This window comes from Gorilla gorilla, chromosome 18 (assembly GCF_029281585.2).
Source record: "Gorilla gorilla gorilla isolate KB3781 chromosome 18, NHGRI_mGorGor1-v2.1_pri, whole genome shotgun sequence".
Taxonomy (NCBI): Eukaryota; Metazoa; Chordata; class Mammalia; order Primates; family Hominidae; genus Gorilla; species Gorilla gorilla.
Window position 1 is genome coordinate 67,917,272 of NC_073242.2, and position 124,203 is coordinate 68,041,474.

Consider the following 124,203-nt stretch of genomic DNA (forward strand, 5'->3'; position numbering starts at 1 on the left):
ACATCACTGTTCCTTAGAGAAATACAAATCAAAACCAAAATGAGATACCATCTCATGCTATTCAGAACGGCGATTATTAAAAAGTCAAGAAACAACAGATGCTGGCTAGGTTGCAGAGAAATAGGAATGCTTTTACACTGTTGGTGGGAATGTAAATTAGTTCAACCATTATGAAAGACAGTGTGGCAATTCCTCAAAGATTTAGAACCAGAAATACCATTTGACCTAGCAATCCTATTACTGAGTATATACCCAAAGAAATATAAATCATTCTATCATAAAGATACATACACGTGTATGTTCATTACAGCACTATTCACAATAGCAAAGACATGGAATCAACCCAAATGTCCATCAATGATAAACTGGATAAAGAAAATATGGTACATACACACCATGGAATATTATGCAGCCATAAAAAGGAATGAGATCATTGCAGGGACATGGATGAAGCTGGAGGTCATTATCTTCAGCAAACTAACACAGGTACAGAAAACCAAACACCGCAAGTTCTTACTTAGAAGTGGGAGCTGAGCAACAAGAACACATGAACACAGGGAGGGAAACAACACACGCTGCGGCCTGGAAAGAATAGCTCAATAGTTTCAAAGGAAAAAAATAGTCATGAAGCCCTTAAAAGTGAAAATAGATCAAAATAGTTGAGAAGTTATTTAAACAAATCTGATGATAAGAATGTAAAATATTCCAATGCACAGGAAAAGAGTGAATGGGTGAATTCTGTAAAGCAGTGCTGTTCAATAAAAATGTCAATTTGAGTCACATATGTAATTTTAAATTTTATTCAGGACAGAAGCCTTCCCAACAGTGCACCTTAAGAAGGAAAGATCCTGTGGTGCCAGGCACTGGGTGGAACCCCTGGGCTGGAAGGCAGGGAATGGGGTGGAGTTACATCATCAAGGAAGTTGCTGGGACAAGGGGAGATAGACTGGGCAGAGGCAACCAGGTACATACAGTCTAAACCAGGAACACAGCAGCCCCCCATCATTCACATCGGTCACCCCAAATTTCATCTGGATCTAGGCATCTTGACCCCATCCCCACTACTCTCTGCCTGCTCCCTGTTCTGGGTTCTGCTTGATAGCGTGAGTGGGGCCTGGTTGTTTACTGTGTCTGCTTCACTTCTGCGGAGTGAGAGGAGGCAGTGGAAGAGGATGCTGATGATGGGGCTGAGGCAGAAGCTGAGATCAAGGAGGCAGAAGGTAAGGCTTTGGTGAGGGTACACCAAAGGTGAGGCTTTGGCTTAAGGGAGTGGTGAGAATCCCCAGAGCCATTCCTCTGGCAGCAGGAAACCCACCATGAACATGCTCTTCCACGTGCTTCCACTCCTCCTGTCTCTAGGGAGATTCATCTCTTGATGGCCTGATCAACAAACGTTGATCTGGCACTGATTTGCTTCTTCTGAGTCAGGCAGAGTCTGGGACCCAGGAGCAAATGCATGTGAAAGACAGCTTGCTGACCCCCTAGGCCCTCAGGGTGCCCCTTGATAAGGACCTGTCTATGGGAGAGGCTGCTGCTGGGGAGAGCTTGAACTCAGAACAAGGACCTTTATCGATGCCTCATGTTTTGTTTAGAAGATGAACAAGAAGAGGAAGCTAAGGAGACTGTTGGGCATCAGAAGAGAGGTTTCAGGGTGGCAAGGCAACCCCTCAGAGCAGCTTTGGGGGAGAATGTCACAGGGCTCTTTCCAGGGAGCGGGGGCAAGAGGGTTTGAAGGAGGAAAGGACAGAACTTGGTGGTACTTGCAGGGTTTTAGATGTTGAGCTCTAAACATCTGTCCCTCCTCATCCCACAGAAGCTGCACTGGTGGTGCCCGGTGGGAGAGGGAACACAAGTTCAGCCCCCTGGTCTGGGCAGGGGAATTGGGCCCAAAAGTCACATCCACACCTGAAGCTCCTGGAGCTTAGGTGAGGTAACTTTCAGGGTGAGGTGCCTCTAGGTTAAAATCTCATGCATGGATGGTCTGTGCCTTAGGTCACTGCTGTGGTCATTGTCATGCTGCAGCATCTAGCAGGGTTCCAGGTGGGCCCAGCCATGCCTCCAGAGGGGAGGAAACAGCCAGCTGGGGCTTGAAATCATGCCCATCAGCTTCTACTCTGTGGCCACCAGGAAATCCAGAGACAATCATGGAGGCAAAAACCTGGGAAGGGAGTCTAGGGCCAGGAATACTGGGGCCCTTTTCAAAGAAGCCCTCCTCACTGTGAAGGCTGAGAGAAGCCTAGCTGCTTTGCCCAGAATGGATGAGTGAGAGAGGCTTTGTTTAAAGTTTCACATTGAGCTTGTGTGTGCCCTGAAGGACTCAGCCATTCCTTGAAATATCCCCCACTGGGCTGCTATGGGAGACAGAGTGTGGGATTTGCAACCCCAGCTGTCTTAATTTTTGTAGATGCTCTTGGAATCAGGGCTACCCAGGGATGGAAAGGACTCACTGTGCAAATGGGGAAATGGAGGCCCACAGAGGCCCAGCTCATCAGAGGCAGAGCTGCGACCGGATCTGGAGCCCTCTGACCCTGTGGAAGTGGCTGTGTTCTTCTCTTTCTTCTAAATGGCCCAGTGGGGGAGTCCAAACCCAAGCCCAGGTGAGTGGGATGCACCTGTGATAAAGCCTGGAGCAGAGGCTCCATGAGGGAGGATGATGGTGGAACAGGAGTGCAGTGTGGAGCAGTGGGCATGGGCTGGGAGTGTGCTGGGCACAAACCACCATACACAGTTGTCCATGTTGTGCACTAAACAGGGGCCTCTTCCTGAGGGGGAAAGGAGAGGCTGAATTCCACCCTATATTTCATTATTAATTGTGCATCCCAGCACAGATGGAGCTATATTCATCTAGAGGAAGGTGATGGATGTGTCACAGCCCTGGACAGACACTCTTATCTCACAGGATGGTCAGAACACCCTTTATGGTTGAGCTGGGACCTGGGATAAAAGGGAAGCAAATTTGGGGGAGCCAAGGAGTGAAACTCTGCCAGCCTAGGCATGCCAGCTTCAGAGAGCCAAAAAGGGGCAGGGCAGGGTGGCTGGTTGCCACACCTGTGAAGCCCACCCAAAGGCGGTGGGTTTGGTGGACATGGGAACTGGGAGCGCTTCCCTTCTGATCATGCTAAACCTACCAGCAGATGGTGCCGCACATTCCCACAGTCTTCTTCCCATGTCAGTGGCGACTTCGGAAACCAGCCCGGCCCAGCCCAGGCCTCCCAGTTCCATTCGTTTCCCTTGCACCCTTTCCTTTCCTGGCTGCTTGTACCTTACAGTATCTCATTTCACCTCCACGCGCCTGAGGGCAGATGTGGAAACCAGGGGCCAGTGACCTCCCTGAGCCAGGGGGTAACACACTACGTATGTGTTAGGACCGGGACCAAACTGCAGGACTCTTGGGTTCATCAGGAGATTCTGCGGGGTCAACCAGCAGGAATTGGAGTCAGACAAGTGTGTCATCTTGTCACAGCTTGTTTACTTCCTAGTTGTGTGTCTTTAAGCAAGTCAGTCTACCTCTATGAGCATCAGTTTTCCTAAATCACACTGATGGTACTTCCTTCATGGGCATATGAAGGATAAGATGGGCACAAAATGAAATGACATGTGCAAAAGAGCTTTGCATGCTCCCAGGTGCTGAGCAAGGCGGAGGACTGCTGTTGTTGATGTCAGTGCCAATATCATGGTTGTGGCTGGTTAAGGCAGTGGTGGAAAATGCTGCAGGAAGGAGCAGGGCCATGCCTGTTCCCTACACCTACAGTTTCTGAGTCCAGAGTGGGGTTGATGATTACTGATTATTCCTCTCTCCAAGAGGCCATTCCTGGCCAACTTGGTGCCACCCAAGATCCCCAATTGAGAGAGTAGATTTGATGTGAGTGGGCAGAGCAGGCCTGAGCTGGGGGTAATCGCAAGGGCTCCCAAAGAGTGAGAGACTTTGTGACCTCAAGTTAGGGCAGGTTGCAGGTGAGATGATGTTCAGCACAGGCCAGGCTTGGTGCCAGCCCTGAGCATGGTCCTGGTTTCAGGCTGCAGTTGCCCTTTCGTTTGTGATATGGTTTGGATCTGTGTCCCCACCAAGTCTCATGTAGAATTGTGACCCCCAGTGTTGGAGGTGGGGCTCAGTAGGAGGTAATTGAATTACGGGGCGGCATTTTCATGAATAGTTTAGCAATCTCCCACCCTCTCAACTTGGTACCATATAGTGAGTGAGTTCTCATGAGACAGATCTGGTTGTCTAAAAGTGTGCAGCACCTCCCCTTTCTGTTTTCCTCCTTCTCCAGCCTTGTGAATTGCTGTTCCCTGTTCACCTTGCACCACGATCAGAGCTTTCTGAGGCCTCCCCAGAAGCAGAAGCTGCTAAGGTTTCTGTATAACCTGCAGAACCGTGAGCCAATTAAACCTCTTTTCTTCATAAATTACCCAATCTCAGATATTTTCTTAAAGCATTATGAGAATGGACTTATATACTTGGCCAGGGCCAACCCTTTCAGAGGCCTTTTGCATTGAGGTGGTGGGTATCTAGCCCACCCATTTTTCCCCTGGACTCATCAGTGTAGCAGACTTTGAGCCCCAGCTACCCACCCAGAGGACATCCACCAGAAGCACATGAAGACGGACCTGAGTGAGCTGCTGAAGCTGATTGAAACTCACTTTGAGAACAGGAAGTAGGAGGAGAGGGAGCTCAGTTCTCTTGAAGACAAGATTGTAGGCATCGAGTCTCCCCATCTAATGTTGCCTCAGGTCCCAGCCTGTTCTCTATCCCTTTTGTTTGGCCCCACCTCCTCCAAGCAGCCTTCCCTGGAGCCCCAAACCCTGCTCAAGGTGGGCTCTCCTTCAGGAGCCCTGCAGTACTCTGAGCTGCTCCTGCAGCCCTGGCTGGGTCTTCCTGGGTCTCTGCCTTTTCTCCCCACCAGACTGGATGCTCCTTGACAGCAAGAGCTCAGTCTGATCAGTTTTCAGGCCACCACAGGGCCTCACTCAGGACCTAGCAATGGAATGACTGGTCACATGCCTGTTGTCCACTCTTGACCTTGTGTCCTCCTCCCCAACCAATGAGGTGAACTTGAGTGTGACCTGCAAAATCTTATATTATTCTACTGCTGAGTGTGAAGGTTGCTGTGATTCCTTCTGTTTCTCTTTACCAAGCTTGCCCTTCCACAGCTGTGCTCCTCTGGCTTGAATGACCTAGCCACCTGTCGGAGCACAGAGCACAAAGCAGATGGCAGGGCAGGGTGGGGAAGTGGCAGGGACAGTGGCAGAGCTCAGGCGGAGCCTGCCTGACATTTCCCAAACCATTGCAGGCAGTCTTGCCATGAATAAGGTTGGATGTGGACCATCTGCAAGTGCCCTGCAGTGGGCAGTCCTTATCTAGCCAGGGCACTCTCTGTGAGGCCCACCTGCTGTGGGGATGTCTCCTGCTGAAAGCTGAAGGACTTGGAGGAAGAGTGCCACTGTCCTAAGACTCTGGGAAGGAAAATTCTCCGTGAGTTCTCTAGTGGCTCTGTCAGGGTCCGGCACCTGCGATGCCCCCTATTCCCCATGCACACCTGGGTGGGCTTTGCCTCTTCTCCATAGGCAAAATGGCAGGCCCAGTGGACCGAGCAGCTGCGCATCTGGAATGAGTGGAAGAAGGAACAGCAGAACTGCCTGGCTGGGAGTGACCCACAAGCCCAGGCCCACAAAGCCCCTCAGGCTCCCATCTCCTGCCGTTACAAACCTGATATTTTAAGAGACTCTCCAGCCCTCATCCCTTCCCCAGTTTAGGCTTCATGGGACATAGAGAGACCCTGTAGCAAGTGGGAAAAACAGGAAGCAAATTTGTGGTAGTCAAGAAATGAAACTCGGCCAGGCGCGATGGCTCATGCCTGTAATCCCAGCACTTTGGGAGGCCGAGGTGGGCGGATCACGAGGTCAGGAGATCGAAACCATCCTGGCTAACATGGTGAAACCCTGTCTCTACTAAAAATACAAAAAAAAATTAGCCAGGCATGTTGGCGGGCACCTGTAGTCCCAGCTACTCGGGAGGCTGAGGCAGGGGAATGGTGTGAACCAGGGAGGCAGAGCTTGCAGTGAGCTGAGATCACAACCACTGCACTCCAGCCTGGGAGACAGAGCGAGACTCCATCTCAAAAAAAAAAAAAAAAAAAAAGAAATGAAACTCTACCAGCCTGGGCATGGCAGCTTCAGAAAGCCAAAAAGGGGCAGGGCAGGGCGGCTGGTTGACACACATGTGAGGCCCACCCAGAGGCAGTGGGTATTGTGGAGGTAGGGGACAAGGAGCACTTCCCTTCTGATCATGCTAAACCTACCAGCAGGTGGCACTTTGCATACCCACAGGCTTCTTCCCATTTCAGGGGGACTTCCGGAAACCAGCTCTTTTCCTGTGCAGCTTTCTTCTTGTGCAACTGCTGAAGACATCACAGTAACAGGCCCTCTTGTGTAGCTCCCAGCTGGAGGGGATGATGGAAACTAACATTCAAGAATCTGGATCTGATTCATTTGCTCATTTTTCATTTCATTCAATAAACTCCTATGTGCCAGCCTTGTGCTGTAAGTATACACTCAGGAAGCTCATTGCCCAGTGGGAAGAAAGGTGAACTTACCCATAAAGACCACCAGCTTCAGCCTAGAATCAGGGATTCCTGCCCTTGTCATTCATTTGATGTCTTTCCCCTTTCTGAAAATCAGAAAGACAGGGTTCAGTGAAAGGAGGAGGAGAATAGGAGGAAATTTGAGGAGGACACCTGAAAAAGAAGGCTTTGTCAAACTTGATGCATTTTGGAGAATACATCCAGGAGGAAGGGGAGCAGCAGGGATCCCCAGGAAGTCCTGGCATATTTGTGAGGAATTAGGTGTCCACTGCAGCAGGCAGACTTTTGTTGGATTCTAGAAAGATATTCCCAGCTGCTGTTGTTGTAAAACTGAGACCTCCTCATGCCCAAACCCTGAGCTGGTGCTCAGCCTCTGTTTCACTAGGAGGGGCTTGCTGGGATAGAGGGCTGCAGGTGCACCCCATCGTTGCCTCCAGCAGTGCTCAAGAGCTTCCCAGGGGGCTGGTGGAGCTGGAAGGTCTCTGTGTCTAGAGTCAGAGCTCTGGGTTTAAAGACCCAGCTTTGCCACATAGAGATGTGTGGCTTTATGCAACTTCTGAGACTCGGTTTCCTCATCTGGGATGAATACTGCCTTACCTGCTGCTTTAAGAAGCTCAAATGAGCCAAGATGGATCATGTCTATGTGCTACACAGCTGTGAGTTTGTTTGTCCCTGGATACTCACTCTCAATCCCTGATTTTTGTCCCCCACTCCTCCGAGATCCTCCATTCTCAAGGTAGAAGGGTTTATGTCCAATTCATTTTCTCTATTTAGTGAAAGCAACAAAACATTTTCTTATATTTAGTGAAAGCAACAAAACATTTTCTTAGATTTCCAAAGTTGCCGGCTTAGAGCTAGGCTAGCGTCCCTGCCTCTGCCCCTACAGTTACCGTACTAACCAAGCCTTTGGCATCACCCGGCTATCAAAATAGTCCCAGCCCTAACTACTACACTCAAGTCCCAGTTAACCAGGCTGCCAATAATAAGTGTCTGAATTATCTTCTTTTTTGTTCTGTATCTCTCTTTGCCTTTGTGTTCTCTGCCTTCTCTCTGTGTCTCTTTTGTAGACTTGGTCTTTCTTTCTGGGGTTCTCTCTCATGGTTTCCTGGTTTATCAGGCCCAGGTGGGCAACAAAACCTCAAACCTTCTTCTTCCCCATAGTTTTAGAAAAGTCCCTGGGAGGGGAAGACATTTTGCTGGAGGGTAGGAGTGTAGAGATTGGGCTGGGTGAGGAGAATGAGCCTGAAAAGAGGTGGAATGGACTGGTTAGGCAAAGAAGGGCTGGGCTGCTGGGACTCCCCGTGCCCTTGCCTGAGGTTCCCCAGGGAATCCAGGTAGTTGACAGTGCAAGATGTTGCAGCAACAAAGAGCATAAGAAGCTAGTCTTTCTGCAGGCCTTGCTCCATTCCCTCGACCAACAGGGAGTTTGGGGAGGGATATGGGTCATTCTAGCTAATTCCTCCAACTTGCCACTTCTTCAGACAGAAAAAGTGGAAGAGGCAGACAGAGTGGGAAAAGAAGAAGATTCTGGCTGAGAGGAGGAAGTTGCTGGCCACCGACCACCTGAATGGTGATCAGCTGGGAGGGGTGGTCCTAGGGCACTGCCAGCATCTGCTTGTGGGGGGAGTGGCTGCCTGGCCCAGCAGTCTGAGGAGTGGCCAGGGGGTCTCAAGAGGTGTGGCAACCCCACCCCAGAGTTTCTCTAATAACTGGTAGAAAGGAGGGTACTCACAGGAGGTACTGCCTGAGTGAGGGGCTCCTGGAATCCTCCTGGGGCAGGTCAGAGACTGAGCCCTGGGAAAGAAAGACTCCGTCCCCTAGCTGAGAAGCAGCAGGTGCCTGGACATGGGCTGTCATGAGGCCACCAGCCACTCACACCGTCTCCTGCATTGCAGATGCACCATCCTCGGAGGTGAGGAAGATGAGAGACCACAGTGAGGCTACATTTCAGGCACACAGGCTGGCTGGGGTGGGACCTGCCTTCCACCCACCAAGCCCTGCCCCCAAGAGGCCAATAAGGGACTGAGAACTGGGGGACAACCTTCCTGGGGTCACACCAAGGGTAGGGGTCTCCTCAGGGTGAAGGGGGGGCCGGGCCACTGGGATGGCTCTGATGCCTGACCCTTGGCTCTGGAAGGCAGGCTGGAGGTGGCTGGCAGGGGACACCCATACTGCAGATGGAGAGACTGAGGCACAGGGCTCCAAGGCTTCCAAGAATGGTGAGGAGGCCAGCTCTGGTATGTGGGGACTTTGGTGTTGGCTCTGGGTGATGTGGGCCACTATAGGGGTGAGTACAATCAGGCATGGGGGCTCAGGTGTCTGCTATGGGGTGGCTAGAGTGAACAGTTAACGGAAGCAGGAGGCAATTGTCACAGCCCAGCAGGAGGGGAGGGTGGCTGTGGGGGCTGTACAGAGGGTGCTGCAGCACTTCTCAGCAAATGGGCTGTGGGTGTGAGAGCTCGCTCAGGGGAACCATGCCCAGCCACTTTGGCTTGGAACAGTCGCAGGTGGACTTTGCCCAACCATGGTGGAGACAGTTGGGTTGTAGAGTTCTGATACTGGAAATGCTAAGAGATAAGCAAGTGCTGTTGAGGGTTGTTGTGGGACAGATGTGTGGGGATAATTACATCTTGGGGACAGATGGTGTATGGCCTGAGCCCTCTGGGGTGCAGCAGGCAAGGAGGTGAGAGGAACTAGCCAAAGAGACAGATCTGGGCAGAAACCCAGGGTAGTAAATCCGAGGAGAAACCACTCCCGGGAGAGGATCAGATCTGGGTTAGGATAAACATTTATCCAGTTCAGCTGCCTGCGCAGCTCCTGCCCCCACCACACACACCCTGGTGCCATTGCCCTGAGTGTCTGCTTGCCCCTACCCACCCGGCCATCCCAGGCAGGTGTTAGGTGTTTCTGTCCTGGTGGGCTCAGGCTGTGTAGGTCACTGGAGGGCCCCCTGTCAGAAGGCACTGTCTGGCAGTGGGCAGCATTGAGTCACTGCGGTCTTCCAGTCCTGAGAAACACCCCTGCCAGAGCCTGTTGGGCTCTCTCCATCACCCCAGGGATCTCTGACCCCCAGCCTGGGAGTCCTGAGAGGGTAGATCAGAGCTCTGGGAGGTGCCTCTTCCTAGTGTCTGTCCACATTATATCCACCTGTGCCTTGGCAGCCCCCTCTTAAAGGTGGGCATACCTCTGAGGGTGGGTGGCATGAGGTCATTGTCGGGAGGAGGCTACCTCTCCCCTGTCCTGGGGCCCTAATGCCTCCATCCTGGGGGATGGCACTCCAGCCTCCCTATGAGACAAAACAGGAAGGTGGGTCCCACCTTATTCCCTAGGGGGGAAAAAACAGTTGGGCTGTGAGGGTGGGGGTGGAGGCAGCCTTGGACTTCAGGAAGAGGAGGACGTAGGGCTTCAGGCGCTATTCTCACCCGTTGCCCAGCCCATTTGCTTTTTGCTTCCTGGCCATTGGCAACCCCACTTCCTCCATCTCTGGGTGGAAGAGCTGCAAGACTTCCTCAGAGAGCACCACATCAGGGCAACAAGGTGTGTCTGGAGGTAGGGGTGGAACCTGGGGGCAGCAGGACAGGGCGTGTGGTCCAGTTCTCTCACCTGACATCTTCTCACTGCTATACCACGAGCAGTGGAGCCTAGTCACAGAGAGCGTGGTAACCTCAGGTTATGACCACTGCACCTGCAGGGTGGAGAGCCAGTTCAGCAGCATCAGCAGATGTACAGTAGCACCTACTATGAACCAAAGTCCAAAATAAGATGCACATTTTCCTGATGTAAGAATATACATTTCAATCCACAAAAATGTGTCCCTCATAATTCTTTCAAAAGCATCTGCTTTTTTCTCTGCAATGTTGTGTTCTCTAAGTTATCACACTGAGTGAAGAACCCCATGCTAAGCTTATCTTCACATATTTAACAAATACGATTTTATCTTAACATCCACTGCAAAATTGCAGGACAAAGCCTATTTGAATTATAGTAGAAGGTATATGAAACAATTAGGATGGGCTATTCTGAAAAATGTAGAGTTAGTTATTTCTGTATTTGTTTTCTATTAACCCATATTAATTGCTAATAAAAATATCTTATTTTATCCTGTGAAGTTTAAACCGATCAGTTGGTAATGAAAGGGGTCTGAGTTGAGTCTTCACTGGCTGGTTGCTGTTGCACCATAGGTTGATGTGCCACCATTGCAGCAGGCGCTGGCTTCTGGAAGGATTAAACATTTTTCATGAACCTAAGCCTCTCTTCTGTTGTCTTCCGTCAGCAGGACACACATGGAGGCTAGAAAAACTTGATTCTTTGTTTTCATTTTAAACAAGAAGTTGACTTAAAAAACGAGTCGCCGGAACTGGAGGGAAAACTATTCAGGATTCAGTTTTTTTCTTTACTTCCTTACTTCCTTCCCTTCCCTTCCCTTCCTCCCTCCTTTCCCCTCCCGCCTCTCCTCCCCTTTTTTCTTTTTTCTTTCCTTCCTTCCTTCCTTTCTTTCCTATTTTCTTTTCTACTCCTCTTCCTCCTCCTCCTTGTTCTTTTTAGAAACACCTATCCCTACCTAGAGACAGACTGTCATATATGGAACAGACATGCAGAAAGGTTACAAAATTTATTTGAATTTATAATAATAAGCATTAAAATTGTCCAGTGTAAAAATGTATGCAAAAGTTTTTACATTGTTGCAGATTTTTTTGTTTATTTGTGCTTGTTTTGGTTAAAACCAATAAGTTCCTCTTCAAAGCTTCCCTTAGTCTTTCTTGCTCTGTACACAGCCCTTCCTGCTTAATCTGTTAAGGAGCACTTGTTTCTCTGCTTAATCTGCAACTAGCAAACCTCTTACTTTTACTCTGTAAACAACCTTTCCCCATGCCCAGACCTGCCTTGTACTTCTTCTGTAAACAACCCTTCCTGCCTTAGCAAAGTACAGCCTCTCCCTTCCCGCCTAAGTAGCCATACTCAATTTCAAACAGTAGCCAATAGGGTTAGCTTAGACTGTGCGGTCCCACTCCAGCTAATGGGGAAAGGACACAGAAACAGGAATTGCGTTAGGGATAAAAACCCCTACCCTACCCCGCTAGATGTGCTCTTGCTGTAGCAGGACTAGTCGCAGACAAAACTTCTCAGACACCTGATTAAAGAAGGAAGAGGTTTTTATTCGGCCGGGAGCATCGGCAGACTCATGTCTTAAGAGCCGAGCTCCCTGAAAAAGAAATTCCTAGCCCTTTTAAGGGCTTACAACTCTAAGGGGTTCACGTGAAAGGGTCATAATAGATCAAGTAAGCGTGAGGCAGGCAAATCACCTGAGGTCAGGAGTTCAAGACCAGCCTGGCCAACATGGTGAAACCCTGTCTCTACTGAAAATACAAAAATTAGCTGGGTGTGGTGGCGCATGCCCGTAATCCCAGCTACTCAGTAGGCTGAGGCAGGAGAATTGCTTGAACCCAGGAGGCAGAGGTTCCAGTGAGCCAAGATCGCGCCATTGCACTCCAGCCTGGGAAGCAAGAGCGAAACTCCGTCTCAAAAAAAAAAAAAAAAAGAAAGAAAGAAAAAGAAAAGAAAAGAAAAAGACACCTGGGAAATGCGACCTTCAGTCCAAGAAAGGATTCTGTGACATTTGAGAATGATGTCTATAACACATAAAGCACTATTTTTAGGACATTACAGAGCTCTGGGATGTGAATTGTTCCTTTATCTCTAATTTGTTCATCTAAATGCTTTAAGAGTGCAAGTATTTTTTGAAGCTATACTTACAGTGAGATTATTGACAGCTGTAGTTTTTAAAATTGGGCTTCCAAAATACCACATAACTCCTAATTTCTTGAGAATAATCATAAAATTCTAACTTAAAAAAAAAGAAAAACTAGACATACTTTCCACAAATCCTACTCAAGAGACTGTTGGAGGAAAAGTGGGGGCAGAGAGCAGAAGGAATGTTAGAAGAGTGAAAAAATAAGAAACATCACAGCATTCCAATAGGAAATTAAAGATGTCTCTTCTTTCCTCAAAAAGCTCTCTGGAGCATGGTGCAGTGGCTCACACCTGCAATCCCAGCACTTTGGGAGGCTGAGGCAGGAAGATCACTTGAGCCCAGGAGTTTGAGAACAGCCTGGGCAACATAGCAAGACCCCCATCTCTACAAAAAATGCAAACATTAGCTGGGCGTGGTGGCTCATGCTTGTAATCCCAGCACTTAGGCAGGCTGAGGTAGGAGGATTTCATGAGCCCAGGATTTCGAGACCAGCCAGGACAACAGAGGGAGGTCTCGTCTCTACAAAAATAAAAAATTAGCCAGGTTTGGTGGCATGTGTCTGTAGTCCTAGGTACTCGGGAGGCCGAGGTGGGAAAACTGCTTGAACCCAGCAGGTCAAGGCTGCAGTGAGTGATGATCATGCCCGGGTAACAGAGCGAGAGACCCTGTCTCAAAAGAAAAAAAAGAAAAAAGCTCTCTGGAGAACACAGTAGCTGTGGATTCAGTGCACTCTTCTTGCATGCTCAGATCCCTTTGCTGCAATTAGGGCTTCAGATGTAGTCAACGGCAAGTAACACGTGCACTGAATACATTTCCTTATTATCTATTTAATGGAGTAAATCCCATCAAAGTAGCCTACTTGCTGGGGTCTGATACTACTGAGCAGTTCCCTAGCCTATTATCTCCAAGTTTCTGTTGCAGCTTTCTGCTGAGTTTTAGCATCAGAAGAGATATAGCTTTGGAATATGATTATTACAAATTCTTCATTCTCCAAATGCATAAAATAATCTTGTTTAGCTTCCTTTCTTGTCAATAAAGTGATTCACCTAAACACTAGCTATTTCCACATAGCATAATCTGAGGCTTTTGGTGTTTCTATGTCCTGTAAAAATGGGGAGGCAGCCCTTGGCTTTGGTGGTTGTGGAAGATAGAAGTAGAGTAATGGAAGAAGTACACTGTACCAGTCAATGCAGGTGATGTCCCCTGTCTTCTTCAGCAACAGAATAACAACCTCCAGTTTTTCAATTCTGGATGAAGACTGGCCAGGCATGGTGGCTCATGCCTGTAATCCTAGCACTTTGGGAGGCTGAGGTGGGTGGATCACGAGGTCAGGAGGTCTAGACTAGCCTGGCCAACATAACGAGACCCTGTCTCTACTAAAAATACAAAAATTAGCCAGGTGTGGTGGTGGGCACCTGTAACCCCAGCTACTCGGGAGGCTGAGGCAGAAGAATTGCTTGAACCTGGGGGACAGAGGTTGCAGTGAGCTGAGACTGTGCCACTCTAGCCTGGGCGAAAGAGCAAAAGTCCATCTCAAAAAAAAAAAAAAAAGACGAAGAATTACCGCAAATAGCTGAAATTTGAAAAAAAATCATAAAGTCAATTAGCTTTGTTAAACTGTTTGCTTTCAAACCTCATGCCAGAACCACTAATAAAGTAGCAATCCCAGCAAATTTGCAATATCTGCTGCCTTGCCCATCCTGTGGTAGAAAGCTCTTCACAAACTAAAATGTCATTAATCCCACCATGGCAGGGTAGAAAGAGGTAAAGCAAAGGAATGAGATGATCCAGAACAGGGGTCCCCATCCCCGGTCTGCAGACCGGTACTAGTTCAGGGCCTGTTAGGAACCGGGCAACACAGCAGGAGGTGAACATTGGGTAAGCCAGCATTACCCCCTGAGCTCTGCCTCCTGTCAGATCGGTGGCAGCATTAGATTCTCATAGGAGCACCAACTCTATTGTGAACTGTGAAGGTTCTCCTTATGAGAATCTAATGCCTGATGATCTGTCACTGTCTCCCATCACCCCCAGATAGGAGAGTCTAGTTGCAGGAAAACAAGCACAGGGCTCCCACTGATTTTGCTTTATGCTGAGTTGTATAATTATTTCATTATACATTACAATGTATTAATAATAATGAAAATAAAGCACACGATAAGTGTAATGTGCTTGAATCATCCTCAAACCATCCTCCCCAGCCCCTGTCCATGGAAAAATTATCTTTCATTAAAACCCGTCCCTGGTGCCAAAAAGGTTGGGCACTGCTGATCTAGAATAACTACCTGATTTCTAGAGTTTACCCTACCCACATAACTCACTCCTTTGAATGATAGCAATATATTTCCTTTCTTCACAATTTTTAATTTATTGTTATTTTTTGAGACAGGGTCTTAGTCACCCAGGATGGAGTGCAGTAGCACCATCTCAGCTTATGGCAGACTAGAACCTACTGGGCTCAAGCAATCCTCCTGGCTCAGCTTCCCAAGTAGCTGGGACCACAGATGGATGCCACCATGCCTAGCTAAATATTTTTTTTTTGGTAGAGATGAGGTCTTGCTATGTTGCCCAGGCTGATCTCCAACTCATGGACTCAAGTGATCCACCTGCCCAACCCAAAGTGTTGGGATTCCAGGCGTGAGCCACCAGGCCTGGCTCACATTTTCTTTCTTTTTTTTTTTAAGGTTACATATAATCATAATCATTAGAACTGAAAAGTGAAATGTAGTCTTCTTTTATGTAAACAGATAAAATTGCTTTTAGGCACATGTTAGAAGAAAGGGTGTGGCTCTGGAGAGAAGATCTAGCTAAAGGTACCCCTACTTCCTACATGACCTTGGGCAAGATGCCCAGCCTCCTGAGCAGCTGCTCTATCATCTGTAACATGAGAGTGATCAATACCACATCCCAGAGTGTTATCACAAAGGACAAATGAGAATCTACCTGAAAGCCCTTTGTAATTTCTTAAGTCCCATATACATTATTGCTTTTATGAGTTTAGAGCAGTGCACAGTTTTTAATAATTATTAAGGCATTTTGGTGACTTATGCTTGTAATCTCAGCACTTTGGGAGACCAAGGTGGGAGGACGGCTTAAGCCCAAAAGTTCCAGACCAGCCAGGGCAACATGGTTAGACCCTGTCTCTAACAAAAATCCAAAAATTAGCCAGGCATGGTGGTGGATGCCTGTACTCCCAGCTACTCAGGAGGCTGAGATGGATGGGTCACCTGATCCTGGGAGACTGAAGCTGCAGTGAGCCGTGCTCATGCCACTGCACTCCAATCTGGACCACAGAGTGAGACCCTGTTACCAAAAAAAAGAGTCAAAGTCAAAGGGAAGAGGAGGGAACAGAAAGGAAGGGAAGGGAAGGGAAGGAAAGGGAGGGGAGGGGAGGGGAGAGGAGTGGAGGGGAGGGAAGGGAAGGGAAGGGAAGGGAAAGGAAGGGGAAAAAGGAGGTTTAAGCTAGAGAGAGGGGCAGGAAAGGCAGTAGTGTTACCAAAAGGACAAAAAATTCGCTGGTTTCAGAACAATTTACTTTTGGAAAGAGAAAACCCTCTCTGCCTCTGCCCCATTACCAGCTGGGCACAGAGAAGCCTACTGCCTGGGAAAGAGAGAAGCAGAAAATAACCTCAGCCAGGTTAGTGCTATAGAAAACCAAGACCAAAATGTTGTCAGGTTCTAGGGTAAAAAGAAGCAAGATTCTAGAGCTGTTCAGAAGTTAGGACGTAGATTTTCTATGGCAACGGGAGAAAAACTGGACGGTCCCTTGAAACCCTGGTTTCAAACATCGTTCATTTTTAACAATACCAAAAAGCTATATTTACATTTAAGTTTTCTTCTATGGTGTTGTTACATATTGTTTTTATCATTTTATAGGGTAGCTAACACAGGCAGTGATCAGATCAGCCGGGTGGCTGGTGAATGCATGTGGACCATGACCAGCCATGCGTTGCATTCTACGGAAACTTTCACTGAAGATCCAGAAATAGTGAGGGGTTCACGTCATTTCTGTAAAGGTCACCTATGTACTACTCACTTTCCCTGCTTTTCTATTCCCCCTTCTTGTTTTCATCTGCCGTCATCTCTTTTTAATTTCTGTATTTCTCTCTCCCCTATCTCCTTATTACACTGAAAGAATGTGCAGTTTTTAAAAGATGCAACAAGAAAAAGTTTAAAAACATATAAATACACATGTTGAGATCCATTTTTGTCCAGTTAAGGAAACTTTTTTTTTTTTTAAGTTGGAGTCTCCCTCCGTCACCCAGGCTGGAGTGCAGTGGTGTGATCTCGGCTCACTGCAAGCTCCGCCTCCCGGGTTCACGCCTTTCTCCTGTTTCAGCCTCCGGAGTAGCTGGGACTACAGGCACCTGCCACGACGCCCAGCTAATTTTTTGTATTTTTAGTAGAGACGGGGTTTCACTGTGTTAGATCAGATGATCTCGATCTCCTGACCTCGTGATCCACCCGCCTCGGCCTCCCAAAGTGCTGGGATTACAGGCGTGAGCCACCGCGCCTGGCCCAGTTAAGGAAACTTTTTAAATGATGAGGTCTGTGTTGGCACACACGCAAACAAACAAACAAAAAAACTATAAGCATCTCACATGATGGATTATCTATTTTTGGATTTAAAGAATTATGCAAATCCAACAATGTTAAAAGTAATAAATGTATGTATGTGGAGTTTTTACAATCCGTGTTCCTGTCACTTACTACCTAGGATTAGAAACTTATCAAGGCGGCTTAGGCCCGGGTCGTCCTTTGACTCTGCAAGTGTTTGCAGCCCCCTCCGCGAGGCCGCCTCTGCCGCAAGGCATGCCGGGCGTGCTGCGCTCAGTCGAGGCCGGCCTCCAAGCTGCCGCGCCTAACTAGCCTTTCCAGCAGTTCCTGCAGCGGCGCCTGGGCCACTGGCCTGGAACTTCTGGCAGCTCAGAGTGTGCGCAGGGTCTGCAGGGCGGTCCAGTCTCCTGCAGCCCCGCGGCGTGGCTACCCACAAAAGGAGACAAAGCTTTTGTTGATTTCCTGAGTGATGAAATTAAGAAGGAAAGGAAAATCCAGGAGCATAAGACCCTCCCTAACATGTCTGGAGGTTGGGAGCTGGAATTGAATGGGACAGAAGCTAAATTAGTGTGGAAAGTTGCCGGGGAAAAGATTACCGTCACTTTCATTAACACAGCATTCCATCAACATTTGACGGTGAGAAGGAACTCTCACAAGGGCAGAAGGTTGAAAAACAGGAGCTTCAACTGACATCAACTCCCAATTTTCTGGTTGAAGTTATAGAGAATGATGGCAAGAAGGCCCTTGTGCTGGACTGTCATTATCCAGAGGATGACGTTGGACAAGAAGAGAAGGCTGAGAGTGACATTTTCTCTATCAGAGAAGTTAGCTTTCAGTCCACTGGCAAGTCTGAATGGAAGGACGCTAATAATACACTCAACAGAGATTCCCTGGACTGAGCCTTATACGACCATCTAGTGGATTTCCTTGTGGACCAAGGGGTGGACAACACTTTTGCAGATGAGTTGCTGGAGCTCAGCACAGCCCTGGAGCAACAGGAGTACATTACTTTTCTTGAAGACCTCAAAAGTTTTGTCAAGAGCCAGGAAAGCAGACAAACACTGAAAGCTGTAGTATTATGGCAGGTGTTAGCCAGTGAACGAATCCTACTCTGAAGCCAGACACATGTGCTTTGAAATGATTATCCTAAAACATGGACAAAAAATAGCAAATTTAAATAATTTCTTTTGCACTGTCATTTTTTATCATTTGTTTTTTTCTGTAAAAATCCATTATTTCTAGATTTTTGTAAAACATAATAAAAAATAAAATTGGTTTATCTCTTCCAAAAAAAAATCAAGGCAAAAAGTTTGAATAATTACTGAGCCAAGTGAGCTTCTATATCAAGAAATGAGAAAGAGTAAAGTACATGTGTAAAAGTTGGGGAAAAGCACTTCTGCTTGTGGCCTAGGTGGAGCAACAAGGACAAGACTTACCTCCTGCTTGAAACAATAGAGCCAGGCAAAATACATGCAATGACAGTTTTCAAAACAATGAACATCAGAAAATGAAGGGCAGTGGATACAAATGAGGTGAGCCTGTTAGCAGTGGCAACTCCGTCCAGGTCTGCAACAACCTCAATTCCTGCCTCCTCAGAATAAAAAATTTGACCGAAGGGCATAAGGCAGAGAAAGAAACCGAGACAAGTTTTAGATTAGGAGTGAAAGGAAGTAAAGTACACTTGGAAGAAAGCCAGGTGGGCAACTTGAGAGATCAAGTGCACAATTCAACCTTTGACTTGGGGTTTTATACATTAGCATGCTTCTGGGGGATTGTGTCTCTTCTTCCCTGATTCTGCCATTTTCCATTACTCTGCGTGCTTGAGCCCATTTGCCCAACTCCTGAGATTTTATCAGGAAGCTGCGGATCACCGCCTTCACGTGTTTCTATCTATGAGGAGACTGCCTTTCCCGTGGGCCCACTGAGACCAATTGTTACTTTATTTTTATTTTATTTTATTTGTTTTTGTTTTGAGACAGAGTCTTGCTCCGTCACTCAGGCTGGAGGGCAGTGGCATGATTTCGGCTCACTGCAACCTCCGTCTCCCGGGTTCAAGAGAGTCTCCTGCCTCAGCCTCCTGAGTAGCTGAGATTATAGGTGTGCACAACCACACCCAGCTAATTTTTGTATATTTAGTACGGATGGGGTTTCGCCATGTTGGCCAGGCTGGTCGCGAACTCCTGACCTGAGGTGATCTGCCTGTCTCAGCCTCCCAGAGTGCTGGGATTACAGGAGTGAACCACCACACCTGACCCAATTGTTACAGCGTAACAATGGCCTGACCATCACCTGATGGTCACCTGACATTCCTGGGGGTGGGGAGCCTCTCTCATGTCTGCCTGACTACCTATTGCTCATGTCTGCCTGACTACCTACTATAACAAGCCCTAGGAATTTCAAGGTTCCCTGCCTTAACCTATTTTCCAGCCCACTGCTCAGGGAGAGGAACCCAGGCAGAGCCTGGCAGACTCCCCAAGTTGAGGAGACAGAGCTAAGAGTCCGCAGAGACCAGCACAGCTAGAGTTCATAAGACAGAGAATGAGAGAGGAGAGAGCAGCTGACAGAGAACCCTAGAGACTGGCAGAGGGTCCTCCCAGCATCTTCAGCAGAGTATCAATCACTGCATATGTGTGAAGACACTACTTGAGGCTGGGGCAAGAACCATCCGAAAGGATTGTAGGAAACGGTGCGGAGCACTCACTCACACAGGGTGGGTAACAGTGGCTGATCTCGCCAGCCAAATTAGAAATGCTCATAATTCACACATCATTGGATAGAGAACTCAACAAATCATGAAAACAAGACCTGAAAGGATCAAACTGTTTCTAAGAAAATAAAATGTGTCATAACAACCAAAGCAATCTACAGGTTCAGTGTAATCCCTATCAAAATACCAGTGATGGCCGGGTGCAGTGGCTTAGGCTTATAATCCCAGCACTTTGGGGGGCGGAGGAAAAATGATCTCTTGATCCCAAGAGTTCAAGACCAGCTGGGGCAACATAGTAAGACATTATTTCTATTAAAAAAATTCAAAAAAATAGCTGGGTGTGGTGGTGCACAACTGTGGTCCCAGCTACTTGAAATGCTGTTACAGGAAGATCACTTGAGCCTGGAGATTGAGGCTGCAGTGAGCCGTGATCATGACACTGCACCCCAACCTGGGCAACAGAGTTAGACTCTGTCTCAAAAAACAAAAATTATCAAGGAGGCCAGGTGGCTCACGCCTGTAATCCCAGCATTTTGGGAGGTTGAGGTGGGTAGATCACTTGAGGCCAGAGTTTGAGACTAGCCTGGCCATCATGGTTAAACCCCATCTGTATTAAAAATACAAAAATTATCTGGGTGTTGTGGTGCACATCTGTAGTCCCAGCTTCTTGGAGGCTGAGGCACAAGAATCACTTAGACCCAGGAGGCAGAGATTGCAGTGAAGCGAGATTGTGCCAACACACTCCAGCCTGTGCGACAGAGTGAGACTCTATCTTTAAAAAGAAAAATATGGCTGGAGGTGGTGCTTAAGCCTGTAATCCCAGCACTTTGGGAGACCGAGGCGGGTTGATCACAAGGTCAGGAGATCGAGATCATCCTGGTTAACACAGTGAAACCCCATCTCTACTAAAAATACAAAAAAAAAAAATTAGCTGGGTGTGGTGGCACATGCCTATAATCCCAGCTACTCGAGAGGCTGAGGCAGGAGAATTGCTGGAACCTGGGAGGAGGAGGTTGTAGTGAGCCAAGATGGCACCACTGAACTCTGGCACCAGAGCGAGACTCAGTCTTCAAAAAAAAAAAAAAAAAAAACAAAAAATTACATACTTTACAGAAATAGAAAAAACAATCCTAAAATGTATATGGAATCACAAAAGATCCAAAATATCCAGTGTGTCCCTGGATCTAAGGAACAAGACAATAAAAAAAGAGACTCCTACAATCCAAGAAATCTTGAGCAAAAAGAATAAAGCTGGAGGTGTCACACTAAACCACTTCAAAATTTATCATAAATCTATAGTAACGCAAACAGCATGGTACTGGCATAAAAACAGACACATAGGCCAATGCAACAGAATAGAGAGCCAACAAATACATCTATGTATTTATATCCCACTGATTTTCTACAAAGGTGCCAAAAACACACAACAGGGAAAGGACAGTTTCTTCAAAAAAATGGTGTTGGGGAAACTGGATATTCACATGAGGAAAAATGAAATCAGACCTTTATCTCACATCATACACAAAAGTCAACTCAAAATAGATTATAGACTTACATGAATGTCCTGAAACTATGAAACTACTAGAAGAAAACATAGAGAAAAAGCTTCATGACACTGGTCTGGACACTGAATTTTTGGATAGGATCTCAAAGGCAGAAGTAACAAAAGGAAAAATAAAATCGGATGACATGAAACTAAAAAGCTTCTGCACAGCAATGGAAATAATCCACCGAGTGACGAGACAACCTACAGAATGGGAGAAAATATTTGCAATCTATGCATCTCTGAAGAGTTAATATTCCAGATATATAGGGAACTCGACTCAATAGCAAATCCAATTAAAAAATGGGGCCATGGTGGTTCTTGCCTGTAATCCCAGCACTTTGGAAGGTAGAGGCAGTAAAATTGCTTGAGCCCAGGAGTTCTAGACCAGTCTGGGCAACCTGGTGAAATCCTTTCTCTACAAAACAATACAAAAAATTAGCCAGGCATAGTCGTTCATGTCTGTAGTCCCAGCTACTTGGGAGGCTGCCATTGAAGGGCCTCTTGAGCCCAGGAGGTCGAGACTCCAGTGAGCCATGATGTAATCGTGCCACTGGCATTCCAGCCTGGGTGACAGAGTGAAACCTTATCTCAAAAGGTTGGGGGGGCACAGAACCGAATAGACATTGCTCAAAAGAAGGAATATGAATGGCCAATATATCTATGAGAAAAATGCTCAACATCACTAATCATCAGTGAAATACAAATCAAAACCACAATGAGATATCACCTCACACCTGATGGAATGGCTATTATCAGAAAGGCAAAAGATAACAAGTGTTGGTGAAGATGTGTTGAAAAGGGAACCCTTGCAGGCTGTTGGTGGGAATGTAAACTAGTGTAGCCATTATGGAGGCTACATATGGAAGAACGTATATGGAGGTTCCTAAAAAAGTTAACAATAAAACCACCATATGATCCAGCAATCCCACTACTGGGTATATATCTAAATGATATAAAATCAATATGTTGAAGAGATATCTGCACTCCCATGTTTATTACAGCACTATTCACAATAGCCAAGAAAGAGAGAAACAAATGCATCCCAGATCAAAAGATCCAGGTTACCTATAGGAATGCAAAAATATCCAGCAACCAGTAAAGTAAAATGCACAATGTCTGAGATCTAACCAAAGATTACCAGAAATGCCTTTGCAGGGAAAAAGGACCCATAATAAGGAGAATAATCAATCAATCAAAACTGATTCAGAACTGACAAGGATGTTAGAATTAGCAATGAAGGACATTAACACTGTTATTATAACTTTATGTGTGAGATATTGTGATAGAAGAAGCATATATTTGGTCTTTGTTCCTGGTTCCTGGCACAAAACTCTTGTAATTTCCTGAATGATGAGGTGAGAGGATAATCCTGTTATTCATAATATGCCTCTTTCAACCTTCCCTGAGTTTATGCTAATGGGATGACGCTCAGTGGGCCCCTAGATAGCTTCAGATGAGGGCTGTTTGCTAGCCCCACCCTGGGCCTCTGGAAAGGCGAGAGGGTTTGGAGATTGAGGTAATCATCAATTTCCAGCCAATTACTTCATCAATCATGCCTACATAATGAAAAGTCCATAAAAACCCCTGAATGAAGGTTTTGGAGGGCTTCTGGGCTGGTAAACACATCAGCGTGCTAGGAAGGTGCCCCTTCCATATCTAGCCCTATACATCTCTTCCATTTAGCTGTCCCTAAGTTGTATCCTTTATAATAAACCAGTAATGCTAAACAAAGTGTCTTCCTGAGTTCTGTGATCCATTCTAACAAATTATGAAACCTGAGGAAGGGGTTGTGGGAACCCCTGATTTATAGCCTATCAGTCAGAATTATGGGAGGTCTGGGGTTTTCAATTCGTGTCTCAAGTGGAGGCAGTTTTGTGGGACCAAGCCCTTATCTTGTGGGGTCTGACACCAATGCCAGATAGTTAGTGTCAGAATTGAATTGAACTGTTGGACACCCAACTGGTGTCTGGAGAGTTGGATAACTGGTTGTTGATATGGAAAAAACCCACACATTTGATGTCAGAAGTGTTCTGAGGAGAAACAGTTGACGGTATGCATATGTTAAAAAAGTTAAATAGAGACTTTGAGGATATAAAAAATACGTTGAATGGAATTAATAGCACACTAGACATTGCAGAAGAAAATATTAGTCAACTTGAAGACATAGCAATAGAAACAATTGAAAACAAAGCACAAGCAGAAAAAAAACTCCACAAAAGTGAAAACAGCATCAATGAGCCATGGGACTTCAAGCAGCCTAATTTGTGAATAATTTGTATCCTTGAAGGAAAATAGAGGAGTCAGAAAAAAAAACACATTTGAAGAAATACCAGCCAAAATTTTTCCATATTTGATGAACATCAGAAACCTACAGAACTAGGAAGCTCAAAGGACCCCAAGCACATGAAGAAAATTATACCAAGGCATACCATAATCGAATTGCTCAAAACCAGTGCTAAAGATAAAATTTTAAAGCAGCCAGTGGGAAAAATGGAACATGCTATGTACACAGGAACAAAGAGAAGGATGACATCAGATTTCTCACCTGAAACAATGCAAACAAGAAGACTGGGAAGCAACATCTTCAAAGTACTAAAAAGAAATGAAAAACTATCAACCTACAATTCTATACCCATGACAATATCTTTCAAAAAATAAAGTGAGTCTGGGCATGGTGGCTAACACCCATAATCCTAGAGCTTTGGGAGGCTGAGGTGGAAGGACTGTTTGAGCCCAGGAGTTCAAGGCTGTAGTGAGCTATGATTGTGCCATTGCACTCCAGCCTGGGTGACAGAGACAGACTCTATCTCTTAAAAGCAGACAAACAAAAAAGATGAAAGAGAGACATTTTCGGACATACAAAAACAGAAAGAATTAATCACCAGTAGATCTGTACTACAAGATATGTTCAAAGACATCTTTCAGACAGAAAGAAAACGATACCAGATAGAATCAGGAATGAAGAGCGCTGGAAATGGTAACTGCATGAGTAAATACATATGATTATTTTTCTTATTATTTAAGTCTCTTTAAAAGCTAGGTGAGGTGGAGTGGTTCACACCTATAATCCCAGCACTTTGGGAGGCTGAGGCAGTCAGATCTCTTGAGCCCAGGAGGTTGAGACCAGCCTGGGCAACATGGCAAAACCCCATCTCCCCGCAAAACACAAAAATTAGCCAAGCATGGTGCCACGCATCTGTAGTCCCAGCTACTCAGTAGGCTGAGGTGGGGGGATCACCTGAGCATAGAGAGGTCAAGGCTCAGTGAGCCACAGTCGCACCACAGCACTCCAGCCTGGGTGACGGAGTGAGACCCTCTCTCAGAAAAAAAAATATATAACTGACTATCTAAATAAAAATAGTCCAATAGTCCAAGATGCTGCTCAGAGGCTTCTCCAGCTGGTAGAGCTTATAGAAGTGATGACTGAAGACCTCAGCCATCATCATCTGGGAAGGAGAAACAGAGAGGGAGCTAGTCAGTCTGCAAGGCCTCCCCAGGCCTTTCCACCTACTTTCCCCTGAATCCCACCCAGCCTCCATCAGCAGTCTCACCCTCTCTGGCAAGATACCCATGTGTTTGGACAGAGCCACACATAGATCTGAGATCTTGCCCTTCTTCGGGACCATGAATCAGTGCAGAGGGATAAACAGTAACCAGAAAAGACCAAAAGGCCGTTTGGTGAGTTAATGCCGGAAGACTTGAGGTATGACAGATAATCAAACTCTGACTGTATATCCCGCATTATGTCCCACTGTCCCCACTGCCCCAGTACCTGCTCTGGCTTGTGGTAAGTATCCACTTAAAATGGAGCATTTACAGAGTTAAAAGCTGACGAGGCCTATTCTGGGAGACAGGGGGAGATTAGATACATCTCTGAATTTCTTTTCATACAGATTCAATATTTTAAGAGCCTTTACCCTAAACATGACCTCACACTTTTTATGATAATAAAAATTCAAACTCACAGTACTGGATGATGTGGCTTCAAGAGTGGCCAGCAACCTTACAATTTTTCCAAACAGCCCCATCTCATTATAACACATAGCATCATTTCAAAACAAAATAGAAGAAAAAAAATTGATTGCTATGTCAACCTTGGCATCCATATGCCAAACTGTTTTTTGATAAGACCTAAGTATTAGGTAGAAACTTGAGAAAAAATGATTTTCTCAATTTCAAATTTTTACTATGAGAATTTTTAATCTCATGAATGTATATTTAAACAATCTGAGTATTTCCAAAATAACTTGACTGGCTTTTAAACTTTTCTTCTTAAGAGGTCAACTTATTTATTTACTAAGTACCTCCTTTCTTCTCTCAAATTGTTTCATTCAGCCTATTTGTCCCATATGTAAAAATAGATATAATGTACAATCAACTACCTGCAATGTTACTACTATATAGCTTTGAGTTTGGGAGGTACATCATTTCAGAAAATGTTAGGTCATTGCAGTAGTGAGTTAGCTTGCAGTTTGAATCATCAGGAATAACATCAGGATTGTAGCTATCAAAACATTAGTATGGTTTACCTATTAATACTTCTCATATTCAAGCCCCAAATGAGGGCAAACAACTGTGCAGACTTGGGACATGTCTCTTAATGAGAATCTTTCCAAATGCATGCTGTAGTTTCTTTTGACTTATCCTATCCCTGAACTTCTAGTTCAGTGAAATATCGGGGAATTGATTGCATTGGCTTAGAGAAGTCAGAGTTCACCATGCCTTCATTTGACTATGTTCCCGTTACACAGTTTTTTCAAACTAATTACTACCTTTTACCTGGAATAGTTCTCCATTACCATCATATGTTCCATGTCACCCTAATATTAACTTCTGATTCATACTCCTGATTAAGACTGAGACCTTTTTCAGAGTTAACTATGAGTATGCTCAATGTTAGAAATATGTTATTTTCTACTTCTGACCAAAATTCAAAATTTAATATTAGTTGTAAAATTAGCATAAGAAAGTTCACTCCTTTGAGAATAATCACTATGTGCAAAGGCCCCACAAAATCCCACATTTGCCTTCATTCATACTGGCTCTGTCTTTTTTCTTTTTCTTTTTGTTGAGATGGAGTCTCACTCTGTTGCACAGGCTGGAGTGCAGTGGCACTATCTGGGCTCACTGCAACCTCCGCCTCCCTGGTTCAAGTGATTCTCCTATCTCAGCTTCCTGAGTAGCTGGAATTACAAGTGCATGCCACCAGGATGGCTAATTTTTGTATTTTAGTAGAGATGAGGTTTCACCATGTTGGTGAGGCTGGTCTGAAATTCCTGACCTTAGGTGATCCGCCCACCTAGACCTCTCAAAGTGCTGGGATTACAGGCATGAGCCACCGCACCCAGCCTCAGTTCTATCATTTTTGACATAATCTTAGTTTGTTAAGAAACATTCCACATAAACGACTTCATCTCATACAAATATTCCATAGTTTCTTCCTACAGACAGATTCAAATTCACAAAATGCCAAGTTGCTGTGTTCTGTTGCTGATTACACAAGGAGACAAGCACTCTTAACTTTGCAGCTCTAAAGCATTCATATTAATGCATCTTGCTACTGACAGGTCTAGCTTGGAATAGATTCTTAGGCTGAAGTAGTGATTATAGAAGACCAGATTTCTTAAAATAGGTAATGAAAAAGAAGGTTGTTATTTGCTTAGCTGAATTATTCTTTTTCATTATGAGTGCCTTATATAATTAAACAGCATGGGCTTGAAGTTACTTTACACTAAGCGGGACTCATGTTTTCTCTTTTAATTGGTTAATATGATTAATTTGAAGAAGAAATAAAAATATTAAAATCAGGCAAAATATATTTGTAACAATAATAAGAATATGTTTTGAAAGACATGAATAACCTGAACATTTTATTAAATTACAGTTTCTCATAATGAGAAACTGAACTGAAAGATGCAGATCATCTGTCTCCATTAATAGTTTGTTCCTTTTAGAGATTCCTGGGATCACACCTTAAAGCAGGGTATTAGTATTCACATTTTAAATAATATTTTTGGCTGTTGCTAATAAGCCACATTTCAAATAAATGTATCAGTTACTGAGAGTCCATGTTGCTAATAAGCCACATTTAAAATAAAGGTATCAGTTACTGAGAGTTCAACAAAAACAGATCCCTTTTTCTTTTTGACTCTATAATCACTCATGCTTCTATCCATATTTATGGACTGCCCACAGGCTCAATGTTGTCCATAAGCCTGTTTTGTTTGGTCCACATAATGTCTACAATTTTGGAGTTATTTTTCTCTTCAACAGGTAACAGGCAATCTCCAGTGTATCATGGTCCCTGACCTCCCTCAAGATTAATCCAAATCTCATTTGACTAGTTTCTGCAATATGTAAAAAATGAACAGAAGGGCTAGAGTAGCAAGTGAGAGGGTGAGGCAATCTTCATATGGTGTTTCCAAAGCTGAGAAAGGCAAGTGCCTTGATTTTAATCACAGGAGAAAAGGGAGTGAGCCACTTGACCTGAGCGGGAACTGAACAGAATGAGAATCAGTCTAGTACCTAACAATATGGATTGGTGTACTAGTGAAGTAGTAAGTGGTTGTTGGATTTAGGAATAAGTGAGTAAGGAATAGAAAGCATGAATGGAAAAATAGCATATGCAAAAGTCCTGGGGTGATAGAGAAATGCTGAGATTGGCATAACTAAAAAAATAAGAGAAGAAAAAGACTGTAGCCTGAACACAGAGACTGCAGGGGAACCTGGTGAGAAAAAAGCTGGAGCAATGGGTAGGAGAGTGAGATGGAATAACTACAGCATAAGTAAAACTACTTCCTAAGTATTGTTAGTAATACAAATATTTACATCAACCCAGCATTTATATTTGCATTTTAAAATCCTTATGGAAAGTTTCTAAGGGTACAACAGTAGACAGAGTAGTACGTATAATGAGCCTCTGTGTATCCTTCACCCAGCTGTAACATAATTTTGCTTCATCCAGATTGATCTTCCTTTTCCCCTCATATTGTTTTGAAGAAAAACCTTAGAAATCCTATGATCTCATCTATAGGATATTTGTTTTTAAAGTAACTTCCTATTGTTGTGGAAAAAAAGTTTAAAATTAAATGTAAAGGTGGAGTGTGTTGGTTCTCACTAGAGATCTGGAAAAGCATAAGGATTTCCAAATGGGCTTTTCCTCTACAGCTCAGCACCTCTGATTCTCTCACTGGTCCAGGTAAAAGGAGGAAAGGTTCCTTTCCCTCTAGACAACACTGGCAGCAGCTTCCACTGCTACTCACCTAAGGACCTCAGACCTTTGTTTCAAACAGAGTTTTACCTGCCATGAATGGAGATGCAGTTCACGTAATGAAAGGGGAATCCTTGGGTCTTCAGCTCTGTGCCCCTTGGTTTCCTGGATTTAATTCCAAACTCTGTGCTTTTACATACGGGTAATTTTTTTACAGTTTTCTGCCTAGGATGGTCTAATCTTTTTAAAAAACAAAATTAATACAGAATAGAAACAGAAATAGTAATGAGTCAGTTTACACTTTAGAAATGTTTACTTTCCACTTAAAAAAAGACATTAGTTTTACATGGTCCTGTTTGCTCATTTAGTGGACACTTACTATACACTGGAGCTTGGTAAATATTTTAACTTAAAATCCAAAGACTGTTTTAAGAATGAACACACTGGCTGGGCACGGTGGCTTACACCTGTAATCCCAGCACTTTGGGAGGCCGAGGTGGGTGGATCACCTGAGGTCAGGAGTTCAAGACCAACCTGACCAATGTGGTGAAACCCCATCTCTACTAAAATTACAAAAATTAGCCAGGCGTGGTGGCATGCGCCTGTAGACCTAGCTACTCAGGAATGTGAGGCAGGAGAATCACTTCAACCCCTGGAGGTGGAGGTTGCAGTGAGCCGAAATCGTGCCACTGCACTCCAGCCTGGGTGGCAGAGCAAGACTCAGTCTCAAAAAAACAAAACAAAACAAAAAAAAGAATGAACAAACTAAGCCATGTAAGTGATGAAGGCTGGGTGTCACAAGAGAGCATTCAAGGTTTAAATAATATTCTGGGCCTTTCCAGAGTATGAATTGTACCTATAAAAAAAAAGATAAGCTTAGGTACCATAATTCTTATTAAGAAAAAAATATTTTCCCTCTATGAGACAAATAAAACCACATGGTATAATTAAGTACTGCAAATCACTTAAATAGGCATCAAAAGTTCTGGCATTTTTGGTTGATAAAATTTCTTCCTAAAAAAGTCTTTTACTTTGGCAAGAAAGTTTTTATTTTAATTTCATAAGTAGATTAATAGTTTCAACATACATCAAATTAAACAAGACCTTTTGAAAAATTGCATATTAATTAGAGACAGAGTAGAAGTTGTCCTAAGAAGAATTTTAAATCACAAGATAATTTTAAATTATAAAACTAACAGAGTTTTCTTGTTCTTATTTGAATACCAAAAGGGAAAAAGACCATAACATGCATTAATTAATTAATTGAAAAATATCATTTTTAAGCCATAAAATAATTCATTTTTTAGGAATTCTGCAAGAGAAATTAACTTGCAAAAAATTTCTTTGAAATATGACATCCAATATGTTAGCCACTATACTTATGTAGCTATTTGAATTTAAATTTATTAAAATTCATAAAATAAAAAACTCAAGTCCTCAGTCTCAATAGACACATGCAGCTAGTGGTTATCACACTGGGCAGTACATACACACAGTATTTTTATCATCACACAACATTCTGGTGAATAATGTTGCTTTAGAAGACACAATTAACAAAAATTTATGCTGAAAACATTATAAAATTTTCCATGGTATTCTCACGATTTTTTAAAAATAACAACACAGAATGATGACCTCTCCCTTTCTGAAGCGCTGTGTGGGGGTCCTGAGCCTGGGGCTCACGAGCCTGGGTGCCGGAAATGGTTTCGAGTGATGTTTGGTTCTTGTGCAGCCATGTCAGGGAGGTTTCAGTCTTGAGTTGCAAGCCATCTTGGTCTGGAGTCGTCTGGTGGTTATCAGTGGTATTGAGAAATGGACTCCAGTGGGGAAACCTCCTCACCACTTTCCTTCTTATAGGTGTCCCTGCTAGCTTGGGAGAATTGAAGGGAGGGTGCTTGGAGCCGAGAAGTTCATGGCCTGTGATGTGGCCCTTCTTGGAGCCTTGGAAAGTGGTCACATCTGGAAGAGACATTATCTGATGGGTCCTCTGTCCTTCCGTCCCTTACCTTGTATCATTGGCTGGAGGGGCAGGTCAGCTCTCAGCTATCAGGATGCAGCCATTGGGGGTTAGCTCCCAGGAGTCACTGCAATGACTTCCCACCCCCTTGGCTGTCTCCCGCACACCAGGAGCTCTATGGGTGGAGGAAATATCTTCCCCAGAGGTGGCCTCAGGCTTGGCCCCACCTGGGGGTCTTCAGGGCCTGGAATGGGTGTCCGAATGGGGATGACTTGGCGACTCCCCAAACCACTTTCTGGAGTCCTCTGACTCTTAGAGGGTCCAGGAGATGTTCATCCTCCCTGGGACTCTAACTTCCTAGGCCGATGGTGATAAGGGAAGGGGTTGGTTACAGCTAGTTTTTCATGGGGCTCCTGAGCCCAAGGCAGGAGCTAGAGGCTGGGGGTATTAGCTCTGGGGGAGTGCCTGTGTGCCACACCTCTTTTCTGGAGTCCTCTCAGACAAGAGACTGGTTTGCAGAGGTGGCAGATGCACTGTGGACATACCTTGTGAGCCCTCATCCCTCCCACTATTCATGGCACCCTAGGATAGGGGTGTGTGCCAGGAAGTGTCACCTCATCTGGGGAAGGTCAGGTGATGAGGGGGAGTGACAGCTGGCAGTGGCGGGTGTCAATTCCCCTTTCCTGGATGGGGAGGTGCGTGGTCTGCTGCCTGGCCAGAGAGGGGCAACGTGGGGGCAGGCCACTATCTCTCCAGCCACAGCTGGGATAGGAGACCCCCTTTCTTCTCCCCTCACTTTCCGCATCCCTTTCTTAAACACCGCACCTCATTACTTGCCCCCTTTGCCACCAGTTCCCTCCAAGTAAAAGAACAATTGCTGGAAACCCACCCCCAACCAGAGCCCAGGTCCCGCCCCCCACCCGCCAGCCCTCCCACAGCCACTCCCAGGAGCTAATCCTTTCTGCCTGTTACTCTCTCCTAGAATTTTGTAGCCACCTTGGCTAATGGGATGAGCTTCCAACCGCCTCTTGAAAAAGTAAACCCCCTTTTGTGAGACCCCCTCCCCACCCCGACCTCCACATCAACATATCTCATCATACATCTGACCCTTTCTCGGGGTCTATCCAGCCCTCTTGCTTCAAACCAGTTTACCCCAGGCCCCCAGACACTTAGGACCAACCCCTCCAGTTTCACGGCCCCAGCTGGCCACCCCCAGTATCGCGGCTACTTGCCTAACTCCACCTCCAGCCCCCCTTTGCCCTTCCCTGTGTCTGCTTTCCTTCCCCTCCGCTCCCCAGCTGTGGGCTGAGCTGAAGACGGGGGCAGAGAGACTGGAGAGATGGTAGGCGTGGCTGAGGTATTGGGGTGCTCCCCTGGATGGTGCTCTGGGGGGTCCTGGAAGTGAAAAATTGAATTATTAGGTTTTGGGGTTCCTGGGGGCAAGATGGCAGGTAGGGGCTATAGGGTTGTCATACAATTTTGGGGCGTTCTGTACTACACTTCAGGGAAAAGTAGGGACCTGGAGTTTTAAGAGGCTATGGGGAGCCCCCAGATCTGACCCATGCTCCCATCGGCCCCCTCCCCGGTTTCCTGTGGCCAGGCGGAAAGCAGCGAGCCCAATGCTGAGGACAGGACGTCCAAAGATTACTACTTAGACTCCTATGCCCATTTCGGCATCCACGAGGTGAATGTGGACAGTTCCCCAGGCCGGTGAACCTTAAGGGGGTTAAATGTTGGGGAGGGGTGGGTGGAATCTAATTTCCCACGCATGCGCACTGCGTCCCCCGGCAGCAGGCCGCCCCTGTGCCCCTCTGCTGCGCACCAACCAGGGTCGCCTCGCCAAGCCTTTGCCTAGGAGACCTAGGTTAGTCTCAAGCTCTGCAGGGGCCCCTTGCTGAAGGCTGGGGTGGGAGTGCGCATGCTTGCCTGAGGCCTTAGCCGGAGGTCAGGCAGGGCCCGCTGGTATCTGCCGCCCTCTAGAGACCGGTAGTGCAACTGCGCCCCGGCCTCTCCCGGCCTGACAGCTTCTGGACCCTTGTGACTGAAAACACTGAGATCCCAGAATGCAGCTGGGGTGGCGTACTAAGGAATTTTCTTCTTCCCCTGAGGCCACTTTCATAAAATTGTGGCAAAATATACATAAATTACCATTTTTTATTTTTAGAGACAGGGTCTTCTTCTGTCTCCCAGGCCGGAGTGCAGTGGTGCAGTCACCAGTCACCGCAGCATCGACCTCCCAGGCTCAGGTGATCTTCCCACCTCAGCCTCCGGAGTAGCTGGGATTACAAGCGCACACCACCACGCCCGGTTAATTTTCTTATTTTTTGTAGAGGTAGAGTCTTGCTTTGTTGCCCAGGCTGGTCTTAAGCTCCTGGGCTCAAGCTATCCTCTCGCCTTGGCCTCCTGAAGTGCTGGGATTACAGGCGTAAGCCACCGCCCCCGACCTGAGGACTTTTAAAAGCCAGGGTTTGCTGGTTCTTAGGTAGCAGTGGTAGCATCTGGCTTAGATGAGAGTTTCGTCCATCTAGTCTGCTTTTACAAATAGGGAAACTGAGGTGCACGGAAGGAAATGAGAGGGCCTAAAGCTGTCCCTGGCCCTCTGAGCTGTCAGGATACCCTGTTCTCCAGCTGAGGATGTAGGGCCCCTCACGACGTCTTTGTACCGCTCTTCCCCCACGAGATGCTGAAGGACGAGGTTCGCAACCTCACATAGCAACTCCATGTTTCACAACTGGCACCTCTTCAAGGACAAGGTGGTGCTGGACGTGGGCTCAGGCACGGGCATCCTCTGCACGTTCGCTGCCGAGGCCAGAGGCCAAAGGGTCATTGGGGTGAGTCTCCTGGGTGGCCGAAGGGGCCCGAGCCTGGGGGACAGAGCGGGGGCCCATTGGGGCCCAGGGATTGGATGGAGGGGGATGGGGGCTGAGGATGGGACTGGAGTGGGGGGGGGGTCTGACCCTCCCTTCTTCCTGGGCCCTCAGATCTAGTGTTCCGGTATCTCTGATTATGCAGTGACGATCGTCAAAGCCAACAAGTTAGACCATGGTGAGCCCAGAAAGAGGATGGGTTTGTGGGAGTGGAGTGGGCAAATGCCCTGCTTCCCCAGGGCCCCCCCAAAGAGTTGTGGGGTCTACAGATGGGCCACAGATTCGGCGGCTCCTCTCCCATGGTCTTTTGGGCTGCCAGCTGCCTGAGAATCTGAGTGTCAAAGCCCTAAGCTTAGCACCTCAGTCTTAAAGTTAGGGCAAGAACCACTCTCTAGTTTCTTGAATGAGTAACAGAGTCCCATGGTTGGTGGCTAAGGGCCCACAATGAGAAGTCTCCCCTGTGATTCCCAGCTGCCCTCCTCTAGTTTAACCAACACTAACTTCCAGAAAAGTCTGCACCTACAAACACATATATGAGTAAATGCGTTTACATTTACGCACATAATTTTCATGCCAGTAGCATTTTGTACCAGGCTCTTGCCCTTGGCTTCTTTCATCTGTGTATTGTGTAGTTTGACACTTTCCAGGATGTTGAGGCATTGCACTCTTTGCCACTACCACCATCACAGGTACATCCCCCAGCTTTTTAAACCAGTCTTCTGTTGATGGGCAGTTAAGCTGCTCTGAGATTTTCTTTCTTTTCCTTTTTTTTTTTTTTGAGACAGAGTCTGGCTCTGTTGCTCAGGCTGGAGTGCAGTGAGTGGTGCAATGATGGCTCACTGCAATTTCTGCCTCCCGTGCTCAGGTCATCCTCCCACCTCAGCCTCCCGAGTACCTGGGGCTACAAGTATGTGCCACCATACCTGGCCTTTTTTTTTTTTTTTTTTTTGTAGAGGCAAGGTTTTGCCATGTGGCCCAGGCTGGTCTTGAACTTCTGGGCTCAAGCAGCCATCCTCCCACCTTGGCCTTCCAAAGTGCTGGGATTACAGGCATGAGCCACTGCTCCCAGCCTGCTCTGAGATTTTCATCCCCTGCACATAATGTCATTTCATACACAAACTAATATATTTGTGAGGTCAATTTATAAAAGCAGATTGCTTGTGCAAAAGGTTAGCTAGTGGCCAGGGCAACTGGCCATGCCCACTCCCTCACCTTTATGCTGCTTAGGGTCCACCATGTCCACTAGGAGCTCCTTGATGGCCACATCTTTGATGCAAGACATGTCAAAGCCATACAAGTTCTCCCGCCCTGGGGAAGCAGGCAGGGAGGGTTGAAATCAAAGAGAGACCATCCCCTGGACCTGGTGCAGGACTTTGGAGGCCAGAGTGTTGGCCTGAGGTCTCAGAGCCTGGCCTGTCATCCAGGGGTGGTGCTAGAGGCACAGAAAAGCCACTTTGTCCTTTAAATATCTTCGTGAGCTCTGCCTTGTGACATCCATGCTTCGCACTTGGCGCCAGGCTCCAGGAACAGTGGTGAGTAAGGCAGGCTGGCCCTGCCCCGGGGGCACATCCTCTGGAAGACACACTGAAGCAGGCAGCTCAAGGCCTGCAGCATGTGCACTAGAAGGCAGGACTCCAGGGTGACGAGCCAGTGCACACACAGACAAACTACCACAAAAGAGGATGGGGACAGGCTGGACTCAGAGATGTGCCTGTGGTCCCAACTACTTGGGAGGCTGAGGCAGGAGGATCGCTTGAGCCTGGGAGTTCAAGGCTACAGTGAGCTGTGATCCCACCACTACACTACAGCTTGGGCAACAGTGTTTGTTTGTTTGTTTGTTTTTTCTCTGGTTTTTCTTCTGAGACCCTGTTTTTTTTTTTTTTTAAATATGGTGATAGCGAGTATTTATTGAGCTGGAGCTAGGGGGGTGGGGTTTTGTATGGGGGGACAGAGGAAGTTGTTGAGTGGCACAGGAGAGGAGGCTGGAAGGGCAGGCACCCCACCCAAGCCACCCTCCTGAGAGCATGGGGAGCTGGCGCAGGGTTTCAGGTCGGCATTTGGGTCAACATTTGAGATCAGGACATTGGTGGACTTGTCAAGAAGGGGTCAGGAAGAGGACAAAGCAAGGCCCCTGCATTTGAGTGAAGTTTGGCCAGGTAGGGAGCAGGGCGGGAGTGGGCGCTGGACAGAGTTAGGGTGGAGCTCCCAGGTTTGGGTGTGAGAAAGAAGGGAACAAGGAATACAGGCTTGAACCTGGGGCAGTTTGTTGGGAGCCAGATAGGCAGGATGAGAAATGAGTGAGGAGCCGAAGCCAGGCACCAGTGAGTGAGGACCAGCAGGAAGGGGACAGCAAGGTCATGGGCCCTCCAGGAGCTGGCGAGGGTCAGGAGGAGGAAATGAAGTGGGGTGGAGACATATCCGGAGCTTTCCCTCTCCTGTCCTGCAGGAGGTGGACATCTACACTGTCAAGGTGGGAGACTGGACCTTCACCCCCTGCTTCTGCCTGCAGGTGAAGCAGAATGACTATGTGCATGCCCTGGTGGCTTACTTCAACATCCAGTTATAGAACTGATAATAGGTGAGCTTTCTTGGGGGTCACGTCCTCCACCAGAGATTTCAATAGAATGATCCCATTTAGCCCCCACTGCAAGTTCATGGGGCTCTGTTATTATCCTTGTCTTGTGGGGGTGGAAAGTCTCCATCGTGCAGTGTTGAAATCAGAATTTGTACACGAAGCCATAGCCCTGAATCATTCATATCCAAGGACCCTCTTCCCCTTCTCTGATTCTGTGCCCTCACTCTTCACTCTCTCTGGGTCTCTATCTAACCCCCATCCTGTGCCCTGACCCTCCTGGGTCTCTGTCTTTCCTCCTCCTTCTAGGACTCTGTCCTCCCTCATTCCTGTGCCCCTCTGTCTGGATCTCTGTCCCCTTCTCTGGGTGTCTGTTGCCCTCTGCTGTCTGGTCCTTGCCATCCCATCTCTGATCTCACTGGGGTGATGCAGATGTTGCTGTGTGGCAGGGACACCTCTCCTCCTCACAAGGCTCTGCCACTTTTCCCTTCCAAGGGCATCCTGGCCATTTCACATGTAGACTTGAACTTGCCCTTGGACTGAGATCTTCCTCAGAAACTGCTACAAGATTGTACCTCATGTCCCTGCCCTCTTTGTGTGCTTTGCCAAGCCTTATTCTACCCAGGGCTGTGAGATGGTGATTGTCCTTCCAGTTTTTGTCAAAAATAAATTACTTAAAAAAATTTATATTAAAAACATTACAAAGTATTCAATTGTCTGTTCTTTCACTTGAGAACTAAAGTTCTAAGTAAAGAAGATTTGGTTCAGAGATCTCTGTGGTTTACAAATTGAGGAAGGGTATTTATTTGGAGCACCTACAAGAGCTTGTTACCTGGACATGTAACATATTTGAGGATATCTGTAAATATGATTCCAGCAACTTGCATTTTTTTCTCCTATTGTGGAATCTGGTTATTCCAGCTAATCATGTGTTGACGGTCATGGAGTCTTTCCAGCGAGTTCCAGAGAAAGGTACAGTCTAAACTTCACCTGTGTCTAGGAACACCACCCTCTTCTTGCTTCTCTACTCCCATTGCTCCTTTCAAGTCTTTTTGGTTGGTTTCTCATCTAGGTATAGACAGTCGTTTGTCACACACCCACCTCCAACTTTTTTTTTGAGACAGTGTCTTGCTCTGTTGCCTAGAAATACAGTGGCGCTACCATGACTCACTACAGCCTTGACCTCCTGGGCTCAAGTGATCCTCCCACATCAGCCTCTTTAGTAGCTAGGAATAAAGGCATGCACCACTACACCTAGCTAATTAAAAAATATATATAGAAATGGGGTCTTGTAACCTTTGTTTTCCCAAAGGTTACTGAACTGCTGCCTAAGCCTGTGTACCTTGATTTTAAAAAGGCCTCTGCTTAAGACTTATAGAGGTTTAGTGGCATCTACTGTCATCCTGTGTCTTAAAATACCTTGAGTTTGGCATAAAAAATGATGAGAGGAGATTAAATTTTTTAATTTAAAAGAACAACACTAATTTGGAAGCATGAGAAGTGGAATGCCTTTCCTTTTTTTTTCTGTCATTGGGTTCTATTCATATCAAGTGGACATAAATTGAAAGTAAATGAGCTGATAAACAACTAGATTCAAATTAGAAGCAACTTTGTTGCTTGGGGCTCTGTACAGATCTGTCAAACAGAGGCAGCCCACTAAGGCTGCACTATATACCACCCCACCATCTGAAGCCATCCTTGCAAAATATTTAATTTAAAAATTCTCATTTTACGATGGTTTGATATTTTTAAAAGCATACCTTTAGAAAACTATGTATCCCTCAGACATAAAATCTACCTACTAAAGTTTGATAAAACATGAAAACTAAATCCATAAACCAGAACAAAGGAATGAGCATTTCAAAATGCTTTTGAAGAGTGTTGGTAGTTTGATAACATGACAGCTTAAAAGCAAGATCCTTTTTTCTCTTTTTTTAATTGCAAAATTCACTGATATAAATTGTCAAATTTTTAATATTTTAAAGAAGTGAGCTACTAATCATTTGAACATACTGCTATCAATGGCATAGTAGCCATTTTCATGAAGTTGAACATATACTAATAAGCAGAAGTTAGCTCTATTATAGTCCCCAAAGTCTGTATTGAAAATAAGGTTTGCTAAAGAAATCTTTGTTCTAATGAAAACACTCTATACAACTTTACTAAAAAGCAACAACGATATTAACCTAACTTGTGACCTATCTTTTCTATAAAACTGTCCAACACAAGCATTAATTGCCCTTTTTGAGCTATACGGCCTTTCCTACAGTAATAGTAGTTTAAATACATTAAAATATTTAAACTATCTTTAAGAAACATGTACATTTTATTCAGCCTATCAACAGAATAAAGCCCGTTTCTTAGGATCTCTGAGCTCCTTTTGAAGTGCTATAATTTCCATCAACACTTAGGGTACAAATTATTGTACCCTATTAATGCTAATTGTGGATTAGGAAATATATCGGAAATAATAAAAATTAAAATAATATAATATTAATAAAATACATGAAGCCTCCAATATAAAACAAAAAGATACATACACAAAGAAACCCATTTTTCATTAATTAATGCTTCAATTAAATAAATCTTTCAAGGTAACTAATGAAAGGTTTTACTTGATTTCATGTAACTTGATATAGAGAAGTTAAAATGGATCTTGAAAGACATTTTGATGATGGCAAATTAGAAACATATTAATCAAACACAATCAGAAACTTTAATCGCCCCACATCCTCCCCATTCACTGTAACAAATACTTAGCATAGTAGCAAATCACAGCATAATCCTTGGGAAATGTTTTACAATTTAATTTTGAAAATACATGATACAGCAACATGTCAAGTCTAATGTTAATACAAAATACTCTTTTCAGTAGCCCAATATTTTAAAAGTATAATATTTTATATTAATTATGTTAAATTTATTGTTGACAATATATACAAAGCTAGCACATGCTTTTTTAAAGACAATAAAAATTTAACTGTGTGTAGAATCTTGCTATAGAGTTAGCTATTAAATGACACAGGACAGAATCCTAAAATTACTATAACATTTTACCCCATATGCAATAAACAGAAACACTGTGGTGTTCCAAGGCTGAATCAGTTGGCTCCCAGAGCTGAGTAGCAATAAGAAAGCATGTTTTATTATGGATGTCATGGAGACCGTGTTAAAACTCAAGAGTCATAGGCAGTCAGCAGCAATGGGTCAATAATGTGCCCAGAGACACTGTGTAGATAATCAACAAGGCCCAAGGTTTTCTCAGCACCGCACACAGCCCAACCGCAAATTAATACAGCCAGGGAAGGACACTGTCCAGCTCCGCTTCCCGCAGTACACTATGGCTGCTCTAGGGAAAAGACCCCCAAAATGAAAATAAAGCAAACTGGTTGTGCAACTGGCAACCAACTAACCTTTTAACGGAATCACAAATTCATCCTTCAAAGAGCCTTCCAAAAAAAATCCAAACACTATTCAGTGTAAATTCTGCCTAAAAATGAAACCACAGGAAGGTTTCATTTTAAAAGTGCTGCATAAGGCCAGGCACGGTGGCACAGGCCTGTAATCCCAGCACTTTGGGAGACCAAGGCGGGTGGATCACCTGAGGTCAGAAGACTGAGACCAGCCTGACTAACATGGTGAAACCCCGTCTCTACTAAATACCAAAAATTAGCCGGATGTGGTGGTGGGTGCCTATAATCCCAGCTACTTGGGCGGCTGAGGCAGGAGAATCGCTTGAACCTGTGAGGCAGAGGTTTCGGTGATCCAAGATCTCACCACTGCACTCCAATCTGGGCAACAAGAGCGAAACTCCGTCTCAAAAAAAAAAAAATATATGTATATATATATATATATATATATATATATACACACATATGAAAAGGACAAACATGGTCTTATGAAGTATTTCAGTTTTTTAAATTAATTTATTTATTTTTATTATTTTATTTTATTTTTGAGACGGAGTTTCTCTCTTGCCCAGGCTGGAGTGCAGTGGAGCGAATTCCACTCACTGCAACCTCTGCCTCCCAGGTTCAAGCGATTCTCCTGCCTCAGCCTCTAGAGTAGCTGAAATTACAGGGCATGTGCCACCACGCCTGGCTAATTTTGTATTTTTAGTAGAGATGGGGTTTCTCCATGTTGGTCAGGCTGCTCTCGAACTCCTGACCTCAGGTGATGCTCCCGCCTCAGCCTCCCAAAGTGCTGAGATTACAGGCATGAGCCACTGTGCCAGTACTCATTTTTTATAGTCTTAAAGTTTAACCAAAATTTTTGTGAGTGAAATATTCTAGTTTGGGAGATTTTACTGTTAACCTTGGGGTATAGTATTGCTAGTGATCAGAGATTATTCTTACATTTATAATTAAAAGAGTAAATGAGTGTCGGGTGCGGTGGCTCACACCTGTAATCCCAGCGCTTTGGGAGGCCAAGCCTAGAGGATCACGAGGTCAGGAGTTCAAGACCAGTGTGGCCAACATAGTGAAACCCCATCTCTACTAAAACTACAAAAATTAGCCAGGTATGGTGGCACGCGCCTATAATCCCAGCTACTCAGGAGGCTGAGGCAGGAGATTCGCTTGAACCCAGCAGGCAGAGGTGGTGGTGAGCCGAGATGGTGCCAGTGCACTCCAGCCTGGGCAACAGAGCAAGACTCTATCTCAAAAAAGAAAAAATAAAAATAAAACAGTAAATTAGAATTCAAAAACTACTACATTTTAGAAAGTGTGAATTACATTTGAATGACTTTGTTTCCAAAAAGGGAACATAACATTTAAATGTATTCTGTAGGTTCTGAGGACATTTTGTCAACAGTTTTTGTATATGACACCTTGATAAATATATGATGCTAATATTTTACATGTTTCAGTAAAAATGTATGAGTAGGAATATGTTGATGTATTCTTTCTCAAGAAAAAGGTAATTCATCACATCCGTCATTTTGTTAATCATTAGGTATTATTTCTAAGTTACTATGTAAAGCCATCTTTCTTGAAACATGAAGAAAAGGTGCTGGAAGAAAAAAGGATAGTGAAAAATTTTAAGGTCTATTTCTTCATTTTTACAACTCAGGTTTTTTCTTTTCAAGTAGATAAAATAGTATCTTTAAGCATTAAAATGTGCCCTAGCTCAAGATTGAGATAACTGTAAACATTCCTCTAACGTGTCAAGGGAAGAGTTGCAATATGTTCCTATTGTTATAATATCAAAAGAATAGGAAAAAAGAAAAAACTACAATTGTGTAAAATGGCATGTAACTGAATTTAAGAAACACATCACTGCCCTTTTATAACATTTTAATTGTATTTTAAAGAAATGTTCTCTATTCATTCTAGTGATTAGGCCATTTGTTTTTCTTTTATTTACTGACAATTATTTATAGGTATTGAGGAAAACAGTTCTATATTGTTTAGTAAGATGCTACCATAAGAATACTCCAAAATTATCATTATTCTGGGGACATGTTTTTTGACTAATAAGAATACGAATTAAAAAATAATTCCTTTGTTGATGGTTATTATTTTTTACTATTAGAAAACTGACAGGGATGGCCGGGCATGGTGGCTCACACCTGTAACCCCAGCACTTCGGGATGTTAAAGCGAGCAGATCACCTGAGGTTAGGAGTTCGAGACTAGCCTGGCCAATATGGTGAAACTCTGTCTTTAGTAAAAATACAAAAAAATTAGCCAGGCATGGTAGCAGGCGCCTGTAATCCCAACTACTTGGGAGGCTAAAGCAGGAGAATCGCTTGAACCCGGGAGTTCCGGAGGTTTGAGTAAGCCGAGATCGCCGCCACTGCACTCAATCTGGGTGATAGAGCGAGACTCAGTCTCAATATAAAATAAAATAAAATAAAATAATAAAATAAAATAAAATAAAATAAAATAAATAAAAAAATAAAATAAAATAAAATAAAAATAAAATAAAATAAAATAATAAAATAAAATAAAATAAAATAAAAAAGTTTGGCTACTTGAAATTTTAAAATTTACATTTGGCTCACATTTTATTTCAGAGGATTGCCTCTGTTTTAAAAATCTCAGGCTGCCTGCTCAAAGGACCAGAAGCTAGGGAGTTCATAAAATCTGAAATTGTTAAATAATCGTTACTATATTCTTTTCATTTGCGAATAGCCATATAATATGTTATTTATAAATGCACATCACCTTGTACACAAGGTTAAATGCAAATACACTCCCGGTTGGTCCTAGCTCAGCTCAGGGAGGAAGCCCTGCCTGAAAAGGTTGCAGCCCAGGCTGTCACTCTTTCTTCATTCAGCCCAGTGTCTGGTCAAGTCTTCTGTCACTCAGGGACTGAAGGGGCGGGCCTTACGCGTTATCCAGTCAGAGACTCTAAACTAGGAACAGTCCAGTAAGACACGCAGCTGGAAAGCACAGGACGGCTTCCGGGATTTGTCGGGTCGTTTGTCTCTTCCTGTAGCCAGAGCTCCTGGTCTCGTCTTCACTGCTCTGTGTCCTCCGCTTCTGGAGACCCAGTCTGTGTGGCCCTGTGACCTGCAAGTATTGGGAGATCCACAGCTAAGACGCCAGGACCCACTAGGAAACCTAGAAATGGTGAGAGTGCCGGGTCCGACATCTCCAGAGAGGGGGAAGGGGCTGGTTGAAAGCTGTCGGAAGTGGCTGTAGCGGGACTCAGGCCTTCCAGCAGTCAGCTCCAAAATCTGAGGCGCCGAGTTCACCTTGGTGCAGCTCGGCCCTCAGTCCCCTTCAGCCGTAAGATGGCGGCTGGGCGGACAGGCGGGACCCCGGGCGTCCTGTCTCTTACCTGCGTAGTGACTGTGCCCGGCCTGGAGCCCTCTCTGGGCAGCTCTGCACCCACCGCGCCACATCTCTCCCCGATTGTGCAGGGACCACGGAAGGGTAGTCAGGGGAGAATCCTGACTCGGGGTGCGGGGTTCATGAAGCGGAAGAGCTTTCGTTCCCTCTTTTCTCTTATGAAAAGTTTATGGCAGTCACCGCAAACATATTAAATAATTTATTCAAACAGTGGTTCAAAAATTGTAGAGCACCCAGCTATGGTTTGTAGTTTGTGGTCTATGGTAGAGGGTTTAAGAGAAGACTTTTATAAGGTGCATGATGAAAAAAACCCACATTCATTAATCGGTTAGGTACAGTTAGGTAGTTGGTTTGTTTGAGTTGGAGTCTCGCTCTGTCGTCCAGGCTGGAGTGCAGTGGCGCGATCTCGGTTCACTGCAAGCTCTACTCACGGGTTCACGCCATTTTTCTGCCTCAGCCTCCAGAGTAACTGGGACTATAGGCGCCCGCCACCGCGCCCGGCTAATTTTTTGTATTTTTAGTAGAGAGAGAGTTTCACCATGTTAGCCAGGATGGTCTCGATCTCCTGACCTCGTGATCCGCCCGCCTCGGCCTCCCAAAATGCTGGGATTACAGGCCTGAGCCACCGCGCCCGGCCGCAGTTAGGTAGTTTCTTAATTTCCACTCTGAGCATACTAATTGCCTGGTTATGCAATCACAGATTACTTGGCAGCTTATAGTTGGTTAGGTCTGAATTTTGTTTCCACCAATGTAGTAATTTACAGAAAAAAAAAAAATGTTCCAGTTAGATTTTTTTTAAGTCAAAATCCAAAAACTAGAGCCACATCAGTCTCATTGCCTGCCACTTAGCTATTTTCACACTCCACAGGGGAATGATTTTCCCTGCGTTTTTCACATGCGTCCCAAGCAACCTCTCAAGTTAACCCCCAACCACCCTGCATTCCTTCTTCCTAACTCTGGCTTGCAGTAAAATACTAAATTTCCTCTTCTTTTTGACATTCCCAAATGCCAATTTCACCTCCCTAATTCACATTATCAACTATTTGTCCCTTAGTGTACATTTTAGATATCGTATTTTAATTAATCATTTTTTAAAAATTAAGATGGAGTCTCAGTTTGTCACCCAGGCTGGAGTGCAGTGGCGGGATCTCTGCTCACTGCAGCCTTTGCCTTCCGCGTTCAAGCGATTCTCGTGCCTCAGCTCTTGAGTAGCTGGGATTACAGGCGCGTGCCACCACGCCTGGCTAATTTTTGTAGTTTTAGTAGAACCGTGGTTTCACTTTGTTAGCCAGGCTGGTCTCGAACTCATGACCTCAAGTGATCTGCCCACCTTGGCCTCCCAGAGTGCTGTGATTACAGGTTTGAGCTACTGCACACGGCCATGAATTAATCATTTTTTGACAAAGCATTGGATGGGGCTTTTACAAAGATGTGTTTGAAAAATATTTCCCCTGAGAAGAAAGTGAAGTATAATCCCCTGACACTGTATTGTTAAAAAAAACAAAACAAACAAACAAACAAAAAAAACTTTGTCTCTCTTTTATCTTCTCTATGTACAGAGGTCTTATCAGAATGTTTTTGGGTCAAGGTTTCCCTTGGGAAACTTTTGGGATTATTTGTTTTCAGCCACCCTTGAGTTTTTCCTGGTCTTGGGTTTCAGTATTGTTTGGGGATAAACCAAGATACCCACCACGGTTATGTCTGCTAGAGTGTCTAGTAAATATCAGCTCCTGGGTTATATTCTCTCATAGGAAAACCTGAGGTATGGCGTGTAGCCTCTCAAGGAAGCAGGTGCATGCCCTAGGGCTGACAGGAATCTCCTAGTGTACTTAGTTTTTTGAAAAGCTAACCTCTTGAGACATTAAAACTGTCTTTACCCAACCCAGCTTCCATTTCTTGGAGACACATTGCTGGTCAGCCAATCAGATGCTGGTATTGAGGGAAAAACAGAAATAATTTCTGCCCCCTGGATTTTTTTAAGGAGACAGAAGAATAGTGAAATAAATATAGTTAAAGAAAAATATGAACAATTTGTGAAAGAAAAATATGGCATCCCAAAAGTCAAAAACAACCTGACCCGAGTGAGATGGTGCAAGAACTTGGAAATAAAACGCATCTGAGGCACTCACTGGGGCATACATAGTGCAGTGTCTCCTGAGAGGGTGGTTATTGAGCACTTAATTGAGCATGATGGGGTGGGAGAATCTCTCAAGTGATTGAATGGCCTTACTTGACACATGAGTTAGGCACATTTGTTTTTTAATCAGCGCTGCCACTCTCTAGGCTTATCATGTGTAAAAGATTTGTTCACTTATTTGGACCTCAGTTTTTAATTTAAGTTGCATTGTATTAGTAGGGCTTGAAAGGTAAAAAAATATATATATATTTGCAAATGGCATAAAAGAGATGGGTTTCAGAAAAAAATTAATATCTAATCATATATTCCATTTGTTGAAAATTCTCATTTACCTTTTTCTTTCCCAACGTTGAGTTTTGAAATTTTCTCAGGTGTGTCTTTTATGGCTTGGTGATTTCAAACAGAATTTTAAGGCTTAGCTTTTAGAATGCTAGCTATGAAGGAAAAGAACAGGAAAAAATCTTCCATTTTGGCTGTAGAAAATGAATACATTTCCACAAGAAAATGTGGTAGATAACTGAGTTACATAGATTCATGAAAACATTAGTTCCTCTTCTTTCAGGGTATGTTTGTGACAGCGACAATCTCTGTTCTATATCTCTTTATCTTGATTTCTGAGTTTCATGCTAAATTTTATTAGATGAAACTTGGTACCTCCTAGAAGTGTTCCCATGTGACTAATTGTTTACTACATGATTTTTAATTGAAATAATTCAATAATAAATTTATTGTTTGAAAGGAATAGACACTTTTGATTTTCTTATTGAGGTATGAAATGTAGACACCTTAAAATTTCCTTCCCTTGTATGAATACTGTGTTTGAGTAATTTCGTTGGATTTTACAGTTTCAAAAGCCAGGTGAATAACTCTGAGATGCAAATTAAAGCTTGAGCCCATTTACTCTAAGCTAAGGCTAATATTGAGCCTGCAAAAAGATTTTATGAAATGCCCAATTAGTTCTTTCTGGGGAGCCTCCTGTGCAGGTGTGAGATGGTATCTCATTGTGGTTTTGATTTGCATTTCTCTGATGGCCAGTGATGATGAGCATTTTTCCATGTGTTTTTTTGGCTGCATAAATGTCTTCTTCTGAGAAGTGTCTGTTCATATCCTTCACCCACTTTTTGATGGCTTTGTTTGTTTTTTTCTTGTAAATTTGTTTGAGTTCATTGTAGATTCTGGATATTAGCCCTTTGTCAGATGAGTAGGTTGCAAAAATTTTCTCCCATTCTGTAGATTGCCTGTTCACTCTGATGGTAGTTTCTTTTGCTGTGCAGAAGCTCTTTAGTTTAATTACATCCCATTTGTCAATTTTGGCTTTTATTGCCATTGCTTTTGGTGGTTTAGACATGAAGTCCTTGCCCATGCCTATGTCCTGAATGGTATTGCCTAGGTTTTCTTCTAGGGTTTTTATGTTTTTAGATCTAACATGTAAGTCTTTAATCCATGTTGAATTAATTTTTGTATAAGGTGTAAGGAAGGGATCCAGTTTCAGCTTTCTACATATGGCTAGCCAGTTTTCCCAGCACCAATTATTAAATAGGGAATCCTTTCCCCATTTCTTGTTTTTGTCAGGTTTGTCAAAGATCAGATAGTTGTAGATATGTGGCATTATTTCTGAGGGCTCTGTTCTGTTCCATTGATCTATATCTCTGTTTAGGTACCAGTACCATGCTGTTTTGCTTACTGTAGCCTTGTAGTATAGTTTGAAGTCAGGTAGAGTGATGCCTCCAGCTTTGTTCTTTTGGCTTAGGATTGATTTTGGCAATGTGGGCTCTTTTTGGTTCCATATGAACTTTAAAGTAGTTTTTTCCAGTTCTGTGAAGAAAGCCGTTGGTAGCTTTATGGGGATGGCATTATATCTATAAATTACCTTGGGCAGTATGGCCATTTTCACAATATTGATTCTTCCTTCCCATGAGCATGGAATGTTCTTCCATTTGTTTGTATCCTCTTTTATGTCACTGAGCAGTGGTTTGTAATTCTCCTTGAAGAGGTCCTTCACATCCCTTGTAAGTTGGATTCCTAGGTATTTTATTCTCTCTGAAGCAGTTGTGAATGGGAGATCACTCATGATTTGGCTCTCTGTCTGTTATTGGTGTATAAGAATGCTTGTGATTTTTGCACATTGATTTTGTATCCTGAGACTTTGCTGAAGTTGCTTATCAGCTTAAGGAGATTTTGGGCTGAGACAATGGGGTTTTCTAGATATACAATCATATCATCTGCAAACAGGGACAATTTGACTTCCTCTTTTCCTAATTGAATGCCCTTTATTTCCTTCTCCTGCCTGATTGCCCTGGCCAGAACTTCCAACACTATGTTGAATAGGAGTGGTGAGAGAGGGCATCCCTGTCTTGTGCCAGTTTTCAAAGGGAATGCTTCCAGTTTTTGTCCATTCAGTATGATATTGGCTGTGGGTTTGTCACAGATAGCTCTTATTATTTTGAGATACATCCCATCAATACCTAATTTATTGAGAGTTTTCAGCATGAAGGGTTGTTGAATTTTGTCAAGGCCTTTTCTGCATCTGTTGAGATAATCATATGGTTTTTGTCATTGTTTCTGTTTATATGCTGGGTTATGTTTATTGATTTGCATATGTTGAACCAGCCTTGCATCCCAGGGATGAAGCCCACTTGATCATGGTGGGTAAGCTTTTTGATGTGCTGCTGGATTTGGTTTGCCAGTATTTTATTGAGGATTTTTGCATTGGTGTTCATCAGGGATATTGGTCTAAAATTATCTTTTTTTGTTGTGTGTCTGCCAGGCTTTGGTATCAGGATGACGCTGGCCTCATAAAATGAGTTAGGGAGGATTCCCTCTTTTTCTATTGATTGGAATAGTTTCAGAAGGAATGGTACCAGCTCCTCCTTGTACCTCTGGTAGAATTCAGCTGTGAATCCATCTGTTCCTGGACTTTTTTTGGTTGGTAAGCTATTAATTATTGCCTCAATTTCAGAGCCTGTTATTGGTCTATTCAGAGATTCAACTTCTTCCTGGTTTAGTCTTGGGAGAGTGTATGTGTTGAGGAATTTATCCATTTCTTCTAGATTTTCTAGTTTATTTGCATAGAGGTGTTTATAGTATTCTCTGATGGTAGTTTGTATTTCTGTGGGATCAGTGGTGATATCCCCTTTGTCATTTTTTATTGCATCTATTTGATTCTTCTCTCTTTTCTTCTTTATTAGTCTTGCTAGTGGTCTATCAATTTTGTTGAACTTTTCAAAAAACCAGCTCCTGGATTCATTGATTTTTCGAAGGGTTTTTTGTGTCTCTATTTCCTTCAGTTCTGCTCTGATCTTAGTTATTTCTTGCCTTCTGCTAGCTTTTGAATGTGTTTGCTCTTGCTTCTCTAGTTCTTTTAATTGTGATGTTAGGGTGTCAATTTTAGATCTTTCCTGCTTTCTTTTGTGGGCATTTAGTGCTATAAATTTCTCTCTACACACTGCTTTGAATGTGTCCCAGAGATTCTGGTATGTTGTGTCTTTGTTCTAGTTGGTTTCAAAGAACATCTTTATTTCTGCCTTCATTTTGTTATGTATCCAGTAGTCATTCAGGAGCAGGTTGTTCAGTTTCCATGTAGTTGAGCGGTTTTGAATGAGTTTCTTAATCCTGAGTTCTAGTTTGATTGCACTGTGGTCTGAGAGACAGTTTGTTATAATTTCTGTTTTTTACATTTGCTGAGGAGTGCTTTACTTCCAACTATATGGTCAATTTTGGAATAGGTGTGGTGTGGCACTGAGAAGAATATATATTCTGTTGATTTGGGGTGGAGAGTTCTGTAGATGTCTATTAGGTCTGCTTGGTGCAGAGCTGAGTTCAATTCCTGGATATCCTTGTTAACTTTCTGTCTCGTTCATATGTCTAATGTTGACAGTGGGGTGTTAAAGTCTCCCAGTATTATTGTGTGGGAGTCTAAGTCTCTTTGTAGGTCACTAAGGAATTGCTTTATGAATCTGGGTGCTCCTGTATTGCGTGCACTTATATTTAGGATAGTTAGTTCTTCTTGTTGAATTGATCCCTTTACCATTATGTAATGGCTTTCTTTGTCTCTTTTGATCTTTGTTGGTTTAAAGTCTGTTTTATCAGACCTTAGGATTGCAACTCCTGCCTTTTTTTGTTTTCCATTTGCTTGGTAGATCTTCCTCCATCCCTTCATTTTGAGCCTATGTGTGTCTCTGCACGTGAGATGGGTTTCCTGAATACAGCACACAGTCAAGAGTCTTGACTCCTTATCCAATTTGCCAGTCTGTGTCTTTTAATTGGAGCATTTAGCCCATTTACATTTAAGGTTAGTATTGTTATGTGTGAATTTGATCCTGTCATTATGATGTTAGCTGGTTATTTTGCTCATTAGTTGATGCAGTTTCTTCCTAGCCTTGATGGTCTTTACAATTTGGCATGATTTTGCAGTGGCTGGTACCATTTGTTCCTTTCCATGTTTAGTGCTTCCTTCAGGAGCTCTTTTAGGGCAGGCCAGGTGGTGACAAAATCTCTCAGCATTTGCTTGTCTGTAAAGTATTTTATTTCTCCTTCACTTATGAAGCTTAGTTTGGCTGGATATGAAATTCTGGGTTGAAAATTCTTTTCTTTAAGAATGTTGAATATTGGCCCCCACTCTCTTCTGGCTTGTAGAGTTTCTGCCGAGAGATCAGCTGTTAGTCTGATGGGCTTCCCTTTGTGGGTAACCCGACCTTTCTCTCTGGCTGCCCGTAACATTTTTTCCTTCATTTTAACTTTGGTGAATTTGACAATTATGTGTCTTGGAGTTGCTCTTCTCGAGGAGTATCTTTGTGGCATTCTCCGTATTTCCTGAATTTGAATGTTGGCCTGCCTTGCTAGATTGGGGAAGTTCTCCAGGTTAGTATCCTGCAGAGTGTTTTCCAACTTGGTTCCATTCTCCCCGTCACTTTCAGGTACACCAGTCAGACGTAGATTTGGTCTTTTCACATAGTCCCATATTTCTTGGAGGCTTTGTTTGTTTCTTTTTATTCATTTTTCTCTAAACTTCTCTTCATGCTTCATTTCATTCATTTCGTCTTCCATCGCTGATACCCTTTCTTCCAGTTGATTGCATCGGTTACTGAGGCTTGTGCATTCGTCACGTAGTTCTCATGCTGTGGTTTTCAGTTCTATCAGGTCCTTTAAGGACTTCTCTGCATTGATTATTCTAGGTATCCATTAGTCTAATTTTTTTTTCAAAGTTTTTAACTTCTTTGCCATTGGTTCGAACGTCCTCCTTTAGCTCGGAGTAGTTTGATCTTCTGAAGCCTACCTCTCTCAACTCGTCAAAGTCTTTCTCCATCCAGCTTTGTTCCATTGCTGGCGAGGAGCTGCGTTCCTTTGGAAGAGGAGAGGCACTTTGATTTTTAGAGTTTCCAGTTTTTCTGTTTTTTTTCCCCATCTTTGTGGTTTTATCTACCTTTGGTCTTTGATGATGGTGACGTACAGATGTGTTTTGGTGTGGATGTCCTTTCTGTTCGTTAGTTTTGCTTCTAACAGTCAGGACCCTCAGCTGCAGGTCTGTTGGAGTTTACTGGAGGTCCACTCCAGACCCTGTTTGCCTGGGTATCAGCAGCAGTGGCTGCAGAACAGCGGATATTGGTGAAACGCAAATGCTGCTGCCTGATCCTTCCTCTGGAAGTTTTGTCTCAGAGGAATACCCAGCCGTGTGAGGTGTCAGTCTGCCCCTATTGGGAGGTGCCTCCCAGTTAGGCTACTCGGGGTTCAGTGACCCACTTGAGGAGGCAGTCCGCCTGTTCTCAGATCTCAAGCTACGTTCTGGGAGAACCACTACCATCTTCAAAGCTGTTAGACAGGGACATTTAAGTCTGCAGAGGTTATTGCTGTATTTTGTTTGTCTGTGCCCTGCCCCCAGAGGTGGAGCCTACAGAGGCAGTCTGGCCTCCTTGAACTGTGGTGGGTTCCACCCAGTTCCAGCTTCCCAGCTGCTTTGTTTACCTACTCAAGCCTGAGCAATGGCAGGCGCCCCTCCCCCAGTCTCACTGCCGCCTTGCAGTTTGATCTCAGACTGCTGTGTTAGCAATGAGCGAGGCTCCGTGGGTGTAAAACCCTCCGAGCCAGGTGCGGGATATAATCTCCTGGTGTGCCGTTTGCTAAGACCGTTGGAAAAGCGCAGTATTAGGGTGGGAGTGACCTGATTTTCCAGGTGCCATCTGTCACCCTTTTCTTTGACTAGGAAAGGGAATTCCCTGACCCCTTGTGCTTCCTGGGTTAGGCGATGCCTCACCCTGCTTTGGCTCACGCACGGTGTGCTGCGCCCACTGTCCTGCACCCACTGTCCAGCACTCCCCAGTGAGATGAACCCGGTACCTCAGTTGGAAATGCAGAAATCACCCATCTTCTGTGTCGCTCACGCTGGGAACTGTAGCCTGGAGCTGTTCCTATTTGGCCATCTTGGCTCCACCCAGCCACAGGTATATCTTCTTTTGAAAAGCATCCGTGCATGTTTTTTGCCTACTTTTTAATGAGGTTGTTTGCTTTTTTTCTTGTAAACTTGTTTAAGTTCTTCATAGATTCTGGATATTAGACCTTTGTCAGAGTGTAGTTTGCAATTTTTTTTTAATTCTGTAGGTTGTCTGTTCACTCTGTTGATAGTTTCCTTTTCTGTGAAGAAGCTCTTTAGTTTAATGAGGTCCCATTTGTCAAATTTTCCTTTTGTTGAAATTGCTTTGGTAACTTCATCATGAAATCTTTGCCAGTTTCTATGTTTAGAATGGTATTTCCTAGATTATCTGTCAGTGTTTTTATTTTTTTTTAACAACTTTAAGCTTTACATCATCTTAATTCATCTTAAGTCTTTTTTTGTATATGGTGTAAGGATGGAGCCTGGTTTCAATCTTCTATGTAGTGCTAGCTGGTTATTTCAACACCATTTATTAAATAGGGATTTATTCCCAAATTCCTTTTGTCAACTTTGTTAAATGTCATATGGTTGTAGGTGTGTTGGATTATTTCTAGGCCTCTACTGTGTTGCATTGGTCTATAAGTCTGTTTTTTTTGTACCAGTACCAGGTTGCTTCGGTTACTGTAGCCCTGTAGTATAGTAGTTTGAGGTCAGTAATGTAATGCCTTCAATTTTGTTCTTTTTGCTTAGGATTGCCTTGGCTATTTGGGCTTTTTTTTTTTTTTTGGTTCCATATGAAATTTAAAGTAGTTCTTTGTTTTTTTGTTTGTTTTTAGTTCTGTTAAAAATGTTAACAGTGGTTTAATAGAAATAGCATTAAATCTGTAAATTTCGTTGGGCAGTATGGCCATTTTAATGATGTTGATCTTTTCTATTTATGAGCATAAAATGGTTTTCCATTTGTTTGTGTCATCTCTGACTTCTTTAGTCAATGTTTTGTAATTCTTTTCATAGAGATCTTTCACCCTCCCTGGTTAGCTGTATTCCTAGATATTGTGAATGGGATTGTTTTTGATTTGGCTTTTTGTTTGGCTGTTGTTGATGTACGGGAATGCTACTGACTTTAGTACATTTGTTTTGTATTTTGAAACTCTGCTAAAGTTGCCTGTCAGTTTAAAGAGCTTTTCTGCTGAGACTGTAGGATTTTCTAGATATAAAATTATGTCATCTGCAAACAGAGATGGTTTGACTTCCTCTCTTTCTGTTTGAATGCCCTATATTTTTTCTCTTGCCTGATTGCTCTAGCTAGAACTTCGAATTCTATGTTGAAGAAGAGTGGTGAGAGAAGGCACTTTTGTCTTCCTCCAGTTTTCAAGGAGAAATGCTGCCATCTTGTTTCCATTCAGTATGTTGGCTGTGGATTTGTCATAGGTAACTCATTATTTTGAAGTATGTACCTTCAATGCATAGTTTGTTGAGGGCTTTTAACTTGAAAGATGTTCAATTTTATTGAAAGCTCTTTCTGCATCTATTGAGATAATCTTGTGATTTTTGCTTTAGTTCTGTTTATGTGATTAATAACATTTATTAATTTGTGTATGTTGAACCGATCTTGCATCCCATGGATAAAACCTAGTTGAACATAGTGGATTAGCTTTTTGATGTGCTGCTGGATTTGGTTTGCTGGTATTTTGTCGAGGATTTTTCATCAATGTTTATCAAAGATACTGGCCTCAAGTTTTCTATTCTTTGTTTTATCGCTGCCAGGTTTTGGTATCAGAATGATGCTGTTCTTATATAATTACTTGGTGAGAAGTCCCTCTTCCATTTTTTTGGAATAGTTATAGTAGAAATGGTACCAGATTTTCTTTGTACATCTGGTAGAATTCAGCTGTGAATCTGTCTGGTCTTGGGCTTTTTTTGGTTGGTAGGCTATTTATTACAAATTCAGCTTTGGAGCTTGTTATTAGTCAATTCAGGGACTCAATTTCTTTTTTTTTCTCACTCTAGGGAGGATGTATTAATCCAGAAATTTATCCATTTTTCTAGATTTTCTAGTTTGTGTGCATAGAGGTGTTCATAGTAGACTTCAATAGTTATTTGTATTTTTGTGGGGTCAGAAATAATATCTCTTTTGTCATTTCAAGTTTGGATCTTCTTTCTTCATTAATCTAGCTAGTGGTTTATTTAACTTAGAAATTTTTTCAAGGATTTAACTCCTAGATTTCTTAATCTTTTGTGTTGATTTTACTGTCTAAATCTCCTTCATTTCACATCTGATTTTGGTTACTTCTTGTCTTCTGCTAGCTGAAGAGTTGATTTGCTCTTGCTTCTGTCATTCTTTACTGATGATATAAGTTGTTAAATTGAGGTCTTTCTACCTTTTTGATATGAACATTTAATGGTATAAATTTTCCCATTAACACTGTCTTAGTTGTGTTGCAGAGATTCTGTTATATCTTTGTTCTCATTTGTTTTAAAGAACTTCTTAATTCCTGCCTTAATGTCATTATTTACCCCAAAGTCATTTAAGTGCAGGCTGTTTAATTTCCATGTAATTTTATGGTATCAAGTGGGTTTTTTGTTTGTTTGTTTTTGTTTTTCTTTTGTTTTTTTTTTTGAAATGGGGTCTTGCTCTGTTGCCCAGGCTGGAGTGCAGTGGCACGATCTCAGCTCACTGCAACCTCTGCCTCCCAAGTTCAAGCAATTCTCCTGCCTCACCCTCCTAAGTACCTGGGATTACAGGTGTGTGCCACCCCACCCAGCTAATTTTTGTATTTTTAGTAGAGACTGGGTTTTGCCATGTTGACCAGGCTGGTCTTGCACTCTTGACCTCTGGTGATCCACCCGCCTCGGCCTCCCAAATTTCTGGGATTGTAGGCGTGAGACTCCATGCCCAGCCCAAGTGAGTTTTTTTTAATTGAATTATATTTTTATCAAGCTATAGTCTGTGTGTGTGATTAGTATGATTTTGGGATTTTTGAATTTGCTGAGGATTGTTTCATTTCTGATTGTGTGGTCAATTTTAGAGTATGTGCCACATGGTAATGAGAAGAGTGTATATTATCTTGTTTTTAGGTGGAGAGTTTTGTAGATGTCTATTTGGACTATTTGGTCAAGTGTTGAGTTTAGGTTCTAATATCTTTGTGAATTTTCTGCCTCAATAATATGTCTAATAGTGTCTGTGGGGTGTTGTAGTCTGCCACTGTTATTGTGTCAGAATCTAAGCCTCTTTATAGGACTCTGAGGACTTGCTTTATTCATATGCACCCATGGACTTTATATAACACTTTTCCTCTTCAGCTTTTTACCCCATAAACATTCTTCCAAGTGCACCATGTGCCCATGGTTACTCCTTAGATGCGTGAATCCAGTGTCTACTAAAATTCAGATGTCCAAGAGTTCAAAAACATGTCCAGAGATGTGGCTGCTTTAGGAGAAAATATAAATGAGAAATAAGTGACTTTATTCTCCTACCTGAAAATCAGGGAGTATATTTTGTTTATCTCCCTTAAAGCATTTAGATTATATGTAGGTTTTTTCTGTGCTTTTTAAAAACTATGTGTAAATAATTGTAACAGCTAAATAAACCTTTTTTCATTCTTACTGACTCAAGATTGTATTCATTTAGGACCTCAGATTCATTGCTCTTTATTTTTGCTTTGGCAAAGGTTTATGTTTCTTTTCTTTTCTTTTCTTTTCTTTTTTTGAAATAGAGTCTCACTCTGTTGCCCAGGCTGGAGTGCAATGGTGCAATCTCGGCTCACTGCAACCTCTGCCTCCCAGGTTCAAGTGATTCTCCTGTCTCAGCATCCTGAGTAGCTGGGATTACAGGTGTGCACCACCACACCTGGCTAATTTTTGTATTTTTAGTAGAGATGGGGTTTCACCATCTTGGCCAGGCTGGTCTCAAACTCCTGACCTTGTGATCCTCCCGCCTTGACCTCCCAAAGTGCTGGGATTACAGGCGTGAGTCACCGTACCTAGCCCATGTTTCATGTTTTTAGTCTTTTAAAGTAGACACAGATTTGTTTAGATTAAAGCTCATTGTAAGAGCACAAAAAAGTTGAGCACAGAGATAAGATTAAATTTAGCATTGTAGAATGATAAAGACTAAAAGATACTAAGTTTATTTGATGGAAACTGATTATCCAAGGTAATTATTGAATATTTGCGGGCTGAAGTATGTACACTGCAAAAGCAAAAGCAGTTCAGTATATAAACTGAACAGTGTACTTTGGCTTCTGTTTATTACTTCATAACAATTAGCATAGTTATGTGTAGTGTTTGTAGACAACATTTATTTATATAAATTAAACAGTATTTTTGACAAAGTATGAATATAAGGTCACAATATTTACTTTGAATACTTTTTTTTTTTTTTTTTTGAGATGGAGTTTCGCTCTTGTTTCCCAGGCTGGAGTGCAATAGCGAGATCTTACCTCACTGCAACCTTCACCTCCCAAGTTCAAGCGATTCTCCTGCCTCAGCTTTCTGAGTAGCTGGGATTACAGGTGCCTGCCACCACGCTCGGCTAATTTTTTGTATTTTTAGTAAAGACAGGGTCTCACCATGTTGGCCAGGCTGGTCTTGAACACCTGACCTCAGGTGATCCACCCGTCTCAGCCTCCCAAAGTGCTGGGATTACAGATGTGAGCCACCGTACCTGGCCTGAATGCATTTCTTACAGTTATTTTAATATTGTTATTAATACTTTTGAAATATAAATTGTCTTAATTGAGTTATGGTTACAGACAATTTTTTAAAATCCTACATACATTATGACTACTACATTAAAATTATTTATACTTAGATATTTATATCTAGTATCCAGAGTAAATTTACTACCAAATTGTTACAGAAGATGTTAGTCTGACATGCTTATTAATTTATCCAATAGGAATAACTATAGGTAAGCATAAATTTAGTGTCTTTTATTTCACTAAATTTGAATGCCGCTATTACAGGACAAATAAACATAAGTGATGTGGCCACTCAAACATTATAATAGCTCTTCACTTAGCTGTGTTCCCAGCTCAAATATATTCTACTATATGAATAAAGTCAAATTCCAATTCTTCATCAAAAAGTGCTGGTGGAAATTGTCAGATGTATTCCAATATAGACCCCCCCATTCAATGGCAGGAGATGAGAGAGCACCAGAGATAAAAGAGAAACTTACAAAATTCTGCTGAGAATTTGACCTGTTTCTTCATAGTGCTTATGTTTCTCATGCTGAGAGTAGCTGTACACTTTGGGTGTTTAGAGAGAAATTCCTTTTAGGAAAATATTTTCTGGCTGACTTAATCTTACATGTAATCTGAGTTTTTTCTTAAGATGCTTTTAACTTTTTTTTTCAATGTAATCTTGCTTAGACTGAAAGCTGTTTTTCTCTTTAATGCTTTGGGTGTCTTTCACAAGCCATGTTAGTATTGATGGCGTCTGTGAATGAGGTGGGTGGTCACAGTGAGAGCTCTTGGATCTGTCTCTATCTGGACTCATGTTAGAAATCCAGCAGTATTTTTTTCTATGACACCATTATAAATAGAAACTGAGGCTGAAACACCGCTCCTATTCCCATTATTTTGAAGCTACAGTTCTACCTGGGAGGCCTGCAGGCTCTCCTCCTGCAGCTCAGGCTTCACTCTCTAATGTGGCACTGGAGTGCTGCTTTGGCAGCTGAGGTTCACATAAGATGTGAGCTGCCAGCTGTAAGCTCTGTGCTGTGAGCTGTGCCTGTGTGTTGGATGGTAGGAGTCAAGAGAGGACACTAGCCACCAGGAGTGGGCTATAGCCTAGTGCTCAGGGAGTAGAGAGCCGTTGCTTTAAAATGTAAATAGCCAAAAAGGTAGCACCCTATTTAACCATTCATGTCAGAGAGTGAGAGCCTACCTTCAGCGGGCACCTGGCTTCAAGTTGCAAAGTTGCCTTCTGTCATGAAGATATGAAAAGTTTATTTTGTCATTGAATATAACAAATTAGCATACATGATGGCCACCTGAATTACCAGGTGAATTTAGAATGAGCTATGTGTGACATGGTGCTATACGTTCTTCTACCTGTGGACTAATTATGGTGACTGTTTTTCTGTCTGCAATCTCTGAAGCAGATTAACTTTTATATATGTCACGTTCTAGTCTAATTGTGTGATAAAACAGTTTTTTCTCTTTTCTATTATCGTGGAGTTTCTCTAGGGCTGAAGGGAATTTTTCTCTTAATTATAGTTCCCAAACACTGTCTAGAATTACTAGACATGATATAAATGTATAAGGTGCCAACTAAGCTTTACTCTAGCAAGGACTTTCCCCCTCAGCTTTCCAGCAAACTCATAATTGTGCTGCAAAGTGCATGCTGTTCCCTAAATATGCAGGCAGAATTGTGTCTCTGCCTATTTGCTGTTTATAGTCTTGTACAGTCACTTGTAGAGAGGCTAGATCAGATTTTTACAAACTTCACAGGGCAGCAATCAATCATTTTACCTTTTTCAGTGACTCTTGTGTTTTCAGACCTGAAACTAATTCACAGACCATGGGGCCCAAAAACCCAATGAGAGTAATGACATGTAGACATGAAATTCTCCACTTTCCCCTTCCTCCTCTTGCTAAAATGCCCACAAATTTCCTCTTTATGCCCACAAAGGTGCAGGTAACATCTATTGCTATTCCAACAATCCAGGACCTAAACCTGCAGGTCCATATTCTGAATGTAGGTCTTGAGATTTGGGGGAAAAAAAGGACAGAATTCTGGCAGTTAATTCTGCCAAGTCTCAGTGTAAGAGAAATGAGTCAGCCTGTGTTTGTTCCTCCCTTCATACAAAATATGTCTTTGGTTGGTAGCCAGATGAGAGTTTCTCCAGTTTCCTGGCACTTGGGTGAAAAACGAGGTCTAGAGACTCAAACAGATAAAGTAATTTTTTAAATTTTTTATGGCCATTCAAAAACTAGTTGAAGCAGTCATGGTTCTTACCATCCAGGAACTTTTAGTCTAGACTAGCAACTAGATAAATTGTTGAATTAAGCATCATATGGTTGGTACAATGACTAGATGTGTACAAAAATCCTTAGGCTTTGCTTGGGCAACTTTATGTTTTTGTGACTTCTGATATCATCATCTTAAGAGATATTTAGGGACAGAAGAGTTGTTATTACTATTTGTATTTCTATTACCTTGCTAAGAATACATATTTATCTTCTACTAAAATTACCCTAGAAAACCTTAAGAGATTTGTTTAAATTACGTATTAGTTTATATTATAAAATTGACAGGACAGTGGCCAAAAAAGATTAAAATTACACAAACTCTGGCATTTAAGTTTCTCTTAGGTAAACTTAGGAAAAACAGAACTGAAAATAACCCTGGAGTCATAGAGAGCAGAATTCTACATAGGGTCCTCTCCCTGACCCAGTTCTGTTCAGATTCACCTTATTTGGGGGCTTCATTTAGGTCTGGCCCCACCATGGAGTCTTGCCTCACAGAACTGATTATGAAAAATCAGAGTTTTGGGTGTTGAATCCTTTCTAGAGCTGTTATGCACAATTTCCTGAAACCCAGAAGGAGATAAATGGAAAAAATCAACTATGTATTTTAAGGTCTTAATTTTTAAAGTTTCCATTAAAACCAGTGCTTGCAGAGACATTCCATTTAGCAACTTGTTTTCTATTCATTCAGATCCAGTAGTTGCTCCACAAGTCACAAGAAAGCAAATATAAATACAATAAAAATTTCACTGAACTACATTAACCTCTTCCTTTCTGTATCCCTCTCATCTGTCTATATTTAGCTTTTACTCTATACATTTTTTAACAACCAATGACTGAGAAACAGAAAAGTAAATAAAAATGGTGGGCCCTTTATCTTAATAATGAGAATTATTAGACACTTAGTACCAACTCCGGGGTGCTTTAAGGATTAAATTACATAATATATTATTCCCAACACAGTTCTCTGTAACATACTCTTGATCACATAGTACTTGCTTCATAAACATTGCATTAGTTTATGTGTACAGGTTGTTTTCCAAATGCAGACTTATTCAGACACTGCTGCCTCCTATTTTCTCTGTAAACTTTAAAGAGCCAGCAAAGAATATGATACTGTAGGATGGAGATTGGTTGTCTTCATTTGTACCAAAATTATTTGTGTTGTGACAAGAGTGCTGAGTGTAAGGGATTCTGTGCTGTGCCTGCTTTCTCTAACTAATCTAATGATGAGCCCAGGGGGAGTACCATCAGCATTGGCAGTGGACTTGTTTAAAACACACATTTATGGACCATTTGCAAACCTTCGGAATCACATTACCTAGAGGGGGGCCAAAATTATCAAGAGATTTATAAGGTCATTCAAACATGCGAGGTAATTCTTAACTAAGTGGTTATCAGCCTAGGCTTCTAATTAGGATTACATGGCCAATTTGCAGAAATTTCTTTACTTGTGTTTATGGGCCAGAAAAATGGAAAAACACAGGTTCTTTCATTTACTGGATGTTTGACGAAATATTCTTATTAGGCCAAAAGCAGTTACATTACTGGTGAACTTGTTAGAAATTCAGAAACTCAGACTTTATTCCAAATCTTCTGAAAAAAATAATCTGCAAGACAAGATCTCCAGTTCATTATATGCATTGAAATTTGAGAGGTGCCTTCTAACTCAACATGTCTTTTCCATCTAAAAAATATACACAGCTCATTTTGTGTGATGTAAATACAGCACTCAAAAATGTATGTTTGTGTTTATGCCCTGAATTTTATATGTTATAATCCAGAAAACTATTATATATACACTGATGTTGTGGATTATGCCACTCTCTTTACACAGAGTTAAAGAATATATTAGTAAATATTTCTGTGTTGAGAATTATTTTATGAATTTCATTCACTCGTAAGTTAGAAGCACTTCTCTTTACTCTCTCATTTCATCTTAAGTCAAATTAAAAATTCTGCCCATGGCCGCTTGGTAAATATGTATATGTGTGTGTTTTCAGGGACCATTGACATTTATGGATGTGGCCATAGAATTTTCTCTGAAAGAGTGGCAATGCCTGGACACTGCACAACAGAATTTATATAGAGATGTGATGTTAGACAACTACAGAAACCTGGTCTTTCTCGGTGAGAATAACTTCAATACACATTTCATAATATATTCCAAAGGTTTTATTTTATTTATTTATTTTTTGTAGATTTTTTTTGGTAGTTTTTCCTTTATATAAATGAGTTACAGATTCCTGTTTTGAAATAAATTTTGGGGATTTGGAGGATTTGTCTGTGTAGAGAGGAGTATCTTCAAGACGTTTCATCTTGATCTGAATTTTCCACATTCCTGAGCTGATCTGTGTTTTTCACTCTAGATTATTGGTAATGCCAGAAGGTTTGTGGCATAAAATATTGTTTGCTACACCTTAAAATCCACCAGTTTTTTTTTTTGTATTTTTTTGTTTTTTTTATTTTTTTGAGACGGAATCTTGCGCTGTCCCCATGCTGGAGTGCAGTGGTGCAAGCTTGTCTCACTCCAGTCTCTACCTCCTGGGTTCAAGCAATTCTCCTGCTTTAGCCTCCGAAGTAGCTGGGATTACAGATGCACACCACAACACCCAGCTACTTTTTTTATATTTTTAGTAGAGATGGGATTTCACCATTTTTCCCAGGCTGGTCTCTAACTCTTGACCTTAGGTGATCTGCCTGCCTCAGCCTCCAATAGTGCTGGGATTACAGGTGTGAGCCACTGCCCCCGGCCTTCCACCACCAGTTTTTGATTCAGTAGTACTGGGTAGTGAAATTAAGAACATACAAATTTAAAATATTTTCTAAAGATTTAGAAATTTCTGTTATAAATTACTATTTTGGGATTAATTTACTAGAATATTCTATTACATCATCTTTACTGAGCAAATTACTAGCTTGAGAATTGAAGAATATGAGCAGTATTCATGTTATTTATTTTTAATAAGATAGGTATTGCTTTCTCTAAGCCAGATGTGATCACCTATCTGGAGCAAGGAAAACAGCCTTGGAATATGAAGAGACATGAGACTGTAGCCAAACCCCTAGGTATGTGAGAATGAATGCAACAGAAGAGAGGTCCAAAAGTCAAAGAGAAAGTCAGTCCTTAAAATGTGATTTGCGAAGCTGTGTTCCAAAGGAAAGAATTTCTGGGATGCCTGAGGATTTTTTTATTTTACTGTCACATAGGGACACCTTCTGTCTTATGTCTTTAAATTTTCTAAAGATTCGACTTTCTCTTTGGTGATCTTTCTTCAAGTTTACAATGAGAACCAAAGTCCTCTCCATGAAGTATAAGAGACTGCCAAATCTGACTGCTTTTCCATTGATTTGGGGGACACACAAATAACTGCATAATTTTGAGAAACCTCTATGTGAAACTATTTATATTCTCTTTTAGCATCATGTCTGAAACAGGTGAGTAGTGGTTTATGTTCCATTTTTTTGTTCATTTTTCTACACAGTCCATCCAGTTTTTATTACTATACTCTTGAAATACAGTTTGAAATTATAAAGTATGATGTCCTTCTGCTCTGTTCTTTGTCCTTAAGATTGCTTTGGTTATTCAAAGTTTATTGTAGTTTCATGTAAATTTTAGAATCATATTTTTCATTACTGTGAGAAAAATACCAGTGAAATTTTGATGTTTATTAAATTTATAGATTACTTTGGATAATACGGCAATTTACAAATATTTATCCTTGGCCAGGCGCGGTGGCTCACGCCTGTAATCCCAGCACTTTGGGAGGCTGAGGTGGGTGGATCACGAGGTCAGGAGATCGAGACCATTCTGGCTGACACGGTGAAACCCCATCTGTACTAAAAATACAAAAAGGGAGCTTGCAGTGAGCGGAGATCACGCCACTGCACTCCAGCCTGGGCAACAGAGCAGGACTCCGTCTCAAAAAAAAAAAAAAAAAAAATTAATCTTTGAATCCATAGAAATAAAAAATTTCAAATTTATTTGTGGCTTTAATTTCTTTCATTGATATCTTATATCTTTCATTGTGAAGACTTTTTACATCTGGTTGAATTTGTTATCAGAAATTTATTATTTTAATGCTCTTCCAAATAGAGTGTTTTTCTGTTATATCAAAGAGTTTGTTTAAAGTGTATGGAACCATAACTTATACTTGTAATTTAATTTTATTTTTCTAATCTACTCAGTATATTTATTAGTTTAGATGGGTTTTAATATACTGTTTATAGTTTTTTATTCATAAGATCATATGATCTAGAAACAGCAACTTTTTACTTATTTGTTTTCAATCTCAATGGCTTTTGAAAACTTTTTGACTACTTATTCTGCCACATACTTTCAGTGCTATCTTAAAATAGAAGCATTGACAATGGACACAATATAGTTTTGCATTGGTGTCTGTGAATTTGAAGGAGCAAACACCTCTCCAAGTTTTTATAAACTGGTTTCAGAAGGTAAAGATTTTTTGTTGTTGTTGGGCCCCCAGGGTGATGGGATGCTCTCTGGATTTGTAGTGGAGAAGGATTATAGTTTGGTTTGTCACAAGACTTACGAGTCTACACTAGGGTCCACCTTTAGTTGGCTTGTTACAAGGAGCTTGGGTAGTTATAATTTCCGTTTTACTTTTAGACAGACTGAATATCCTTCATGACTTTGATCTTTAGAACAGACACTAAATGGGGTTTCTGCAGTTGGCTCTGCATATGGTGGGCCTTGTATCAGGATGTGGATGAGTATGACTTTCACAGAATAGCAAAGAGGATTTTCCTAGGTCACTGTGTGGGTTTCTATGTAGGCCTAACTCGCCATGAACTGTGGTCCGGGAAGCTGAAACTGAGTCATTGAACTGCTTGAGTGATCATAGTAAAGGCCAAGGTTTGCAGGCCTGCCTGCATGGCTATTAATTTGTATCTTCCTCCAGGCCTCTGGAAGGGCAGGAGCTCTCCCAGACGGTGGCTGGGAGGAGTTTGGGATGGTTACAGAGTAAGTTCACAATTCTCAGTGAGACCAAGTTGGATGGACCATTTCCTGGTCATTAGCCAGGAACAGAGGTGACAAATTTTCTTGCTGTGGGGGAATAAGACAATAGAGCACCTTTTATTTTTCCATCTTACTGATGTCACTATCTCTGTACATTTCTACTTTCTGTTTCCTATTTCAAATGTGTCTGCAACATTATATTTAGACATTTAGGACAATATGTTAGAGTTTACATGGAGAGGATGTGGAGAAATAGGAACACTTTTGCACTGTTGGTGGGACTGTAAACTAGTTCAACCATTGTGGAAGTCAGTGTGGCAATCCCTCAGGGATCTAGAACTAGAGTTTACATGTTATGCCTGAAGTAAATGAGATAATTAGTGTTATGGAATCTTTGAGGTGTCAGTTTTCTTCCTGGAAACCTCTGTGGCCAGTGGCACCTTTGCCCGAGTTCTTGTCGTGCATCCAGGAAGAATAAGGTATGCAGACAAGTGAAGGGGGAAGAAAACAAAGAGGATCTTTATTTAGTGTTAGAACAGCTCAGAGGAGACCCACAGTGGGTAGCTCCTTTCTGTAGGCAGGTCATCCCATCGAGTGTTCAGCTCTCAGCAGAGAGGAGGCCCTGGAGGGGGTGGCTTCTCTGTGCAGACAGATCATTCTGAGGTCTCTGCAGGTCTCTGAAGCTGCCAGCAGAGAAGGTAGCTCCTCTCTGCGCTGGTCATCCCATTGTTTCTGTGTCCTCTGCCCTCTCTGGCTGATTCTGGGGCTTTTCTGGACTGCAGAGAGGAGAAAGTGCATTCCAGTTTGTCTATTGGGTGGCCCTGGTCAGGCCTGGAGGAGGCACCAGAAGTCCCCACTCTGGTCCGCGGGCCCCTGAATGTTGGGCCCTGCAAGGGACTCACTCTCTTCTGCCAAGGAATCTGTCTTCTTCCTACTGCCATTTATATGTCCCCAGGGTTTGGCTCCAACCCTGCTCTGAGCTCCAAGTGCATGGGTGCTGGGAGAGAAGAGAGGCCATGCAGCAGGAGCAGACACCTCCAAGCCAGCAGAAATGGGGAGGGTCTTCCCAGGACCCCACGGATGTAGGCATTAGAGAAGTCCAGTCTTCTGCCTGAGAGGGCGGCTGCAGCTGCACCCGGGGAGCTCCAACCCCACCAACTTGAAAAGGGCAGAGCTCTTGCTTGTCCTTGTGGAGCAGGAGGCCCAGGTCTGCAGCCATGGGTCAGGCGGCTGCAGCTGCACCTAGGAGGGCAGATATTGCCTTTTCCTGCCTGACCCTGTTCCCCCAACCACCACCACCACCACAAGCACAAGGAGGATCAGATCCACAGCCATAGCTTGGGTGGCTGCTGCCCCACCCAGGAGGGCAGGGTTCCTGTTTGCTTTGTAGAGCAGAAAGCCTGAGTCTTCAGCAGCAACCAAGGAGTTCCTGCCCTACTCAGAAGGGGCGGAATCTCACCAGCTCCATGGAGTGTGGAACCCCAGCTGCGCCTCTCTGCTGCAGCCAGCATAATGGCAGCAGCTACTCCATCAATCCCCCCTCTGAAGAGGTACAGCTAACTGTTGTTAGAATAGGGGCGTTAGGGACAATGACCATTCTTAACTGCTTAATGCTGACATGTGGTGTTGTTCTGGGAAAACAATAGTTCTTTCTCAGAGGCCTATCCAAGGGTTTCCAGTAAAAGAGATCTATCTACTGAGGCTGTATTTGTATACCGTTTGAAGTCTGACAGCCCATCGCTTATATATTTTGAGCTATAGTCAGAGATCTTTGGTTGGTTCACTTCCACAATTGTCAAACGGTACAAATAACTCAAAAGCTTCCTTGATTTTGAAAAACAAAACATAAGGATCAGCAATGCTCCAAGCAAAAAGTCAGAAAGGATTAGTCTTCTATTCAGTTCACCCAGTCAACTCCTGTTCGAAGTCTGCAAAGTTATCAGAAACCTGCACTCAAGGGTGATAATCCATTCTTTGAGGAGGATCAAAACAACAATTATCTGTGAATGTTAGAATGTCCTAGGATAGTCACAGTGAAAGACATGATTGACAAAAGAAATTTAGTCACCTTTGTGATTTATAATAACCTAACACATAACTTTAATTATGATTGATAACACAAACTCAGACATCAGAACTCTAGAAATTCCATACAACTTTTGGAACACACATTAACATTTTTCACTAAAATATAACCTGAAAATCAAACACCACTTGATCAATCCTATGTAAGTAAACATGTCAAATTATCGTGTTTACCTCTCCCTTGGATGTCCCAGGGGCCCTCTGTAGCATCAAAAACTAGGGATTAGAAGAGAGAATTTTGAAGCTCTAAGGGCTCAAAACACTTAATAGAAGTTCAGGTTACCATAAGTCATCTGTTTAAATAACTCAAAGTGTTGTGTGTGTTTTTTTGTTTGTTTGTTTGTTTTTGTTTTTGTTTTTGTTTTTTTGTAAAGCAGAAACCTTTACTCGTCAAGAGGGAAGACCTAGTTTTTCAAACAGTGTGTTTCTTGTCCTTCCCTTCTTTTTTAGAGTTTATTCAAAAGTCAAAGAAAAATCTTTTTCAGGAGCGAGAAAGCCAAATTTCACGCTTGCATTAGGCTATTATTGTCAACCTCAACTGTTTAAATTAAACCTTATAGATAATTTTATCCAATCTTGACCAGTTTGATCATGAGGTGTGATTCTTGAAAATGTTTTATAACCCTTTACATATTTGTGTTAAAGGGTAGGTCAGTGCCTCAACACACCCTTGTTGTGCTTTTATTCCAATGTTCAATTTATGGAAAGACCAAACAATACCCTTTTGAATTTAGTCAATATGTTCACATACAGATTCTCTTTACAGTTTTTACAAACTTTCTATAACTTATTTGAACCTTTAGTTGTATCTTATTTAAAACAATCCTTTAACCCTCTAAACTAGGCAAAAATTTTCATTTTCATGCCTTATATCATTTTACTAAAGACATATTTCACTTCCTTATGCACCTTGCATGTAAATCTGTTTTCAGTATTCTCAATTACATGTTAAAATGGCAACTGTTAGCAATGATTAATTTTGGTGAAATACTTGGTAAGTTATTTTAGCTATGTACTTAGGTGCAGATCAGGTCTGTTTCCGCCTAGCTAGGGGCATGGCATATGTCCCCAGCCCTTAAAAACCTGTAAAGCAGGAAAGTCGAACAACTTTAAAAAGCCAAAGAAGCAGTTCATGACTTTAAAGCATTTAACCAACCTAGTTTCTGACTTGCATAATTTAGAACATACATCTACATTTTGAAGACATTTCTATTTTTACCAATAATTTTAAAGCTAGCTTATTAAGTTATACTTAAGTCACACGTATTTGAAATTTACTTATACTTACTACTTGAGCGCTCTTACTTACAAGCTAATTTGGTAGACACAACATGTAACAATATGTACAAACAAACACATCTAGACATATATACACACAAATGAAGATCTAATAGCTTAGAACCCTAGCCGTGACATAGCAATACAAGCTCACTGGTTTTATTTTGTTTGCCCCAGTAGATAATCCAATAAAGGCTGTGAACCAAATTTTTGGGTAAAACAGTTTCCATGGCAGTTCAATTTTTAAAGGCCCAACCTCTGCAGACTCCAAAGAACACTGGGGCCAAACAGCACCAAAGGAGAGCATCACATGTTAACCAGGCCCCCTGCTTAGAACCAGAGCACAACAGCCTGTATTTTTGCAATGCCATTCCACTTTCCCATTCAATAGTAAACTCCAGATTCCATACAATGTTGGGGGCCAAACAGTATGGCAAATGTGAGAGAAAATTCTAGGGAGGGTTTAGTACTAGACCTCAGAATTTCTGCCAGGGATGTCCCCTTCAGAGATGTTGAGGTCCAGAGGAACCCCTGGGGTGTCCCCTTTGGGATCTAATCTTACAGTGTCAGACGTCTGTGACCTTAGGTAGGTACTGGTGTCGCTTTATGTTTTCCTTCCAGAGGCAATGGCCTACTATGAGCTATATAAAACCACACTTCCCTATGCTGACCATTCCACTAGAGTGATAGCCATGAACTAAAAGGCATCATAGCTTTAATACTTTCAAAGTATTTGATCTAAGTGCTTGAGCTGAAAAGATTGAGACAAGCTTGGCGAACATATAAAGACCCGCTCTCTACAAAAAAATTTTAAAAAGAGCCACGCATGATAGTGTGCCCCTGTGGTCCCAGCAACTTGGGAGATTGATGGGGCTGGATTACCTGAGCCTGGGAGTTTAGGCTACAGTGAGCCATAATTGTGCCACTACACTTCATCTTGGATGCCAGAGTAATACCCTGGTTTTTTTGTTGGGTTTTTTTTTTTTTTTTTTTGAGGCACAGTTTCACTCTTGTTGCCTAGGATGGAGTGCAATGGTATGATCTCGGCTCACCACAACCTCCGCCTCCTGGAATCAAGTGATTCTCCTGCCTCAGCATCCCAAGTAGCTGGGATTAGAGACATGTGCCACCACGCCTGGCTAATTTTGTATTTTTAGTAGAGACCAGGTTTCACCATGTTGGCCAGGCTGGTCTTGAACTCCTGACCTCAGGTGATCCACCCGCCTCAACCTCCCAAAGTGCTGGGATTACAGGCGTGAGCCACCGTGCCCAGCCTTACCCTATCTTAAGAAAAAAAAAAAAAACTCTGCACTTCAGGCATGTTAAGTATATGCACATTGTTATGCAAAAAAGAGATTTTACATTTGTAAAACTGAAACTCAGTACCCACTAAGTAACAACTGCCCACTTTCCCCTCTCTTCAGCCCTTGAGAAACATTCTTCCACTTTGTTTTTATGAATGTGACTGCTTAGCATATCTCATATAAGTGGTATCATATAGTATTCATTGTTTTGTTACTGGCTTATTTTAGGTAATATAATATTCTTAAGATTTATCTTAAAATGTGACAAGATTTTTTTAAGGCTAAATAATATTCCACTGTATGTGTATGTTACATTTTTTTATGTGTTTGTAAGTGAAAGAAATTTGAGTTGCTTCAGCCTTTTGGCTTTTGTGAATACTGGTACAATAAACATAGATGGTCAAATATGTATTTTCCAGGTCCTGAGTTGCATACTTTGGATATAGATTCATAATTGAGATTGCTGTATTTGATGATACTTCCATATTTAATTATTTGAGGAACATAACATTTTACAGTGATGGCTGTATTTTTGTTTGCCACCAACAATCAGCATGGGTTTCATTTACATTGCATCATCAATGGATTTGCTTCTTTTAAAAGTTTTGTAATGGCCATTCTAATTGGTGTGAGGTGATTTTGGTTTTCATTATAATTTTTATGCATTTCTCTACAAAGTAGTAATTTTGTGTGTCCTTTCAAATGCTTCTTTCTAAAGTTTAGTTCAGTTATGTGTCCATTTCTAAATCTAATTATTCAACTCTATTTTTAAATGTTGAGTTGTTTATATATTCTGAATATTAATTCCTATCACATGTGATTTGTTAATATTTTCACCCATTTACTAAAAGGCATCATCACTCTATTGAATGTTTTCTTTGATGTACAGAAATATTAGAAGTGTATTGTAGTTAAATGTTTCTGTTATTTTCTTTGTTGCTCAAGCATTTAATGTCATATCTAAGAAAATAGTGCCAAGAGCAATATCATGTCTTTCCCTTATTTTGTTTCTAAGATATTTATTACTTTATTGTGTCTAAGTATTTTATTTAAACTATTGTTTTTATATGGCTCAAGAAAATGATCCAACTTTATTTTATCAATGTAGGTTTCCAGTTTTCAACATTATATTTTGACTATAAAATCAAATTATTAATCAAATTTGATAAAATGTTATTTATCTTTATTGTGTGGTCATGGCAACATAGTGGAAGATTATTTGATCATATACAGAAAGGTTTATTTCTGTGATCTCTATTCTGTTCTTTCACCTGTTTATCTGTCTTTGTGTCAGTACCACATTGTTTTTGTTATTGTAGCTTTTAATATGTTTTGAAATCAGGAAGTATAATGCCTCTTTGTTCTTTTTCGTGGGTGTTTGGCTGTAGTTCATAATCAAATTTTAAAATTTCAACCAATATTCTTGTAAAAAGCTGCTATTGGGATATTTATAGGGATTATACTGAATTTGTGTATCACTGTAGGTTGCATTAACATCTTTAAAAAATTTAAGTTTTTGACTCGAGCAAGAATATGTTGAAGAGTGTGTTTTAATTTCATATGTTTTTTGATTTGTCAGTTTTACTTTTGCTATTAATTCCTAGTTTCATTCAGTTTTAGTCAGAAAACACACGTGTATTATTTTGGTCTTTGATATATGGTTTGGCTCTCTGTCCCCACCCAAATCTCATCTTGAATTATACTCCCATAATTTCCACATGTAGTGGGTAGTACCTGGTGGGAGATAATTTTAATCATGGGCAGTTTCTCTTGTACTGTTCTTGTGGTAGTGATTAATTCTCACAAGATCTGATGGTTTTATCAGGAGTTTCTGCTTTTGCATCTTCCTCATTTTCTCTTGCCACCACCATGTAGGAAGTACCTTTCATCTCCTGCCATGATTCTGAGGCCTTTCCAGCCATGCGGAACTGTAAGTCCAATTAAACCTTTTTTTCATTCTGTGTTCCTGGTAGGTCTTCATCAGCAGTGTAAAAACAGACTAATACAGTCTTAAGTTTATTTGTTGTTGTTGTTGTTTTGAGACACATCTTACTCTGTTGCCCAGGTCAGAGTGCAGTGGTATGATTTTGGCTCACTGCAGCCTCAACCTCCTGGGCTCAAGTGATCCTTCCCACCTCAGTCTCCCAAGTAGCTGGGACTACAGACATGCACTACCATGCCTGGCTAATTTTTTGATTATGTGTAGTGACAGGGTCTCACTAGCTTACCCAGGCTGGTCTAAAACTTCTGGCCCCAAGTGATCCTTTCACGTAGGTCTCCCAAAGTGTTGGATTATAGGCATGAGCCACTGCACTTAACCAGTATTCTTAAATTTTGTAAGACTTGTTATGTGTCCTAACAGAATATACCAGGTGCAAATAAGAATATTATTTATTCTCTTGCTTTTGACTGGAAAGTTTTATACTTGTCTGTTAAGCCTAGGTGGTCTATGATATGGTAGGGGTGTCCATGTTCTCCAGACTTCGTGCTGCATTATAATCCTCAGTGTTGGATGTGGAACCTGGTGGGAGGTATTTGGGTCATGGTCATAGGGGTAATTTCCTCATGAATGGCTTGACACCATACTTTTGGTAATCTATAAGTTTACACTTCATTGATTCAAGTGAGAGTTGTTTCCTTAAAAGAACATGACTACTTCACTCACACTTGCTCTGTCTCTTATGTGATATGTCTAGTTATTCGTGGCCTGCCAGCATGATTGTAAGCTTCCTGAGACCCTCACCAGAAGCCGATGCTGGCACACACTTCTTGTACAGTCTGCTTATTTGGCAGCCAAATAAACCTTTTTTCTTTATAAATGATCCACTTTCAGATATTCCGCTATATGCAAAGTAATTAATGCAGTCTATAATGTCTAAGTTTTCTGTTTTCTTACTGAATTTTCATCTGAATGTTCTACTTATTATTGAAAATGCGATCTTGATGTCTACAATTATTATGTTCCTATGTAGTTTTTTCTTAACATTTGCTTAATATATTTTAAAGACCTGATGTTATATATAGATAGATAAATATAATAGTTATAGATTCCTGGTAACTTGACCCATTTTTACCGTTATATAAGTCTTTGTCTCATGCTAGTACTTGAGTCAAAGTATATAATGTCTAATATAATTATGACCACCTAAACAAATTGTACTTACTATTAGCATGAAATATAAATTTTTTTCCACTGCTACTTTCAGCCTGTTTGACTCAATGCTAAAATAAGTCTCTTGTAGGCACCATATTGTATGCATTTTTTAAAACACTCAGGCATTTTATTCCTATTTCTTTTTATAATTTCATTTATCTATTTATTTGTTCATTTATTTTTGAGATAGGGTATCAGTCTGTCAGCCAGACTGGTTTGCAGTGGTGTGATCGTGGCTCACTGCAGCCTCAATCTCTGAAACTTTTATGATCCTCTCATTTCAGTCTCTCAAGTAGCTGGGTTATAAGTATATGCCATCACACATAGCCAGTTTTTTTGTTTTGTTTTGGTATTTTTTGTAGAGACAGGATTTTTTCTTGTTGCTCAGGCTAGTCTTAAACTCCTGGAATCAAATGTTCAGTCCATGTCATACTCCCAAAGTCCTGAGATTACATTTATTTTTATTAAGTGGTTTAGTTAATTTATATTTTAAATAATTGCTTAAAACATGGAGTCACTGTTAGCAGTTTTATTAGCACTGATTTAAGTATTTTTTGTAGATATGTTTTCTCATTTCCTGTTTTGCCGCCTTAATTTTTATTTTAATTTTGCAGTGGTTTTGATTCTTTAATATTGTTTTGCATATTTTTTATGAATATTTTGTAATCTTAAAATATGGAGATTACATAACACATCTTAAAGTTAAAATAATGTATTTTAATCTCATAACAACTTCAGTTGAACACAAAAACTATACTTCTTCATTTTCCAGTGTGTTATTGATAATGAAAATTATTTTTACTGTGTACCTAGTAACAGATTTATATTTTATCATATTCTATACAACCTTAAGAGTTTTATGCACCATCATTATGATAGTAAAGAATTCTATATGTCTTTATATTTACACTTAGTAGACAGCTTTAAATTTGTATGCGGTTTTATAATATTGTTCATTATCATTTTATTTTTCAGCAAATTGACTCATTTTATCATTTCTTTTTTTATATGCATTTTCGCTGTGTTGCTAAGGCTGATCTTGAACTCCTGGTCTCAAGTGATCTCACTGCTGTGGTCACCTAAAGCTGTAGGATTACAGGCATGAGCCACTGTGCCTGTCCACCATGTAGCATGTTTTGTAGGAGTATGGTACCCTTACCTTTGATTTTGGACAGTATTTACTTGTATCTTCTTTTTGAAGTAAAATAATTTAGAATCAAGAATTAGTGCTAAGAATTTTTTTTTATTACATCAAAATTTGGAAAGTTGTTTGACATTTTTATCTCCAAGTAACCTCTGTATTACTTTTTCCCTATAGTCTTCTAAGATTCCTTTTGTGAATATATTGATCCACTTGATGGTGTCCAATCAGTTTTACATTCCATTTATAATTTTGTTTGACAGTTATGTTTTTGTGTCATGTATTTTAGGGTATGCCACCTCACACTGGTTAATTGTGGTTTGATTAGTTTATAATTGTATATGACAATATTTAACTCTTTATAATTTAAGACAGTATGGAGCAAAATCAAATATGTATCAGCTATATGTCTATTGCCAATATAATTATCTCTTTTTTTTTGCCTGGATAAATACTATCCCTCTGTTATTTTATGACTAGTATATTTGTTGCGTAGGTTTATTGTGGATGACTATTTAACCCTAAGTGAGTAGTCATGAAACTTTTTCTAATTTCAACACCTATCTGTGAATCTGTATTATTTTTGTGTAGGAGAAAATCTTTTTTTTTTTTTTTTTTTTTTTTTAGACGGACTCTTGCTCTATCGTCAGGCTGGAGTGCAGTGGTGCAATCTCAGCTCGCTGTAACCTCTGCCTCCTGGGTTCAAGTGATTCCACTGCCTCAACCTCCAGAGTAGCTGGAACTACAGGTGTGCACCACCACGCCCGGCTAATTCTTTGTATTTTAGTAGAGATGGAGTTTCACCATGCTGGCCAGGACGGTCTTGATCTCCTGACCTCGTGATCCACCCACCTGGGCCTCCCAGTATGCTGTAATTATAGGTGTGAGCCTCTGCTCCTGACCGGGAGAAAATCTTAGATTTGAAGATAATTTTAAAACTATCGCATATCTGAATCTGTTCTAGGTATTGTTCATTTTTACTTGTCAGAAACACAAAACAGAATTTATAATACAATATTATTAAATATTCATTTTGATCATGTTACATTGACATTATTGTGCTACATATTGCTAGAATGTTTTTATCTTGCAAAGCCAAATCTCAATACATATTACGCAACATGAATTTTTCTCATTTCTTGGCACTTTTCAAACACCACTCTGTTTTCTGTTTCTGAGAGAGTGGCTACTTTATGTATTTTATGGAATCTCTGTCTTTTTGTGGCTGGCTCATTTCTGTTTGCATAATGTCATTAAAATTTATCTTTATAGTTAGAATATTTTCTGGTGTTTGAAAACCAAATGATATTCCAGTATTTTCAAATTATATCTACTGAATGATTTTGGTGACAGAAATTTGCATTACTTCAGGAATGCCATGTGAAATTCCAAAAGCATTGCATTAAATTTGTCAATTACATTGAGCAGTATGGACATCTTCATAATGTTAATTATTTCAGCCTTTCAGCAACAGCATGTTAAAAAGTTTGTTGTTTAATTTCTATATATTTCTGAATTTTTCAGTTTTTTATGGTTTTATACTCTCATTCTATTTTGATGATAGTAATTTTTTAAAATCAGTTTTAAAAATTTTGTTAAGACTTCTTTTTTGGCCTAAGAAGTGGTCTATCAAGGAGAATGTTGTAGGAGGTATTGAGATGAGTGTATCCTGATGCTGTTGAGGAGTGTTCTCTACACCTCTGTTAGGAATAGTTGTTTTATACTGCCTTCAAGTCCTCTGTTTCTTTACTAACATTGTGTCTTGTTTCATTTTTATTATAGAATATGTGGTATTAAAGTATCCTACTAGTATATGCTCTGTGATTCTTTAGTTTTGTCAATATTTGCTTTATATACTTTGAACCTTAATGTGAGATATGCACACACACAAATGTACATAAAAATTTGTCATAGGTTCCCAGTGAATGAATCTATTATTACTTAATATCTTTCTTTATATCTTTGGAGTTTGGACTTCAAGTAAGTTTTATAAAATATGATAGTTTTTGACTTATGATATAGCTTGTATAATATTTTGAGCTGTTCTACCATTTTTTTTTTAATATTTGCATGGAACATCTACTTCTATTTTGCCGTTCTGAGGTTTGTTTGTTTTTTTTTTTTCTGCCATTAAATCTGAAATGACTTGTAGAAAGGCAAGTTGGGTCTTTGTTTTTAAAATATGTTGTATAAATCTCTTTATTGAAAGTATGTCTCTTGATTGGAAAGTTATATATATGTGTGTGTGTGTATATATATAATTAAATAGAAAGACTAATGCTATTTTATTAATTCTTTTATTTGATTCTTGTATCTTTGTTCTTCATTTCCTCTCTTTCTGGTCTTTCTTTGTGTCTTTTTAATTTCTGTATTAATATGCTTTTACTTTCTTATTTTCTTTTGTGTATCTATACAGATATTTTCTTTGTGGTACCTTGGGGATTACATACAACCTCTAAAAGATACAACAATATACTTTAATCTTGTAAAAAATTAACGTCAGTTGCAAACAAATATTCCTCCTCGTTACATTTGCTCTCACTTGTTATTTATGTTGCTAATTATATCACTTTATGTTGTAAATTCATTAACAGATGTTTATAAAAATTTCTATGCTTTTATCTTTAAAATTTTAAACAATAATTTAAAATGTTTTTTGCACCTTTATGATAGTGTTATGGATTTCTATTTTTGTGTATGTACATGTCTTTCTCAGAACGATGTGTTTTCATATAATTAGGTGTTGTTTCTTGCATCTTTTTTTTTCAGTGAAAGGAACTCTTTTTATCATCTTTGATATGTAGGACACATGCAGTGCCAATATACTTTCAGAATTTGGTTATTTTGGAAGATTTATTCTTTTTATTTGGTAGAACAGTTTTGTTGTTGGTATTATTCTCACTTGACAGATATTTTTTTCAGGATTTAGACTATTAACACACAGTTCCCTTCTAGCCTGCAAATTTTTTGTTGGCAAGTTCACTGGTTATCTCATAAGACTATGCTTGTAAATGACACATCACTTTTCTCTTGTAGCCCCCAAGATTTTCTTTTGTCTGTGACTTTTGAAATTGTGTTCATATATATGTTTGTTATAAATATCTTTATGCATATCCTAGTTTGTTTGTTGAGCTTCTACATTTTTACATCATTTTTTTCTTCTAGGATTTTTTTTTTTTTTTGACAGAATCTCACTCTGTCGTCCAGGCTGGAGTGGAGTGGCACAATCTTGGCTCACTGCAACCTCCGCTTCCCGGGTTCAAGCAATTCTCCTTTCTCAGCGTCCTGTGTGGCTGGGATTACAGGCGCACATCACCATGCCTAACTAATTTTTGTAGTTTTAGTTGAGACGGGATTTCACCATGTTGGTCAGGCTGGTCTCAAACTCCTATCCTCATGATCTGCCTGCCCCAGCCTTCCAAAGTGCTGAGATTACAGGCGTGAGCCACCACACCTGTCCTCTTCTAGGATTTTTAGTTATTATTTCTTTTTGTATTTGTTGCCTGTACAATTTTTTGATATTTTAATGCTTTTGTTATTCCATTTTTATAATTGTCTGTTTTCCTATTTCACTCACTATTCAATTTATTTAAAAATTTTAAAATTAATTTATGCATCTTCATATTTTATGATTGCTTTCTGAACATTTTATACTTTTTATATGGGGCTGTGTTGCTGTAATATTTTGTATGCATTGTAATCTTTGAGATTTGGACATTTTAAAAGAGCTATCTGTCACAGTCTTTATAATGTAGCTTATTTTCTGCCATAGCCTGAAACCAATTGTTTTAGCTAGAGATTATGGGAATCTCTCAAACATGTTCCTAGAATGTATCTTGTCTGAAATTTTGTGTTCATTGTTTAGTTAAATAAATTTATTAGTGTTTCTTCTTAATGGCCAGTCATCATTTTCTACATGTGTTTTCTCTCTGTGGTACTGCAGTCTGTCTACTGCTGTAGCATTTACCTTTGGTCTTAGCAGACTCAAACTGTCATTCTAAAGAATACCACTGTAGTTGTCTGTTCTCATGCTGCTAATAAAGACATACCCAAAACTGGGTAATTTATAAAGAAAAAAGCTTCCATGGACTCACTGTTCCACATAAGTGGTGAGGCCTCACAATCGTGCTAGGAAATAAAGGAAAATCAAAATGACATCTTACATGGTGGCAGACAGAGAGAGGGCATGTGCGGAGGAACTCTCCTTTATAAAAACTGTCACATTTTGTGAGACTTGTTAATTACCAGAAGAACACCACAGGAAATACCCGGCCCCATAATTCAATTATCTCCCACCAGGTTTCTCCCACAAATCATGAGAATTATGGCAGCTGCAATTCAAAATGAGGTATAAGTGGGGATGCAGAACCAAACCATATTAGCCACCACTTCCTTAAGTAATTAATGCCATGGGAGACAGAAACCAGTGTGTGAAAAGCCACAAATAGAAATGTGTGTGTCACTATTCTGTTTTTTTTTTTTTTGGAAAAAAAAAACAGGAGTTGACAATTTACTTCTAAAGGCACTATATTATGTTTGGGGAGCAGGAAGAGCCTTGTTGGGTAAATGTTACAGGCTTTTCCTTCTTTGTGACTCTCTGCATTGTGCTCTCCTGGGGTACTGCACACAAGTAACTCATTTATAAATCTTTCACAAATGTATTTTCTTCAGTGTGTTTTTGTTGAATTTATATGTCTATGAAGGAATTAGAGTCTGTGGTACTTTTCTGTGCCATCTTGCTTGTGTAGTTTGTATAATTTTATAGTTTAGATATATAAAGTATACAAATCTTAGTGTAGCAAGTGGAGTAATTTGTAATTTTTATTTTTTTCAGTTACGTGTTCTTATTTTGCCCAAGACCTTTGGCCAGAGCAGAACATAAAAAATTCATTTCAAAAAGTGATACCGAGAAGATATGGAAAATGTGGAGATGAGAATTTACCGCTAAGAAAAGTGTGTAAAAGTGTGGATGATTGTAAAATGCACCAAAGAGTTTATGAGAAACTTAACAAATGTTTGACAGCTACCCAGAGCAAAACATTTCTATGTTATAAATATGTCAAAGTCTTTTATAAATTTTCAAATTCAAATAGATGTAAGATAAGACATACTGAAAAGAAACCTTTTAAATGTAACAAATGTGACAAATCATTTTGCCTGTTTTTACATCTAATTCAACATAAAAGAATTCATCCTAGAGTGAATTCCTACAAATGTGAAGAATGTGGCAAAGCCTTTAACTGGTCCTCATACCTTACTACACATGAGATAATTCATACAGGAGAGAAACCATGCAAATGTGAAGAATGTGGCAAAGCCTTTAACTGATCCTCACAGCTTACTACACATAAGAACATTCGTACTGGAGAGAAACCCTACAAATGTGAAGAAGGTGGCAAAGCTTTTAACCAGTCCTCACACCTTACAACCCATAAGAAAATTCATACTGGGGAGAAACACTTCAAATGTGAAGAATGTGGCAAAGGCTTTTGTTTCTTCTCAACCCTTACACAACATAAGAGAATTCATAGTGGACAGAAACCCTACAAATGTGAAGAATGTGGCAAAGCTTTTAACCAGTCATCAAACCTTACTATACGTAAAATAATTCATACTGGAGAGAAACCCTACAAATGTGAAGCATGTGGCAAAGCTTTTAACCAGTCATCAAACCTTACTAAACAAGAGAATTCATAGTGGAGACAAACCCTTCAAATGTGAAGAATGTGGCAAAGCTTTTAACCAGTTTTCAAACCTTACTACACATAAGAGAATTCATAGTGGAGAGAAATACTTCAAATGTGAAGAATGTGGCAAAGCTTTTAACTAGTTTTCAAACCTTACCACACATGATAGAATTCATAATGGAGTGAAACCCTTCAAATGTGAAGAATGTTGCAAAGCTTTTAATCAGTTTTATAAACTTACTGTACACAAGAGAATTCACAATGGAGAGAAACCCTACAAATGTGAAGAATGTGGAAAAGCTTTTAATCACTCTTCAATCCTTAGGAACCATAAGATAATCCATAGTGGAAAAAAAACCCTACAAATGTGAAGAATGTGGAAAAGCTTTTAACCACCCATCAACCGTTACTAAACATAAGAGAATTCATAGTGGAGATAAACCCTACAAATGTGAAGAATGTGGCAAAGCTTTTAATCACTCCTCAATCTTTAATAACCATAAGAGAATTCATACTGGAGAGAAACCCTTCAAATGTGAAGAATGTGGGAAAGCTTTCAACCAGCTATCAACCCTTACTAAACATAAGACAATTCATACTGGAGAGAAACCCTACAAATGTGAAGAATGTGGGAAAGCTTTTAAACAGTCATCAACCCTTACCAAACATAAGAGAATTCATAGTGCAGAGAAACCCTTCAAATGTGAAGAATGTGGCAAAGGCTTTTGTGACTCCTCACCCCTTACTACACATAAGAGAATTCATAGTGTAGAAAAACCCTACAAATGTGAAGAATGTGGCAAAGGCTTTTGCAACTCCTCATCCCTTACTCCACATAAGGGAGTTCATAGTGGGAAAAAACCCTACAAATGTGAAGAATGTGGCAAAGTTTTTAACCACCTATCAAGCCTTACAGAACATAAGGGAATTCATACTAGAGAGAAACCCTACAAATGTGAAGAATGTGGGAAAGCTTTTAAGCAGTCATCAACCCTTACTAAACATAAGAGAATTCATACTGGAAAGAAACCTTTCAAATGTGAAGAGTGTGGCCAAGGCTTTTGTGACTCCTCATCCCTTACCACACATAAGAGAATTCATAGTGGAGAGAAACCCTTCAAATGCGAGGAATGTGGCAAAGGCTTTTGTGACTCCTCATCCCTTACTACACATAAGAGATTCATAGTGGAGAGAAACCCTACAAATGTGAAGAATGTGGCAAAGGCTTTTGTGACTCTTCATCCCTTACTACACATAAGAGAATTCATAGTGAATAAAAACCCTTCAAATGTGAAGAATGTGGCAAAGCTTTTAACCAGCCATCAAACCTTAGTATACATAAGATAATTCATACTGGAGAGAAGGTTTACACATGTGAAGAATGTGGAAAATCTCTTAACTATTTCTGAAACCTTACTAGACATAAGAGAATTCATACTGGATAGCAACCCTACACATGGGAAGAATATGGCAAAGCCTTTAACTGGTCCTCAATCCTTATTACGCATAAGGCAATTCATACCGCAGAGAAACCCTACAAATGTGAAAAGTCGGGAAACGCTTTGGTGTATTCTCAGCCTTTACTTAAGAATTCATGCTAAAGAAAAACCCTATACAAATGTGAAGAATGTGGCAAAGGCTTTTGTGAATCCTCAGCCCTTGGTAAACATAAAAGAATTCATACTGAAGCATGTAGGAAGCTTTTTACCAGTCCTCAACCCTTATTAACCATAAGCGACTTCACACTGAAGAGAAACCCTATGCTTGTGATAAATGTGGGAAAGTTTTTAACTGGTCCTTAAGCCTTACAAAACATAAGATGATGCATAATGGATGGAAACTCTGCTAATGTTAACATGGCAAAGCCTTTATTGTATTATTAATCTTTACTAAAGCTAAGGTAGTGCATACTGGAGAGAATTCCAACAAATGTGAAAAATGTGACAAAGATTTTAACAAGTTCTCAACACTTATTACACACAATTCATACTGGAGAGAAACCCTGCTAGCACGAAGAATGTGGCAAAGCCTTTTACGAGTCCTCAGTTCATAGCAGACATAAAATAATTTATACTGGAGAAAAACTCTACAAACCAAAAAGGTGGGACAATGCTTTTAACAACACCTCAAACTTTTTTTTATTTTTTGATGGAGTCTTGCTCTGTCGCCCAGGCTGGAGTGCAGTAGCATGATCTCAGCTCACCAAGCTCTGCCTCCTGGGTTCATGCCATTCTCCTGCCTCAGCCTCACAAGTAGCTGGGAGTACAGTTACCCGCCACCATGCCCGGCTAATTTTTTGTATTTTTTAGTAGAGACGGGGTTTCACCATGTTAGCCAGGATGGTCTCGATCTCCTGACCTCATAATACTCCTGCCTTGGCCTCCCAAAGTGCTGAGATTACAGGCATGAGCCACCATGCCAGCCCCACCTCAAACTTTTGAAAATATAAATCATAATAGTCCCAGACCCCAGAAATATGAAGAATGTATCAAAGACTTTAAATGGTTGTCACTCTTGATTGTAGGTAAGATAATTCATACCATAGAAAACTACAGGTGTGAAGAATGTGACAAAACCTTTAACTAGTGCTCACATTTTATTGCACAAGAAAGCATTTATACTTGAGAAAAAAATTGCACAATTATAAAGAACGTAGAAAAGCCATTGATATCTGCTCATATCTTAATCATCATCCAAGAACTCATACTTAATAAAAGCATTGTAAGTGCAATTACTGTCTAAATATCTTTCAGAAAATGTAAGCTGTTAAAGTGAAGGAGTATTCATTCTGAAGACAAACATTACAAATATACAGGAGGTTGTAGTATGATTACTTGTGTCATAGATATTATTGTGCAGATTTGGTATTAGAGGAAAACCCTGAAGCAGTTTCTCAAAACTTGTTCAACATCAGGGAATTTATATTGGAGAAAAACCTAATAAATGTAGTGATTTTGACTGAAGAGTTGTTAAAAAATGACAGCTAAAAAACCCAGAGAGTTCATAATGAAATATATTTTTACAGATGCAGTAAATATGAAAAAGACATTTACTTCAAAATTAAGTCTATGTCAACATCAGATATTTCACAATTGAAATAACTAAGACACTGACCCTCCAGACATTACACTAAATCAGAGTGTTGACTGTAGAAAATTACCCAAAACTAAAGTTATTAGGTAAATTATTTGTATATAACTTTAAAATAAGAAAATTGGAGAGTAACAATTGCATTCAAACTCCAGACATTACACTAAATCAGAGTGTTGACTGTAGAAAATTACCCAAAACTAAAGTTATTAGGTAAATTATTTGTATATAACTTTAAAATAAGAAAATTGGAGAGTAACAATTGCATTCAAAATATGCTATTTTCATTGAAAAAACTTAAGTTTTTTGGGGGGGAAGTTAGTAATGATATGATTCAACTCACAAATTACTTCATGCTGTATCTTTTTATGGTCATAATAAAAATCAGAAAAATATAAAGAAAATCCATACATATCTAAGTCCTGAATAAGTATTTTTAAAAATTTGTTATATATTTTTCTTTGAACATGTGAACTCTCTGCTTGCAAACACATACAGACTTTGAGTTCTGATTCACATAAATTTAAATATACATGTTAGTCTAATGATATACTTTAATTGTAATACAGTTGTAGAGTAAGTGTGTTTGTGTATGTATGAGTTTTACTTATTTTCAGAAAAAAATACTAGAACAAAACAAATTATTTTAAGAAGGTGTCTAATTTACTAGAAAACTAAAAACCAAAAATGCTGAATACAGACCTATACTTTTTATTTAATTCATTACTGTACAGATTCACACTTTTCCTGTTTCTTATAATTTTTTTGTTTTATAGTATAAGAAGTATTCATTGTGAGCTGGTTAGTAATTAATTTTCATAAAATTTAGTAGGGCACATGAAATAATTTTTAGATGCAATTCCATAATTAGTATATTTATACTTTTTTAGTTAGAGCACTTCATTGTGTTCAATTGGAGAACCTTCTGTAAGCCTACTATACAGTTGTTGTTCCTTTTACTTTTTAAAATTGACAGAAGTAAATTTATCTGTTGAGCCAGTTTATTCAGGTAACTACTTGGGAGGCTTTATGAGTCATGAGGATTTTGGGTTTTTCTTTTTTTGTTTTTTTCTGTCGTTGTTTTGTTTTGTTTTTTGAGACAGAGTCTCACTCTGCCACCCAGGCTGGAGTGCAGTGGGATGATCTCGGCTCACTGCAACCTCCACCTCTCAAGTTCAAACAAGTCCCCCTGTCTCAGCCTTCCCAGTAGCTGGGATTACACGTGCCTGCCATGAAACCTGCCTAATTTTTCTATTTTTAGTGGAGATGGGGTTTCACCATGTTGGCCAGGCTTGTCTTGAACTCCTGGCCTCAGGTGATTCGACAGTCTTGGCCTCCCAAAGTGCTGGGATTGCAGGTTTGAGCCACCACACCCGGCAAAGATGTTTTGATATATTGAGTGTAGCAAACAAAAATGACAGTGCTTCTCATGTAACAGATGCTCCATAATTTCTGCTGCAGTTAGTTTGCAAGTTCAAGTCAGAGATGGAAAATATCAATGGTGAACAAATAACATTGATTCTTCATGTGGAGAGAACATTTTTTCCAGGCTGCACACCTGACACTTGAATTTAAAGATAAATTCTGCCTTTATTTTCTGATTATCTTCAGTTTTTCTGTCTTATGTGTATTCCAACTATGTATGCATCACAGACCTTTTTTTTCTGTGTTATGGCTACAGTGTTCTCACTTTTATTTTTATGCCATGTCATTTCACATGGTATTTTGTAGATTTTGATGAGAAAGCTGTTTTTTTGTTTTGTTTTTTAAGATGGAGTTTCACTCTTGTTGCCCAGGCTGTAGTTCAATGGCAATCTCGGGTCACCACAACCTCTGCCTCTTGGGTTTAAGTGATTCTCCTGCCTCAGCCTCCCAAGTAGCTGGGATTACAGGCATGTACCACCACACTCGGCTAATTTTGTATTCTTAATAGAGACAGGGTTTTTCCATGTTGGTCAGGCTGGTCTCAAACTCCCGACTTCAGGTTATCTGCCCACCTCGGCCTTCCAAAGTGCTGAGATTACAGGCGTGAGTCACTGCTCACAGCCTGAAAGTTGGTATTTTTAATGTACTAAAAGTTGGTTTTAACTGGAGAGTTTGCTTATCAATATAACTTTGACATCAGATAAAGATAAAGGCATACAGTATCCACAGGGGAGAGAATTAAATCATTTACCATTGTTTTTGTTTGTAAAAGTAAAATTTTAAAAGATTCTTACACAAAGTGTGTCAAATATAAAATATATCTTCAAAATTAAATTTCTAACAGTTAATGGTAAGGAATTTTTAATGTTTTGTGATATAGCACAACTTATGTTTCCATGCAGAATTTTCTGTATTTAAGTGTGAATGTTAAAATTTGCAAAATAATAAAATTACCTGTGTAGATTTTAAATTTGAATAATTTTTGATATTGATATTACAATTTGAAGGAATTTCTCACTGTTATTTTATATACTTCTGTTATTGGGTGAAGTTTAGCATACAGTTTTTATACTTCGTCACCTGACTGTAGCCAACTCCTTGGCTATTTTCTCTGGAAAACGTGAAGATTATGCATTTTTGAATTAAAAGATTTTCTGTTATTTTGCTTGCGAAGTTGTTTACTGTGTTTACAGAGTGGCCAGTCATGGGACCACCAGCAATGCTTGCACTTTTACTCTCTTTCATTTTATTACCATCACCACCAGAAACTCCGGGTGTCCCAAACTTCAAGTAAAAGCCCTAAAGTTCATTGGCTTCTCCCAGGCACTGTGCTGTGCTGTGTCCAGAAGAACATGATATTAACTATCAGAGATTCTATGGTTATAATTGACAAATGACAAAACAGCACAAAGCTGTATATTGTTAGTACTATTCAGGCAAGTTTATGACAAATACAGACCATATTTGAAATATTGTTAACTTTCTATAAAGTTTTAAAAATACAATTTTAACTTGATGGATGAAATGGGTATTCTTTAAGATATGATATTTTGAAGTATATATACATTGTCAAATGCTTAATCGTGTGTAATAAATGCATTAATTCACAGAGCTAACATTTTTGCAGTGAGACCACATGGCATTGTCTTAGTATTTTTCAAAAATACAAATACATTATTATGCACTATAGTCACCATGCTGTACAATAGATCTCTTGGACTTATTCTTCCTATGCAACCATAATTATGTATTCTTTGATAGACATTTTTCCAACCCCCCTTTTCTTCTAAATACCTTGGCACCTGGTGGTCACTATTTTACTCTGTACTTCAATGAGATTAAGTTTTTTAGAATCCATGTGTAAGTGGAATCGTGAGATACTAGTCTTTCTGTGACTGACAATTCAACTAATCTAGGTTAACCCATGTCATTGAAAATAATATAATTTTTTTAAAGATAATCCATTTTGTATATGTAACATATTTATTCATTTACATATTAGATGTTGAACTGTTGATTCTACATTTGGGCTATTGTGAAGAGTGCTGCAAACAACATAGAAGTGCAAGTATTTGTTCATTCTTATTCTATTTTGAATATATATCTGTTGCGGGAAGTCAGGGACCCCAAACGGAGGGACTAGCTGAAGCCATGGGAGAAGAACGTGGATTGTGAAGATTTCATGGACTTTTATTAGTTCCCCAAATTAATACTTTTATAATTTCCTATGCCTGTCTTTACTGCAATCTCTAAACAAATTGTGAAGATTTCATGGACACTTATCACTTCCCCAATCAATACTCTCGTGATTTCCTATACCTGTCTTTAATCTCTTAATCCTGTCAGCTGAGGAGGATGTATGTCGCCTCAGGACCCTGTAATAATTGTGTTAACTGCACAAATTGTAGAGCATGTGTGTTTGAACAATATGAAATCTGGGCACCTTTAAAAAAGAACAGGATAACAGCAACGTTTAGGGAACAAGAGAGATAACCCTAAACTCTGACCACCAGTGAGCCAGGCGGAACAGAGCCATATTTCTCTTATTTCAAAAGCAAATGGGAGAAATATCGCTGAATTCTTTTTCTCAGCAGGGAATATCCCTGGGAAAGAGAATACGTGCCTGGGGGTGGGTCTCTGAAATGGCTCCCTTGAGTGGGGCCATCTTCTATGGTTGAGACTGTAGGGATGAAATAAACGCTAGTCTCCCATAGCGCTTCCAGGCTTATTAGGAAGAGGAAATTCCCACCTAATAAATTTTGGTCAGAATGGTTGCTCTCAAAACGCTGTCTCCTGATAAGATGTTATCAATGACAATGGTGCCGGAAACTTCATTAGCAATTTTAATTTCACCCCGGTCCTGTGGTCCTGTGATCTCTCCCTGCCTCCATTTGCCTTGTGGTATTCTATTTGTGAAGTACGTGATCTCAGTGACCCACACCTATTCGCACACTCCCTCCCCTTTTGAAAGTCCCTAATAAAAACCTGCTGGTTTTGCGGCTTGTGGGGCATCAGGGAACCTACCAACATGCGATGTCTCCCCTGGATGCCCAGCTTTAAAATTTCTCTCTTTTGTACTCTGTCCCTTTATTTCTCAAACCGGCTGACACTTAGGGAAAGTAGAAAAGAACCTATGTGACTATCGGGGCAGGTTCCCCAATATATATCTAAAAGTGCAATTACTGTATTATATGGTAGACTGATTTTAAATTTTTTTCAGAAATCTCTTTTTTTAATGGCTGTCCTCATTTACATTCAAACCAACAGTGTGCAAGCATTTTCTTTACATCTTTACCAATGCTTTTTTCTTTTTCATTTTTGTAAGAATTATTGTAACAGGAGTGATTTGATAGCTCATAGGTATTTTTTATTGCCTTTCTCTGACAATAATTGACACTGAGCATTTTTTAATGTATCTGTTGGCCAAGTCTTTTGAAAAATATTTAAGCCTTTTGCTCATAGTTGTTTTTTGTTGTGCAGTCATTTGAGTTTCTTGCATATTTTTTATATTATCCCCTTGTCACTCAATAATTTGCAAATACTTTCTCCCATTGTTTAGTTGTCTTGTAATGTTGACTGTATTAGACTCCATGCAGCAGGTTTTTAATTTGAAATAATCTGACTCTTCCACTTTTTCTTTTGTTCTCTGGGATTTTGACGTTTAATTTTAAAAGTCATTGCCCGGGACCAATGTTGTGAGCCTTTTAGTCTATATTTTTATAGTAGTTTTAGAGTTTCCAGTCTTACATTTAAGTAACTAATTTATTTTGAATTCTGAGATGAGGATCTCATTTTATTGCTTTGAATGTGGATATAAAGTTTTCTCAACACCATTTATTGAAGACTGTCTTTTCCCTAAGAAACTATCACCTTTTTAAGTATGTTACTGGTATTTTGATAGAGGTTCCCTTGTATCTGTAGATCATTTTGTGTAATACAGATAGTTAATAATATTAATGCCAATTCGTGAATGAGTAATATTTTCCATTTTTGTATTATTTAATGTTCTTTAGTGTATAATGTAAAGTGCTTCAACTTTTTGGTTGAATTTATTTCAAAGTATAGTTACTACAGTTATTGTGGATAAGATTGTTTTTAAATTTCATTTTGAGATAGTTGTCAGGGTATAGAAGTCCTACTGACTTTAGGATGTTGCTTTTGTGTTCTGCAAGTTTAATGAATTTGTTTAATAGTTCTGATAGTTTTTAGTAAAGTGTTCGACTTTTCTATACATAAGATTATGTCATCTTCAAACAGGATAATTTAACTTCTTTTATTCAATCTGAATTCCTTTGATTTTATTCTCTAATTTCTCTGTCTTGGACATTTTGTACCATTGTTTAGTAGGACTGAAGAAAGTGGACATCCATGTTCTAGCTCATAGAGTAAAAACTTACAACTTTTCCTGTTTAGTAGGTTCTTAGGTGTTTTTGGCTACACATGAGATTTATTGGCTTCAGATGATTTTTTCTATACCTAGTGTTTTCAGAGATTTAGCATAAGGGGATGTTAAATTATGTCAAACTTTTATTCTGCAACTATTTAAATTTTAGAGTTGTGAAATCATAACTAATCCTACATAAATAAAAAAAGTTTTAAAGACTACTATGAACATCACTATGCATGCAAATTACAAAATTTATGGGAAATAAATAATCTTCTGAATACCCACAGCTTTCCACGATTGAACCAGAAGAAACAGAAGTCTTGAACAGAGCAAAAATGTGTAAAATGTATAGTGAGATTGAATAAGTAATACAAAACATACCAATCATAGAAAGCCCTGGATGGCTGGGTGTGGTGGCTCATGCCTGTAATCCCAACACTTTTTTGAGGCTGAGGCAGGTGGTCACCTGAGGTCAGGAGTTCAAGACCAGCCTGAAAAACAAGAAAAACCCCGTCTCTACTAAAAATACAAAAATTAGCCAGGTGTGGTGGCACATGCCTGTAATTCCAACTACTTGGGAGGCTGAGGCAGGAGAATTGCCTCAACCTGGGTGGTGGAGGTTGTGGTGAGCTGAGATTGCACCATTGCACTCCAGCCTGGGCAATAAGAATGAAACTCTGTCTCAGAATAATAATAATAATAAAAAGCCTTGGATCAGATGAATTCACAGCCAAATTCTACCACATATACAAAGATGAGTTGGTACTAACTCTACTGAATGTATTCCAGGAAAATCAAGGTGAGATTCCACCCTAACTCATTATATGAAATCAGTATTATCTTGATACTAGAATCTAGTGAAGACACAACAATAACAAAAGAAAAACACAAGCCAATATTCTTGTGAACATTAATACAAATTCTCCATGAAATACCAGCAAGCTGAGTTCATAAGCAAATAAAAAAGTATTTTGCCACAATCGTTTTATTCTGTGTATTCAAGAATGTTTCATTATATGCAAATCAATAAGTGCAATTTACCTTGTAAAAATAATAGCAAAAAGTTATATGATTAACAAAATAGATGCAGAAAAGGCACTCAAGAAAATCCAATATTTATGAAAATATTCTCAACAAACTAGGCAATGGCAAAACATACCTCAATATATTAAGAGCCATCTAGTACAAATTCTAAGCCAATATCATACTGAACAAGCCAGTGTGGATGCATTCTTCATATGAATAGAAATAAGACCAGAATATCTACTGTAAACACTCCTATCAACATAGTTCTGGAAGTCCTAGCCAGAGCAATCTAACAAAATAAAAGGCATTTATATAAAAATAGAGAAAGTTAAATTATCTTCACTGATGACATAATTTTCTACCTAGATTTCACCAAAATACTCCTAATTCCAAAAATGACTTCAGTAAAGTCTCAGAATATAAAATCAATAAAGGCAAATGAGTAGCATTTCTGCACACCAATAACATTGAAGCTGAGACTAAAATTAAGAACATGGTTCTATTTACAATAGACACTAACAAAAAATAATACCTAGAAATAACATTAAATCAAATAAGTAACATATCTCTACAAGGAGAACAACAGAATACTGCTGAAAGAAATTAGAGACAACATAAATATTAATGGAAAAGCATTCCATGCTCATTGAATTGAGTAATCAATATAATTCAAATGTCTAGGCCGACTAAAGCAACCTTCAGATGAAGTGTTATTTCTATCACGCTATCAATGCCATTTTTATAGAAAAAAATACTATTCTAAGATTTATATGGAAGAATAAAAAGACCCAAATAGCCAAGGCAACTTTAGGCAAAAAGTAAAAACCTGGAGGCCTCACTTTACCTGAGTTCAAACTGTACTACAAGCTAGTTACCAGTATCACATGGTTCTGTTACAGTAATATATATGTAGACCCCTGGAACAGATGAGAGAGCCCTGAAATAAAGGTACACTTCTACAACCAACTTATTTTTGACAAAGTCAACAGAAATAGATGAAAGGGAATTAACTCCCTGTTCAATAAATGGTACTGAGAAAACTGGTTAGTCATGTGCAGAAGAAGAAAACTGGACCCCTACCTCTTACCATATAAGAAACATGAATAAAGATAGATTAATAACTGTGAGACTTCAAGCTATAGAAATCCTAGGTGAACACCTAGAAATTATTCTAGATACTGGCCCCTAAAGAAAATTTATGACTAACATTTTAAAAGTGAGTGCAACACAGAAATCAAAAATTCCGTCTACTTAAAGAGCTTCTACACAGCAAAAGAAACTATTAGCCAAGTAAACAGACAACCTGCATTATGGAATTAAATATTTGTAAACTGCATATAGAAAGGATTAATATACAGAATTTATGAGAAATAAGAAAAAGGGAGACAAATGAAATAGGCACTTCTCAAAGGAAGACCTAAGAGCTGGCAATAAACATGCAAAAAATTGCTCAATATTCGTAATCATCAGAGTGATGTACATCAGAATGACAGTGTGGTGCCATTTTACACCAGTTAGAATTGGTGTTATTAAAAAGTGAAAAAGCAGATGTAGTTTTGAAGAAAAGGAAATTTTTATACACTTGGTGAGAATGCAAATTAATTCAGCTCCTGTGGAAAGTAGTTTGGAGATATCTCAAATAATTAAAAATAAAATTGCCATTTGACCCATCAACCTCATCAGTGGGTATATAGCCAAAGGAGAATAAAGAAGTTTGCCAAGTAGACGCTAAACAATCACGTTTATTGCAGCACTATTTACAAAAGCAAAGACATATAATTAAACTAGATACTTAGGAATCTTAGATTGGATAAGAATAATGAGGTATTTATACACCATGCAATAATATGCAACCACAGAAAATAGTAAAGTAATTCTTTGTGCAGCAACATGTATACAGCAGAAGGCCATATTCTAAGCAAATTAACACAAATCAGAAAAACAAATACCATATGTTCTCACTTATATGTGGGAACTAAACATTGGGTGCACATGGAAACAAAGATGGAAACAGTAAACACTGGGAATTTTAAAAAGAAAAAAGGAAGGGAGACAAGTATTGAGAAACTATCAGATATGATATATACTGCTTGGGAAATGGGATTATTAAGTGCCCTAATCTCAACGTCATGCAATATACCAATGTTACAGATCTGCATATGTACTTTCTGAATTTAAAATAAAATAATAAAATCCTTTGTGGTATAATGACATGTTAGATTTCTCCAGTTCTGGGTTAATAGTTGTAATTAGTGGTGAAATAATTATTTACTCCTTAAGGTATAGGAATGAATGTTTACCAGGTCTCTTTGCATTCCATAAGCTACTATCTCTGAAAGCTCTTGGCCTATAGCCTGAGAAGTGTTTTATTCCTAAGTATGCAGCAAAATAAATGACTCTACATCTTTATCACTTATTCTCTGTACCATACACTATAGAGTTAATTTGTAACTCAACTCTTTTTAGGGTAAAATGGTATGTTTAATCCCTTTTGTTTTTCAGAATGAACCATTTTTGAAAATGTGAGGCTGTGAAAATCATGCTAAATTGCTGAATTAGGAAAAGGAAACATTTTTAAAAAACGCATAAAAGTCTTACTGCCATAGCTCAAAAATGATGAAACAGACAGTGTGGGTTATTCAAGACCCACACTGCTGCAAATGCTTACTCCATCACAATCATTCTGATAAAAAAAGAAACAATGGGTTAAGAAGGTTTAGAATACCTTTCTGATTGAATTGCAGTGCTAGATTTCTGTTTTTATTATTTGCCATATAGAAGTCTGTACTTCAACAAAAGATGCCATGAATTTCAAGTTAATATGCTCACACATATATTCTCCCTAGAAGGGTACTAATGTGTTTGAATCGAAATGTAGCATTTCTGGCCAGGCGCAATGGGTCATGCACGTAATCCCAGCACTTTGGGAGGCCAAGGTGGGCAAATCACCTGAGGTCAATGAGATCAGGCTGCCCATGGTGAAACCCCATCTCTACCAAAAATACAAAATTAGCTTGGCACGTTTGTGCACACCTGTAATCCCACCTACTCAAGAGTCAGAGGCAGGAGAATCACTTGAGCCCAGGAGGCAGAGGTTGCAGTGAGCCAAGATTGCACCATTGCACTCCAGTTTGGGTGACAAGAGTGACTCCCTCTCAACAACAACAATGACAAAAATGTAGCACTTCTGGCCTTTCTTATGCTGCTCTGTTTGTGTGAAATAGGAAGGCAGAAAGTAAAGTAGAGTCAATCATGACATTCCTAGTTTCTACAGTGACAGCATCTAAAATCTAGTGTTACGTCAACTAGAAATAATGATAGTATTTAAAAACTGAGAAAAAACAATTCTATTTTTAGTTTATAAAAATTTAGTTTCTGAATTATTAAGTTAAACAACTTGAACATGCGGGTACATAAAATTTCATCTGGATGATAGCATTAATATTTTAATAGTGTATGATTTTGAGTCACAATTGCCTCACTGGGTTTACCTGAAAGCAGTAGTTTATTTTCTAAGTATAAATAGAGGACAGGTTTTCCATAATCCTAAGTATACAGCTCTTTTAAGATTAGCACTATGATTATATCTGAACAAAATTTATAGATTTCAAGTAACAGAAATTTTGATTTTTAATAGATGTGAAAAAGCAATGAAAATAAGTTGTTAAAATGAGTTTTTTTAAAAACTTCACATATGTTCAGTAAATAACATTTAAAACCACATTGTAAGTGACTGACCAGTAATTCCAATCTATTTTATTTTAGTCACTGAGAAAACTTAATATTATTTAATTATTCAACAAAAGTATTTTTATATTATTCTTTTTGAAACTTTCAGAAACTCAATGGATGATGATGTGCCTGCAGACCACAAATATTCTATATAATAATAGGCTCATGTTAGCTTTTAATGTAAAAATTCAATATATTTTAAACGTAAAAGTATTGCCTTTTTAAGTCAGAACAGTGATGTCATTGTTAGAATTCATCTACCAAAGTATTTGTTTTAGACTTAATAATAAGTACTTTAAACTGAAAATCAAGTTCTACATACTAGCTAAGGGTTAAAAAATGGTATTTAAATTTCTCTTTGTTTCTACTAAATTAGAAAACTTAAAGTCAAAATGTGAGGTCAGGGATGAAAACAAGCTTTGGATTAGAGTGTGTTTGGCATAATGGTTAAGATTGAAACTAAGTATCAGGTGGTTCCTGATTGCATCCCAAGTCAGCCACTTACGGGCTGTATGACCTGAATAGTTTTATGTCCTCTCTGTGCTTGACTCCTCAGCTGTACACTGAGGATAATACTGCCAAAATCCTAGGGTTTTGGTAAAATTGAAGCAATTAATGCAAATAAAGGTGCCAGAAGAGCACTCAGCCCATAGCAAGTGTATGGACAATTTATAAGCTCTTATTTGTTGATTCTGTTAGATCATGATAAATGCTAGTCCTGAAAACAAGGTGGCCACATTAGTAGTTTCTAACTCATTTTCATTCTTATTCAGTCTGTGGTATAATAGAGTTTGGCAAATTCCCATATATTCATATACAGCATGGATACAAATATGAAAAGATTTCTTATTGAGTATTATTCACACTCCAGTAACACTAGATAAGCATTTAAATGCTGGGTGTTTGTCAATTTTAAATTTAGAGAAGGAGGCAAATTGTTTTTTCATCTATTATTTAATTCTTTATGTTCATTTGTTAAATTTAAATGTAGTTTAAAAATATGAATTCAAATAACTTCTGTAAAAAGTGAAGTAAATTATTTAGACATTTAGAGAATTTTAAACAGTTGCTTTAGAGTCTTCTAAAGTATTATATTGCTTTGAACATTAAAAATCAACATTTTATTCCTGAGTGTTGTGTTCAGACTATTCATGATATTAAAAGTTTACTTACCTACATCACGAAATGAGCAAGCCAGTTGAAATAAAAATATATATGTGTATGTTTCCTGGAATTTTAAGATGAAAAAACATTTTTTCTGTAGCCTAATTTCTTAGTTTTTCTCTTTTTTTTAATTACTAGTATTTTAGATTGACAAAGATGTATACATTTATGGGATACAATGGGATGTTTTAATATAGGTATATAATATGAAATAAGCCATGTTAAATAACATATTTATCAGCTCACTTAGCAATCATTTTTTGTGGTGAGATATTTGAAATTTACTCTCGGTTATTTTGAAATATATAATACAGCTTACTGTAGTCATGCTGCTGTGTAATAGATCTCAAAACCTATTTTCCCCGTCTATTTGAAACCTTGTACCCTTCGATCAACAACTTCTTATTTTTTTCCCACCACTCCTGGCCTCTAATAACCATTATGCCACTTTCTACTTTTTTGAGTTAAACTTTGTTAGACTCTACATATAAATGAGATCATGCACTGTGTGTCTTTTTTGTCAGGTTTATTCCATCTAGCATAATGTCCTCCAAATTTATCTATATTGTTTTAAATAATAGGATTTACCCCTTTTTAAGACTAAAGAGTATTCCATTGTGTATCTATACCACCACATTTAAGAAAATTAATTTAGATATGGTAATATATTCATCTATTGGTTTGAAAAAGTCGTGTGCTATTTAAGGATATTTTGTGTCAAAGCAGGTGTGTCTCAGATGACTAGAAGGGAAAGCTTATGCCTTGGAATTGCCAGATAAACATTCCTTGGCCTTTGTTGTATTCATCGAAAGGATTGATGGCGTGAGTTTACTGGTGCAGAGAACCATTGCAAGCCTTCACCTAAAGAAAATTTTTAGAGGTGTGTTTGTAAAAGTCACCCCCCAGAACCTAAAAATCTGCTTATAGTGGAAGCTTATATAGTGGAACCTTATGGGACCTGGGTATTTCCAAATCTGAAGTCTGTCTGGGAACTCATTTTGAAACGTGGACAAGCCAAGGTCAAGAATAAGACCATCCCTCTGACAGACAACACAGTGATTGAGGAGCATCTGGGGAAGTTTGTTGTCATTTGTTTGGAAGACTAGTCATGAAATTGCCTTTCCAGATAAGCAATTTCTTCTTCCTGTGCCCTTTCCACCTCTCAGTAGCCTGTCATGCTACCAAAAATAGAATAGGCTTCCTCAAGGAGATTGGCACACCTGGCTATCAAGATGAATGCATCAAGCAGCGTACCCGCCAGCTGAACTAGACCCAGGTGCCAAAACTGCAGTGAATTTTTATGAATGAAGTGGAAACATGTTTTTGGTTTTTTGGAGAATTTGTATCAAGTATCTTCAGAGAAGATTATTTCCTGGTTTATCTTCAAAAACTGGAAAGGAAGGGTCAAAGAAAAGACAGTAGCTTATGTTCATGGCAAGTAACTCTCATCACAGTCCAGTTCCAAGGAAAATTTCCAGAGTTTTCTACATTGGCTGCCACCTCGTCTGAAAGCAGCACATTCTATGGAGGAAGGAGTCCTGCTTTGTTCCATCTTCTATTCCAGAGTTTAATGTTGGTAAATGAGTAACTCTAGCATTTGTACAAGGCTCCCTAAGACTCCTGCAGCAGGCAACCAAGCACAGGGATGTAACTGAATCTGGAGATTCCTGGGGACTTGTTTTGAAAAAGACATGAAATACACATAGGAAGAAAGGCACAAAAATAAATATTCACTTGTCTCTGCTGTGAGTCTATGTTCCAACTTTTCAGTGATGGCTTTGAGAGCTCTCAGACTTGACTGGCTCTAAGTGTATCTGGCGGCTTTTGCATTCTAAGATGAAACTGGCTTAGTACTTTTTCCTAAAAGCTCAAGATTTGAGAATGGGGACCCCTTCACCAGAAAAACATGTATAAATTCAAAATGTTGCTTGCAGTTCTATGGTGTTTAGACCCTTCTCAGATACCTGTGCACCTTACAGGTTTTGTTTGTTTTGTTTTTTGTTTTTGTCTTTGTTTTGAGACACTCTGTTGCCCAGGCTGGAGTGCAGTGGTGTGATCTCAGCTCACTGCAGCCTCCACCTTCTGGGTTCAAGTGATTCTCCTGCCTCAGCCTCCAAAGTAGCTGGGATTACAGGCATGCGCCATCATGACTGGCTAATTTTTGTTTTTTTAGTAGAGACGGAGACGGGGTTTTCACCATGTTGGCCAGGCTAGTCTCGAACTCCTGACCCCAAGTGATCCACCCGTCTCTGCCTCCCAAAATGCTGGGATTACAGGCGTGAGCAACCGCACCCATCCCTCATGTACCTTATGTGAGGAAGTCCTGCTCTTAATCAGGATCTGTCATGCAGACCCTGATCTTGCTACTCTGGTTCCATGCCCTGTGGAAGACCAAAGCTTACCAAGATACCTTTTTCCCTTCATGGTGGCAGATAGCATTGCCCCCTCCACCGTCGATGCCCACCATTTCTCCCCCTGGGCTTCAGGATAGAATTACTTGGTTTTTCTGATGATCAGCACTCTCCCTTAAAACACAAATCAGGAAGGAATTAACAATTTTCTTCATTTGGCATGAATGAAATTAGCCCAGTTTGGCTTTGTAGGCCCCAGACAGGCAGGCAGCTTAATTTTTTCCTTGCATATTCTAGTCTCCAGAAGTATTGCCCCTTGTCCTGCTGATAATGACATAGTAGCTGGTAGACCAGCAAGTGGGCATCTGGGGATTTTCATCCTGAAAACAGTGGGTCTGATACTGCTTGTGTTTTTTATCAGTGTCCACCCCAAGTGGGCCTTCCTGCTACTATCTTCTCTTATTTACCCCCCACTTGCCATCTGAGCAGTTGGTGAGGATGTGCCAGGCCTAGGTTAAACTTGGAAACATGCTTGACCATTCTATTCCCTGCACCTTTCAGATCAGTTGGGCTGCAGTTTTGGCTCCTGGGACCCTCAAGCACAGCTGGGAAATCAAGTTAGAGGTGTAACTGCCTTAAAAGATGCCCACTTATGAGGTAATTAGATTGGTTCTCTCCAGAGGTAACCTGCCAAGAAGAGATGCTATAGATGCTGTGAAATCAGATTACTTTAAAATGACGTATTACAAACTTATGGAAAAAGCCGTTGTGACTATGGAAGCCCAAAGCTTATATCCCAGCTCTGTCTTACACTAAATATGGGTACTATGTTTCCACTCTTTTCTATAAAATGGGAGCTAATATCCTCCAACCTGTTTGCCTGACATGGTGGTTAAAAGGATTAAGCAAAACAGTAGTTTGTAATTTATTCTGTCAGAGCAAACCGATGGTAAATAAATAAAAAGGGAGTAAGTTGATTAAAAATAAATTTTTTAAAAAAGTAAGAAAAACCATAATAACACGTTTGTAATTTATAATTGTATACAAATAAAATGTTTTAAAAATTAATCAAATTCACATCTTTGAATGGCTTGGTATAATTGCCGTGTTTTTTAAAATGGCTAGTTTACTAATAAAAAGCAAAGAAAAGATTTTGGTTTTGCCCAATCATCAAGTATTTGACCTTCTAAATCTAAAATACTGCCAAAAGGATTTGAAGGGAATATTTTTCAGGTGGCTTCTTAGGGTTTCCAATGCAATACGAGAAGAATTTTGATAGGCCAGAAAAATGCATTCTACGTACACAAATTTCTCCTCTCTGATTTGCTTTAACATTGAAAATTGAAGATTGAAAATTTAGTATCTCAACATAGAGTAAAAATATTTATTTTCCAGTCAAGCAAATAATTCTATAAAACTAATGGATAACAGATGCCATTAGCTGCCAAAAAAATAGTATGACTATATTCAGTAAGTATCTAGCTATGCAATTGACAGCCCAATTAAATTAAATCCCCAATATGTGCAGGTGAAAAGCATTTATGTGAAATGTGCTGCACATCCAGTTAGCACCTTCTTCTGCCTGTTTACAGAGATACAAATTATCCCTGAGTAACTCGGGGTAAATACTGAGAACTGAGAATGCTGTGTTCAGAATGATTGCTGGGAATATGGTTAATGCATTTCTTCCATATTGAAAAAAATTCAGAGCCTTTAGAAGCTTCTCAGACTTTACTAAACATAAGAGAATTCATACTGGAGAGAAACCTTACAAATGTGAAAAATGTGGCAAAGCCTTTGGCCACTCCTCAACCCTTATGAAACACGAGAGAATCCATACTGGAGAGAGACCTTAACAATGTGAATTATGAAGAGCTTTAGCTGCTCTTCAAACCTTATTGAACACAAGATAATCCATACCGGAGAGAAACCCTACAAATGTTAAGGATGTGGCAAAGTCTGTAGGTGCTTCTTAGAGCTTACTCAACGTAAGAGAATTCATTCTGGAGAGAAGCCTTACAAATGTGAAGAATTTGGCAGAGCCTTTAATAGCTTCTCAGACCTTACTAAACATAAGAGAGTTCATTCTGGAGAGAGACCTTACAAATGTGAAGAATGTGGCAAAGCCTTTACCCGCTTCTCAAACCTTCTTAAACACAAGAGAATCCATACTGGAGAGAAACTATACAAATGTGAAGAGTGTGGTAGAGCCTTTAAAAGCTTCTCAGAACTTACTCAACATAAGAGTATTCATACTATACCAAGACCTTACAAATGTGAAGAATGTGGCAAAACCTGTAGGTGGTTCTCGGTGCTTACTCAACATAAGAGAATTCATACTGGAGAGAGACCTTACAAATGTGAAGAATGTGGCAAAGCCTATAGGTGGTCCTCAGACGTTACAAAACATAAGAGAAATCATACTGGAGAGAACCCTAGAAATGTGAAGACTGTGGCAGATCCTATGTAACAAATCCTATTAGCCACCGTGCCTGGCCTATTTTTAATTTTGATGGATACGTAACAATTGTACATATATTTAAGGTACATGTAATATTTTCATATGAGCATACAATGTGTAATAAAGCTTAGTAATTGGGATATTCATCAGCTCAAATATTTATTCCAAATTTTCTCTTTTAGCTATTTTGGAACATACAATGAATTATCGTTAACTGTTGACTCTATTGTTTTACCAAATCCTAGATCTCATTTTTTTAACTGTTTTTTTTGTTTGTTTGTTTGTTTTTGAGACAGTTTTACTCTCTCACCCAGGCTGGAGTGTAGTAGTATGATCTTGACTCATTGCAACCTGTACCTCCTGTGTTTGAAAGATTCTCGTGCATCAGCCTTATGAGTAGCTGGGATTACAGGCACACACTACCATGCCAGCTAATTTTTGTATTTTTAGTAGAAACAGCATTTCTCTATGTTGGCGAGACTGTTCTCAGAGTCGTGGCCTCAAGTGATACACCTGCCTTGGCTTCTCAGCATGAGCCACCATGCCTGGCCAACTTTATAATTCTTAATGCTTAATTAGTATTTTTGCTGGTAGTTGACTTAACATTTCCAAGGAAAAGAAAAAGAGGCCGAAATATGAAGCAACATTGGTTGTTTCTGTTTTTCTCTCCTAAATACGTTTCCTAATACATAATGAAAGGAAGAATAGACTGTCTCAAATACATTATAGTAAATGAAAGAAACCAGCTGGAAATATGGCCAAATGTACCATTGCATAGAGAGAAAATGTTAATTATACTACAAGAGTGTAGTTTTTAAAAAATATTCATAAAAGGCATATCAACAGAGTCTGAGAGTAGATTCATGATGGTCTGTTAATGAAAGTAGAAATAGTTTAAAGTTATTCTTTTATGGTTTCATAATGATAAATATACTAGAAACATTGAATTGAGCGTGATATTATGCAAAGTTTAAAATAATGGCTTTTAAAAAATAAGCATTCCATAGGATAAGATTGCTAAATTAATTTCTGAAAAACTATTCACAAAATCTGAAAACCAAATTAATTTCTTTTTGAAGAAATGTACTTGTATTTGACTGCTAGGTCTAGTTGGTATATTTAGGTCAACAAATCTGTATAACTTTCTACTTCTGTCATTAACTGTCTTTTTGTTTCATGTGTTGGGATCTTTGTTGGGTGCATACATATTTACAATTGTTATGTCTTATTGATAGGTTTACATTTCTTCAATATATAATGTCCTCATTTGTCACTTGTAACACTTTCATCTTAATATTTATTTTGCTGAAGTATAGCCACCCCAGCTCTTTTGGCTACTGTTTGTATAAAGTATCTTTTGGAATTCTTTTACTTATGATCTAAAGAGAAAACTAATGAGAGTCTCTTGTAGATAACAAAGTTGAATTATATTTATGATTTTTAAACCATTCTGTCAATGTTTGCATTGTAATTGTACAGTTTATTTCTATTTAAAGTATTTACAAAAGATTCTATTCTATCATTTCACTACTTATTTTTCTGTCATATATCTTTTTCAAATTTAGTTTATTGCTGACGTTTTTATTCTATTGATATTTTCAAGTCTACAGATTTTATTCCCTTTTTAATTCCTTTTTGACTATTTAAAGTTATTGTTTTAGTGATTAAGGATTATAACTAATCTCATGAATGTATGACCATGTATAATAAATCAATACCACTTGAAATTTGGTTTTATTAACACAGTTGATTACACACAGATTTGTTTCTGCAACTATATGTGTTTCCAGCTTATATAATTATGCATAGCCTGAAATTAACACAGATTTTTAGCTACTTTTATGCATTAGTCTTCTGAATCATATATAAAAGAATTTTAAAAGATTAAATAAGTTATGAAATAAAAATATGTTCATAGTGGCATTTTAATTTTTGTATATATATACTTTTACTGGTGTTATTTGTTCTTTTAATATGGCATTAAGTTATTTTACACTGTGTCCTTTTATTTCAGCCAAAAAGATAGTCTTTATCATATATTGCAGAATGGATCTATTAGTGAGAAATTCTGTATAATTTTTTTTAAATATAGAAATGTGTTGATATCTCATTTATCTTTGAAGAATAGTTTGCTGCAAATAGACTTATTTGTTGTTGTTGTTTTATCACTTTAAATATGTCATCCTGCTGTCTCATGACTTTTTTCTAGCAAGAAATTAGCTGTTAATTTTGCTATGATATCTTTGTATATGATGGGTCTTTTCTCTATGACTATTTTTAAGATTTTTTTTTTGTCTGTAACTTTTGAAAGTTTGATTGTAATGTGTCTTTGGTGGAGGTCTTTGAGGGTATACAATTTTGAGCTCAGTTATATTTTTGGATGTGTAGATTCATGAGTTTTATCATGTTTAGAAATTTTTCAGCCACTATTCCTTCAATTTTTTTTCTGATCATTTTACTATCTCCCTCTTCTTTGAATTTTCCATAATCCTTGTGATGGCGTTGTAATGATTTGTCATTAGTATCTTAGGGCCTTCTAACTTTTCTGAATTCTCTTTCTACTAGTCAGTCTAAATCATTAAAATTGAACAGACTAAACTTTGCTAATTCTTTTCTTTTTTTCTTCTTTCTACTCATTCTACTGTAGTGGCTTTCTGGTAAATTTTTTTTTCAGTGATTTTAATTTTTGAATTCAGAATTTTTTGTTTATTTTATAATTGCTATCTCTATTGATACTTTCTATTTGATGAGACATCATTTTCCCAATTTTTTTTTCTTTCTTATGGTTTACTCTCTTTTTCAGCATATTTAAATCCATTGATTTAAAGACTTTTTAATGTCTTTCAATGTCTAGGATATCTCTAGGACTGTCTCTTTTAATTTGTTATCTTGTTAATGAGTGATATTTTTTTGCCTGCCTTGTGTTTTGCTTTTTTGAAAACTACATTTTCATATTATAATATGGTAACTTTGAAATCATATTTTTAATCCTTTGGGTTTTTGTTTCTCATGACTATTTATATTTGTTTAATGACTTTTCAAAGATATTATTGTAAATATTGTATTCTTTGTTGTGTATGGAATAAAAGCCTCTGTTTCATTATCTTATGAGCTAGTAATTTGACAGAGATTTTCTCAAATGCTTGCTTGCCCAAAACATCTTAATTATTGCAGCTCAGCTTACAAACCAGGAAGAGTAGATCTTTGCCTTTTCTTTTCCCTGTTTATGCTGAGTTTGAAGGTGTATTAGTTTGTTTTCACCCTGCTATAAAGAAACGCCAGAGATGGGGTAATTCATAAAAGAAATAGGTTTAATTGACTCACAGTTCTGCATGACTGGAGTGGCCTCAGGAAATTCACAATCATGGCAGAAAGTGGAGGAGAAGCAAGTACCCTCTTCACAAGGTGGCAGGAGAGAGAGTGAGAGAACAGAAAAAACTACCATTTATAAAACCAGCAGATCTTGTGAGAGTTCACTCACTATCTTGAGAACAGCATGGGCAAAACCACACCATAATTGAATCACTTCTTTCCCTCAACACGTGGGGATTATAATTTGATATGAGATTTGGGTTGGATCACAGAGCCAAACCATATTCGAGGGTAAAGCAGTCACGACTGATAAGATCTTCTTAGAGCTTTTCTGAACATTGATCTTACCCGTGCCTACTCCTGAGCATGCATATGGGCTTCTAGATTCTCAGAAATATGTGGACAGTTTTCAGAACCCTTATCCCCAGGCATTTTATTCTCCAGTCTTCCTATTCTACATGACTTGTATTTTCCAACTGATATTTTTCCTCCAGTTTTGATGTGTAATTTGCCTTTACATGTTTGTGCCAAATATTAGTTTATTGATTTTAAGTTATAGTTGTTCATTTTTAATGTAGGTGTTTATTGCTATAAATTTATCTGAGCAGGTTTTTGCTGCATAAGTTTTAATATGTTGCTTTATTATTATTTATCTGAAAATATTATCCAATTATTTTATTTTGACATTATGGTTATTTAGGAGTGTTTTGTTCAATTTCCACAGATACGTAATTTTCCCAAATTTTCTGCAGTCATTAACTTCAATTTCCTTTTTTTTTCTAAAACTTAAAGTATAATAAAAAAAAAATTCCTCTTTTTTTTAAGAGAGCAAATTATAGGCCAGGCGTGGTGGCTCACGCTTGTAATCCCAGCACTTTGGGAGATCGAGGTGGGTGGATCACCTGAGGTCAGGAGTTCAAGACCAGCCTGGCTAACATGGTGAAACCCTGTTTCTACTAAAAATACAAAAAATTAGTCGGGCATGGTGGTGTGTGTCTATAATCCCAGCTAATCGGGAGGCTGAGGCAGGAGAATCACTTGAACCTGGGAGATGGAGTTGCAGTGAGCTGAGATTGCGCCATTGCACTCCAGCTTGGGCAACAAGAGGAAAACTGCATCTCAAGTAGCTTATAGTCTATCTGTTACCCTGAGATCATTGAGGAATTTTGAGACCATTGAGGAACATGTATGAATACCACAGGACACTCTGGAACCAATGGGGTTACATCAAGAAACCCAATATTATATTCTGTTTCTTTTAAGTAAAAATATTGTTTGACTTCTGTTTTGTTGACAAGGACTTAGACCAGACAACCTGCCTGGGCAAGGTTACCATGACAGTGAGATCACATGTGACAAAGTTTAAAGCCCATCTGTTCCTCACCTGCTGTTTTTCAGGAGTTAAAATTTAGTTAAGTTTAGTTTTCCCCTTGTCGGCTCCTTTCTAATAATCTTTATCCCTAGGCTATCCTGCTTCTGCAGGTGACATGACAATTATTGGGAGATGACAATTAAAGGGAGATGAGCTCTCGGCATCATTTCCTTATAACATATTGTGGGCCTCAACCTCCATACAAAGATTCAACTGAAAGACTCTGCTGGGTGAGTGTCTATTATTCATCTGCATAAACAGTGAGAACCGAAGACTCAAGTGGGTGGTGGCATGAGGCAGCATTTTCTCAGTGGTATGTTAGGAGAATTGCTTCTCATAATCAGTCTATCACTGAATCACTGCCAACAGCAGAACATTTTTCAAGCTAAAATATAAATTTACTCTTATGAGGACATAAATTTATAGATTTGTGGAAAGACCTTTGTATTTTCATGGTGTTGTGTTTGAGTTGGTATTTAATGAATTAGCTATATTATACCTTATTTTATTCATTTATGTAAAATTTTATATTTTAAAGCAAACATAAGCCAATTGAGAGATTATTTAGTTTTCTTTGTTCTTTTTAGTTTGGAGAATCATTAGCATGTTTATAATATTTTAGGATTGCTTCAAATTGTGTTATCTTAATATATTAGATGTTTGCAATACTTTATAATAAAAATTATTGGAAACCATAAAGATCCTTTTGTTTTATTGTTTTATAAAATTTTTTCTTTTTTTTCTGATTACCACATAGCTATCTAAAAATGTCACATTTTACTATTTATTAAATCTTTACAGAGTTAAAATTTTACCTGAATGGGCACTTGCAATATTCATCATAATTTTAAATACTGTCTTAAATTAATTCAGTTTTATTACTGTGTTTTGTAAACCAAACTGATAAAATTGGTTTTATATTTCTTTAGGTGAGATTGATTAGTCATAAGAGTAATAATTTACAGAAGTATTAAGATTATAGTATTTCCTTTTCAAAAAGGGTCTTCTTGTATCCCTATCACTTCTAAGTTTATGATTTTATTTTCCTATCTTTCTTTTTTTTTTGAGACAAAGTCTATCTCACTTTGTCACCCAGGCTGGAGTGCAGTGGCATGGTGCTGGCTCACTACAACCTCCACCTCCATGCCTGGCTAATTCTTTTGTATTTTTAGTAGAGACTGGGTTTCACCATGTTGACCAGGCTGGTCTGGATATTCTCACCTCAAGTGCTCTGCCTGCTTCGGCCTCCCAAACTGCTGGGATTACAGGAGTGAGCTACTGTTCCCAGCCAAGTTTGCCATCTAATTAAAATATATATTCATAAATATAACTAGTAAATGTCAAGTTAGTTGTTGAATTAGTAAGTTAGCTATTTCTACGTTCAGTAGAAATAGTGTTCTTTGTGTCTATGTTTCTTTAAAATGAAAGACAGGATGAAATTAGGGTAGGATAAAAACACAAAATAATGCTGATAGAGATTGTGGCACACAAGGGTACAAAAGTCTTAAAAACATAACAGTAAACCTCTGTGTCCTTGAACATCAGATTATTTTAATTTGTCTTAAAATTATTTATGATAACAAACTCTGCATTCATGCATTCGGAAGTAAGAAAGTCAGAAGCGAGGGACCTCTGCTGATCCTGATCAGTGTACCTGAGGTACAGAGGACACAGATGTCTTTCCTCTCAAACTGAATTTTAGATACAGCCTTCTTCACATTGGAGTGATGCACAGAGATATAATAGTGCAAAACCTCACAAGCTTTAAAAAATAAAAGTGCTATATTTTTATTTTGCTCATGTATACTCTTCATCCAGAGATTAAAACACACACACACACCCCTACACACACACACGTGGGAAAGAGAGCTTCTGGGGTGCCAGTTGAGTTGGTCTCCCCTGTGTGAGACACCCATGGGAAGCCATGGGCCGCCTCTGAGGAGAAACGTCTCCTTATCGCCTTCATGTCTTTATGTCCCGAGAGCATAACTGCTCAGTGGCATGCCACAGGTTGCTCAGGGAAATAACACTCCCTTGAAGCAGTGGAGTATAGTCAAACATCTTGGCTCCTCCTGAAACCCACTCCCAACCATTTCAGTCCCGGTAAGTTAAAGATCTTAAATAGTTTAGACACACGCTGTTGCTCAAGGAAATTCACAGAAACCGCCACTGCTATACATCCTATCAAATGACTCATGAGTTCTCCTTCACTGATTAATCCTTTTCCTCATCCATTCCTCCTGCTCCCATCTGCTGTAAGAACAAAGAGTTTATAAACCAATAAATTGGGTGGAGCCCAAGAGCTCTGGGCCATGAGCCGATGCTCCGGTCCCTTGGACCCGCCCTTTAAACACTTATTCTCTTTCTAACTCCTTTGTCTCCACTGGACTTGGGGTACCCACTGAGTGGAGTGGGGCTGATTTCCCCAACACACACACACACACACACACACACACACACACACCACTGCTTGGCAGAATTTTAGAATTTCCCCAAATTTGTAGCCCATGGCTTGTGACAAAGCCCCTCAAGTGTTTTCTGTTTCCTGATTCTTCAGTGACACTTTCAGTCTATATTTTTTTTACTCAGAGACCTGAGAATTAAGTGTCTTGAGATCATAAAATTTTATGTTAGCAAATGTCCTACCTGCATCCTACAGTAAGTTAAATAGCCAAACAAATTGAAATATACTTAATCTATTCAGTCATTTCATACCTATCATAATTGGGTTTTTTTGGCATTGCTGCATTTCACAGTTTTCATGCAATAATCTAGGTTGAAAAGTGTTTTTTTCTACAATGCCAAGCTCTATTTTTAAGGTTTTCAACTATTGCCACTAAATCATCCAACCCCCTCACTTGTCAGTTGCAATTCTCATAACCACTTTACGTTGTCAGTGACCAGTCATAGTTGTTAAGTGCCATTCATAGAATATGATAAAATTGATAATGACCATGAAGCTATCAATACAATAATAAAACAAGTGCATTATTTTATTTCATTATTTAGGCTGTATGTAATTTTAATCTAAATCGGGTACACTGTAAAATTCTTTAGACATTATTATAAAAATGAGGAAATAGACTTTATATCTTTTTTTTTTCAGAGATGGGTCTCTCGCTCTGTCACCCAGGCAGGAGTGCAGTAGTATGATTATAGCTAACTACAGCCACAATTCAGTGAGCTTGAGTGATTCACCTGCTTCATTCTCTTTAGGAACTAGGACTATAGGCATGTGCCATCACACCCAGTTAATTTAAACTAAAAAAAAAGTAGAGACAGGAACTCACTATTTTGACCAGGCTGGTCTTGAACTCGTGGCTTCAAGCTATCCTTTTATTTCAGTTTCTAGAAGGGCTGGGATTGTAGCCATAAGTCCCTTCACCCAGTCCAAAATAGAATATTATTCTATGCATAATAGCACTTGGGTTCTTGTGTATGGCTAATGTCTTTTAAAACACTGTCTTCTTTTATGATCTAAACCTGCAAAATTTGTTATCAGTCTCTTATTCTGGGTCCATTTAAAATTGGTGTTACCTTCCCCACCATTTTGTGTGTGTGTGTGTGCGTGCACGCGTGTGTGTGTATTGAAACTTGCATTATTTAGAAGATAAATCAAGTAAAATGAGAATGTACTTGACCTGTATTGTATGTCTCTCAGATTGCATAGGGTCTTTATTCTCAGCCCAAGGAATACCTGGTTGCACATCTTATAGCAAGAGCTCACATATACATCTCAATTTATATTTTTATATATTATTTAGGAAGCAATTTTCTTTTACATTGACTAAATCATATGGCCTGTATGAATTTTGTTCTGTTCTGTCTTCCTTAGGTCTATAATATGTTATTTCACATTTTATGATAATTTTATGGTAGATGTGGCAGATTTGCCAAATAAAAATACAGAAAACACACTTAAGCTTAAAATTAGAATAAACAACAAAAAACTTTTTTGTATAGCTATGCATATTTGTGTGTAGTATGTGTAAGCAATTCTTTGAAGATATTTGCGCAAAATAATTATCCATTATTTACTTAAAATTCAAATTGAACTAAATGCCTAGTTTGTGAAAATCACTGTTCTTTCCTCTAGACTCAGGACCAACGTCCTCAAAATCCTCATTAGAGAAAAAAAATGATAATTTAACAGATAAACTCTTTTGTAGTAGGTAGTAGTTATTTAAAAAATGTGCAGCATGTATTAAAATATGTGACCTGGATACAACATTGAGCAAGCAAAGAATACTAGAATTCTTATCTGTGTCTTTTTTTCTAATTTTATTATTTGTTTCTGGGACATGACTTACAATACATGCAGTATATTTGTAAAGTGATTGCTATATATTTACTAAATGATTATATATCAGTAGTTCAAGTACAACTATTGTTTTATTGTTACAAAATTGTTGTACTTTAAATGGAGAGATTATTATGCCTTTAATCTGACATAATACTGGAGCTTCTGGATCTAACATGAAAGCAAAACCCAAGTATGTTGAAGGCACCAGTATATATTGGTGGCAGTGGTCTGTTGTTTGGTTTTGGACATTGAGATAAATGTGTACCTGTACAAGATTATGCACTGGGAGATAAAACAATGATTATATCAACTACACAATTTCTATTTTGTAAAAACATCCACATCAGTTGGTATTAGAGCAGTGTTCTAACTCAGATGTGAATTTCTCAGTATAACCAATAAATGTTGTCAAATTATCTTCATTGTCTTGCATATTTACATTTATAGGTTGGTAGAATTGTAAGTGACCTTGAAATCATAATTTAACATTTTTATCATAAAGTTTGAGTAATTTATTTGTTAATTTGTGTGTATGTGTGTGTGTGTGTTATAAAGCTAAATTATTCTAAGCCTTGGATTAACTTAATTGGATACAATAATGGTGCCTATATTCAGGGACAGTAACAAGAAAAAGTAATTGCAAAAGTATTCCATAAATTTATAAAGTATTCTGATACAGAGATATTTTCTTTAAGATATAGCAAATTATCTTCAGTATTAAAGCCCTTAGTATTTTTCCAAGGCATGGAAGGATATCTCTGTAATAATTGAAGTCTCAACAAAGATCATGTCATCATTTTAATGCAACTTTTTTTGATGTTAAAAGGCAGAGAATGGTAGTGTAGGTCCTCTAAATACTGAGAGCTTGATTTTCGCCTTCTCCTTCTAAGGGAGGAGACCACCCCTCATATTGTCTTATGCCCAATTTCTGCCTCCAAAGAAAGAAAAAGTAAAACCTAAAAGGCAGAAATGAAATCCACAAGCAGACAGCCCAGCGCCACACCCTGGGCCTGGTAGTTAAAGATTGACCCCTGACCTTGCCAATGCTTCCAGCTGAATAAACCCCTTCCTTCTTTAACTTGGTGTCTGAGGAGTTTTGTCTGAGGCTTGTCCTGCTACATTTCTTGGTTCCCTGACCGGGAAGCGAGGTGATTGCAGATGGTCGAGGCAGCTCCTTAGGCAGCTTAGGCCTGCCCCGTGGAACATCCCTGCGGGGGACTCCAACCAGCCGGAGAGATGCAGATCCTGAGAGTGCTCCCAAGTAGGCATTTGCCCTGGTGGGACGCCTCGCCAGAGCGGTGTGTGGCAGGCCGCCATGGAGGATCAACACAGTGGCTGAACACCAGGAAGGAACGGGCACTTGGAGTCTGGACATCTAAAACTTGATAAGACTAGTCTTTGAAACTTGCCCACTCTGTCGTGGAAGCGTGGCCTGATCACCCATTGTGTGCCTTTATCAGCAGTTTGGTTTTGGTTTTGGTTTTGGTTTTTACTTGGTTTGAATTGCTTGACAGGATTGGTTGGGAACTTGCCTACTCCATTTGAGTGGAAGCGTGGCCTGATCACCCACGGTGTGCCTGTACTGGCACTTTGGTTTTTGTTTTTGATTTGACTTGGATTGCTTGATGCTTTGGTTTTGGTTTTGACCTGGCTTGGATTTCTGGATACTCTGATTTTGATTTTGATTTTGGTTTGCTGCAAACTGCAAAAGTGTGTGTGTGCCCTTTTTACCCATTCTTTGTTTTGTGGTGTGTGTGTGGTGTGAGCGTGGTTTTTTGTCTCAAAGAAGCATAGGTCAGGTAATATAAGCCCACCCTACTAGGAACTGTGTTGAAAATTTTCAAGAAAGCAATTAAAGGAGACTATGGAGTACTATGACACTAGGAAAACTTAAAACTTTGTGTAAGATAGACTGGCCAGCATTAGAGGTAGGTTGGCCATTAGAAGGAAGCCTGGACAGGCCCCTTGTTGCAAAGGTATGGCACAAGGTAACCTGTAAGTCAAGGAACCCAGACCAGTTCCCATACATGGACACTTGGTTACAGCTGGTTTTAGACCCCCCCTGTGCCAGCACACAGTGGTTGAGAGAACAGCAGCATAAGCGGCTGGCAGAGTCAAGGAAAGACCAGCAGAGAGAGAGAAAAGAAAGAGACAGAGAGGAAAAGAGGCAAAGAGAGAGAGGAAGAGATAGAGAGGAAGAGACAGACAAAGAGGGAGTCAAGGAGAGAGAGAGAGAGAGAAAGGGGCAGAGAGAGAGAAGCAGAGACACAGGCAAAAGGAAAGAGAGATAAAGTCAAAGAGAGAAAGAGAGAGATATACAAGTAGTTAAGGAAAAAAAAAGGGTACCCTATTCTTTTAAAAGCCAAGGTAAATTTAAAACCTATAATTCATAATTGAAGGTATTCTCCATAACCCTGTAACACTCCAATACCACTTTGTTGTCAGTGTAAACAAGGGCGTATCCCGAAAGCACTGAGGCCTTCCTATCAAAAATCCTTAACCCAATAACCCGCGGATGGCCCAAATGCATTCAATCTGTAGTGTCAACTGCTTTACTAACAACAACAACAAAAAGAAAGTAAAAAAAAAAAATAACTTTTAGAGGGAACCTCATTGTGAGCACACATCACCAGTTCAGAAGTATCCTAAGGGGGGGAAAAAAGGGAAAAAAAAGGGGGGGCAGAATTTATATGAAAGTATTATACGGTAAATTCTTGTCCTGAAATAAATTAACTGTTGTTTAAAGAAAGAAATATTTGTAATTCAGAAAGTTGAGGGATGTCGAAGAATTGTCTGCAAAAGTCATGAAAGAGAAAAGTGTTATAAAAAAGAATTTATGCAAAAAATGTTGTATAATTTAAAAGTAACTAGGCCTCCAGAATGTAAAACTATTTAAAAAAACAGTTTATATGCAAGGTGTATAAGAAAAGTAAAATATACCTTTGGTAAAAGGATTATAAGGAGGCATAAGAATGTACATTTTTACCTACATTAAAAAGTTAAAAAAATTATTGTTTTGAAGGTTTAAGCAAGTTTTAAAAACATTAATTGTAAAGAAAATTCTGTGTGTAAACATATTAGCTAAAGTTAAAGAAGTATCATCCAGTTTTTCTGTGAACTGGACATTAAAGTAAAAGCATAAAAGGTTTTACTTAAAGCACCAACCTGTTCTTTAGCAAAAATTATAAAAGGTTAAAAAGAGTCTATAAAATCTTACCTTATGGTCAAACATTAAAAATTAGATAAATATGTCTACAAGGTTTTATTAAAATTAGATGTAACATTAATAACACACTAATATAAAGATAAAATTTAGCTTATCTGGTATAAAAATCATACAAGAAGCATTGTTAAATGTAAAATGGTATTTGACTTTCTTTGGTTTAAAAACGAATAAAAATAGGTGCTAAAGGAAATTTCTCAGTAAAAAGGCACTAAGGACTATAAAGTCCACCGCCAAGGTCCCCACATTTTAAACAAAAGGTCAATTTCTTAAGAAGTATGTACTTGGTTTATCTTCCACTTTCCTTTCTCTCAAAAACTAAAAGTCTTTTAGCACATGTACCCCCTAGAATTTCTGGTAAACCAGCACCAGCCTGAAGATCATGTTCTCATCAAAAGGTGGAAAGAAGAAAAACTCGAGCTAGCCTGGGAAGGACCCTACCTTGTGCTGCTAACCAACAAGACTGCTGTTCATACAATGAAAAAAAAAAAAAAAGATTGACTCATCACAACTGAGTCAAGAAAGCGCCACCCCCTCCAGAGTCGTGGGCCATAATCCCAGGGGAAAACCCTACCAAACTAAAGCTAAGAAAAATTTAACTCTTTTCATCTATTCTATTACTCTTTCTTCTTTCCTCATTGTATTGCTGACCATCTAGTTATTAACATAACCAAGTCAATTTCACCTCAAACTGTTGCATTTAATGCTTTCCTTGTTATACCCTGAGAGGACTTGCTGAGTCAAAGACAGCTTTCTACTTCAGAAAAGTACTTCTGTCCCTCCTGACTCTCCTCAGACTGGGCATTAGTAAACTAGGACCATTTAATCTGGGAAGTTTTCAATAAAGACCCCAGTGCCAACCAGGAGTCTTGCCCCCTGATGTAGAGCTTTCATGCTGTAGTTAGTCCAACATTCTGTGGACCACTAAAGAGCAAGGTTGGACTACCCCAACTGGTTTTTGTAATTTCCTAAAACCATACATTCATTTTACTAGAGAATCATAGAAGTTAAAGACTTAAAACAAACTTTAGCAGTTAAGACAGGATACCAAGATGCAAATGCCTGGTTAAAATGGATCAAATATTCCATCTGCACGTTAAACAAAAGCAATTGTTATGCTTGTGCACATGGCAGGCCAGAGGCCCAGATTGTCCCCTTTCCACTAAGGTGGTCCTCCAGTCGACCAGGTGTAGGCTGCATGGTAGCTCTTTTCCAGGATTCTACAGCCTGGAGTAATAAGTCATGCCAAGCTCTCTCTGCTATATCCCAAAGTCCGGCACCCTGCGGGTCAGCCCCCGATGGCCATCCAGCCTCCATCTCCCAATACTAAGTTCACTTCATGTCTCTCACGACAGGGAGAAAACTTAGCATTCCTTGGAGACCTGAAAGGATGCAGTGAGCTTAAGAATTTTCAAGAGCTTATCAATCAGTCAGCCCTTGTTCCTCTCCGAGTGGATGTGTGGTGGTATTGTGGTGGACCTTTACTGGGCACTCTGCCAAATAACTGGAGTGGCACTTGTACTTTAGTCCAATTGGCTATCCCTTTCACCCTGGCATTTCATCAACCAGAAGGGAAAGAAATAAGACATCATAAAGCGAGAGAAGTCCCTTATCGGTCTTTGGACTCTCATCTCTATTTAGATGCAATTGGAGTCCCACGAGCAATACCAGATCAATTTAAAGCTTGAAATCAAATAGCTGAGGATTTGAGTCAATATTTTGGTGGACGACAGTTAATAAAAATGTAGATTAGGTAAACTACATCTATTACAACCACCAGCAGCGAGCTTTCATGAGTTAAAAGAAAAACTCATGCCGGCCCCAGCCCTGAGGCTACCTGACCTGACAAAACTCTTTACACTCTACGTGTCAGAAAGAGAAAAAATGGCAGCTGGAGTTTTAACCCAGACTGTGGGGCCCTGGTCAAGGCCAGTGGCCTGTCTCTCAAAACAACTAGACAGGGTTTCCAAAGGCTGGCCCCCAGGTCTGAGGGCCCTAGCGCAATGGCCCTGTTAGCACAAGAAGCAGATAAACTAACCCTTAGGAACAACCTGAATATAAAGGCCCCCCATGCTGTGGTAACTTTAATGACTACCAAAAGACACCATTGGTTAACAAATGCTAGACTAACCAAGTACCAAAGCTTGCTATGTGAAAATCCCCACATAACCACTGAAGTTTGCAACACCCTAAACCCCACCACCTTGCTCCCTGTATCAGAGAGCCGAGTTAAACATAACTGTGTAGAGGTGTTGGATTCAGTTCATTCTAGCAGGCCCAACCTCCGAGACCATCCTTAAACCTCAGTAAACTGAGAGCAGTACATGTATGGGAGTAGCTTCACCAACCCCTGCAAAGTGACTCTGAAAAAGATGACAAGCCCTGCTCCAGTCACACCTGGAAGCTGACTGGTCCACGCACGGCCAAAGCATGAGAAAACTCTAAAAAGAATTTGTTTGCATAATGTTATTCGATACAAGTTATATAGCCCAGGAAATGACCAACCTGATGTGTGTTATGACCCATCTGAGCCTCCCCTGAGCACAGTTTTTAAAATAAGATTAAGGACTGAGGACTGGTGGGGGCTCATAAATGATATGAGTAAAGTGTTAGCCAAAACAGAAGAAAAAGGGGTGCCCAAACAAGTCACCTTAAAATTTGATGCCTGTACTGTCATTAATAGTAATAAATTAGGAATATGGTGTGGTTCTCATAATTAGAAAAGAGGCTATATGGCAGAAAATAAGTACATCTGTCATAAATTAGGACTGTGTAGAAATAAATGTAAATACTGGTCTTGTGTCATTTACTATCAATGTGTCTTGCAAGAAGACATGGGTAGTAAAAATAAAAGTGAGAACTCCCACTACTGAGTGAGAGTCTCAAAGGAGGGGAATAAGGGAGGAGACCACCCATCATATTGTCTTATGCCCAATTTATGCCTCCAAAGAAAGAAAAAGTAAAAACTAAAAGGTGGAAATGAAATCCACAAGCAGACAGCCTGGCACCATACCCTGGGCCTGGTAGTTAAAGATCGACCCCTGACCTAATCGGTTATGTTATCTATAGATTACAGACATTCTATAGAAAAGCACTGTGAAAATCCCTATCCTGTTTTTTTCCGATCTAATTACTGGTGCAGGCAGTCCCCAGTCACTTAGCCCCTGCTTGCTCAATCAATCATGACCCTCTCACACGCACCCCCTTAGAGTTGTGAGCCCTTAAAAGGGACAGGAATTGCTCACTCGAGGAGCTCGGTTGTTGGAGACATGAGTCTTGCCGATGCCCCTGGCTGAATAAACCCCTTCCTTCTTTAACTCCATGTCTGAGGAGTTTTGTCTGTGGCTTGTCCTGCTACATTTCTTGGTTCCCTGACCGGGAAGCGAGGTGATTGGCAGATGGTCGAGGCAGCGCCTTAGGTGGCTTAAGCCTGCCCTGTGGAACATCCCTGTGGGGGACTCCGACCAGCCCAAGCAACATGGATCCTGAGAGCGCTCCCAGGTAGGCATTTGCCCCAGTGGGATGCCTCGCCAGAGCAGTGTGTGGCAGGCCCCCATGGAGGATCAACACAGTGGCTGAACACCAGGAAGCAATGCGCACTTGGAGTCTGGAGATCTAAAACTTGGTAAGATTAGTCTTTGCAACTTGCCCACTCCGTTTTGTCCTGCTACACTTCTTTCTTCTTTCTTCTTCTTTTGACAAGTTCTAGCTCTGTCACTCAGGCTGGAGTGCAGTGGCATGATCTTGGCTTACTGCAACCTTTGCTTCCCAGGTTCAAATGATTCTCCTGCCTTAGCCTCCTGAGTAGCTGGGATTACAGACACGTGCCACCATTCCTGGCTGATTTTTGTATTTTTAGTAGAGACAGGGTATCCTCATGTTGGCCAGGCTGGCCTTGAACTCCTGACCTCAAATGATCTGCCCACCTCAGCCTTCCAGAGTGCTGAGATTACAGGTGTGAGCCACTGCGCTGGGTTGCAATTTTCTTCCAAGAAAAAAAGTTTACATAAGGGTTCTCTGGGATGGAAACACGAGCTGGACAAAGCCAGGATTATTTTAATAAAATACAGTTAATAGGAGTTGTGATAAATTAAATAATGCCCCACAAAAGTGCCCAAGTGTTAACCCGTGGGTACTAGGAATATATTATATGACAAAGACAAATAGAGGCTGCAGATACAACCAAGGGTGATAATCAGTTGACTCTAAAATAAGGAGATTAATTTGAATTACGAGCTTGGTGTCTACAGCCATACCACCCTGAATGCACCTGATCTTACCTGAATTGAGTGTGAGCCTAGGTAATCACAAAAGTTCTTAAATATGAAAGAGAGTCTGAGAAAATGCTCTGATGCGAGAGTCAGATTTTTTTAAAAATTTTTTAAATATGTATACCCACAAATATTCTTGGAATATATATATTTATACACTATAGTGTATAAAATAATGCTGAGACTATTTTTGAAGTTTTATGTACTAGAATTAAGAATTTTATGAGATAAAAACATGTTAGTGATGATTTGAACATACCATAAATAACGTTTATGATGTAAAGTCTTATTTTGAGATATTCAAAATATGTTTCTCTTTCACAGTTTATATTATTATATTCCACTTAAGTTTTCATTGAAGAATACCTCTTTTTTCCAAGCTGGCATTGGAATCTCAACCATCAGCTTCCTCATTTTTTTCACACTTCTTCTGTAATGCAGTCCTAAGCCCACTGACCTGACCATTTATCACCTGGCCCTCATCCACATAGTGATGCTCCTTACTATGCTGTCATTGTTTTCTCCAGGTGTGTTTGAGTCACTGTATTTTCAGAATGACTTCAAGTGTAAAGTATTATCCTACCTAAACAAGATAATGAGAAGTTTCTCCATCTGCACAACCTGCTTCCTGAGTGTTCTTCAGGGCATAATTATCAGCCCCAGCAGCTCTTGATTGGTGAGGTTTAACCATAAACCCACCGTTTTCACCTGCCATTTCTTCTTCTTTTTATGTTTTCTCAGTTTTTTTCTTTTTCAGTAGTAATCTCATCTTGTACACTATAGCTTCTTCCAATGTAACCCTGAGCAATCTTCTGCATATCAGTAAATACTGTTGGCTTTTCCACCATGAACTCCATCATCAGAAGACTGTTTCTTACTCTGTCATTATCCAGAGATGTTTTGCTATAAGAATAATGCTGCTTTCAAGTGCATACATGGTGGTTCTTTTGTTCAGGCACCAGAAGAAATTCCAGTACTTTTACAGCACCAGCCTCTCCCCAAGACCTTCCCCAGAGAAAAGTGCCACTCAGACCATCTTGCTCCTAGTGAGTTTCTTTGTGGTCATCTACTGGGTAGATTTCATCATCTCATTCACCTCAACCTTGCTGGGGGCATATGACCTTGTTGTCCTGGGTGTCCAGAGGCTTGTGAACAATGTATATGCCACTGTCAGTCCTTTTGTGCTACTCAGCTCTGATAAAAAGGTAATCAGTGTGATGAAAACTGTGAGACAGAAAGTTAACAAGATATTTTTATTAAAAACAGATTATTCTGTCACCACTTAAATTATTTAAGTAGTACAGAACTTGCCATCTAATTTAACTTAAATGTATGGACTTACAGTTTCGATGTGTCTAAATAGTTCTGAAATTAATGCTGCCAATTCTCTCATTTTTAGTTTAATATACATGATAGATATTGCAGTATGTTTACAAGTGTCTCTTTTTCATTTCTTTTGGAAGTATAATATTAAGAATATCTGGTAATAAAATCTCTTTGTCTTCATATTTTTGAGAATGTTTTATTTTTATCCTTATCTATTAATGATATTTCACTAAATATTAATTATTATACTCACTATCTACTTCTTTTTCTTCTGGGTTCTATCAGGGCCTTGTGGATGGTACCTACAAATTTGTGGCTTACCTCTGTTTTTTATCTCCCTACTTTTAAGATTTTTCTTTTTTTTTTAAATTTTATTTATCTTTTTTGAGACATGGTTTTGCTCTGTCTAGAGTGCAGTGGCGCCATCTCTGCCTGCTATAACCTCCACCTCCCAGGTTCAAGCGATTCTCCCGCCTTAGACTCCCGAGGAGCTGGGATTACAGGCGCCCACGACCATGCCTGGCTAATTTTTGCATTTTTAGTAGAGACGGGGTTTCACCATCTTGGCCAGGTTGGTCTCAAACTCCTGACTTCATGATCCACCCGCCTTGGCCTCCCAAAGTGCTGGGATTACAGGTGGGTCACTGTGCCTGGCCTTAATCGGTAAAATGCATTCATTCCTCTCTATTCTATAGATAATAATCGATTGTAGATTCAAATGTGCAAAGTACAACTGGCAAACTTGCAGAAGTCACCGTGGGGTTATTTTTTAACAAAGAATAGGCAGTTTTTGACGTAAGGAAAAGAGGAAACAAGAAACTAACAAATTCAAATATATTAAAATTAGATATTTAAAATATATTATTTTAATATATTTTAATATATTAATATATTTAAAATATATTTAATATATTTAATTATTTTAATTTAATTTATATATTTAAAATATATTAAAATTAGAGACAAAAAACTGACACACAAATCTGCAATACATACAATATTAAAAAATTAATGCTCACGGTTAAAAATAAATGAATAAATAATTTACCATATATGAAAGAGTATTCATCTCCTTGGTAATAGAATACTCAAATAAAATATCATATAGATAATATTTAACATTTATTACAAAGTGAAAGAGTAGTCAATTAGAGAATTCCAAAGGTTGATGACCACAGCTAAGAAATAAATATGCATGAATAAAGGAAGAGCCTGTGGATACCCTTTACTGCTATTTAATGTGATTTGGAATTTACCACAATCTGCAGTCTAGTAATTTTTCTATACTGTCCAGAACATTTATTGTGCATTTACATTTGGAGACTGAACAAAGTGATAGGAGAAGTATTTCTTTCGAAGAGCAAAAACTTAACTTGAAAGAGCCCACTGAAGTGGACAAGTGGATAGCACATAGCCTTAGACACTAGTGTGTGTAAAACAAATTGAGGGAAGGACACCACTGATAAACATTTTCATTTTAATTTGATAAATATTTGTAACAAATAATATGTGTTTAAGGTGGTGAATATCATGGTTACCCTGATTTGGTCATTACACAATGTATGCATGTATGGAAATTTTACATTGTACACCATAAAGATGAAAATTACTATTTGTCAATCAAAAATAAAACTGAAAAAACATACCAAACAAGAATAAAAATAATAGAATTATATACCAGGACAAAAGTAAATAAATTAAACCTGATTGAATGTTGGAACCTCCAGCTACCACCTTTTCTTCCCTCACCCTCTACATTTCACATACTTTGACTACCCTTAGGAAGTACAGTTGCCTTTCCTTGGAATCATTAGTAAAGACTGAGGATATGCTTGCTTGGCTGCTTAAGCATGTATTGTTATAACACCCAAAGAATAATGAAAACGCTGTTCAAAATTTATGGTGTGAAGGAAAATAATTATTGAACAATTCAAGCTAATTATTTTCCTTCACACCATAAATTTTGAACAGTGTTTTCATTATTTTTTGGGTGTTATAACAATACATGCTTAAGCAGCCAAGCAAGCATCTCATTAATAATAATTAGCTTGAATTATTTTTAATTAAATCAGTGTTGAAGCTCTATTTCTTCTGTCTCCCCTATGTGTGGTAAAAATTTTGAGGAATTTATTAGTATTAAAAGTATCATTTAAGGAGGAAGAAAATAGAGATCTCTGTGCACTTGAGTGATAACTCACACATATTTCTGGCTTAGAATGTAAGGAGATGGAGGTGGAATAATGTCTTTATTTTAGGCAGGAGGTTCTGAGAATAAATGCAATGGGTTAATAAGGCAAGAGAGCCTCAGGATGCTACTTGCTTCTCCCTTGCCTCAGAATGGGGCTGTGACTCAGGGCTTCTTCTGTCACATGCCCCCTCTCTTTGCAATTGACATCACAAAGCTCTGCTGACACTCTCTGTGACAGAGCTGTTTGGAACTCACCTTGTGTCCCCATCCTGAGCTGCTAACTCCCATCTTCCCACCTGGGGAGCAGCTCCTATGGCTGATCCCCAAGTGCAGGGTTCCCTTGGCTTCTGTCCCCCCTGACAGCCCCAGACAGAGGAGACAGAAATCTTGAGGTGAGACTTGAGCTTCTTCCAGAGTGAGTCTGTCCCATAAGGGCTACACCTCAGCCTAGAAGACATGCCCAAAATGTCTGTCACCACATGTTCAAAGACCCTGTGAGGTATATCCTCTAGACTGAGATGAAGCCCTTTTAGCCCAGACTTTCTTCTTGAAGGTATTTGCCATAGTCCATGACACATAATTGTGCTCAATAAATAGCATGTTTTTTCCTGCCAGGGAGTCACAAAGAAAAAAAAAAACAGCTACAGGGAGAAGGTGTAAAAGAGAGAGAGGCAAGTCATTACTGAAGTGAGGGTCAGGAATGTTTGTACATGAGGCTGATTTGAGTGAAGATCTGAAAAAGAGATGATGAATTTTTCTGGATTATTTCCACCATTTCACCATGATAGCATCTTCTATAATCTCTAGCAAAAATGGCTGATTTGCTTGAAAGCTTTTCCCCAGAAGGCACTGGTGTGTTATTTCTTTATCAGCTTAAAAAAAATTAGGCCAGTGATGGTGGCCCATACCTGTAATTATTTGGGGAGGTGAAGGCAGGTGGATCGCTTGAGCTCAGGAATTCAAGACTAGCCTGGGCAAGATAGTAATACCCCATCTCTACAAAAAAGAAAAACAAAAATTAGGTGTGGTTCCATACGTCTGTAGTCCCAGCTACTTAGGAGGCAGAGGTGGGAAGATGGCTTGAGCCAGGGAGGTTGAGGCTGCAGTGAGCTGAGATCCAACCACTGCACCCCATCCTGAGTGACAGAGTAAGATCCTGTCTCAAAAACAAAACAAAAAAAAATTCTGGGGTTTCGTTTTGTCCCTTTTTTTAAGCTACTGGTATTTTCAAGCTAAATATTAAAAGTATTATGGAAAAACTAATGTATTCATAGGGAAATAATAGGGCATATAATTTATTTGTTATAAGATGTAAATGTTCTAGAAGCTTTTTCTCTGATTTGTAAAATTTTCCATCTCAAGAAAGGTTTTCTTTATGTCTTATAATTTAAAGACCCCCCTGGATTAAAGTGAGATAGTTCTGTTGTTGGAGTGAGGATTATGTTGCATACAGCCTGCCTTTTGTGGCATCATCTTACCCTACTTTGCAGAACAGAGATGCCAGGGGTTGGCCTTATGAAACTGGGGCTATTTTTGCATTGTGATTTCAGAGATGCTGAAAATACTGATTTTCTAATACCCCAAATTACACTATAAATATGAGACTTGGGCTTTTAAGTCTTGAAAACTTTTCACCCGAGTTTCTGTTAAAATCTAAGATGAAAAGCAGATGCCTTCCAGACTCCTACCAGGGGTTACTGCCAGCCAACTTAATGACTTGGAGGAACGACTTATACTGCTTGGCCTGAGGGACAGGCTGAGAGGCTGACTGGCTTCAGCAAGGACCTTCCACAGGTGACCCTGGTTCCTAATCTGAGGCTTTGTCTATACCGGTTTCATTAGTATGTAGTCATGGAGTACTTAATGTTTAAAACTAAATGAAAAAAATGAATTGAGGGTTATCACTGTGATCACTATGTAACCATATATAATATTTTATAATAAGGTCCCCCAGCAAACTATTAAAAGTGGTACAAAGGGATATTTAAAAAGAGATTATGGAAGTGTTTCCACTAGAGCCCTATTCATGGCAGAAACGCAGACACTGTCCATAAGCTGACCACACAAACTTCCCTCATGTGTGGAGAGAGACCAAGCGGCCCTCTGGTCCTCCTGTTCTGCGTTAATTATGCCGAGAGTTCCACACTAGGACCCCAAGGCCTGGGAACCAGCCGGGGTGGGTCTCAGAGAAATGGTGGACATGGACCCCAAAGCTGCTTAGGGCTGTTTGCTGATTGGATGCAGCAGGGGTCAGGCCATTCCCCTGTGACGTTTTCTCCTCTTTGTAACAGTGGCGGGAGTATCCCTGTGAGAGGCCAGGTGTGGGCCACGCATCCAGCCCGGGGTCCAACGGATGCTCCTGGGGTGCTGGGGGATTTGTGACACCCCAGAGAGATAGAGCTACAGTTAGGTGGCTTTGAAAAGGGAAGTGCCAGGTTACCACGGACTGGGTGTTTTCACTTCAGGCAGTGAACTGACGGTTTTAGATACCCAGAAGGGAGCTTCCCACGTGGGATCGAAAGACGCCAACAGAAGTGGCCAGCCTGCGGGTCTTAACCCCTTCCATAGGGAGGGGCTGCACAGCACATGTCCGGAGGGGCATGGCAATCGGAAAGGTGAGAGAATCGGGGGCAGAGGGCAAGGGCGGGGTGAGCCCAGCGGATGATTAGCGTTACTTGGCAACCCTACTGCTGATGCTGTGAGAGGCTCCCTGCCTCATGCTGGTCTGCGGAAAATCAAGCTGTGGAAATGAGCCGTGAAGGAGGAATGCTGGGAAGATGAGATGTCACAGGCAGTGGATTTGGCCAAGTTGTGTCCTTGCAGGCCGGCTTTGAAGACTGGGCAGACCACTGCTCTGGTCAGGGAGGAGAAAGGCAGTGAGCTCATGGCACCATGTCTTAAGGCCCATGGGATCATTCTGTGTGCCCCAGGGAGGCTGTCCCAGCCTCACTAGATTGTAACTCCATCCCTGCTCACTCTGCAGGACCCAAAATCAGATGGGAAGAGGAGTCTGGAACGCCCTGAAGCCCTGCCTCCACCGGGCACTGAAGAAGAAGGTTCAAGGAGGTCCAAAGTACAGGACTCCCAGGCGACTGGCACTGGGTAGCAAGGCAGCCCACTCTCTCACACATCCCCCTACATGCCCCCCACCCAGCTTCGGACGCTGCGGTCCCCACAGCCCCCACAGCCACCGCCACCGCCACCGCCGCAGGTGCTGCCATTTTTGAGGAAGCCACAAACTGACTTCCAGGAGCCCAACACGAGTCGGTTTAGAAAATGCGCATGCGCGAGGCGCGAGGCGATTCTCACGTCACAGTGACCCTCACCATCGCCCGGGGGATGGGCCCCTGATGCTTGGCGAAGCAGGAGCCCTCCGTGGCAGTGCCTCGGTGTTGAGGCTCCGGCCTGACCTCTCCCGGGGGTCACAGGATGGTCTCCGGACTCCAGGAGTCGCAGAGGGCCGACCCGGTGAAGAAACCTCAGGCAGAGGAGTCCCGGGGAAGCAGCGCGCCATCCTAGCTTCAGGCCTGCCCAGACGGTGTGCAGTGAGTCTCCCCACAAGTCGTGCCCCCTGTGATCTCGACGACAGGCCTGACTGTGGACCCATGGGCTACTGTCTTACCTGAGAGACGTCCTCACAGAGAGCAGAACCTGGCAGCCTCAGGGGCTGCCTGGGAGTGACAGTTTCTGTGCCACTGCTGTATGTCTGTGTGTGGTGTCTCCCTTTCTCTCCTTGTCTCTCTGTCTCTCTTTCTCTATGAGTGTGCCCATGTGCGTGTGTGTTTGGGACGAATGTTCCCTTTGTGCTGGAGGGTGGTTTCTTGCATGTCGGCCTGTGTTTGGTGAGCTTCTTTCTGGTTCTCTGCCTGGGTGGTGTGGCAGGTTGTCAGTCGTTTTCCTGCTGGTTCCACTTTAGGTTTGTGAAGGCCTGGTTGACCTGGGGAGCTGCGTTGGACCCACAGGGATTGAAACCTTCTCCCCATCCTGAGCGTCCTCCTTTCGAGGATCAAGACAACCACACCACACCCACCACACCCAAGGACCAAAGCTTCCCAGGAGCTTATTGTCCACCTGCAGGAGGGCGAGCAGACCAACATCAAAGAAGATGGGTCTAACTCCTCCCGCCCACTCCTCTCATTAAGAAATGTAGCCCCACTGCGACAAAGGCTTGGAGAAGAAGCCGGGAACGGGACGTGGCAAGGATTTCTGTGACTTAAATGCTGGCCTTTCTGGCCCAGTCTCCCATTTGGCACTTCTTCCCGGATGCGCATGGCAGTGGCATTGTGCTGTATCCTGCCTGGGCTCTGGCCTCTGCTCTGTACTCCCTCTTGCTCTATCTGCCATAGGGGCCTAGAGGCTTGGTCTGGCTTAATGTCTTCAACAAAGAACACTTTGGAGTCCATCAGGGAGAAACTTCGTGGAGATCCGTTTCATGGTTATTTCCCTCGCTAAACCTATTTCTGGTTGATTAGGCAGGTGTGATGATCCTCTGGGCTTCCATACCTGTCTTGGACAGGGAAGTTCCCTTGGTCTCCATGTCCCATCTGATGGCTGCGTGGGTCGTTTCGGTCTAGGATGAGCGGTAGGCGACTGTGTCTGGCCTTTGCCTTCTAGGAAAGGTGATGCTGCATTTTATCTGCACTTCCTGTCTGATTCTTGAGGGACATCCGGTTCCTTTGCTTCTGGGTGGGCCTGCTTTCCAGGCTCTTCTCCCGCTGTTCCTCCCAGCTTAGCTTGGTTTGGAAGCTAAGCTCTCCCTCTGCACTGTGAAACCGCACTGGATGCATAGAGGGAAGCGGCGGAAGAGGACTGGGAATGCTGGGAGCATAGGCACCTGGCCTGTTGGTCACAGTTGGGGGAGTACCTTCTCAGCATGAACCAGGATTGGGGGCCATACGGATCCCTGGAGGGAGGGGTATCGCTGTGCGCTCCTTGCTGTATGCGGAGTAGTAGTCTCTCAACCCCTTTTGGCAAGCAGCCAGACTACAATGCCGAACTGGGACTGGAAGTTGTGCTGTGAGGGCAGGGCAGCACTGTGCACTCCTGGCATGCTGGGAGAAGTAGTCTCTACAATCCCAGCATGCACTGGTCCCAGCATGCCCTGGGGTTGGGGTGTCGTTGGCGGTCGTATGGGTAGCACTGGCCCCAGGATGCACGTGAGTTGGCATGCACCGGGGTTGGGGGGGGGTCGTTGGGGTCGTGCGGGTACCTTGAGGGAGGGGCGGCACTTTGCTCCTCTTGCCAGGTATGCTGAAAGTAGTAATTTTTTTTTTTTCGAGACAGAGTCTCACTCTGTCACTCAGGCTGGAGTGCAGTGGCACAATGCACCATCTCGGCTCTCGGCTCACTGCAACCTCGGCAAACCTCCACCTCCTGGGTTCGGTCGATTCTCTTGACAGCCTCCTGCGATGGGATTACAGGCATGGACCACCACGCCCAGCTAATTTTAGTAGAGACAGGGTTTCACCATGTAGGGAAGGCTTGTCTCGAACTCCTGACCTCGTGACTCCTGACCTGGTGATCCGCCCTCCTCGGCCTCACAAAGTGCTGTGATTACAGGTGTGAGCCACTGCGCCTGGCCAAGAGTAGTAATCTTTTAACCGCTGTTGGCTATTTGTAGCCTGCATTCCAGACTACAATCCCAGCATGCATCGGGATTTGGGGTGGTGCCATTACCTTGTGGGCGGGGCAGCGTGGTGTGCCCCTCCCCAGGCATGCAGGGAGTAGTAGTCTCTTAACCGCTTTTGGCCTTTGGTCGTAGGGAAGCCAGACTGCAATTCCAGTATGCACCGGGATTGGGGGTGGTGCAGGTATTTTGACGGAGGCACAGAGTTTTGTCCTCCTCGCGGGGCATGCAGGGAATAGTGTCTCTTAACCGCTTTTGACCATTGGTCTGAGGGAAGCTGGACCACTTTCCCAGCATGCGGTGGACAGTGAGCATTTCTGGAGGTGGGAGCAGTGTGGTGCGCTCCTCGCAGGGCATGCAGGGAGTAGTAGTTTCTTAACTCCTTCTGGCCTTGGGTCTCAGGGCCGCTGACTGTAGTCCAGCATGAGCCCGGGTGGTGTGCTACGTGGGAGAGATGGGTAAGAAGGCAGCATGGACCTCTCTGCTTCCAAAGCAGTGCCGCTCACCGATTCTGTGCCACCCCTGGCTAGGGGGAGTAAGTCCGGACAGGGACTTGAGGGACAATGAGCAAGATTTGATGCTACGAGGTGCACTTCACCTCTGCCCAATCATCCTCACCTCTCTTCTCACTGCTCAGCTCAGTTTCCTCTCCCACCCGCACCCCTGGTGTCCCTCCTGGGCATCGCGCCTCACCAAGCCCAGGGAGCTGCCTGTTTTCCGAAGCTGATGTGGAACCGAGACACTGTCTATTTGCTGCTGCCCTCCCCTCTCTCCAGCCAGAGCCTCATTTCCGCCGCTTTTGGGAGAATTCGCCATTTGGCCTTCCCACGGACAAGTTTAGAGCTTGGCAGGGGTGACATAGGCTGTGGCTTCCTGGAAAGGTCACCCTCACTGGTGCCTTTTTCATGGATGTGAATGTAGAGGCATGAGGGAGGGTAACTGTTGGTTTACCCAGGAGATGCTAAGAGCAGAGGAGAAAACCCCAATTCCCAGGCATGTGTCTTGAGCCAGGGACAGGCTGGCCAGACCCTGATCCCCTGGGGCCCCAGAGAGCAGCCTACGGCCCTGGGTTCTGTGGAACTCCCTGCATGCTGTTTGCCATAGCCTCAGGGACACGCCAGCCAGGTGAGGTTGGTGATGACCCCTGGGCTTCTGGATCTGGGCTGCTGGCCTGGGAGGGTCAGCCTATCCCCCTTGGAGAGGGCCTTTGTGCTGAGGGATGCTCACAGAGGCCTGGGTGTCAGGGACACTCACTCCAGGCAAGGGGCCCTCCTGGGGAACCCCACAGATTTG

At 40.4% G+C, this 124,203-nt stretch overlaps 3 pseudogenes; all 3 read left to right on the forward strand.

The window, feature by feature from the left end:
- The first annotated feature begins 16,995 nt into the window (after window positions 1-16,995).
- On the forward strand, window positions 16,996-18,002 carry LOC129527354 (complement component 1 Q subcomponent-binding protein, mitochondrial-like; annotated as a pseudogene).
- Window positions 18,003-24,764: 6,762 nt separating this feature from the next.
- LOC129527355 (protein arginine N-methyltransferase 1-like) lies at window positions 24,765-35,740 on the forward strand (annotated as a pseudogene).
- A 6,385-nt stretch (window positions 35,741-42,125) lies between these two features.
- On the forward strand, window positions 42,126-79,173 carry LOC115931729 (zinc finger protein 85-like; annotated as a pseudogene).
- Window positions 79,174-124,203: the final 45,030 nt, after the last annotated feature.